At 40.1% G+C, this 143350-nt stretch overlaps 5 protein-coding genes across 62 annotated transcripts; 2 read left to right on the forward strand and 3 right to left on the reverse strand.

The window, feature by feature from the left end:
- Positions 1-4245: 4245 nt before the first annotated feature.
- On the forward strand, positions 4246-43765 carry PPARA (peroxisome proliferator activated receptor alpha). 50 transcript variants are annotated; one of them, XM_068952439.1, is made up of 10 exons: positions 4693-4950; positions 5930-6088; positions 8285-8411; positions 25474-25536; positions 28064-28308; positions 31016-31176; positions 32627-32765; positions 35173-35375; positions 38308-38755; positions 40456-43765. In XM_068952439.1, the coding sequence occupies exons 5-10, from the start codon at positions 28101-28103 to the stop codon at positions 40701-40703; spliced, it is 1407 nt and encodes a 468-aa protein (XP_068808540.1). In that variant the 5' UTR covers positions 4693-4950; positions 5930-6088; positions 8285-8411; positions 25474-25536; positions 28064-28100; the 3' UTR covers positions 40704-43765. The 50 variants fall into 50 exon arrangements, with proteins under 50 accessions (XP_068808652.1, XP_068808540.1, XP_068808826.1 ...); XM_068952725.1 differs by lacking the exon at positions 40456-43765 and adding an exon at positions 40256-40415; XM_068952497.1 differs by having other exon boundaries at positions 4717-4950; positions 8289-8411.
- A 6414-nt stretch (positions 43766-50179) lies between these two features.
- Positions 50180-70500, reverse strand: CDPF1 (cysteine rich DPF motif domain containing 1). Of its 3 annotated transcripts, none has more exons than XM_068952805.1 (5): positions 70280-70430; positions 69840-69979; positions 59693-59816; positions 57352-57463; positions 50180-51803 (listed from the first exon to the last, which is right to left on the reverse strand). In XM_068952805.1, the coding sequence occupies exons 3-5, from the start codon at positions 59803-59805 to the stop codon at positions 51654-51656; spliced, it is 375 nt and encodes a 124-aa protein (XP_068808906.1). In that variant the 5' UTR covers positions 59806-59816; positions 69840-69979; positions 70280-70430; the 3' UTR covers positions 50180-51653. The 3 variants fall into 3 exon arrangements, with proteins under 3 accessions (XP_068808906.1, XP_068808912.1, XP_068808919.1); XM_068952811.1 differs by having other exon boundaries at positions 69806-69979; positions 70280-70422; XM_068952818.1 differs by lacking the exon at positions 69840-69979 and having other exon boundaries at positions 70280-70500.
- Positions 70501-74382: 3882 nt separating this feature from the next.
- PKDREJ (polycystin family receptor for egg jelly) lies at positions 74383-83833 on the reverse strand. Of its 3 annotated transcripts, none has more exons than XM_068952841.1 (2): positions 83470-83833; positions 74383-82481 (listed from the first exon to the last, which is right to left on the reverse strand). In XM_068952841.1, exon 2 carries the CDS (start codon positions 82468-82470, stop codon positions 74509-74511), a length of 7962 nt encoding a protein of 2653 aa, XP_068808942.1. In that variant the 5' UTR covers positions 82471-82481; positions 83470-83833; the 3' UTR covers positions 74383-74508. The 3 variants fall into 3 exon arrangements, with proteins under 3 accessions (XP_068808942.1, XP_009677018.2, XP_068808953.1); XM_009678723.2 differs by lacking the exon at positions 83470-83833 and adding an exon at positions 83237-83327; XM_068952852.1 differs by lacking the exon at positions 83470-83833 and adding an exon at positions 82823-82930.
- TTC38 (tetratricopeptide repeat domain 38) lies at positions 82912-108672 on the forward strand. The gene is made up of 14 exons (XM_068952917.1): positions 82912-83068; positions 86519-86596; positions 87292-87373; positions 87565-87736; positions 88848-89021; positions 91553-91628; positions 93755-93874; positions 97843-97902; positions 98863-98901; positions 100252-100333; positions 101242-101407; positions 105071-105230; positions 105514-105587; positions 106457-108672. Exons 1-14 carry the CDS (start codon positions 83045-83047, stop codon positions 106548-106550), a joined length of 1401 nt encoding a protein of 466 aa, XP_068809018.1. The 5' UTR covers positions 82912-83044; the 3' UTR covers positions 106551-108672.
- Positions 108673-112778: 4106 nt separating this feature from the next.
- LOC104146667 (protein mono-ADP-ribosyltransferase PARP12-like) lies at positions 112779-140593 on the reverse strand. 5 transcript variants are annotated; one of them, XM_068952866.1, is made up of 13 exons: positions 139109-140593; positions 136793-136925; positions 130602-130854; positions 130142-130210; positions 129447-129548; positions 128411-128534; positions 127247-127412; positions 125298-125418; positions 124699-124795; positions 124116-124194; positions 119938-120068; positions 117871-118022; positions 112779-117244 (listed from the first exon to the last, which is right to left on the reverse strand). In XM_068952866.1, exons 1-13 carry the CDS (start codon positions 139423-139425, stop codon positions 116961-116963), a joined length of 2028 nt encoding a protein of 675 aa, XP_068808967.1. In that variant the 5' UTR covers positions 139426-140593; the 3' UTR covers positions 112779-116960. The 5 variants fall into 5 exon arrangements, with proteins under 5 accessions (XP_068808967.1, XP_068808986.1, XP_068808977.1 ...); XM_068952885.1 differs by lacking the exons at positions 112779-117244; positions 117871-118022; positions 119938-120068 and adding exons at positions 121230-121699; positions 122042-122125; XM_068952876.1 differs by lacking the exons at positions 112779-117244; positions 117871-118022; positions 119938-120068 and adding exons at positions 121230-121699; positions 122042-122128.
- Between the last annotated feature and the right edge of the window lie 2757 nt (positions 140594-143350).

Genomic DNA, 143350 nt, shown 5'->3' on the forward strand with positions numbered 1-143350 from the left:
AGGGAGGAATTGAACAGTACAGTTCGATCATAAGAGTAATTACTTACTCCGTAAACTATTTTCACATTTGAAAGATTCCCCTACAGTTCCTTGATGTCCTGCAGAAGGTTCAAGTGTGGGCTCGCCTTCAGAAAGAGTGTGGAGGGGGTACTGTTTTCTCCATCTCCTTTAATTTACTCTCAATGTGTACTTCCTCGATCAGTGTAAGAAAGGTGCTTGTTCACCAGTAGCAGTTTTTCCTTAGAAGAATACTTTTTAATTGAAATGGAGAAGTGAAAAAGATGTAATGATGGGTGGAGAGCCTGATCACATTAAGAAAAATTTAATCTAACAGTTCTCATCATTGCTGCCAATGTACCAGCATAAAAAGCATATAAGTTATCAGAGAAATTCTACACATTGTGGGCTATGAAGGGTTAATTGATAAGTTTAAAGCACCATCATCTTATATACAACTGTTCTTACTCTTCTTGCCACAGGAAGAGGGGGATTGACATCTGGAATGTTTGATCTTGATACTCTGACAGATAATGAGTTATTTCTCTAGTAAGTAGAGAGTAATGAGTAATGCCATTTCCAGACAGGATATTTCTGATGGATAAAAATGATCTGAATGATTGAATCCATATCTTACACTGATGAAATGGCATGGTAAACATCTCTTATGAAAGTGAAATACAAGTAACGACTTTAATCACTTATTTTGATGGAAAATGAAATCTTGACATAGATTTAAAAAAAATCTGATATTGAGATAATTTTGTGGCAAAATAGACTTGTGTAAATGTATAACCTGAATCCTGGTTCTATCCATAACCTGTCATGTCGAAATGAGGCAGATGAGCCTGATCTAATTTATCTTAAAATGTTTTCATTTATCACTCTTAGTCTTAGAACTTTGGTCTAATCCAACATAGAGACATGTACCTAAAACCAAACCTTAAAGCCAGCTTGCTCCAGAACAACAAAATGAAGCAGTGCAGGAGTTTCCCGAAGAAAACTGCTGCTACACAAGGACTGAACTGTAGGCATAAAGGAGGGTCAGGGTACATAGATCTCACCGGTCTCCTCTGCTTCACCAGTCTGGGTGTTTTTAAGGGGGTTGATTTGGAGAGGGAGAGCTATTTTTTTAACAGTAATAACAAAAACAACAATAAAAAATACTGTGTTTGCAAGTAACTCACATATTAACTGAAATAAATCAAATATAATCTACTTCCGTTCATTATTACCTGGAGCCTTTGAATTCAAATTATTTTGACCAATCACAAATGTGCAGGATTCAGCATGCACAAAAAGTCTTAAATAACGCTCTGGTGTTTTCTATATGCTTCCGTTAATGACGTCTATTCATAAAACTTGTTCTGTTGTGACAGTCTGGCCACTTAAATTCTTTGAAGAATAAGAATGTGATAAAATTAAAGTAATTTTACTTCAGTAAATAAATGTCAGTTCATTAAAACTTCAGCAGTCAAAAAAAGAGAAACAGGACCAAATATATGGCATTTCAGCTTATAAAATGCTGGGTACTATGTCTGGTCTCTACAGTTGCTGCTGAAGTATATACTTATATGGGAAGGATCTATTTTACTTAAAATAATGACTTTGTTAGGAAGGTCCTTCATGATGACACAGCAAAAATGAGGCACATTGTCTGTTAAAATTCCTATCATCAGATCAGCAGGAGAAACCACAGCAAATATTTGAACGCAGGGTCAGCCCACTTCCTGCATTTTGCCAGTAGTTGGAGGAGGTGGTGAAAGCATAGCGAATTTTTGCTGTTATAGTCCATTTTCCAAACTTATGAATGAGTTTGTGCCTTGTCCTGAATTGAACTGTTAATCTACTTCTACAGTCATAAATGTTACAATATTCAGTATATTTTGATTAAAACTTGCAAAAAAAAAACCCCACCCCATTTTATTACAGAAATGCTACTTGTCACTGTTAAGATCTATGACAAAACCAGCTGGATACTGGAAAGATGGAAAATCAGCTACTGCATAAGTCTGTCTGCCTGTTTCACAACTGTCAATCTATTAAGCAATATTAATATGATTAGTGCATATTAACAGAATAGAACACTAATTAAAGCTTATTTCATCTAAAAGCCTAGTAAGCAACCTAATTTCAGATTTCTAAAAGTTGGCACATTTAAATAGCTAATGGATGTTTATGATACTTAGTGTGTTATTAAGATCTGAACTGTGATATGAATTTATGCAATCAAATCAATAATCTACATTTTAAAAGGGCTTTATGTACAAAAGGATTCAGTATGGTCTCTTGACTAAAGCTGTTAAATGTGAGATAAGTTTTCCATCTTTATTATAGGTATTTTCTGCAACACCAGCCATATTTATGGACAAAATTTATGTAACTTGTTTAAGAGAAAACAGTTCCAAAATAGGACTTAACAAACTTCCTCTCCAGGTCTTGGATAACACAGTCACCTTAGCTGATTCTGCTGGAGACATAGGTTGTTAAGAGTCTGGTTATCAGGTAGTGTGGGATGGGTAATCTATAGCTTATAAACAGGAAACAGCCCACAACTCATTCTAAATCACAAAAAATTATTTTTGTATTTTTACTGCATTTTGGGTTAATTTAGTGTTACTGTGTGACCCTGGGCGAGGTATATGAAATGTCTATTTGAGCCTCAAAAAGAGAGCTGATCTCTTTAGCTAGGAAAAAGCCCACAGTGTGGAGGTGTTCTCACTAGAAATGACTAAGTCCCGACCGTGGTAGATCTCTCAAATTTGTAACTTCCAATGGCAAAAGCCCACAACCTTGCTAAGTGTGTGTGTGTGGGGGGGGGGGGGGGTCCCCCCGCCCGGGAATTTCACTATAGTGTTCGTACAATGCCATCTTTGGTAACAACAGTAGAAGTATGTATGCAAAATGACCACCTAAATCTCGTCCAAAAGTTCAATACGGAAATCAAAGGAAAGTGTTTGTGCTCTCCACAGCTTCCTTGACAAAGCAAGGGGGAAACATCTTTAAGGGCTGATTACACATGCAAATTAAAACATTATATATATGTTTTTTAACTGTATTCTTTCTGTTTGTGTATATTTTCAGGAAAAATAAAATAAAAACAAGAAAAGAAATAAAACCGAACGGAATGAAAAGCACACCTGCTCGGATAACATCTTTTATGGAAATAGGCCCTGATCCTTGTTGCTGGCTGAGCTGTATTACACATCGTCTGTGGGGTGGGATATGTAGGTGTAAACTTGGACGTTAACTTTTTAAAGCAGCTGAATGCTTGTGGCATTGGGTGTTGGCCTGCCTTGGGGTAGAAATTGGAGCAGCACTACTAATCAGTAGAAGTCAGCTTGTTACCAGAGCCAATATAGCATTTTGAAATATTTTGGAAAGAAACTTGAATTACTGTAAATAAGGGCTTTCGTTAGCTTCTATTTTCTGCTGTTGATACTATGTTTTATTGATCTATACTGAGATATGCTTTCTGGATGTTTTTCATCTTCTGTCATTACTGATGATTCTACATTGAACGCTCTAATGTGCAGATCTGTGTGTTTGAGCTCAAGGTTGAGAAATTTATGGAATTAAATATGATGCTTGCAGTAGTACAGACTGAGTTTCCAGGACAGAGTTTCCTTTTCTTCCTTTCTGGTCCTATGTGTCTCCCTTCTGAATGGCCACAAACTATGATTCTGTGAAAGGGTAAAAATAAGCAAAACCTATGTGTGTAGGCTTGCTAGGCATAGAAGAGGTTCATATCAGAAACATCTGAAATAGGTCATGTTTTCTCGTATTGGCATCCACGTAAAGACTGATCTAGTCAACAATAAGGTGCCTTTTCTTTCAAATGGAATGATAAAATAAAAGTAAAAATGCAATTAAAAAATTGATGATGGCCAGGAGGATAATCAAGAAATGTGATATCCATGAAGCAGTCAAAGAGTAGAAATTTCTGTTAAAAAGAAAGAAAAAAAAGGATTATCTTTTAAAAACAATGTATTTATACTTTTGGGTGCCTTTTGAAGACCTTCAGTCCCTGAGAGACTGAAGAAATCAGTCATGTACAGACAATTTTTCTTCAGGATTTTGTGTTTTGTGGAGGATTTTGTGTTTTGTGGGTGTGTGTGTTGTTTTCTAGGGGTTTTGTGTGTGTGTGTGTGTGTGTGTTTGTTTTTTGGTAGCTGTTCCCTGTAATAACTTTCTAAACTAAATAATACCCCTTAAAAAAAAAAAAAACAGCTGCAGGTAGCCAGCAGCCTCCATCCGGCGCGTGGGTCAGGAGGATGCCGCTGGAGTGGGCCGCCCTGTCAGCCTGTAACGCCGAGCCGCCCGGGCCGCTGCTGCTGTGCCCCAGGCAGCACACCCAACCCGGTGGTACCCCGTTTCCTGACGGTGCTCCGCATCAAAGGCGAGCCCCAGCTTTTCCAGTGCAAGCGGCCCGGACTCGGGACGGAGCTGGGTCGGCGGCTCGACCTCCCCACCAACAGCGGACCCTCCCGCGCCACAGGTTTTTAAAAAAAAAAAAACACATAGGTGCCCGGGCAATGTCAGCGCCCTGCCGGCCCGCGGCGGGCCGAGCCGTGCCGGGGCGGTGAGCCCTGGGGAGCCCCCGTCCCCCGCGAGCGCCCGCTGCGCGGCGGGGACCAACGGCCGCCGGGGACCAACGGCCGCCGGGGCCAGCGCGCGGCGTGGCGGCGGAGGGGTGGGGGGAGGAGGGAGGGGACCGGCGGGCAGGCGCTGGGCGCTCGCCTCACGCGTGACCGGGGATGAGGCGCCGGCCCCGGCCCCGGCCCCGCTACCTCTGCGTGTGACCGGGCAGCGCTGCGTGCGCCGCTCCTTCACGTGAGCGCCGCGACCTGGCCGCCGCGCTCCGCAAATAGCTCGGCGGGCGGATAAGAGGCAGGCAGAGCCAGCCCAGACTTTGTTCCCGGGCAGATGCCTTCGCCCGCTCAGCCAGCGCCGGTTTGTCTCTTGACTCTCTCGCGTTTTCTTTGCCCTTGACCGAAGCTTGCGGGCGGGCCGGGCTCGGCTTCCCCCCTCCTCCCCCCGCCCCGCGCTCCGGGGGGCGGTGAGCGTCGCCGCCGGGGCCCTGAGGGGCGGCGCGGGCGGCCGTTACCGCGGGCGACCGCGGTGCGCTGGCGGCGAGGGCGGCACGGGACCGTACCCGCCGGGCTGCCCCGGGCGCGTTTTCCCGTTGGGCTTTTCCCTCTTATTTCTTCGTTTTTTGGTTTCAGCTCATCGCCGGGTGAGTCTCCCGCGGGGTGGGGGGTGGGGGGTCACGGCGGCGGGGGGTGGGGTGCGGGGGGCGCGCGGAGGCCTCCGCCCTCCTCCCCCCTCCACAGGTTTCTCCCCGCGGAGCCAATAGCAGGCGGCCATTGTGGGAGGTGTGTGCCGCGACCTCACTTCCGGTACCTGTCACCCTGCCGCCCCGCGTCAGTCAGACTCGGGATTGGGGTACTTCTGCCCCCCCCTCCCTGCCCCGTTGGGGTGTGCGCGCTGGGCGGCCGCCGGCGGCGAGGGGGTGCGCCCGCGCTGGCCGCGGCGGTTGGCGCGGGCGAGCCGAGCCGAGCCGAGCCCTGCGCGCCTCCCGCGGCGGATTGCGGCCGGGGACGCGGCGGCGCCGACCCGACCCGGCCTGGCCCTGCCCTGCCCCGCTCCGCTCATGGGCCGCCGGCGTCTGCGGGCAGCAGCGCCGAGCCGCCTGCCCGCCGGCCGGCAGTAATGCACGGTATTAGCGTCGGCAGCGCAGAGCCTGCCTGCGTCCCTCGCTTGGGCTTCGGCGGGGAGGGGGCACGGGCAGTGGGAGCGGGGTCTCTGTCTCGCTAAAACGGCGGCAGTTGAGCTAACGACTTGGTCTTCCTTCCCTCCCCCCCCCCTTTTTTTTTTTTGGTCGTTGTGTTTTGAAACGTTCTGCAAACCCGTGGTGGCGGCGGTGGCAAAGGCGAGGAGAGAGAGTTAGCTGGTTTGGGGAGATGCTTTAGCCATTACTGTTGCTGCGCTCGGGCTTCACGCCTCCGCTTTGCCTGTGTGGGGAGCCGCGGTGGGAGGCGCCCCGAGGTCACAGGGGTTAAAGAACCAGCAGGAACCAGCCCTGGCAGAGGTTAGTGTTTATGGCTAAAGAGCAATCTGGGAAACTTTATGGGGAGACTTCAGGGTGTTGGGGGAAGGGGAAGAGAGAGAGGGAGAGAAAGAGAAGTCCTGTCTTTTAAAAAGTGCTTTTTTGCTGTTGCAGTATCTCCTGAACACAGCACATATAAATTGTCCTTACCTAGTTTGAGAAAGCAACATATGCGCCGGATGGAAGATAAGGTGTTTGGAGGTTATCCTTCAGACAGGTTGTGCTTTTACCATGCAATTGGCCGGATTTATCCTTGGACGGAGGAGTGGGTCAGTGGCAGCTCCCCCTAGATTTGTTTTTGTGGTTTGACAAGAAAAACGTGTTCTTGATTGTCCCTATAGGCCTGTCCACTTGTTTTCTGAAAGAGTGGAAAAGATAGCATTCACATAGAAATGGAAAGAAGTGTTAAAAGGTCTTGTTTTTAAGTTGGAAATGGCCTTGTCTATTCATATTAAGATTAGCCCCATCTCACTGGTGTGAGTAGCTATTTCTAAGCTCTCAAATGGAAGATGTGTGAGGACAGGATTATTTGAAATAATGATGTCTGACACTTCTGTGGCATTGGATGTCATAGAAGTACTGCACACATGAAGAAGTTGCATAAGTTTTGCTGGGAAGCAAAGGTTTCATCAACCTGTTCTTGTATTGTAGAACACGAACAAACTTTCTTATAAGTATCTAACACTAAATATCGGGCTGAAACTTGCTTTTTTTTTCCAGGCAGCAAAGTCAATCCTTTTCAAATTTTGAACCGCTATGTTAATACTGAGGATACCTGCTCTCATACTGAAACTGACAGCAGTGGTGGTTCCTGTGATGTGGTCACAAGTCCACTCAGAGCTAAACCAGTATCATAATTTTGTTATTTCCCGTGAGCTATCAAACAGCCTTTGGCTGCTAGTTACTTTTAATGGCAACTTTTTGGATTTAAGTAGCACAATGTATTTCGGAAGGATGAGTGTGTGAACTGACCTTATCAGACGTTTGTAGAACTGTGTAGACAGCAGGCTCTTTTTCTTTTTCCGTGTATGGAAGGAGCACTTGACATCGTCCAAAAAAAAGTTCTTATCAATCTCCTGATGCTTTATATTGAATCTCATCCTCTATAATCAAGTGGCCTAGGGAGTTTTGATTACCTATTATGATCTTGTACGTCATGAAAACTTGTATTTTTCTCCCTTGCATTTCAGTATTTCTTTGCTGTCATCTTTTTTTCTGTTTTTATCCCTCAAAAATGCAATCCCCTCAAAGGGAATAGTGAATTTTTAACCATGGAAAAAGTCGTTGCATTGCAGTTGTGATTTTGTATGGTTATGTTTTAAATATTACAACATATTTAAAAATTCAATATTTAAAATATTTTAAAATATTACAGAAGATGGTAATATCCTACAGCAGTGTAGGACACATGGCCTAAGATATTCATCTTGTTCCAGAAAATGGATTATAGTGCTCACTGTTGATCTGGGGTGGTCAAGGGGTCAAGGAGAACCTTTTTCTTTTTTTTTTTTTTTTTTTTTTTGTCTTTGCTCTAGCTTACCTGCTGAGATTTGAGTTTTGAGTTCTCTCAAATGAAATATTTGTTACAAGGGGAGGAAAAAAGAGAACTCCATAATTGTCTGTGAAGATAAATGAAGTTTTTATTTGGTTGTTTGTTTTAAAGAAGCCCTCTAAAGTATGTGAAAGTAAAATCTCTACCTTTGGGGTGTGAATGGCACTTAAAGGCCTGTTGCAAAGACACCTTGTGGATATGCATGTGTGCAGCAGAAACCGTAGCTGCTCTAACAGTTTGTCCACATGAATACTTGGATGGTTTTGAGAATGCTCTTTGAGTAAAAGTATTTGCTTTATAACAGCTAATTAGGAGAATACCACAAGACTTTGACTAAAATGGTGTTAACTGAGTGCTTTTGATTTATTCTAATACGGAGAAAAAAGATCAGAATGATATCAGGGTGTACCAGTTAGAGCCTCCATTTAGCTAGATGTCAGAGTAGTCCCGCTGTAAAAGCGTTATATTAATAAATTGATTTAAAAAATAACATTAGCTCAAATGAAATAATAGTATATTTTTCTGAAAAAGCGTCAAGAAATATGAAAAAGTATTACCATACATGTTTTAATATAGAGTGGGAAGCTTTGGGAAATTTTTACTCACTCAATTTATTTATTTTTAAGAAAGAATGTCAGCAGCTTTTTATTTATGAAGAGCCACGTGTTAACACCAATGTGCACATGACATGGAAGGGGTACAGATTATGGAAACCAACTTCTACTTCAACCTTGCAGGAGGCTGCATGAAGTGGTAAGTAAATATGTGGATTGAGAGCTATCTTGGCATGGGTTTTTTTGGACAGCTAGAGAAGAAAAACATTTGAGGAAGAATTTCTGTAAAGAGTGGTTATGTTTCCTTGTCAACTGACAAGGAAAGAAATGTGAGCAACTAGTACGGACAAATATTTGATAAATGGAAGGTAACAGCACAGTCTGGAGAACAGAGTAATTTTTCCATATGTTCTGATAGTTACTGCTGTGTTGTACTTTTAAACAGAAGGAAGTTGTGTGAAGGCATTACTCAGTAGAATTCTGAATTCTTAATGTTTTAGAAGTAGAGTGCTCAGTATCTCACAGGACAAGGTGTGTAAAATTAAATATTAAACAACTTTTTATGAAGTAGAGTGCTGATATTTCCTGAATGAAAAATTACTTGTCCTGTAAGATTAGACGCTCAGTCATCACTATACTCAAAATACACTTAATAGATTGAGAGATTCTAGTTTAATATTTGACTTGTTTTATAAAACATGAAATGGATATGAAGCACATTGTTATGTGACCAGATTGCATGTGGCGTTGAGATGTTGCCAAATCTGATTCTGCTTCCTCATACCAGTTCTAATAGTTTCTGCTTATGAAACAATATTTATTTATAAATGCTTTGCATGTGTCTTTAAATATATAGGAAGTATAATTGCTGTATTCAGTGGAGAACTTCTTATACATGGATTAATACAAATTATAAAATATAATTCACAGGCAGTCTATTTCTGATTTAGGCTTAGGTTGTTACATGACTGGTTTGTGTGGTTTTTTTCCTTATGTTTTAAAATACACTAAGCATGAGAAGTAGATACTTTTTTTTTTTTTTTTTTAACTTTGCAGCTTTAAAATTGAGGGTTAACGAAGAGAAGAATATAGTGAAAAAAGTATGTCTAAATGTCTAAATTTATTGAGTTCCAGTTATCTTATACCTGTGGAAACGCTTAACAGTGCAAAATAAATTTGCAAGAATTTGGCAAAATACCTCTCCTTTCTAGAAATGCTGATAACTTGATCTCTTTTTTTTTTAATTGGTAAATTATAAGATCATTCAATTAATCCTTCCAAGTAGTAAAAGAAACTCATTCAAAAATGTGTCTGCCTTTAGGAACTTAAAGTAATTACTTGGCAGTTAGCAGCTGCTGAAGTTGTAAGGTCCTCTGGTATTTGGTTTCAGCCAGCTGAAATACACATGAAAGCCAGTGAGTGCAGTATTTTATATTTTCAGTTTGTTGATAAGTATGTAAAAAAAGAGCTGCTGTTTGATGTGCAGATGAACTACTGGTAGATTAACTTCTTACTCATCAAAGACTGTATAAAATCCTGGTGGTGAGAGCATTTACTGTTGTAAATGGTGCTTATAGTTTGATGTAATTAGTGTTTTGCATGGAAAAATGATATTGCAATCTGTTCTAAAATTATTTAGACTAATATAAAAATAGATTATTTGAAACTATTCTGCTGCCTGTGATTAAGGTTTTGAGGCAGGGCTTACTGTCTTTTTGGATATGTGTATGCATCTAGCACTATGATGTTGTCTCAGTGAGTTCTAATACCTGCCTGCAGAGTTGTATTGCAATTCGTTTTTCTGTGTAACACAGGCACAGATAACAGTCCCTACATGCCTTTTTGGTTTTGTTTTTTTAAAATAATTCTCTGTCTTATGGAAGTGGTTAATATAACAATTTGCTGAAGAAAACGCTCAACTTAAAACCAGAAGGTGAATTTGCATGGTAAGAAGAACTTTTGTCTGTTAGCAAAACTTATTTGGAAGCAAAGACTTGAGTTACTGTTGACATTTCCTGGTCTCCTGTTAGTGTTACTGCTTCAACAAGAATGTTAAGTACATGGCATTGGAGTCACAGTGCAGGCTTGTATTAAACAAAACAAATCCCTCTCGCATCTTTATTCTGCGCGGATGAAGAATGTTCCCTAGACTAGTTAGGCTGAAAAATATAACATGGAACCGTATGGATTTAGGGAGGGTGGGAAGGAGAGGAGAGAGGAGGAATGGGCATTGTGTCAAAAGAGAGTGTATTTGGAGACTCTTGGATTTATTATCGGGCGGTGCTTGATAGCGTCTTGACAATAGAGCTGATGGGTGCTCCTTTAAAAGGATCCACTAATTCACCCGCTCTGAAGTTTTTAAAAAAAGCCCACAGGTCATAGTGGATATTGTGGGCTTTTTGACAATTTTAGGGGGACATTACAGGCAATGTACATTGCTAGCATTAAAATTATGTTTATAATGGAGGCTAGAACTACGTTCTTGATGAAAGTTAGTAGTTTTAAGAATAATTTTAAAAAATAACTAGCTCAGATGCAAAATACTGGACACTAAAATTATGTCAGTGAAGTTGGACATGCCTAAATGCAAGTTTCCAAATTTTCTTCCTTAATGTGCAGGTAAATATTCAGTTTTGCAGAAGTGTGCTGAATTATTAGGATTTCTTGGGTGTGCTTTTAGTCTATGCAGTATGTTGTGTGGATGCAGCTTCACTAGAAGAGAGCTGTGTAAACAGGAGACTTGTCAGTGGTTTTAGACAAGGTTGTTGGCAATTTTGCTCTGTGACTTATGTTGTCATGTTATATGCGTACAAAACTTTAAAATGGTGTAGTGCATATACTCATATTCCACATATGGCCCACAGAGAACACATAAGAAATTTGAACTAGTTTTTACTTCTAAAATTATTTTTTTAAAATAATTATATGCAACTCAGGACAAAAGGCTGCTGCGTACAGATGAGCAGGTCAGACTGACTAGAAATAAGTCAGGTAGCAGCTTTTGAAAACCTGTAGCTGAGAGACAAGAGTAATTCCTGGCATATGGTACTGCTTTTGGAAAAAGCAGCAGGTGTACATTTTGTATATTGTATTTCCATAGAGATGTGACTGTACATAAATAGGCCAATATTTTCAAAAAGCTGTCAAACGTTCAGCTTCTAAAAGTATATTTTGGGCGTCTAATTTTTCAGCATACTCATCTACCATAATTCTAGCTATGGGGAGTTGCATTTTCTCAAGAGAGTAAGTCCTGTGGAAATTTAATACTAATTATCCTTTAAGCATGTAGACCAGTTTACAACTATCACTGTCTTCTACCTGGGTTAAATGATATTAATTAATATATATATATATATAATTTTTATAATATAATAACATATGTAATTATATAAGATATATTTAATGTAATGTATATATTATGTATAATTAATATATATAGACATAAAAACATAGAATAGGGTGTCCCGTCTCTGTTTTATATCTGATAGCCCTGCAGACAGGAGGCTTACAGTGGGAGGTGTGGTTACACGGTGTGGGCTGAGCTGATTTAGCAACTGTTGTTAGAGATCAGTCAGTCATGCTCTCTCTTCATGCTTCTTTCTCTTGCTACCAGCCGTGCTGTCCCATCCTTTCTTTGTGCTGGCCCCGTAGCGAGTCAGTTCAGCTAACTCTGACTATTTATATTTTTCTGTGTTCCGTTTCTTCCAGTTTAATGAGCTGAATTGTCTCACTGACGCCATGTCTATTCTGGGGAATATAATAGGGACTGTTCTCTGGACCTGGAACAAAATGGCAAGATGCAACTTGCTTCCGCATACCTAACTGTCTTCCTCCTGAAACAAAGTGGTTGCGTTCGAACTACCAGTTGAGAGGCGTTCATTGCTTTGTATGTGCTGTCCCCTTAACCATGCCTGGGTATTTCTCTGGGAGAGTCCTAGCCGATATGGGCCAAAATGATGTCAGAGAGCATGTTAACAGTATGGCTTAAGCCTGGACTCTGGCCCTGTCTTATTTACTATTACACATGTGGCCGGAGAGGTCAGGCAAGTATGAGAGCCAGTGCAAGGATAGGATTGGAGCTGTGAAGCTGGAAGTGAAGAAGGGAGAAAGGCACAGGACTGATGATGTCAGGGAGCTATGAAAGGGATATCCTTTTGATGGCAGGGAGCTATTAGATTACTTAAGCTGGCTTGTTTAACTGTACCTGTAACGTAACTTCAGTTTGCATCCAACAACTTTTATTGGCTCTGCAAAGGGCTGTGAGTGCTGCATCCCTGTAACTGCTTCTCCAAAGTCTGATTCAATCAGCTAAAAAGTCTTACAAAGTGAAATAAAACTGCTATATGAAAGTATGTGTGTGTCTCTTAAAAGAACATTTCTCTTCCTGGCTGTTTCAATAATCTATTTTTTTTTTTAACCTTTCTGTGCTTCAGTTGCTTCACCAGTTTAAAAATAGCAGTGAGGGAGAGCAGCAATGGCAATACTATTGTTAATACAGAGCTATTAAACCACTAAGTAGACACCCTTCATTCATATGAAGGACCAGCAGACAGCTTAGATGTCAGGAAAATAATTGATTATATTTTGACATTTTTGATCGTGCAGGGGTGTGAGGCTTGTGGTCTCGATACTGCAGCGAATGACCTGATTTAGAACTGTGAAGTCATATGTCCCAAGTATATCCTCTATCTGACATGTCAGTAACTTGGAAGTACAAGTACTTCATGTCTATTTGCCAAAAAATGTAGATTCATTACATTCGTGCCTGTTGCCAAGACTCCACTCAGCAATGTTAATTCAGTGTAAACTTTTTTTGTGTGTGTGAGATACATTTGTCATGAGGAAAAACTTATGATAAGAATTTCTCTGTTACTGGAACAAAACTGAAAACCTTTTCCTTTAATAAACAAAAATTAAGAAAGAACTTTTTATCATGTTCCGCTCTGCATACTCTGAGTTGTAGCATGTCATTAAATCGAAGTTAGTTTATTTTGAGTAGTTTTTTTCAATGTAATAGCTGAGCCTGTATTAAAAAAAAAAAAAAACTGTGAAGGAATGAGCAGAATTATAATACACTGAAGAATAAGCAAACCAAGCAGCTTCCAGGTGTTATTTGTAGAAGACATTAGAGGTTATCCACTGGCAGAAGAGCATGAAAGCTAGCACATTGAGATTACCTCAGTTAATTTTCAAAAAGACACTTGCAAAAGCAACCGAACGGAAGGGGCCTTAATGTAGAGTATCTTCTCTGAAGGTCAATATCTTTAATACAATATAAAACTTACTAAGCTGAATTTAGGTTATCAAATATGTCTTGCTAGTATGGCTAGGCAAGGGAATGAAGTTTGTCAGTGGAATAAAACCACAGAAAATACACAGTGGTGTCCTTCTCTGCTAGAGAAGGCAAATTCAGGCTTCTTGAATCTCTTCCAGAAACAGATATAAATTCCACTGTGGCTTTTCAAATAGTGAATAATCATGGTCTGTTATGTTTGGTGGTGAATCATGCAAGGGGTTGCAGATGTGCAGCTGTGCAGATACTAGAGAAGTTGAGATAGAAGACTAGAGCACCCGAGGGGATGAAGGAGATGATTTGAGGATGGGTTGGCATAGTTTATGAAAGAGAGGAATAAGACAGCTGAAAGAGTATTGAAGCTAAGAGTGCTGGGGTAAAGCAGAAACTGAAACTTGAGATTTGGGGGTGGGGAGAAGGCTGGAGCCTGAAAAGGAGATAGACTTTAGGCAAAAAGATTTTTTTGTTGATCTCTGAAGCAAAAGTGGCAGTTAGATATCGAAGTAAGCAGCTTTCTGTCCCAAGCCAAAAAAAGAAGGGACTGAACTTAAATGGAGGTTTAAGCTGTAAATGAAGAGGAAACTGAGAGGCTTCATATTCCTTTTAAGGAATGCAGATCATAAGTAGAGGAGCTACTGCGGTAGCAGGTATAGATGCGGAGCTGTGGTTTTTGATGTCGATTGTTTCAAGCTGGGGCCCTGTAATGAAATTGGGGGTCGCAAAACTGGGGAGTTGCCAAGTGGCTGAGTTGTGTCTGACTTGATATTCTATGTTCTAGAAAGGGGGAACTGCAAAGCCTGGTTGTGGTTGAAAGGCAGGTAACATTGAATTAAAACTTTAAATGATCTTATTGATAAATAGGTGATCTTAATGTGAAAAGCTGAGCGATGGTTTGGACGTTTTAGCATGTTGGTTTAAATAATCTATTGCATCTTTTTGTTTTTCTTGGGATTTTTTTTCTCTTTTGAGATAAAAAGCATCCTTCCAAAGCAAAAACTCCTTGCTTTATTCAAGAAGAATGTTGTCACTAGGACGGCTGTAAGAGCTAGCATTTTTGCCTACAGGTCAGAAGTCCTCAACCAAAGTGAATATTTAACCACTATTCTAAGGATAGACAATTATCTTTTTCCTAATAAAGTACATGATTAGGAGTCCAAGGGATGGACCTAGGAAAACTGTAGAACGCTTAAAGTACTAATGTAACTTCAGGTATCCAGTGTACTCTTTATTTTACAAACCTTGGCAAATATAAAACAAATTCTAAAAGCCAACTGAACAGAAGGAGGAGGAAGATTCCGGGCTTGTCTGGGAGGAAAGTTATGCTCCTAAACTACTATACCAAAAGCTGTATCCTTTCAGGATTATTTTCTCATCTCCTTTAGTCTACTTACCCAAGAAAATTGGGTATATGCAGTACTGTCTGCTGCCTTCTCCATTCGAATAACTTTGAACCTACTGGCAAGTCTTGCCAAAACTGAGTAATGCAAAGGCGTTATAGTCCTATATTTTTTCATGAAAGTGGGTAACTGGAAAGAAGAAAGGAACATGTTATTGACCCTGCTGAGGAAATGACACAATGTGAAGTCAGCAATTATCTCTTGTGTTTGGCCTGTCAATTGCCAATCAGCATAGAAGCACTAGCAAGCCAGTTGCGACATGCAACTCTGGACTAGCTACAGCATGTGTTTGCTGTTTGCCTAGTCAGTAGTTCAGGGACACTGTGTGGGGAGAGTGAACTAGAAGTATTGTGAGCAAGGGAAGGATCAAGGAGGCACGATATGAAGACATGGGGTGACAACAGTATGAAAGTTTTTTTTTGTCCTGGAGTGCATATCAAGAGAAATTAAAGTTTTTATTTTTTCTCACAGAAGTTGTCGTTATTCCAGTGTTTTAATACTGCTAATAGTAAATACCAGTATGAGTTCTACTTTTGACTCTTGTGTGGTGTCGTAAGTTAATGCTCTCAGGCTTGTCTCATGTTGTTTAAACTCACAGTTATCTACAACATCAGAAATCTCATTACCAGTTAACAAAATAACTCAAAACTACTTGATATCCATAAAATTCATTAGATTACATTGCAGAATGAGGCCAGGTATTAGGTTGTGTTCAGCTGGCAAGTATTTTTGTCACAGGAATGTTCCTTTGCTCTGTTGAGAGTAAGCAGGGTTGAAATGACACGGGAATAAGAAGTACGTTCACAGAACAAAAGATTAGTTAAGCATTTCTCGGCCTTCATTTTGGTGTAATTTAAAGTTCAGGCATGTATTTTGATTTTATAACAAAGCAAGAATTCTTAGTTCTTAGAGTACGTTACTACCAGTCCTGTCAATAAGAAATGTCTGATTAGCAATATATACCAATTGCTATTGTGTATAAGTGTCTGTGGAGGCACAACAAAAGAAATTCAATGTCCTAGTTTATAGGAACACATTTAAGGTATATATGAGCCCTAAGGAGTTTCAGGATATTACTGCAGTTTTGATAAAGTGCTTCTCATTGAGGAATTATTGAGGATCTTACTTACCTCTGTAAATTAGTGGCAATTTTTTTTTTTTTTTAATAAATACAGACTGTCTAAAATCTCATGTTTGTTAGTAGAGTTGTTAGACAGTTTTGCTTGTAACAGTTGTTATGTTCTGGATAGGACAGTTAAGTGGTTTTTTTTTTTTTTTTTTTTTCACCAAGCACAAGAACAACTAAAATTTCTGAGGTATAGAGGTTTATGTAACAGTACAGTCAATATTTTAATGGAAAATAGCCAAGTATTTTGCCTGGCACTGCCTCTGTACGTATTAAATTATAATTTTAATTGACATTTTAGATGTGCAGATGGCTTTAATTTGTTAGCCTCTGAAGTTTATTTTGACCATATGCAGTGAAAATGTACTCTGCAGGAGACTTAGCAAGGGGCTTACATTTTATTTACTTCAAAATTGATTATATTGGAGGTAATCATTTAGTCACCACACTAAAATGCAATTTGTATTTGCCTTTTACCCTCGGATATCTTTATTATTCAGCAAATGAAGTCTCTAGAGTATCAGGGCATGGTTAGAAAATTGTTGGGAAGTTACTTTGTATAATCTGAAATGCAGTACTCTGTGTGTAAGGAAACAATTGCAACATTTCTATTTAGTCTCCAGCATCTGTTTCCAAGCGAGCACCATGTTAGGACAGATGTGTAGGCTGTTTGTAAATGCTGGATATGTAGGAATTGGCTTTGACTCAACCTCTAAAACTTTCAGATAATATTTGTAGAAGAAACATGATGATAGTTGCGAATATCTAATATGTGCACACCGTTCGTAAGACATACTGCTTGGGCTTTGGTTTTTGTTTTTTGGTTTTTTTTCTCTCTCTTGATTTTGAGCGTACCTTGCAGCCAGATATAGCTTCAATCTCAGATACTGACCTGACTGCTGGGGCTCTGATTTCTCAAGTTGAGGTATTCTTAGTTGTTCATCAATTCAAAACCTTGGCTTAGGTAATTGGCTTGACAAACGTTTGTATGATATTGCGAAATGTAGAAAAATATTAAGCTATTAGATGACTTCCCAATAAATGGATAAGTAGTTTTGGGACAGATGGGGGAAGTAAGAGAGCTTTAAGTTCATTAACATGGTAATAAAAATATACCACATACTCAGATGACACATTTGTTTGAACGTGACCTTGGATCTTGGATCAAATAGCAAATACATACATGTCATGTTTGTCTGAATGTGACCTTGCCTTGGATCAAATATCAATCATAAATCAAATCCTAGATTTTAATGTACACATAAAGAAAATGACCTTTTAAATGATGCATCAGATCTTCTGTTCTCAATAGTTCTGGTCTTCACATGAAAGCCTTCAGCAAACAGAAGGAGCATCTGTGTGCAAAACACTGTAAATTATTTAAGCTTCACTGCCTAAAAGATGTTCTCATGAATGATTTAGAATCTGTAAATTCTGAAGCATGAATTGCTAGGGCTGCTATGGTTAACATGTGTAGTCATTTGGATCTGGCTGTAAGCATGGAATGTTTTGAGTGGAATAGAACAGTGACCTGAACAGATACGGCCATTGAAACAGCATGAGATAAAGGGCAAAAACTGGAGGTTGGTTGGAGAGGGAAAGAAAAAGGCAGTGTGTGTTGCAAGCATGAAGGTATATGTATCAGTGAATAGCTGGTTTTTTATTATTTATTTATTTCTTATTATTAGAAACTGTGGTGAGCTGTAAGTAGTGCATATGGAACTGAATCTGAACTTGAGAGAGAACACATGGCAGAGAACACTGAGTACACTATACCATAGTGGTTACTGAGTGATGTTATCATGATTTAGTTTCTTGCGGGGAAAAAAATCCTATTGTTTGAATCTCTTATTAATAAATTATACTGACTTCACTGTAAGTGCATCAGAACTGCCGGATATTATTAACTCTCATAGGGATGTTTGTTTTATATACATTAATAACTAATGTGATAATTGAATAAACTTCCCTCGTGCTATTGTGCAGGCATTCCTTTTCTTATTGAAATGTCATAATGTTAATTATAGTATGCTTATTCTATAGTATTAAGCATGTAGTCAATTCTCAACCATGTGTCAGAGCTTGTTTTTTGTGTTTTGTTTTGTTTTGTTTTTTAGGGTTTTTTCCCCCCTCTATAAAAGTGGAACCAGACATAGGATAAATGGAGAAAGGAAAAAATTTACAAGTTACCAGTTCTTCAGAATTTCTAGGCATCTTGACAAGAAAAGTCCAAGCAACAACTAAAGACTTTTCCACAAATTTTTCCACTTAAGAAATTGACAGTGCCTGTTGTAGAGTCAGGAATCTTCCAGTGATCAGACTGGCCTAAGCAGCAGAAACTACACTGTAGTGTTTAAAAAAAAAAAAAAAAAAGGCTTTTTGAAGAAAACAGTAAAGTGGAGAGCAGTGTTGGCTGCCAGTAATCCTAATGCAATATTCTATAGTCTGTTGACTAATACTGAGTAATACTATCTGAAGTCTTGACTAGTTTCTTGTAAGAATTTAAAAGATTCAGCAGACTAGGTAAAAGAGAGATTTAAAAGCTTTATATACATAGAGCTCCTTCTGCCATATAGCTCCTCTGATATAAGTTTCCATTCAGATCTCATGAAAATTAAAATGAAAGTCAGACTTTCCTATCCCCAGTTACAAAAAACACTTAAGTATTCACCTTTTAGATGTGAAAGCTCACACTTGTGGGGGTGAAGGAAGCAATAAAAAACATCTGAACGTCATACTGATATTCTATAAAACAATGCAAATGAATATATTTGAGCTTGATGTCAGTTCAAACAACAGCCCCATCTCTATTCTTTATGGAAGTAAGCAAGGAAAAATTGTCTTTTCTTTGTATCAGAAGGACCTTGGTACAAGTTTGTATAATGTTATGTTTGATGCATCTAATGTCCATTTATGTGGAAGAAAGTAAGCATGATTTCAGATAGACCTGTAAGCCTTATCTCTTGTGCCTGGAGGCAGAGGCTGCAAAACCTTTTATAGTCCCTTGCTGATGAAGTCAAATCTGGCTTCTGTTGTTCTAAGGGTTAGTGGCTAATTCAAAGACAGGCTTGAGGTCTCATCATAACTGATAACCTAGAACTGTGGTATTTCTCTGCATCTTCAATCAAGATCTGTCTGCTGGGCTTTTAGTTAACTGGAGATTAACTAGTCTAATATTACAGATGGAATACAGATTTCCTGTGAAATATATTTTCTGGTCTAATATAAAATCAGTTTAAGTCTTATGTATGTAAATGTAAAATATTCTCAGCCAAGTCCCTAGTTATCAAGTTCTTGAGCAGTTTGCTGAATTAAAAGTTTCCTGTTGGAAAGCTGTTTGATAGTAGCACATTGGTATACTCTGCTAAGCAGCTGAAGTCTTTCTCTGAGCTAGATTACACCTCTCCGCTTGAGTTTCCAGCACTGGTAACTTTATTTTTGGAGCATGTTGCTTCAGCTCAGAGAAAATGCCTGTGTCTTCTGTGTCCTGCATTCCAGTTTTCTAGGTGAGTTTTGCTATTTGAAGGACAGAAGCCACAAATAGTTGTGGGATGTGCGTGAGCAGCCCAGCCTATATGAAAGGTGCATGGCCATGTCAAAAGGTGATACTGCTTAATCTAATATGAAGGCCGTCTGGTCTGTAGAGGAGTTTTCAGTTCTCATTAGAGCCTTAAGTGGCAAGGCTGCTTTCCTTCAGGCAACTGATATGCCTAGTATAGAAGCCTAGACAGTTAATACAATCATTTGATTCTTCAGAGGGGATTCAGTCTGTGCATATACATTTCTTTCTTAGCAGAGCAGCACAGGTATTTCTCTCCCCAGCTGCTTATTTCTGCTCCCTCCATTGAGCCAGCGCAAATATTTGCATGGCTTTGCAGTGAACTGGGTCAGAGAAGTGATCTTGCTACAAATTTATAATCATGGCCTCAGGGAGCAATCAGGGCTCTGGAAAGTTCATTGACTTCTTCTCAACTCAAACATGTAAGTGAGGTGCTTGACAGTAGGAGAGATGAATCCTCTTATGTCTGTTTACTGAAAGTTAATTTCTGCTCTGTTACTATTTTTCTCCATTAGTAATTGCTTTTCTTGTGTGAAAATGAGAGGATGTGATATTTTGGAGAATTAGTTCAATTATCTCCTGAATAGCTTTGCTACTGTTCTGTTATTAGCTGCTGCTTAAACAGTATTCTTGACAAAATAAGTGATTTTTGTCAGTATTTAGAATATAAAGAATGTTTTACATAGCTGAAAGAAAACATCAGAGAAAATAATGTATATATAATCATGACAGTATAGACAGCAACTAAGTAGTTTTAAAGAAACAATGTTGCATTTAAAAAGGGGGATGAATGGCCCTGTTCCAAGACATTATCTTTCTTCCGTATATTCTAGGCAATGAGACTCTACTTCAGACAGTCAGGACCCATGAATTAGCTTCTACCCTGTGCCACTAAATCTTGGAAAGAAGCTACAGGGAGATGCCAACAGGGATTGAAGCTGGCTCAGGAACTACAAAGTAGTTGATCAGTGGCTGTCATAGATTATGTCATTGTCCTCTAATGTTTTTTCAGTTTGTCATTCCCCCTGCTCCTTGCCTTTTTCCGGTCTTTTTCTCTCTCTCTGTGTAAGGTCTGTAAGTATTTTTAAATATGAGCAGATTTAGCCAGTCATTTCAATAAATTCTGGGGGCTAAATTGTTATTATGTGTCATTGTATATCCTGAAATTATAAGCAATTTGAAGTTCTTTTTCTTATGGAGGTCTGATAGCATTTTATATTGTAATCCAAGAGGACTTTGAATTTGTCGCCTTTAACTATTTGGGTTTTTTAATAATTATATAGGTTTAGGTTTTAGATTTTTGATCAGGGAGATCCTAACTTTTAAACAGAGGTTCCTAGATCCTTAAATTTCTGTTAATATAGATTCTGCACAGTAACTGCTTTGCACTTAAATATTGTGTAAGGAATCCTGTATGTTTAGTATAGCTACCTCCTCTTTGATAACCCCAGTTTGTCTTCTGTACACACACAGTTTGTATCCTGCTTTTATGTTACACTGTTGGTAATACTCTTCTTGCCACATTACAGGTTGTGTTAGTACGGTTACTTTGATATCTCCTTACATGTACTCTTTAAAAATTTACCTAAGAAAAGTATAATTTTGTAGCTTTGACATGTAAATGACATTTAATAATTGTATTAATAGTTTCCATATTTTTCAAAGTAAAAATATCTGAATAACTAACAAAATACTGACATCATAAGAACTGAGATTTAAGTTGAACAAGTAAGTTTAACTTAATGCTGAATATCATGCACCTTGCATGGTACAAGAGTTTTTAGCAACTTTGTTATACCTCTCTATATATCTGGAAAATATCTGCTCTGCATATGTCACAAAGTAAACTTGATTTTAAAATCTCAGTGTTTTGCCTAAATAAACCATGTTGGCCTTACCGTTAAACTTTCTTGTACTCCTGGTGGGCTAATAGGAGTTAGAGGTGCCACAGTTCCCGGATAATTGTATATGCTCCTGCCAGTCTGACAGAGTACATCTAGTTGAATAGTATTTCTGCTTAGTATAATATACAGTCTCTTACTATTGTACTGTGCACATCTGGTCAGTCATTAATCAGCACTGCTCTTGTGTGTATCTTCTTATTGTTAACTTATTTGTACAGCACATATATTCATTTGTTGTAGTCCTGTCTAAAAACTGCTTGCTTACGGTGTTGGATAATTACTTGTATGGAAAAGTTGATAAAAACAATTGTTAATTTTCAGTAAGAAAATCTTGCCTTTCCTCTGTCTTTTTGGATCATGTCTTTTAAAATCCAACAGGACAGAAAATTCTGGGACCAAAGAAATGACTGCTGTCTGGCTCAGTAAGTTCTTCTGGGGTTTGGATTAGTATAAAAATAAGGGAATATTTCCGTATTCTTTTTACCACTTTTAATATCAATCAGCAAAATATCTGCGGTGTCAGAACTGTACCAACTATTCCCATGTAAGACTAGAAGCGTGTTGTCTTTGCAACTACTGATACAATTAGAGAAGTGTGTTGCAGGGAGGAGAGTAAATCTCATTCTGGTCCCCCCCTTACCCTGACCAAGTAGACACAAGTTACCTCTGTGACCTGTCTTTTTCCTTCAAGAAACCCTCCAGTGCTCCTCCAATTTTGCAAGTACTTATGAATCAGAGAAGGAGGATTCGCTTCTGGTTTTTCTTAGTCAAGGAATATTCCTCCTTTTTGATCAACTGATAAATTTTTTTTTTCCTGCTGCAGACTAATATCAACCAGATTGTCCTGCAAGCTGTGTAATTCTGTTTCTGTTGAGTGCACTGTCCAGTTATAAGGGCGAAGATGTAGAGAAAAAAGAACAGTGTGCAGTATGTATGTATGTTTTATAATAGTGCCTTAAAATGAGGAAGTATAATCAAGGTTGCATAAGCTTTGTCATTACTTAACTTTTAAGAGCTTAACTTTGCAATTTTAGTATTATTTTTCAAAATTAGCCTATGTGAATTCTGATTCCTTTTAAAGGTAAGGATGCTTACTAGTTGCATATAGTATCTTAGAGTGAAGCTGTATAAAGGAAAACAAAGAAATTTTTTTTTCTGTTTTTGTGCAGCTGGCAGCTTTGAGGAAAAGAGATGGCTTACAAAAAATGTTTAATTTCATCCATAGTAAATTATCTTATAAACTTCTGAATACTCTGTTTTACAAACGTAACGCTTTGTAAAATGTAAAATATTACTGGTTTGGAAGGTTACAAAGCATAAAAATCATACCAGATGTCAGAGGATAGAGGAGAAAACCTACCTCCTCTCCCAAATGGGAGCCTGTACTTCATATTTTAGCTGCCAACTTTTTCTTGTTTTCACTTGATGATTTTATGTGTTAAAGCAGGATATTGGAAATATCCTGTAGCTTCTGTATTATATTCAGGCTCTTCTTATTCATCTCAGTTTTCTAAAAGTATCTATTGTACCCACTAGTTTTAAATGTTCTGTCTTCAGCTACAACATTTGCAAAGTGACCTAGAGGTAATGAATATTTCAACTTTAACCTTGATATTTGCAAGCAAGCCCTTTACACAATCAATTTGTTTATGCAGTAAATCCAGACTTTGTCACTGCTTCTCAGAGACCTTTGCATCTCGAAGACCTGCCTCCCAACATGGGTTATCCGTAGCGTGGCAAATGTGGAAGGGCCATCTCAGGGGTTTAATCTCGCACCATCCCTTTCCAAAAATGAAACAAAGAACTGATTGCTGCATAATTAGGTGTTTTTCTTTCATACTCTGACTGTGATTTCTTTAAAATCTGCCTTAAGTATATAGGCGAATTACCCATTGAGTATTTGTGGTGTGGTGGTGGTAAAGGGGGCTTCTTCCAAAAACTGACGTACTTCAGAGATCACAAACTCTAATAGAGCTCCAGTAAAATCTGTTTATCCTTGAAACCATAATTATATGAAATTGTGTTCTAATTTGTCTATGTATTCTCTTGTTTTCAGTTCACTCTGTGTGTGCGATGTGTGTAGGGGGAGGGGTTTTGGATGCTAGGATGTTGTATGGGAACCTGAGAGAAAATCATCTGCCAGCGTCTTTGTGACATAGGATTTTTCTGAAGTCTTAAGAGTAAGAAGATAAGTTGACTTGTACAGATGTTTCAGTGTTTGAGTCATCCACATCTACTGTTGAAATATTTAAAACTCATAAAGCTTTTTTTTAAGCAAAATACTACTTGAGAACATTATTAAGTGAGCTTTATACTTGGTACATTTTTTTATTTACAAGCTTTATTTTCATACAAGCACAAATTAGAATATCAATGCGTAGTAAATGAAACCTGCCAATGACAATACTGTGAAGAGAGAAGGTAAAGGGTTTATTGCGCGGATGCTGGATGTTTTAGTGTAAGTTTTTCTGTGCTTCTGAAGAATGAAATTAAAATAAAAGGAAATAATGAAATAATACCTTAAATGAAATATGAAATAAAAGCAAATGAAGAAAATCAGTAATGAAAATAATTAGTATCCTTATTGTGACAGTCTTCAAAAATAGCTATTGAATCACTGTACTTGCTAATTTAGCTAGTTAACCATTGACCTGAGCCGTAATGGTTAACCAGCTGCAATTTACTAGTAGCATTTGAAAGTACAGAAGGGTACATAATTTAATAGTTAAAACAATAAGCACTTCATTTATATTTCACTAGCTATTACATTGCTCTTATATAAATTCAGCTGCAAAGACTGGTGAATTTTAAATATTTACTGTAAATGTGAAAAATGATGCAATTTGGACAATAAGGGCTGTGCCGCTGAAAAAGCTGCGGCCGTGTTCAGAGTTCAGCTATCAAGCTTTTACTTTGCTTTCTTGTTAAATAATGCTTATCTTATTTAAAGATAAACTTCAGTGTTCACTTAGTCTTGTAAAAATATTTGTGCTGAACTAAGAAGTCATACTTACAGAGATGTATATCGTTCAACAGAGAACTTAAAGTAACATTTGGCTAGAGGGAGCCTAGTGCCTCCTGGAACTTCCTCAGCTGCTATACCAAGGCAGAGTGCTCTTCCCACGTGTTTGAAGAGCAGTATAATGTTTCTGTGCTATGGCCGACCTTTTTAAGGCTAAGACAGCTTTGTGATGAACACCCTTGAAGAGCAGTGCTGATCGTATTCTTGGCCATTCATTTCTTTCTTTCTTGTTGATGACTCACTGGGGAGACAAATTTGGTAGCCTCCTTTGGAGTTGCCAGAGAACAGTTGCTGTTTTTCTCAGTTGCTGTTACAAGAAAGATTCAAGACAAGGTTTCATTATTCCTTTCCCTAATCACAAAATAGCCATATCATGGCGATAGCAATTTAACTTTGTTTTCACACATGAAATACATAGAAATGCTTTCTCTAACTGCAGTAACGATGCTGAAGTTTTATCTAGGGAAAAAAAAGGTGCATAATATGGTGCTGGAAACCCCTGCTTTGGACTCTGTAGTTACTAAGGTAACTATAGAGTGAGGTAACTATAGTTTCAGGTGTAACTGAGCTGGTTCATGGTGTCTCAACAGACAAATTGTACAAAGACATCCAGGATTAAAAGTATTAGCAGAGGACATCAGATGATGTTAACCTGGAATACTTGCAGTTGATTCTTTCTCACTTTTCTGGTGAAATTAGTGTTTTTTAATGCACTCTGCATCTGCAAAGTTATTCTGCATCTTGGGTCTTTATGAGATTGGAAACATTGTTCTGAATATGTGCTGACAGTTTAGCAATAAAATCTTCATCAGATAATTTACAGTTTTCCTTTGGTGTATGACCATGCATTCCTAAAACATTAGGCTAATTAATTACTTTGTAAAGTAGAGGCTTTGTTTTAGAGTCCTTATTTCTGTTTTTTTTTATATATATATTATTTCTGTTTGTTTTTTCCTGCAGTAACTGTGGTCATGAAAGTTACAGTCATCTTAAAATTTAAATTGTACGTCTTCCGGCAGTCTTGTGAGTATCAAATCTAGATATTTCTTAATATTTTGGCAGGTGACAAGTCAGTAGGATTTGCAAGAGAAACAAAGGTGGTTCTTGGAGGCAGGATAGCTGTTGAATTTTAAAAGAAAATGACAATTGGAACTGATTTCACTAAAATCCAGTAGTTTCAAATTATGGAAATTGTGTATTGTCTGTAACTGATTGCAATTACACTTCAGTATTCTACTTGAAAAAAGTTATTTTGGTTTAGTTTTCCAGTATAATGTTTTGTATTGCTTGGACACTCTTAAAAGAAAACTGCACTACCCTTTCAACTCAACCTTTCAGAAAGGCTTTCACTTGAAAACCCTCAAATTGCTGAGAAGTGCTGCAACTTTTACACAGTGTCCCAACTAGTATTTAATATATCAAAATGGATAGTTAAATTAAACTGTTATCTTTTAAATAGAACCAAGCTGTGTATAGTGATAGAGGAGAAATGTGACACGTCCAAGCAAAATCAATAACAGCTCGTCTGTAATTGGTATCACAAATTATGGGTAAATTCCTGTTCTTAGTTTTCTGGGCATTATTTGCTACACCATATGCTACAGAACACATTTTCATTTTACATTTTTTCTTTGCTCATGATTTGGCTTTTTTAAAATGATGTAACCACAAGATACTGATTCAAAAGGGATGTGATATTGTTATTTCAAAATTCCTCTGTACTTCTTTACTCAACCTGACAACAGTTGAAATAAAGTGGATTTTGCCAAAAAGAGGTAATCAATAGATAATCCTTTCCAGGAAGGTCCTCTTTATAGTCAAATGATTTCCCCTTTTCTAGTTAAAACTGTCCTATTTCCAAGAAATCAGGCACACAAATTTTTACTAGGGATCCCTGTAGTACGTGGTGATAAGCCAGTAATAGTGACAATATCAGTCTTTTTCCTACTCAATAAGGGAGAGTGGAATTCTATCTTGTTTTGATTTATAACACCAGATATTTAGAAATGTGATTCCTAAAACATGTGATTCCTTTCAATTTTCTGACTTCAGAATGGCTCATGTTCTTCGACTTAGTTTTAACAGTTGAAATAAAATGAACCTTCTGAAAACTTCGTCCCCTCGGCTATATTGGACAGATCCGGAAATCTTTAGTGTTTTACTTGCATAAAGAACTCCATTTCAGTGTGTGAACCAAATAAATGAGCAGAAAATGGATTTTGCTGTGTATTTTTGTCTGCTAATCCTTTAGCTCTCTTCATCCAGGTACATGATAAGCCATTACACTGGGGAAAAATCTGTATCTTTGCTATATAGTGGTATTTGGGTTGGGGAAAAAAATGCTACAAGCTAAACACTATAACAGTAGATTGCAGGAAAAAGAACCTAACTAGACAACATTTCAGGAAACTTTTTTTTTTTCTTCCATGAACCTGAACATAGTTATCCAATGTGAATATTGTTATCTTTCTTTCACAGAGAGGTAGACTGGCACATAGAACTGTAATAAATTGCTCAAGGTCATATATAACATATTACTTGTTTTGTTCTAATCATCAGACATGAATCCAAGTTGAATCTCTCCTTATACCTGAAGGATTAAAATGTTGATGGGTATTCTAACAGGGTATACTACTACAGTCACCTAGTACCTCAAATAAAAAGTTGGGTAATCTAAAAATCAAAAGGGAATTTTGACAAAGCCAGTATTTTAAATAACGTTGGCCGACCAGTGCTAAGAAAGATGCAAGCTGCTGGATAGTTGTAGTAGTAGCAACATTCTGCAGTACATTTAATTTCTTAACTGATGAGTCAACAAAAGAAAAGTTAAAATTTGTGAAATGAAATACGTACTTTCTAAGGAATCTGTGCCTTTATTCAAAGTTGATGAGACCAGTGGCTTCTTTTGAGGGCAACTTGAAAAACCAATTTCATTGTAGGAAATAAATTAAAACCAGCTCTAAGAATTACAGATATACTGGATTGCATACAATGGAGCACTCTTGTTGAAAGTGCACGTTCATTAACCTGAGTAGGTCAAAAAGTTTTTATTTGGCCCGCTTCCATAAGGATTATAGTATAAGGCAGCATTTTGTTCTCTGCAGTGTCATAAGACCTGTTGAACAAATTTAAGAGATGAACAGAGGAACCAATCAACATCTTTAACGCTCTTTAGCTAAAGTGAGAGAAAGACTAACAAAGGAGGTATACATGTTGATATTTGTTATTTTTCTATCAATTTTGGTGAGAAGTGCATCATGTCTGCTGTAGAAACATGATTTATCACTTTTAAAAGTAGAGGAGAGAATCTACAAATTAATCTTGTCATAGCATTTCTTCATATTGAAATATTTTGTGGACTTTTTTTTTCTGCCCTGTCAATGCTTCATATTTTAAAAAGTTTCTGGAACAACGGAATACTGTATAGTATTTCACTCTGAGTTTAAAATTCGCGTATTTGATATAATGTGTGTAACTGATACAAATGTAACAAATTATGAATTTATTCTGATATTGTAAGTAGAGGTTTTTCTTTTATTTCTTTCAACAGTGTAAAGAAGCTTAACTGACAGCTCTACTTGACCAAAATGGTGGACACTGAAAACCAGCTTTATCCGCTTACTCCGTTGGAGGAGGATGATATAGGCAGTCCTTTGTCTGGAGAGTTCCTACAAGATATGGAGAATATTCAAGACATCTCTCAGTCTCTAGGTGATGATAGCTCTGGAGCTTTAAGTTTGACAGAGTTCCAATCATTGGGAAATGGTCCAGGATCTGATGGATCAGTTATAACAGGTAAGAGAGTTTTTGATTATATTAAAACTGTATATTTTTATATATATGTGTGTGTGTGTATATATATACACACATAATGATGGCAGAAAAAATTTTAATGTGGTAATCATTGTTTATAAATAAATGGCACTACAAATATATGAGCTGATTATAGTTTGGTCTTAAAATATTTAAGGTTAGAGTTAATTTATGAGGCAAACGTTACTGAAAAATGATTGATGTGTAAAGTTGCTGTTTTTAAATTGTCAGTAGTATCAAAGTAACTCTCTTTTCAAAGTAACTCTTAAACCTCACTAGCAAAGAAGATGTATTTTTAGAAATACTGTAAAACACAATATTACAATACAAATTTTCCTCAATTTTTAAAATTTCTTCAAATTGCATGTTTGAAATGTATTGTGAAGTATTTACTGAAAATATATTTGTAATCTAACCCCTAAAAAGCTAACCTAGAATTCTAGTACGTTTTAAGGTACTGATGCTTTTACTATGATGATTCCCTCCCCCCCCACCCCCACCCCTCAAAAATAGCATTATTCAACTAACAGTTTCTACTTTGGTTAAAGTAACTCATCTGAGACTGCTCATGCATTACATGGTCATTAGTCAAAAGATCTCTGACTGCATGAGCTTTTGTGTGAGAGATTACAGTGGAAATCACTGAAAACTTACAGGACACCACAGTAATGTCAGTTTCTCACTGAAATGGCGGTTTCACAAACCTTTCAGTAGTGGAGCTGATTTAAGCTGTTTGTGATTGATTTTTTTCTGGTCTTTTTTTTTTTTTTTTAAACACAATAAATCAGTTCTTAGATTTATACCTCATAGAAACCGCACTGATGCAGTTGAGAAGTGCCACTGTATTACAGTGGTTAGAATGAACAGTGTGAGTTTTGAAGGGAGAGGGAGAGCTGCATTTTGGCACTGTTGTCCAAAGAAATGATGTAAAAAATATCGTTTGAGTCCCTCTCACTGAAATCTTTCGCGTTAGAGGTAGGCCTTACGCAGGAAAAGTTTAGATGGACTGGGTTTTTAATGTCTTTCCAAGTCATGGGATTTTAATTGTTATTTGTGTGTTTAAGTCTTGTGATATTTGGATCAGTTTCTAGTGTTACATTCTTATTCTGAGTATTCAGTGTTCCTTGGAAAAAGTTCTAGTTTTGCTTGTAGAGGAGATGGAAAATGTGAACAAATTCCATAAGGCAAGTAAAAAGAAATGGAAATCATAGTTTAAAGAAATCCTGGGTTTTAGGCTGTTCCTTGGTTATTCTGATGCCTGTGGGCTTGGCAGCGCTGGCAATGCAGACTTTCAGAGTTTTATGCCAAGGTTTTTTCCAACATAATACTTGCTGACCTACATTAATGAATGTTTCTTAATCTTTCTGTTAAAATAACACACCCATTAATTTGCTAAAGTCTTGTGGTGCAAGTTACAAGATGTAAGATGAAAGAAATTCTGGCCTCAGAAAATATTTTCCTCAAGCAAGGTGGAAATACTAATTGAAATAACTAAAATTGGAATGTGTTAGTTTCGTAACACTTTCATCTAGTAGTAAAATGTCTGGACAGCTTATTTCATTGTACAACTGTCCAGAAATGTTTTTCCCATTATACTCAAAAGGTAAAATAGCTGAGCAAGACATGTATTGCTAAGTTAACTTAGAAACAGATGCTCGTCTTATCTACCTTTTAATATCTGTTTAGTATTTTTCTGGTTATGAAGAAGCATGCTTTCACTTCTTTGAGAAAAAGGCCTGTTTAGAAAGAGAAGTGCTGTAGCTCCCTTTTTAGACGTCAGTTTAGATCATCATTTAAACCCATGAGTAGCTCTTCTGAAGTTGCTGGGATTTTTAAGTGTATCTTCAAGTGCTGGACTAACTCAGCATTGAGCTAGGAATATCTCTCTTATCATACCATAGCAATAGATCTGATTCTGAACACTACAGCATGAGAGATGGAAGATGTAATGGTAAGATGAGCTGTTAGTAACTTTTTTGGAAAGAGTGAGCAACAGTTAGAATAGATACGGTGATACAAACCTGAAGACGTGGGATTTCTTTTTGGTTTGGTTTTTTCTTTTTGGGTTTTTTTTTTTTTCACTATTTGCCTGGAGCAGGAAATACATGGTGAGTATTGCATTTCAGTTTCAAATGTTGTGTTATTCTTGAACTAGTGAAGACAGCATATGTGCTTTTTTATAGTTAGGAAAAACTTCCTTGATTTAAATGAAAAATCATTTCAGTGCTTTTTATTCACTTACTGTAAATTCTGGGATAAAACAATTTAGTGTTCATGTCAAACTGGAAAAAATTGAGAAGTTCAAAGTAAAGAAATTGAACATGAGAAAATCCAGAAAAGATTTTTTTTCATATTTTGTATTAGAGAGTATTTGTGGAATTATTGAAGAACCGTTATCACCCTTCTAGTTCTTGTTATCAGAGTGACTTTCATTAGTTTTTTTTTGTTTGTGCACATTGTATGTCTCATCAGAATTAGCAAGCTACACCATGTATTTTGTATTTGTTTGCATTGTGACTATAAATAAGAACTATTTTTCAAACACTATTACTGCCAAATTATTAGTTCACTTAATGGCTATTAAATCTAGGTTATTTTTTAAATAAGCTCACTTTTGGTGTGCATTTAGTATAGAAATGGTATCAGTCTTGATAGTGTAGTATTCATGAAGTGTTCCTTTTTCTTTTAGACACTCTTTCACCAGCATCCAGTCCTTCATCCATTAATTTTGCCACAGCTCCAGGTAGCATAGATGAATCACCCAGTGGAGCATTAAACATTGAATGTAGAATTTGTGGGGATAAAGCCTCAGGCTACCATTACGGAGTACATGCTTGTGAAGGTTGTAAGGTACAGTGGTAACTTTCTTTTTAAGAGCCTAAATCATGTTGCTTTATTTACAGGGATATATGAATATAAGCATTTGCTTCATAAATATTTAATGAATATAATTCTAATCATTAAAATTATTTAAATAATAAACATATCTGTGAAATAATTGAGAAGTGATTTGTTCAGATACCATAACTTAATACCAGACCTTCATCAAGCAGAGGCAATTCATAATGATAATTTTAATGCTGCTTTTCTGAAAATAGCTAGCTAGTTAAACACTAAAACAACTTAAAACACTCAACTGTGACCAAAACCCAAAGCCTCCTTGCTCCGCTAGTGTTTTATTTGTGTTGGAAGTATAGCTGTGAGAAGCATGCGAGTTTGCTACATTTCTATTAGAACAGCAACAAATCCTGAATTTCTCATCTCTTCCACATTCTGCCTGAATCATTTAGTATTCTACCTCTTTTAGTTTTGGAGCAAATGCATATCTCTGGGGCAAATAATGTTATCAATAATATATACTTTTGGGGACGATTTAATCCAGAAATTATAAAATTCTTTTATTTTTCCTTCTAAAGTTTTAATTTTACATTTTTTTTTCCTCCCCTAAATTATAAGGTGAGTGAAACAATTTTATATGTGTACATTTTTCTCTCATGCTCACCATTAAATCTCCTAGGTCAGAAGGTAAAAATCCAAATACAAATCTTACAGAATAATGCTAGAATCAAATACAGGAATCTATACTAGCCTTTGAAGAGATGGAGAGCCAGTTCAAAATCAGATGTGGTCATAAAACCCCACAGTCTAAATGATAGCCAATATTATGTCCTCATGTCCTGCGAAGCAAGATGCTTCAGTGCTACAATGTCTTTAGTTTTGATAACCTGGTCATGATTTTGTAGTATGAGACTAGCATTATATTGCAGTACCAAGACATCACGGTAAGATTTGTTGAGTTACAGGCTTCTTTGTAATGCTCGTTTTTGTGACCTTGGCTTTTTCTATACACTGTGCTATGCTGTCGTCCCGCGTACAGTGGTTGGATGGAGAAAAGATATGTTAAATCTATGTGTTTGTGACTTACACATATGAAAGATGAAGGTTGTGTCTGACGGAGGGGACTGAGAGAATGCATGCAAAAGCAAGACGTGACTGCTTTGCTTAATCCTTAAGAACAAATCTAACATTGCGGGTACCCTGGGCTCTTGGTTGTCTTTCCTAAGAAAGAGGACTGAGAGCTATTCCCTCTTTCCCTGTTTCCTATTCTATATATGCCTTCATATATACCACTTCACTATGTGAATCCCCCAATTTTTATTTTGGGGGAGGTTATACTTAGCGTATTGTTTTGCTAGTGACAACAATAAGCAATAAAAGGAGAAAAAAATTACCTGTATGATTGAAGTTTAGTGGTCAATGATCTTTAACATTACATATTGTTTTCTTGAACTTCTTATAGGGTTTTTTTAGGAGAACAATTCGACTAAAACTCATCTATGATAAATGTGATCGCAACTGCAAAATTCAGAAAAAAAATCGTAATAAGTGCCAATACTGTCGTTTCCAAAAGTGCCTTTCAGTTGGAATGTCGCATAATGGTAGGTAAGAGTGCCCTTAATAATTTGTGTGTTCCTACCCAGGGTCTGCTTCTGGAAACAGACCAGGGTCTGCTTCTGGAAACAGGCACTTGGATGGTTTTATACTTACTGATGGGAGTGGAACCTCAAGTTTTTACAATATAGATTGGGGGACGGGGATCTATTTCACTAATAACTAGTTAATATAATTGGTACACAGCTGCCAAATGTACTTTTGTGAACCCTGCACAATTGTGTCGTTTTTCTGTTTGCCCATATGAATGTTCACTAGTTGTTTTCTCGAGCCAGAACTTTGGCACCGTTGGTCCCATTGAAAGAAATTCCAGGAGTAGGAGGAGAACGAGCTCATTGTGGGAGAGAATGACATAGGCTAGAAATCTGTCAGAAACCAGACTTCATTATTTTGCAGGTTGCAGTGTAACAGCAGGGAATATGGGGGGAGGGGGAGATCTGTGCTGACTGTGGAGCAGGAATCTGGTAGGTTACTTGTTAAATGAAACAGTAATAATTTAAATCATTTAGATAACCAACTTTAAAATTATGTTATTGTTTGTGTTAACAATTTAGCATGGGACTGGTAAGCCTGTGGCTTACAGGCCCATTTCAACCCACAAGGCAGTCTGATGCATGATATGTAGCTTGCTAAACAACTTTGGTAAAGAGGGGAGAAGAAAGAAGATAAGAGACCAAGCCAAGAGAAAGTATATTTTGATTGGCCAGATGACAGGTGTGATAGTATTGAGGCTGAGCTTGGGAGCAGGTGTGATTTGGGAGTAGGCTGCTGGGCTAGGTGAAAAGCTATGGATGGAGAGATGAACTTCAAAAGGAAATAATGCAGTCTAAGATAGCAAGGGTGGGGACACAGTGTGGGGAAGCTGCCTATGGCAAGAGTATAGTCCAGAGCCCTAGCAAGGGACATTGGGAGGGTTGACTTTCTGAGTCTAAGGCTCCCTCATGCAGAGCCCAAGATAGACTAAGATTATGCCCACTAGGAGAAGGTTTATGTTCTTGGTTGGTGGGTGATAAGCTTCCTGAAGCTGCAGGCTTGGGAAGAGTGTGCCAGTCCACAGAGTAAGGTCTCTGGGGCAGCATTTTAGTAGGGAGCTATGTTTGCTGGCAGGGACAGTTCAGCTGAAGCCATTTCAGCCTACTAAAACAGCATGGGTATCTGTGCCCCAGCTGAAGTGGGGAGCAAACATGTAGAGGTGATAGCGGAAGGAGAAGACCAATAACTTGTGGGTAGCACTTCTGAGGAGGTAGATTTACAGTAAGCTTATATCCATGACCTTAAAATTAGAAGTTTCAGGTTAGGACAGATATTCTTCCACTTTTCTAATAGATCCATGGCCCAATTCAGGGCAGGCCTTCCATGTTAGGACTTGCATTGAATTCAAAAACTGCATTTCGGATCACTCCTAGAGTGACCTCCTAATGTCAGAAGGAGAATTCCTTGGGTCCGTGAAGCACTAATTGTATACATGGTCTGAACTGCCGAATCAAAGCACTGAGGGTCCATCATTCCCCTGATTAGACACTGAAATGAGGCAAGAGTAACAAGCTACATTGACTATCTCCAAACCTTGCACACCATCAGAGGGTAAGGCTCCTTGTAAAAGGAGTTGCTTTAGTTTTAAGATGAAACTGAAGAAGGATGTGAAAGTACCTATTTCATTGCTAAAAGGCAAGAGCACTTGCTCAAGAAATGAGAGACCTCTACACACAGTGGGGTTTCAAACTCGCATCTCCTACCTCTCAAGAGAATCTCCTAACTGCTAGATTGGATAATCAAAACCTGCTCTCATCCCATCCAGTCTTTCTCTACAGAGAAAGAATTATAAAATTCTGAGTCTGGGAGGAGGTTTTGTTGACTATAGCCCAGTGATTTGAGCATAAATCTGGGTCTCTGGGTCTCTCTTGTTTTGCTCTTGCTAGGCGGTACAGGAATGTTGAACGGAGCAACAAGCGCGTACAGAACTAAAGAGCCCGGCAGGCTCAGAATCAGGAATGGAATTGGGGCCCACCTCTGTGCAGTGTTCCCTACCAAGTAACTCCCTAGGCAGATCCCCAGCTGGCATATATGTTCTTTCAGTCAAGCTCCTGACATGACTTCACGGAACTGCTGTTTTTTAGAATTCTAATGGATGACTGAGTTTCACGTTGGGAGTTGTAGGTGTAGTTTGTGTTTTGAAACGTTTTGATTGCTTTCAGTTTAGCATACTCTGACTTGATAATTAGTCACTGACTCTGTTGGAAAGGATGAGATTATTTCATTCATGAATTTATCATAATAAGTGTTCTACTTCTACTTTGTCTTTGCAGATAGTCTTACTGCTCTAGTCAGCAATGGAAAAAGGCATGGGTTTTTGTATAACTTATGTTTATTTTACAATTGTGTCTTTCCCGTCAGCAATACGTTTTGGACGAATGCCAAGGTCTGAGAAGGCAAAGTTAAAAGCAGAAATTCTAACAGGTGAAAATTATGTAGAAGATTCAGAAATGGCAGATCTTAAATCACTTGCCAAAAGAATTCATGACGCCTACCTGAAAAACTTCAATATGAACAAGGTTAAAGCCAGAGTCATCCTTGCTGGGAAAACTAATAACAATCCAGTAAGTAGTTTTGCTGTAATTTTACTTTAAAGTTGGCATGTCCTCAAGGAAATGTAATAAGTTGTTAAACTCTTAAGCTAATCTTTTGGATGATAAATAGCATGTTAATACAGACACAAAATATGCAAAAAACCAGAATCAGAATAGGAAGCTTTGGGAAAATCAGGTGACTCAATGGATGGTTATGGTTAAATGGAAGCTCATAACCTTAAATTATAACAAAGAGGGGAGAAAAAGAAAATTAGTTCTTAATCAAAAAACAGAATGTGATATCTGAATGTGAGTACTTCTAGGCTTTTTTTGGGGGAGGGAATGATTAAAAATTAATTTCCTGTTATGATGAAAGTTAAAAAGAAAAATTTTTATTTTGAATTTGTATAATGCTCTTCTGCTACAAATATCAGGATAAATGTTGTTATCTTTTAGGACATGTAGAAGCTCTCCATACAATTCTTGTTTTAACCACAGTAGTAGTAATGGTAGGAGTGGAAAGAGAACTCAGTTTGTAATTCTTCATTTAGAGTTCTGACCACTTCCTTACCCAGCCTTCCTGGTTTTATGGTTGCTTTGAAAGGCAGAAGTGAACAAGCTTGTGAAGACATATAAGTTGCAGAGTTTATTTTTCTTACAGGATAATTTAGCTAACCTCTTATACTAAATAGTGAATGTTCTCTGTGAATTTTTACTTGAGACACTTGGGTCATTACTGATTAATAAGCAGTTGTGTAATATTTACTCATGAGTTTTACAACATCTTTGAAAATTAACTCTGAGCCAAACAGTTTTGACAATCTGGCATAAACTTCCTATAAATGATTGAATGTGGTTTTAAAAAAAAAATCATCATTAGACACGGAAGAGTTTGGGCTGGCTAGTGATATCAACTGCTTTTTGTTTTGTAGCTCATGAGATAGTATAACCAATGTAAGGACTGGCTTGTTTCATTTTTATGTATAATTTTTTTTAATTTCTGTTGTGATTTGTGTTAATATATAGAAGATAAAATCGGTAGTGTAAAATAAGAGATGTAACTTCAGTAAAAGGTGGGGGGAGGAGGAAGATTTTACATTTACCAGAATAAAAAACATGTATAGCTATGGGGCTGAGCGTTACCAGAATTGTAAGCAAGATGTCTTCTAAATAGTGGAATTTGATATATTATAGGTCCAATCTAGCCAAGCATAGGGATTTCTACCTTAAAAGAGAAACATGAATAATCCCCGTCTTTTTCACTGGATTAATGAGATACTTACATTTTAAGTATGGGTTTAAACTTGTGGAAGGGGGTACAAGCTGACATAACCCTACAGCACCTATGGTGCTTTAACACCTTACCAAGTGGTTACCTGCATACAATCTTTTTCAAGCTTGTTATTACCTGACTTAATCCTAAATTGCAATATCGGTTGGGATTCTGCAATGCAGAGATTCTGGATCATTAAACTGTAATTGTGTTTGAATTTAAGCCAGGATGAGATTGATTTACTGGCTCTCAGATTAGAGTCATCTGGTTCGCTAGAGAATAGTGGTTTGCATATGTGTTGATGAATTTACGAGTAAAAAAAATGAAGAATCAGAACTAGCATATTGTAAACAGGTTGTTTTTCCTAGTGATGAGGTGGTATTTTTAAATTTAGCTCTTAAATTCTAAGCAATACCTATTTTCCACATAGTGAAAGGATGTTAAGTTCTAAAAAGATTTAAAAGATTACATCATTTTAAATAGTTTGGAAATTTCATATTGTTATTGTTTTTTCACTTTCTTATATCCACATGCACATGGAAAGAGCTGTTCCTTATAACTCTTAAGTATTGAAATGAGATGGAATGTATGGTCACCATAATCATATATATCAGTGGACAATATCCACTGTGGTCCAGTGATCTGTAAGAAAAATTGCATGTTTTACCATTTTCTAAGTAAAATAAGTGAATTCTGTGAGAGTTTCTAACAGAACCCAAAACGTTCTTCAGGATCTTTAGTGTGAGACAAGTAAAACAGCACAGGGAAAGTGCTTTGCTTAGCATTTATGGAACTAAATTTATGTTCGAGGTCAATAGCCATGACTTTGATCAGCTGGAAATAGTTAGTTTTTATTGTTTTTCTTTCAAGGATTGTCCTTCTCTTTGAGTACTGCTCTTCAGGTACGCTAGTCAAAATACAGTGCACTAAAATATTTTTGAGTTCTGGTTGCTCTTCTTAAGAAAGTGTGGATGATTTTTAAAGTGATATTTTAAGAGAATGGCTCATCAATTTGTAAAGTGCATACCTTTATAAATAATAAATAATATTATGATTTAATATTAATAATTAAATGTGAATATTTTATTTATGGAAAATATTGTGGGCAAGACTGAAATTTTGTGTTGTCTGACATTCTAGTGTGATTTGGGGTTTAATGATGATCTAGCACTAACTGTAGCTAGAAAGGTGAGCTGAATTTTTGTGGAAGATCAGCTGGAACATAGTTTATGATAATTTGATAATAAAGTACAAGAATAATACAGGGGTCACAATCTTGTGTAAATTATTTAAATAACTGCCTATATTTACATTTCCTATATTTAGAGAAAGATATTTCAGGAAAGCATCGTGCTAGGCATCAGGTATAGTTAGTTCAGGAATGATAGGGATGTAGGCAGAATAACATGGGCTTCTGGAGAAGGTAATACAAGTCTTTTGAGAATCTTCTGGGACTTAGTCTGAGATGGATGTATACATGATAAACCCTGTGCTGCTGGATCTTCACTGCAACTACTGACTAGTTAAAGCAAAACTACGTTAAAATGTAAATATACGTGACATTATTATTTGCACTGTCATTTGCAGAGCAGAGTTACTCTTAGATACTGCAGTTTGTAGTTCTGTAATACCTGGTTACTCAAGATGCAGAAATATGAAATAATTGAAGGTTTTTTTTTTGCTCTGTAGCCATTTGTTATACATGATATGGATACCTTGTGTATGGCAGAGAAGACCCTGGTGGCAAAACTGGTAGCCAATGGAATTCAGAATAAGGAAGCAGAAGTTCGAATCTTCCATTGTTGCCAGTGCACCTCTGTAGAGACTGTCACAGAACTTACTGAATTTGCCAAATCTATCCCTGGCTTCTCCAATCTTGACTTGAATGATCAAGTAACACTGTTAAAATACGGAGTTTATGAAGCCATATTTGCCATGTTAGCTTCTGTGATGAACAAAGATGGCATGCTGGTAGCCTATGGAAATGGTTTTATAACCCGGGAGTTCCTGAAAAGTCTGAGAAAGCCATTCTGTGATATAATGGAGCCAAAATTTGATTTTGCAATGAAATTCAATGCACTGGAGTTGGATGATAGCGATATATCCCTTTTTGTGGCTGCTATCATTTGCTGTGGAGGTAAGCAATACGTATTTGTTCTGAAATATAGCAACTGTTAAGGTTTTATATTAATAATTTTAATGGAAAAAGTGTATGCTTTACAGTTAATGGAATTCTGAAGATTTAAGTCTACCTCTAACAATGTCGATTCCCTTTTAGCCTGTTGCATAAAAGATATTGTATAGCTGTTAAGGCCTTGGTCCTGTATTTCACTTTGCAGAACTGTATGCATGCATGGAATTATTCTCTAACCTCATATTCTCTAACCTCACTCAGAGAGGGGTCTGGGTGCTCAATGTTTTTAAAAGCAGGATGTGAAGAGTGTTGGTGGGTGGGTTTTTTTTGTTTGTTTGTTTTGTTTTGGAGGCTTAGGGCTGTGTAGGAAACGGTGTTTGTTTCTGTGCCATGGGCAGAAAAATACAATGTAATGAGATTGCTAGCATGACTGAATAGGCCTTTTCTACTCTACTTTTAGAGGCAGATGCAGCTTATAACTTTGATCTTGGACACTCGCTGACTGGATCACACAAGTTCTGCGCAAATGTGCTGCTCTGTTGATGCAGTTCCTGTGTTACGATTATGATCTTAATATCACAGACAATTTTCAAATATTAGCTTCCTCTTTCAAATTAGCTTATGGTGTTTTTTTGAAGTTTTTCATAGTACCTTAGAATGTGTGTGTGTGTGTGTGTGTTTTTTTTTTTAATGTCTACTGTTTGCACTCTTTGTGAGTGAAGGAACACAAATGTAATCCTTCTTTTCCTCCAGGAAGTAAGGACTTTCATATTTAAGATTAAATTCAAAACTATTTAACAGCATTTTGAAAAGGGAAATAACGGATCAAGACAGTTCCAGCAGCAGTGACTGCCCGCCTTTATTGTATTCTGCCAAACTTGCAGAACAACGCTTCACTGGCCTCTGGTTGCATCTTCAGCAATAACAAGAAGAGAGACATGATCTGTAGACTTTCACATATTTCATGCACTAATTTAGATAGCAAGTTCCCATCACATTTTGAATTACTTCTGCATATTATATTGAATTTGAATTTTTCAAAGGTCAAGAGAGTTCTTTGCAGGCAAAATGGTATTTTTCCCTATCCTCCTCCTTAGAAACGTCTTAAGTTTTCAAAAAAACAACTTTAGCCTATGGTACCATACTTCTTACAGAGAAGTTTGATCCAGAGAATCAAGAGGTGACAGGATTGTTAAGTCGCTGAAAATGGGATCATATATTGTGAGTGTGAAACACCCTTAACAGATGCTTCTCTAACTCCTGCCAAAAGCTAGTGTCATGGGAATATTTATGGGAACCAAGGGTGAAACACCATTATTTTATGGCTGTTTGTATGGCTCCCAGTCTTGGAGAACTCCCTTGAAATAGCCAAATGCTTTTTTCCTCGTCCTTACCGTTTGAATTCTGTTATCCTGTCGAATATAGACCTGGATTCCTAGGCTGTATGCTTCTACTGACTTTTTGTGGCATGGAATGCATTAGTACCATGAGCTCTCTCCTCAGATAACCGTGGACATTGAAAACACTTGGGCCAAAGGGACAAGACTACCTCTATTTAAAGAAGATTAACTTCAAGCCTGATCCAAAACCTATTGAAATTGATGAGAATAGTCTCATTGTCTTCCATGTATAATGTAGATAACCTACAATAAAGAATAATTATAAAATTATGACATGTATTCTTCTGTTTGTTTTGAGAACAGATCGTCCTGGTCTTGTAAATGTAGGACACATTGAAAAAATGCAAGAGAGCATTGTGCATGTACTGAAACTTCACTTGCAAACCAACCATCCTGATGACATCTTCCTCTTCCCAAAACTTCTTCAGAAAATGGCTGACCTCCGACAACTTGTGACAGAGCATGCTCAACTTGTTCAGATAATTAAGAAGACTGAATCTGATGCACATTTACACCCTTTACTACAGGAAATCTACAGGGATATGTATTAAGGATTTTTAATATTTTTTTCCACAATATTTAAAGACAACAGCAATATTAATAATAGATGGGAGCAAAATTACTTGCACAGTTATCTGCTGTTCACTCAGTCCGGAGCATGAAAAATCTAAAAGCTAGATAACTGAGTGTTATACTTCTTCTGGTTTGGGTTCTTCTGTCCTTTTTTGAAACAGTTCTCCAGAGAAATATCAATCTTAATGCTCATGAAGTTGCTCATAAAGGTTCATTTATTTGGAAATTTGAGAATTGGTAAGGAATACATATTTGTATAATAAATCAGAATGCTGATTGACAGAAATGAACAAAATTGTATTTCCTCTTGGCTAAGTCATTTTAGAATTAATATAATAAATTCAGCAAATTATCTCCAGGTATATGCACAATCATGAAGATTATGCACTCTTGGCTAATGGTAGTTACTGAGAACCAACTAATGCTTTTACTTGACTAAGGCAGTCAGTCTAGATGTATCAAATGGTTTGATTTTACTGTATATACACTTCTAAAAAAAAAAAAAAAAACTGAAAGACCTTTGACATGCTACTGCCTGAGCTCCATGAAGTACAGTACAGCTTCATGTAGTTTTAAATTGGTAAACTTTAGGATTAGCATGTTGAAAAGATATTTCTTTTATGAAATGAAATAAAATCCAAAGAGTTATTTAAAATACAGCAGAGGTGCTCCATTCAGATGTTTCTTGATGACTACATGAAACAAAAACAAAAACAAACAAACGGAAAAAGATTCCGTTGCTTTAAGTGTTTTAAGGAAATTAGAAAATGTCCCTATGGGTAAATATATCATACTGTATGTATTCTGGAGAACTTGCAATAGCTCTAGATGCAGTTTTGATTTAAAAATATCATTTTAAATTAGCAAGAGTTCTGGAGAGTCTCCAAGAAATCTAATCCTAGCCCAGAGAAAATGAATTCCAACTTCATAGCATTCGAGTGCCTAGAATGATAGCTTACTCTGAAGAAATTATTATATAAGAATGGCACCTTCTTTCTTGACAGGTATTTTTGCAGTGTAGAGTGATTCAAACTTTTCTACTTTTCTGATGAGTACACTATTTTGTATTTTTTTTTTCAGTTATCCACTTGGATATATTTCTTTCTGTTCTTTCTTATACCTTGTCCATAGCAATATTAACCATGTTATTTCATCAGGTTTTGTACTTGTCCATACAACCATAATGGATAAGGTGACAGTATTACCAAGAGCAGAATTTGTAGATGTCAATTGTGTGACATGTGAAAGAGAGCACAGTTGAGAGTAAATAAGTTTATTGGGTACCTGAGAGGAAGCTTTGATTTTTACAATACTACTTAGTCCTGATGCAGAATGAGCCAAAATGGGACAGCCTGACTTTCGCCATTTAACAGGATCCCTTATCAGAGATTTCTGCAGAAAAAGTGAAAGCAAGTGCTAGCCATTAGTTTAATCGTGTATTTGTTCAAGACTCTGTGCTATTTCTTTTTCTCTTCTTTTTTTAATCTGGAAATTTAATTTTGTTATTTCCTTATCTGCTTATTTATTTCATAACACAAAGATTTCAGATGCCAGTCTTAGCTAAACTTCCAGTCGCATAGGGGGACACTTTATGCTTGTTTTATTGTAGCCGGTTTCAGAATCTTAAGCCTTCACTGAAAGAATTAACAAAGATTGGTAAAGTGAGAACATCAGGATATGTTTTTTATTTTAGTCACAACATTTGTTTCTTATAGGCCCACTGGTATGACTAGACACTGGATAAATTACAGGTTTAAAAGCAATTTGATATTTATCCAGGTGATGGCCATTAGCTGAGGTTTTAGTTAACTGCATTGTGCAAATTATTAAGGCGTAGGCCTCATATTTCGTGACTATCTTGGGCAGGACAGAAAGAATAAATGCATATGTACAGAATTATCCCTCCTTCCCTGTCAAGTACCTTCCCTTCTCCCCAGTAAGCAACAGGGAGTGATGTTAGTTATGTTACAAGTACTTGTAACGCTTCGTGAAGAGAAGGCTGTAGGTCTTAACAGGAAAAACTAGAGGCAAAGTGGGTTGTCTTTTTATGTTATAGCAATACATAGTATGCCCTCAGAAATAACACGATTTTAGCAATGAAGCTCCTTTATTCCTCAAGTCAGCCGTGTTTCGCTATGGAACGTTGGGCTTTAAGCATAAGACATTCAACGTTGAAGCAGTTGATACACAATATTGCTTACTCAAAAAATTGTCAAAACGTTAGCCATTCTGTGATGACATATTGCACATTTGGAGATGGTACGTGTGGCATCAGTGTGCAGGAAGAGCGTAGTGATCAAGCATGATCACTGCAGCTGCGGGTAGTGTAAATTCTAACTTTGGAGACTCCAGTAGTTTTACGTTTATTCTGAAAAAGTAAAAGCTGTAGTTTTTTCCGCAGCTCAGATGCATGCAAAAGACAAATTTTAAAATTCTGTTCCATAGTTCGGATGTACTAAAGTTTCTTGGAAAAATTAGACAAAGTTAGTGTGGACAAAATGCATTTTCCCTGTTCTTGCTCGCTCAAGTGGCTATAACACTTCACTGAAACTTTTCAGAAATGTAGAAAATTTAATAGCAAATATTTAAATTTGGCAAAGCTTGCACAATTGAAAACAGCAATTTTCAGTGAAAAGCATAACTTTAAGCAGCTGCTTGTTGCCGGTTCCTATTATAAGCACTAGGAAAGTGCATAATTTGCGTTTTCCTGTTCCAGACCCATTTTGTTTCATTATTTGAAAATCGGCTAGCATTTTTGAATAGTTCCTCAGACACTAGAATTTTATTTCTATTTTAAATGCAATCACAGGCCTTTAAATATATGTCAAAACACATGTATGAATTATAGAAACGTGAACAAGATGTTAGCATAGCCTAAAACTCTGGATAGATACCGCTATCCATGCTGTTGCACTGTGCACGTATCCACAGTATCTTCAAAGAATAACACAGGACAGACGATTCACTTCCTGAATTTTAATGTGTGAAAAAAGTTCTTAATTTCAACGTTACACTTTTAATAAAGTATGTTAACTACCTCAGTAGATGACTGCAGTAGGCATTTGCCAATGAGATTTCAAAATGACTCAATTTATGTTAGTTCTTTGGAAGTTTGGAGTCTGACAAGTTTGAGATATATTACTGAGGAACCTTCAGCATCTCCACCTTGCATAGACCATATAATATTTTAAAATATCAGTTCTGTGACTGGAGAGGGGATGATCAGAGTTTTGGGAGTTTTTTTTTTTTTTTTTAAATAGATTTACTGACTTGTTATGTATAATTTTGATCTGATTCTTATTTACTTATTTATTTTTATTATTAATAGCACCGAAGAACCCTGGTTAGAGATCGCAAGCCCACAAACAGCTTAAGCCAAGAGACAGCAGAAGGATAGAGAAAAATCCTAGGAAACAATGGTACAACTTAATAGTTTCAGTGAGCCTATAGCCCATTCATTATTGAGGAGTTTATTTGATTTGCTGGGATAGCCTAGGTGTCTTGACAAAAGGGATGGGGGGGAAGGAAGGCTCTGTATCGTGTATTAGGGAAATCTGGTGTTCATTTGCATCTCTTTCTTTAATAATTTGTTTAAAGGTGTACTGTCTTCAGTGTAACAGCACACCACTGTCATTTAAAAAATCAGTTACATTGCACCTGTTAAATTTAAGAAGCCCACTTTTATTTTAGTCACAAAATTACAGGCATAGTTAGTAATGTTTGCCATTTACACAAATTGAACCTTTCTTGGTATTTGAAGAAATCTTCTTTTTCATTTAATTTCCATTTCCATGTGCCTTTGTGCTTTGGTTCCAACCAGCTGCTAGAAAGCTGACATACTGCCAAAGAGCATATTTTTGTATTTATTTCTGGCCCGGACAGATTTAGGAAATACCAGCAGTTGCACTAAGTCTGTTCTCATGAGAGGGCTAGCACAAGTTTGCAAATCGAAGAGCTTATAATAAGCATCTAAACATTTGTTTGTTTCTTCAAACTGCTAAAACTTTGGAGATTTACTCATCGCAGAGCTGGGTACATACTGTTAAGTCTGAATTTCCTCCTTATTTCTAATGGAAAGTCTGGGCAATTTACACACCATCTTAAACAAAGCAATTGGAGAAGACTACTCTGTAGCTGCCTTTACGGTCTCTGAAGAGGAACAATTTCAGCTCCTTCTCTCCTTAAAAGCATCCAAGTTTTTTCGTTGAAAATCTGCAACTACATTTAACAAATGCATTTGCAGCTGTTGTGGTATTACCTAAGCATAAGATCTTACAAATAATGGTCCTTCATTGAAATCTCTAATCCCTTCAAAAGTATATAGCATGGTATCTGGTGCTTGATTGTATCTCAAATATTTTCTTGATATTGGCTGCATATAATTTTTTTTTATCTATGTTTAGTTAGCTTTATCATCCTTCTTTTGAAGCTAGACATTTAAATTATATGTGGGTTTGATCTGAGATTATTGATATTCTGTATTGTGGGTTTTTTAATGTAATACCGTTTCTTCACGTTTCAATTTGTAAAATACAAGAATATAATTGCAAGGTATAAACTTTCACTAAATTATATTACAAAGATGTTTTAAGAAAAGTATATAAATTATTTAATTTAAATACTTATGTTTCATACTTTATCTGGTGAACCCTTTGTGTAGTGAGGAAAGATTTAGTCTTATGGGTAAGGATGATAGGCCTGAAGTTAAAGACAAACTACTATTTATTCCTCTCTGGTCTTTATTACTGTATCATTTGTGAAGAAGTATCACAAATTCTGCAACTTACCAGTATTTGGCATTGACAATTGTAACCAAATTTTTTTAAATATATTTTCACCTAAAACACAGACTTCCTTTTATTTCATTTTAATAAAAGTAAGTCTAGGTCTGAAAGAGCTGTAATTCTAAAATATTTAGAGTTAATATTATTAAGGTTTTAGCTCAAGTTCACCAATATGAAAGGTAGACTATAGAGCAAAGTTCATCTTTGCTTTACAGCATAGTACTTCCTTTTACTTAAAAGCCTGAAGAGCTAAGACACTAAGCCGAACTAGAGTCTGTTAGTACTTCATATGCAGTTATTTTCTGAGAAACTGATTCATGGCTTACTAGAAATACAAATAGTGTACACATAATTATTTCCTGCTACCTGCAGTGAGATTGATCTGTAGTTTTTATAAATGTATTTTAAAATACGTAATTTGGCAGTGCAAAACAAAATATACACAAGTTTTAAGTTTTCTTTTTCTATAGGAGTTTTCCCTTTATAATTTTTAAGTACAGTTGAATTCAGAATCTGTCCATAGGGATTCTGTGTCCTGTGATTCAGGTGTGACTGTCTGTGCATACAACACCCTTGCTAATGAATCCTGATGCAGGAGTAAAGTGCATTACCTTTTTAAGGTATAACTTTTATTTTGCTATATTCAAAATAAAGCATCTAGTACAAGCACAGCATATTACAAATGTTCCAGCAATGATTTGTATTCATTGCAATTGATTTGTAACAGACGAAATCGTACTTTCCAAAATTGCTCCAACTCAAAAATTTCATTTGATAGTTGTCATCATACAGCTACGCTGTATCAGTTTTCTAAAATCAGTTTGTCAAATTTATAAAAGCTATACTGGACTTTCTTGTGGTAACCTATAGATCATCTTTTCTGAATTTCATATGCAACAGTGAAAAAACTGTAAAAGATGCCATCAGCTATGTCACTTTATATTGTAAATGTGATATAAATTGTTAACAAAACCCATCCCAGGACAAGGGTGTTTCCTCTTCCCCCCCCCCCCCCCCCGATGTTGGTGGTTTTTTTCTTTCTTTCTTTTAAGCTTTTCCAGCTTCTAAAGCTGTTTTGTCCTGAACTACTTAACCTTTATTGTGTTACTCTGTCTTGTCAGATTCCACTGCAGGGAAATACGTTTCAGCACAGTGTTCCTACTGCAAGGACCTAAATTGCAAATGAGTTGCCTTTGCCAGAAGGACAGGGATGTAGGCTGGGCCTTAAATAAGAGCTGCAAGATCCGGCATAAGGAACTTAAAAGTATTTTGGTGTATTTTCTCAGGTTGGATATACATGTACTGGAGTCCCTGTGGTGGAAAAGTGCCAGCCTTATGATCAGTGGAAAAAGTTACGTGGCATTCTTTACACTTGAAAGAAATAGTTGGTATGGGAAAATACTGACCAGCCAAAATACTGCCATCATGCAAATATTATGCTGTATTTCATAGCATAGAAGTGCAGTATAAACATTCAAAATCTGTTTGATGTGCAACAGGGATTGTGAGATTAATGTAGCAAAATTGTTGGATGATTCATATGCAAATAACCATGCAGAATGCAGGTCAAATCAACTTTACCTCTGGCACATTCAGGTAGTATAGGTATATTTTGCCACATGGTAGCTTAGGGTTGCCTTCACAGAGGCACAGTGCCTTTGCCCCTCCTGTTAGCACTGCAGCACACTTCAGAGCTGTTGGTGAGGCTGTGCACATATTCTGGCATATATCTACCAGTGCTCACCAGCAGCTCCATTTGGCAGACCTTTCCTGAGTAGATTGCTATTTTCATCTGCCAGTGTCATGTCTTGTGGATAACGGGAGAAATCGCCTTCAGATGAAATCATTCATCCTGCTCCCCCGAGAAATGAAGCCCATGGAGTGGGTGGGTATGTGAAGCCATGCCTCCATCTCTGTATCCACAAATATTTTGCTCTGCTTTCAGAAGTGGGAACAACATTTATGGCTGTAGTTATTTCTTTAGTAATAACAAAGCTAGTCAAAGCTCTAGTATTACTGATTTTTAACAAAATAAAGATCCTGTTATGGCTTGACAAAGCCCATTTTATCAACTTTACAAATGGCCTATGTTTCATGTTGTTCCTGCTGTTTGTTTTACAGCTTTTACAAACAATTGCTCTGAATTTTCTGTAGGAGTGCTATACAGCATTTTAATTACATCATGATGTTGAAACCTTTTATCATGTCTTAAATTGTCTGTTATCTGCTGTGACACAAAAAAAGCGTATTTTTGTTAGTGTTGCCAAGCCCTAATCTATGGACAAGTGTTTAATTACATCAAAATACCAATATTAAAGAGAAGAAAACATCAGATCATTGTTTCCAGTCACCTAATTTTTTAATGATGTTTCTTGCGTGCCTTTTACTATATTAAATATCAAACTTGTGAGGAGCAGCCATTTCTTGCAGGGAGTAGTCAAACCTAATTCGCATGGAATGTTTGTTTTGCAGTATAAATACCACTGATTCAATCTACGTTCCCAGATTTCTTTCAGTCAGAACAATACAAATGACATCTTCAAGAAAGAATGGAAGTCGTCGTCTCACAGAGATTTATAGGAAAGACAGTCTCTTGCACTTGTGAATGTAAAAATTATATATTGCTAAATATGATAGTGAGTTCTCCAATGTTGCCAGTCTACTGATCTAGAATGAAAAAGAACTTGAACTTCCTCTCCTTTAAAAATAAGAGGTAGAATTCATAGGTGTTTGTATACAGACTGGCAGGAATCTATGTGCTTAAAAAGAAGTCATCCTGTAAGACTGAATGTAAAGATGGTTAATTTCAAATATGGTTTTGCCTTAATGGTTTAAAAAAAAAATAAAGTATTTTTAAAGCAAGTTTAATGAGTTGTGCTCATCTTTTACTTCCAGGAAAATAATTCATGGTAACGGCTTGTGTTTTTGAGACAAACATACTTGTTACCCTGTGCTGGCTGCCTCTTGCACTTTATCTGAAGCAGCTGCCCAGTCTTAACTGAATCCCTCTTTCAATGAGTGGGCATGCATGAATAACTTTTATGTCCATGAAACTCTCAGACAACCACTTACATTCTCAACTGATAATTTGTGTAAATGTTTGTAGAATCGGGAGCCGGGGAGTGGAGGAAGGTGGTGCACGGGGGAAAGGTGACACCCATCACTCCTTCTGCCACAGTACCAGGGAAATGAATGTGTGTTTCTCTCCATTCCACTGGAATGATTTTGCCGTCACCAACTATTTGACATATAAGGCCCTGCTTCAGAAAACACGCAGCTGCTTAACATCGCATAGGGAGTATTTGTACCGATTTTAGTGGTGAACAAGAGTGGATAAGCAAGCTTGAGGGAGACTGGTGCCCACATCTTTTGGGTTAGTATCAAATAGCTGTAAAGAAATTGTATTAAACATGCCTACTATGTAATAAGATGTGTGTGTCTTTTAAAGGTACAAAAATAATTTGGAGGCTCTTCAAAGTGTTGATCCTTGTAGATTAACTTAAGTTAGGAATGTGTGTGTATGTGCATATATATATATATATATGTAAATATTTCATCAGTTGTTAGTTATGTCTGTTGACTTACTATGCTGCTGTGTCCTCCCATGTATGACCAGCTTGAGAGGCAACAAAGTATTCAAGGAGCCTGATGAACTCAAACTGTAAAGGCCCAACATAGCCTGAAAAGCATAGGCATGATGGCTTTTGGTCTGCACTCATATATTTGCTAATATTTCTAACAGTGTATTAGGATAGAGGGATCATAATGCCATCTTCAACACTGATTATGAGAATGCTGTATACACGTGTTTTAAGTCAGGTCTAAGGAAGGTTAAAAAGTTTTACATAATTCTTTGTCATTATAGGAAATACCAATTTACATGTAGCTCAGTTGTTTTTTTTTTTCCCTAAAACATGAAAGTGCCAGACCAAATCAGACCAAGTTGGGCTTTAAGCATACCCTCAGGCTCCTGAACCATTTTGTGGGCCATGCTGAAAGCAAGCTTTGCTTTACCTAAAAGCTATGAGTAACCAGGTAACTATGAAGCACTCCTCTTCCTTGGCCTTTTCTATTGTACTCTTAAATAAACAAACTGTAATGGCTCAAACCATGTAGTTACAGCTTCTCCCCCAAGTTGTAAGGACAACTATAATGGCTATGAATAAATGCATTAACTGCACCTTTTGAAGGGCACAGATAAGGTTGAAAGGAACCTTAGGAAGACAGCAAAGGGATTGCAGGTCCTAACCAGCAGAGGAGTGGGTGCATCTCCCAGTCCGGGGACATGCTTGCATGTCATGCAACCCAAAGGTGCATTCCCATTTAGCTATGAAACTGTTTGTTAGCAAGGTTTTTGAAAACCTATTTCCAAGCAAAGCATCACTATAGACCCTGTTACCAACACTGTGAAATAAAAGAAAGAAAAACTTTTAGAAAGAGATACACTGGCAAAAGCATACTATGTACTCTCATATAACTATGTTGCTTTTTGGTCAACTTGACTATAATGACCAATTGTGGTTTGTTTGTTTGTATTTTTTAACGTGTAAGATGATATGCCTTTGTTATTTGTACAGGATAGCTACACTACAACTTCTAAAGTACGTTTTTTTTTTTTTTTTTTTTTGGCGTCTATCCTGAAACTGAAATTTAATACAACCCATTTTAAATAAATTTAATATCACTTTATTTTAAAGGGAAATCCTTTGTTACTGCAGAAAGAAATCTGAAATCCTAAGTTTGATTTTTTTTTTTTTTAAGACAATTAGGCCACATATATATTGTCTGTCCTCAAACATTTAAGAGATTGAGACGGGCACTAACAGGTTCATTATTGCTCTTCTAGTAACTGCTAGACCTCCCAGTCATCAACTGAAACCACCACTCTGCTGGGTCTGATAAAAAGAAAATGAAAGATTTATTCTTGCCCTAAATAACTCACTGAAGTTATGTTGGTTTCTTTTAACAAACAGTCACTCTGCTGAAATCATTAACTTCACAAGTTAACATATGATAACTCATATAGAGAGAAGAGCTGAGAAAACAGGAGATATTAACCAAGGCATTAACACGGTCTCAACCAATGACCAACACATGCTCGACTAAATGATGCGATCTGGTGATTAGAGACCATTGCAGATATAGCCTTAAAAGTGTGTGACTAAGTCATGTTACACAGATCCCCTACAACTCTTCCTTGTAACTAAGATAAAGTCAACATACATAATCATGAAGCTAATATTTGAGCTAACCAATCGCTTTTTCCTTAACATCTTTTAACCCCTTTGCAACCAAAATTGTGTTTCTTGGATCCCTACTCTTGTTGCAGTTTAATTGCACACTGCAGGAAAGAGTTGAGCTTATTAGCTGAATTTTTCTATTTTCAGATTATCTGATGTGAAAGTGAAAAGGAAGTCATTTTCACTTGCAAAGCCTAAAGTAGATGTAATAAAGGTCCCTAACCACTCCCATTCTATCCTGGCATGGACTAGAAGTCTGAGTGGAAAGTGATTGCGCACTTGTAAGTATCAGCTGGCATTTCATTATAAAAACACTTACCTTCAGAAGTCTTAAAAGGGTGCTAGTACTGAGATTATGACCTTCAAAAATCTAGACATTTCTAAGGGTATCTATGACATTTTCTTGTGACAGGCTTATTTTACATTGAAAAAATAAAACTGAGTTCCTTGCTTACTGTAATCTTATTTAGACCACACTCTCTGGTTAACAATGGTGTATACTGACTTCTGTGGACATGTGCTGAATGAAGCCAGATAAATCTGTCTCTGCTTTTCCTAACACTGTAGGAGCGTCAAGAACAATGCAAAACATTATTAAACAAATGTGAAATTTGGATGCATTTCCTATGCTTTAAGCTGTTTGATTTTTTTACTACATGTGTTTAATGTGGTGACAACAGACTTGTCTGCCTTTCTTTCTGGCTTTTCAACACCTTAAGGCCATACTGCTGGCACTGCAACTGCTGCATGATGATGCTTGAAGCCAAGCCAAACGTAAGGAAATGTGTTACTGTTTTCTGTAGTAGCGAGCTGATGAAGGTCGCTTCTTTAACAGGAGCAACATGATAGTCTGGAAAAGGAGAGGCGAAACCCCAGCCAAAACACTGTCTTGGTCCTCAGTATTTTAAGTCCTTGCATCCATTTTTTTAGAGGGGAAGGATTTTGCTTGGGTCTTCCTTTTATCCATATCGTCTTGTATTTCCAAAGGAAAACCCTTCAGGTTGTCATTCACACAGGGGAGACAAAACCTTTTGGAGTAAAACAGGCTACACTCCTGTACAAGAAAAGAAAGTACATATACAAAATGGAACTGGTTAAGTTATAGGCTCTCTAAACCACGTTTATGGTTAAAATTCTCTTTCTTCCCCATTTAGCTTATGAAGATGTGTCTCTGCTGGAAGGAGCTTCAAAGTTCTTGTGCTGGCATGCAAGTCCTGAAGCGTCAAAAAGCTGGAAAGTTGGAAACCCCACCAATCTCCACATAATGGCCTAAGGGCAAACACAAGCACAAAGAACATAGGCCAGGGGCTGTAGGCTTAAAGCAACTTTAGTTGCATTTTATTTCACGGCTCCCCACAAAACATACCTTTGTTTGTATCAATATATGTGCCCTGGGGGAATATCAACAGGCATAAATATTATGGTAATGAACATGATAGAGATGTTCAGTGAATAACCAGAATAGCTAAATGAGTTCAATTCAACTGTGATTTCATCCATTAACCATCTTTATCTTGAATGTATTATTTTGATTCAAAACCAGAAACACATGTGGTACTAAAGGTGGAGTTGATGTCTCATCTGAATTTATGATGGGGAAGTATAAAAATCTCTTATGCAAAAAGGAAATTTCCTTTCACTTCCCTTAAAATGGAATGGCATTGTGATCTGACATGTTTCACCAACATTTGGTCAGCTAGTGTTACACATCCAATTTTTTTTTTTTTGCGTAGTTAGCTCTAGTAAGATGTGAGAGGTATTGAATAGGAAGAAGGAGAAATGGCCTATTTGCAGGGCACAGTTTAACAACTTGAAAAAATTGTTAATATATTATTCTTTTGCCCTGTAGCGAGACTGAAGTTCATGGTTCTCCTGGCATGCTGATCACTAAATTCCAGATAGGATTTAATGGGTAAGCTGAAGCTGGTGTTGCTGATGGATTATTCCTGGGGATTTAAACAGGAATAAAGACATCAGTTCAGATGGATGAGGACATCTTTCTGGGAGTAGTGGGCTCCCTGGGTTTTACCTAAAGAGAAAGCTAAGTTTTCCTCTCAGTATAGTCATTTATGGCTGACTCTGGGGGCTTGGCTTGGATATTTCTGCTTTTCTGTTCTCTTTCGTTTCCCATGTCACTAGCCACACTCCAGTGGTGGGCAACACATGGCTACATCAAAATCACAATCAACCTGCCTCTGTGTGACTCTCAAGCCTGAGGAACAACTTTCTCTTCATGTATTATCCCTTCTGGACTGCCTGCCAGGTTTCTTTGTATTCAGAGGTAGTGTTAGACTATACCCTGGTCCTTAAAAGGCACTGTGAATGGTCAGAAAGGGGATTTCAGTTGTGCAACCTCCACAGCCTATTGTTTTTTGTCTCTTGGTATCCTTAATACTTTAAGATGCCAATTAAAAAGGGGAGATTAGAGTTTCAGTTGGCCCTGCTATTGTTGTTTGTATTACACTATGGCACACAGCTGCCCCCACCCCAGGTCAAGTTCGTGGCTCCACAGTGATGGATACTGGTCCCCCCCGGACACTAGGCAGAGGCAAAGAGGGGCGGGGTGAGGAGGGTTGCCCCCCATTCTGCAGATGGCAAACTCCGACGTTAAGACCCAGCTCCTCACAGGTACTCAACTTCTTTCAGCTGAATTATTTTTGCTGCTTTGAGCCTATGGGACTTAGACAAAGTTCTGAATATGAACTACTCCACCTCTGCACAGTGGGTCCAGATACCCTTGGTCCCGCCCTGTTCTCTCAAACACAGGTTAATTCAGCCTACCTGCTGTTTAAAAGCCCTACAAATTACACTTACTATGTATATTCGAGCCCTTCTTTGATCATTATCCTGATAGGGTTCTGTGCTTAATCAGACAATTCTTTAATATGTTTCACCCCTTCCACAACCAAGATAGGAGAGGACCAGGCCTGTTTTCAGTGCTGTTTTCATTTCAAACTCACTAGTCCAATTCAGGCAAAACTGAGTTGTCAAAGCTTACTGCCAGAGTTATTTTCTATTTTCACAAGGATCACGTCTGAAAGTAATGCACCTGGATATTATCTTTACCACACTTGTAAAGGAAACTATGTAAAGGAAAGATTCTTACTAATCTTGTCCAGGATTGTCCTCACATGACTGGAAGTTGAGTGGAAAGTAGCTGTAGTGTTACGTGTATCACTTAATACCTACAGTCATGTCCAAGGTCAGTGCTTATTCAGCTTCTGCTGTGGTGAGCAATAAGGAATGAAATTTGCTTCCTATCTTCCTCTCCTCCAAAAGTCACCCTTTTTCTTTTCCTATGTTTAGTGTCACAACAAAAAGAAGTAACTTAACTGTTTTAAATGACTAATATGGTCAGGTTATATCACTTCCTCTCTGCTTTTCTGAAAGGGAAACAGGGAGATGGGCAGCCAACTTTTCTAAGGATTTTTAAAATCATTTATATTATCTTCCTTTTTATAGTGTTTCAGACATTACAAAGACATTACAGATAATCATTAGAAGAACTATATGCACTTACCAATATCCTGTGTTAAAGATTGGCTCAGTAAAGTGATATATGCTGCCAGCTGACGGGAGCAAATGAACTTAGCGACACTTGAAAGAATATAAGAAGTGAGCTAATGAGCACCGTGCAGAACAGCGACTGAAGTTTTAATTTTCCTTTGCACACCAACTGCAAGGAAAGACGCTTCAGCCAATGTAAGAGGTGTCTCAAGAAAAAACTAAAATCTGATTACCTACTTAGATACAAAAGCTAGCAAATTAAATCCAATTTGGCCTTTGCCAAATCTAAGCTGAGAAACCTCTTAATTTTGCCTCAGATTAATCTAGTACTATTTTGAAGTAACAGAAAAATTAAAGCAACCTGTCACTGAAAGCTTTCCATCATAAAAATCTGCTTCTTTGGCACCGAGGCCTAAGGAAGCATGTTTTTCTTTACCTGCAATGCTTACGTTATAATACATGACGGAAATACGCTGAATAGGGCTGAACTGATCTACTTGGGTCAAGCACAAGCAGGAACCAAAAACAACCCGCGGAGTTATTATGCCAGCTTTAGCTCTCTCCACAGCCTTGGTTAAGTTTTTACTTCTCTGCACTCTAATTTTCCCTACATGAAAGGGGAATAGTGTGTGTTTACCTACTTCGGTGTGGGTGTTTACAGCACTAATTATCATTTCTGCAAATCTCTTGCAATGTTACCTAAGCTGCATTGCTAAATACATTTTGTAACCACAGTCATATGTGTGATTCACTATCTGGCATGGCTAGTTTGGTAAGAAATGTATTTTCAATTATTTACAATCAAAGTTTTGCTTTGAGTGATACCATCAGGGGAATCTTGAAGATTCAGATAACAGGTAAATGATCAGCAGATTTCCACAATAGCCAAAATAGCTGGGAACGCCAAAAGATTGAGAGAGGCTTCTACCAGCTCACTGCTCATGTCCTCTACAGATTGTCATGCCCCAAATTAAATGAAACAATTAATATCTCTCTTAAATTCAGAGCCCCACCTTCATTCAGAAAGATACACTATGTGGAAAGACACTGAGAGGTTGAAACTCAGTACTTCTGACAAATTTTAGTTGCTGGACTTGGAAATATCTACTGAATCCTTACATTCAAAACACAAAATTTGGGGATGAAAACAGCAAAATGCACTCATGTTTGCTCAAAATATGCCTCACTTGCTAAATCCTGCGCTGTTAGAAAAGAGTGATAAACCTGGCTTGTTAGGACAGGAACCAAGCTCATAAGCCCCAACTATCTGACTGGCTTTACTGCTTGCATGTTTGCTCTTACTCTGCCTGTTCGTAGGAGTGAATTGACTGCCAGCCAAGACAAGGGCACTGTCACAAGGAAGATCTTGCTCATGTGTGAGCTTTGCCTCTACAGACTGTAGGTACACAAGTGCCTTATGCTACTAGGCTCCGGAAACTTGAGCCCAGCTATCAAAGATGTAATCAGAGAGCTTCAGGGCTTCATCTGACTCCCACAGGAGTCCTTAGGTAATATCAGAAAGAAAAACAAATCTCAGTTGCAATCTCTAGTCTGACCTCTTTTGTGATTTTCATTCTTTTAAATCACAGGGGAGACTTCAGAAATGGAAAACAAACCTGATCAGGAGAAAGGTGTTTTTGTACATTTTTTTTCCTCCTAGGACAGTGTACCAAATCTGTCCTTGATGCTAACTCAGAAAAGTCAAAATTGCAGCTGAACTTGTCCAAGCACGCCAATTTCCTTTCAGCTGTGTCTGTCCAACCCACTGAATTTGGTCAGTGTAATTTGACCCTGTTTTTTGCTCAAGAGAATTTGCTCTAGTCCCCCCAAATAAATTGTCTGGCATTGGCATATGAGCTGTTTCAGTTGCCCAGATTATTTCACCTCATGCTCTGAGCAGGTCCAAGGGTTACTTTACCCTACCAGGCTTGGCCACCAAACATATCATGCAGAAAAAATTCCACATCTTCAAAGTCATTAGCAGGTTTGTTTTTTTTAAAAACTCCTGCTACTGGCTACTGTTAGCAAGGACCACATCGCTGATGCTGGGACCTAACCACTGCAGTTATGGATGGGGCTAAAATGGTTAAATTTGAAAACTGCTGAAGCTGATGTTCAAGACGGAGGTGTGCTCTCACACATGCCATCAGCTGCACTCTAGACTGAAACACAGCACTTCAGAAGAGCAAACGAACACTTTGGACGAGAATGCTAGGATCTGGCTGCTATAAGGGCAATGGTGTCCAGCGTAACAAACATATGCCGCTGTCTGTGTAAATGATCAGATGGCCAAATACCTCCTAATGGAGATCATGCGTGAATCATGTATGAGTCTTGCCTACATCTGTTCAGTCACAGAACTGGCTTGCTAAGGGAAAGGAGTGTAACCTAAAAGTTTTCTCAGTTCATTGTACTGCCTCAAAGAAGCACAGGACAGCCTCAGGACACTGATAATTGTGTAATAACTTGTCTTCAGTTTTACTTTGAACTCACAGCAAACAAAAGGACCAATTTTGCACTGAGGAGAAGGAATTAAGGCAACTGTAATTTTACACCGCCTTTCTGGACCGCATTCAGAATTCATAGCTTAAGGTTGCCTGCAGGCTGCTACTTAAATTCATTCCTCTTCAGAGATGTGCCATAGCACTTTACAACTCTCCTCCCTGCTCACTTTGTACACTAGCTTTTGGAAAGAAGATGGTGCAAACCTAACCATCTGTGGACATTCATATCCCATTTATGGAAAAAAAATTCTATCATTGGTATAGTATGCTGCTGCAAGAAAGGACCCGAGGGACAGTGTGATCTCTCCCACACCTTCCTGTGCTAAGACAGTGGAAAAGAGCACTCACTCCGTTTGTGAGGCTGGATTGCATAAATAGAGCAAACTTTAAATAGAGCGAACACTTGAAGTTGGTGACCACTTTCATTTACTAATATGAAGAGCTTTATCTGGGGGATCCAACAGGACGGACAACTAGCATGCCTTAAAAATAGGCTGTTTGGGTCTTCCTTGTTGTTTGGTCTTTCTCCAATAGGTCACAGGGGCCAGAACAATAAGAAGTGACAAAATGCTTTCTTTGCTTTTTACTTACCGTACCGACACACACTGATCTGCTACACAAACTGCACTGAGACCCAAGGATGAGGAATTTGTCCTTTTCAGGGGTGAAAGGATCCTTCATGACATAGCTTTCTTCCAAAAGCCTAGAAGAGAATAAATCTAAGCTTTTAAGGATCGATTTCACAGTAAGGGAGGGGGACAGTTGAAAAGGAGAATCAGGGGGAGGATAGAAAGGCAGCAGCCCTCTCTCCTTGGTTTGCACTGCCTAGTGTTGTACAAGTGACAATGGAGCAGCTATGCCACTCTCTCCTTTTTTAAAATCAACCTTGTGCCTGCCTTCAGTCTTAAACTGTGGCTCTTCCTGTCTGTAACTTTCCTCCCAAAAGGAGAGCAATTGGTGATCATGTCAGCATTGCCTTACTAAGTTTTTCTCAGTGCTCCACCTTAAAGTGTATCTTCCATTCTTATGACAGGCACTCCTTCGCATGGCCAATGAAAGTACCTTGTCAAGTTATCATCTCAATTGTAGAGCTTTTAATTAGGAATTCTCTTTGAAAGATATGTGTGCAAGTATAAAATAAAGAGAGCTTTTACTGCTCTTCGTTACGTCCCTGCTGTAAAGTTAAGGTTCTCGTCTCTTGCAGGCGGGAGCTACTAGCACAGAGCATTGTAATAATCTGAAATATTCTGACCTTATCTCAGAGACGGTATTGTTTGCTTCAGGGTATTCAGGGAGTGCATTTATTAGCAACTTGGCAACCTGCTTGGGAAAGACTAATGCCTTATTCTTCCTGAGAGCTTCAGGCAAAGTGTTACTGAAGTCAGTTTGGTGTATATCTGCACAAGGCATTCTGCAAGGCTGCACAATACCTATATAAAAGATATTCTGACAACTCATCCTGTCCTTTGCTTATCTCTCTCTTTATATATACACACATACATGTTTGTATGTGCGTGTCTGAGTGTACTCCTTTTTCGTTTTCCCCTCCACTCAAACAAAAAATGGTATGGCTCAAGCCTTCACTGTTAGGAAAGATCAGGCATCTTAGCATGGGAGAACACCTTGTCAACAAGTCTTCTAGCGTACAAAGGCTGGATTATCTTTGCAAAGCTCCCCTTGCAAGCCTCACAGTCTTAACATAACCATCATCAGTGCAGAGACCTGGCTATTGTGGAAGCCTTCATGTTTGGCATACGTTTCCTGCAGCGTTTAAGACTAGTGAGTAGATCAGAAAGCAAGTCAGTAAAGGTAGTCTGTAAAGCTATTTCTCCCATGCATGTACGGAAGCACTATTATTATAGCATAGGTATTCTTTTGCTGTTTGAATTTGAATGATTTAAATTAAGTTAAGCTGTTAACACCAAGCTGGGGCAATTTAAAGGCAAGAGTCATATTCAGCTTTGATTCAGACTCTTTACAAGAGGACCTGATTGAAGGTGATCCATCGTTCTTCTGAGTGGAAGGGGGAAAACTAGTAGCACTGTAGGATTTGGAGTGATAAAAATACAGCTGCCACAGGATAACAGATCTGATCTCAGCCCAAGCAGGCGGTGACCAACAGCTGTTTTCATTTTACAAGTAACTGAGCAGTCTTAGTAGGCTGAAACACTGAGTACATGCCTGACTTCCAGTTCCAGTGAGTTCCTGAGCATGTCTGCCTGATGGGTTCATTCACCGGGATGGCCTCAACAGAGCTACTCATACATTTAAAGCTAAATGTTTGTTCTGTGGGGAGTTTAATGTCTGCAGATCAAGTCGTGACCGCATAGTTTCTGGTCAAACTAACCCTACTTGGTAGAGGAGGAAAAGGCTTCAGTCTCCTGAAATGTAAATATCTACTAAATTTCCACACATTTTAATGTTATACATTCTGCCAAAGAATTGTCTAATTCATGCAAAAAAAAAAACAACCCTGTGTTTGAAACTGCAAATGTCAAACAGCTCAAAAAGTGTTTTTTCCATACCTATTTAATTCACACTGTGTTTACAGTGTTTACCTCGCAGCTGTGTCAGTGGGTAAGGGCTATTCCCAGAAATGCTATGCTAACAGTCAACAATATTCTAGGATGAAAATTATGGTGTATTGTAGGGTGGCCGGTGGGGTTAGGAAATAGGTTAAATACAAGTCTTTGCATTGCACTGAAGTAGGAAGAGAAAGTTGACTTTTTTTTTTTTTTTTTTTTGCTATCAATACTGACAATTTTTAACATTTCCTTCCTTTGGAAAATGAAGGTCATCTTAAATCCCAAGCCTCATATTCAGGGTCAATATGGCACGTTATTGAGTTCATGTAGCGTACATCATTCCACAGTGTGAGGCTTCTAATGCCCATAGCATAAATGAAGTCTAGAATATGAAAAATTGTACTCACACAATAGAGCGTGTGTTTGGTGGCTTCTGCCCATAGTAGGTATATGGAGCTGTTAAGCCACATAACTGACATTTGAACTCTCCTTTAGGCTGAGCTTCTTTGTGAGACTCCATCTTTAAGATACCTACAAGAAAACCAAAAAATATTTTAGCTCCAAAATGCTGTACTTGGAACATATTTGCAAGACAATTAAATTGATGTGGGACATCTGGCTATGCAAATTAAAATCCAGTGGGGAATCGACTGTTGCAAGCCTTGATTAGTAAATCATTTCTCCTAAATCAAGTTCATTTCTCATACCCCGGTTACATTTCCAAATTCCTCAGAGAAGTTTGGAAACTACAACCTTGGAGCCTAACTATAAAAGCCCGCCTGCTAATTTAGAACTTGATCAAAGAAAGAGTTTAGGTAATGAAGTATACAGCTGTGACCTGGAAAACCCTTTGCTTAGGCTCCATAAGCACCTCCCCATCCAGTGTGCAGCATCCTCATCAAGGGCTGTGGCATCCATCTCTTCCCACAAAACGCAAATGGAGCCTGTGAAAGGGCCTGGGACTCCACTCAGGAGGCAGATGCCAGCAAGGTAGGTGTTGCAATGGTTTACTTACAGCAGCGCCTATGTACTTTTTCATGGGTTTTGATTGCCACCTCCAAACAGTTTTGGGAGCTTTACCCCAGCCACCTGTTATTACCTGGCTTCCAAGGGAAATGAGGCTGATGTAGTCACACTGTATGTCTGTCTAGAGTATCGGCTCATTCAAACCAACCAGGACAGAGAAGGAGGTAGTTTCAAAAATGTTTAGGTCTTTTAATTCTCAAGCAAATAGGTAGAAGAGGGAGACTCTGTTTTGTCCTCACTGAGGAAAAAGCTGCAACATGAACCCATATGTTTCTAGACATCAGAGAATCCACCCAGGAGAAAGCTATTGTCCCTCTGTAGGATAGGCTTAGACACCCACTACAAAGGTGTAGCTCTCAGTTATGAGATACAAACTGTAGGAAGCCATTTTTCATCATCTTTGGTGCTTAAAAGACTAGTTGTTTAAAATCTTGGCCACTGATTTACATTTGGTAATCGATAACACTTTTTTGAGTCATACCCTTCAGTTTTCCAAAAGCATGGCATGGAAAGTATTATTTTAGGCTTCATTTTTGTGCGTGTGTGTGATCAGAACAAACACAACGCACATGCCCCAAACTTGCAAAGATCCATGAATGAAATGTGACTGCTTGTTTGCAAATTGGATATCTTTGCTCCCCTGCAGCATTCTCTTGAATGGATGCACTTACCCAGCAGTTGGCAAGAAAATTCAAGCTTTTAGCTAAGAGCCCTCTGACTTTCTGTGGCAGGTAGTTTTCTGCCGCAAACCCATCACTTTCATAAGTGAAGCAGAGCTGGCATCAGGCTGTCAGGAATGTGAAACACAATGCCCAACTAGCAGGCATTTCAGCCACGGGACCAGACTAGAAGCAGTCTGAAATACCCCCGAACCATATACAGAGGGGGACATCAGGTACTCAGCATCCAACACTTTGGTTTATGGTTTCACTTATTGCATCACACTACTTACTAATGTAGTCAAAAATAATAGAACTACCTTTCTTTTCTTTTTTCTTCCAGTGTCCTTTTTTCTGTTGTTTCAGTAAGTTAAATTAGCTTGAGGAGGGATATGACAACCGCTAACAGCAGCCCAAGGTGAGAGGCAAAACTTCACAGCCAGGAGAAGGGGAGGGCTGAGATGAGGGACCTGTATTTCCCCCTTTCAGTGACAGTAAGCTGCTATTTCTGTTCACCCTAGGTGGTGAAACCGAATCCTTAGAGACATAGGCTGCTAAGGTGAATTAGGGGCAAGGTGAAGCAGAGCTACTTGTTACCTAATATTCCAGAAGAACAGGGAGCCCCAAGATCCTGAGAGGTTCATAATGGACCTCCAGCTCATAAAACCTCAGCCTGTTTCAATCCTGAAACTTAATTTTGCAAATAGTCTCCCTTACCCTCTCAAACTAATTCCTTCACCCTTTCCTTTCCACCGTCATTCTTGGCATTTCAGTAGTACAGGGAGCTCTTCAAATCTAACACACCTGTGCCTGGGCACTGGTTTAATAAATACATCCAACCCTTCAATACCTTAGGCAACTACATTTTCTGGAAAGTGATGTAAACTTTGGATGTTACGTATTCTACTTACCTCCCAGGGATGCTGAGAGACTTTAACTACAGTGCTTTCAGATTTTCACATATAAGGCATGTATATGCTATGTACTTTTCCTCATACATTAAAACAGGGATTTTTCTGAACTGAGAAGTCTGCTTTTTGAACCCTAAATTTTAGAGTTACCAGAGAAATCCCCCATACATCCCCAAAGTTGCCTTTTCTGTAGGTAGTCAGTAGCAATATCAAGAGAGCCACCTGTCTGAATGAGACTCAGTTCTGAGCAGTATGTGCAATTTTTGGTGATTCAATTTTTTTTAAACGGAGAATAGTTAAGCTGGCAAAGGTGAAGGAGTACGGAAGGTCTCTTGAATTAAATACAGAAGGCTGTCATGGTGATCTTTTCTTTAAAATAAACCAAAAAAATGAAGAACAACAACAACAACAAAAGAGTATTTATGGCAGCAGGGATCACAGACTTTGGAACGAACACGTCCTGATTCCAAGTCAAGAGAACAGCCCTGGGTTTAGAACTGAAGTACGTTAGATATAGAAACACCTGCTCTCTTATAGACCGTTGGCATGTAGAACAGAATCTGTTCAGTGACTACCACTGGGAAGGAATGATATCTATGTACGAACAGATTTTTGGCTATGACAGTTGAAAAGCATATGATCCTGCCTGAAAGGCACAGATGAATTTATGATGCTTTCCATTTTACTCCAAGCTACGGGTCACTGGCATCAGCTGCACCAAGTTTCATTTCATTGGAACAGCATTTGTCCTGAGAGCTTGTCTACACAGCAGCACTTGGGAAAGCTAAGGTCGCTAATGCGAGGTGTGAATTTAACGCATATACAGATTTCTGGGTGAAAGCTCCCATTCAGAAGTAAAGTTTGCTTTATAATAAAATAAGGCCATTTTCCTTCTGAAAAGAAGAAATCTGATGACAGATTTAATAAGATTTTTAATTTACATGCATGTGCTTCACACCTTCAGTCTAAACCACGAAGCAGACAAGTGCTAAGATGCACTCTCACAAAGCTTTTAGTATTTTTGCTCATTTGCAATTAAAAAAATGTATTTTTACATCAGACAACTAACGCACAGAAGCGGTTTGGGGGTGTAAAAAAAAAAAAAAAAAGTCAAGATAGATACTCTGGTTTATCACTAAGTAAACTCATTGGTTTGGTCCTGTATCCAAACTTAACACAATGCCTGACATTATGACTCTGACAAGCTATCTGCCTTCCTTCCAAGCAAACATATGAAGAATGAATGAGAACTAGTTTCTCTCTCGCATACATACTATGGGATGAGAGATCTCTCAAGGAGGAAAAAAGTCAATGAGACTAATCCCTTTATAATCAAGGCAGGCAACTTTGTGACCTCAAGTGATTCAAATTATCACTAGCACTGATGGCTGAGTTTTTCTCTTTTCTTTGGGAATTTCTGAAGAAGTAACATGCCCCAGAAACACGTCAAATAGCCGGCTGCTTTGGATATATGAAGAAGTCTTTAAGAACAGCTTGCTTAGAACTGAATTCTGCCAAAGTATTTGGCATTTTGGCTGTAAGCCGCAAGGTACTTAAACACATACTTACTCTGAGCACATACATAGCACTTCTGAAAAGAACACAGCTACCCACACATGCTTGATTACGAATCAAACACTGAACTAGCACGCTCAGCAGAAAACTGCCAAGTCAAACCCAAAATGCTGCAGGACACGTGTGAGGTTGGCCCATGTGGCACGGTGAAAGGTAAAGCACACAGATTTGAACGCGGTATTACAGAAATAATTGCAGTAAAAGGAAGGCACAACTTAGATAGGAGTGGTATAACAGTGTTTCTCCATGCTGTGGCTGATATATGATATGGATGGGGGGAAATGGCTCTCAGTGCAGTTCTCTAGGGACTACTAAAAACTTCAGGGCAGTTCTGCTTGGAGCATTCTACTAACAGGCCCAGAAGGCATGCCAGAAATAATAAATCACCATTAAATTGTCAGGGTCAGTGGTAAAGTAGTGGCACAGATAAGTAATCTGATTTTCTTTGCTTCAAACCTTATTAGCACAGGTCTTTACAATGCATAGTTTGAGCCCCTCTTAATTCACCACAGGAGACTCATGTATTTCTGAGTCACTGATAAACTACAGAAAGTACGCAAGAAACTGCTTCCAAACAGACATAGACTTTGATTTGAAAGGGCGTCAGATAAGCCCAGCATTGACACACCTTTAATCCTATCAAATTAAAGCCTTGTTTCTTTTTCCTACCAAGTTTTTCCTGCACTATCCAGTGATGATGATGATAACCTATTAAAATACTCATGACCTGATTCTCTGTGGGACAGACCACTCTCTACTAGACTGCTAGGAGCCACTGAGTTCATAGCCTGGTAAACGCCAAGTTATTCTGCAGTGTTTGGTGTGATACAAGTTTAAATACGCTTCAGCACCAAGAGTGCACTCACCTCCTTTAGAAAAGTGATCTGTTGCCTAATTACTTAGGTAATAGATGAAACAGCAGAACCTTCTTACTTGCTAGTTAATCCCTAGGCGAACAACTCTCTCCCTCCAGTTCCTTCATGCTATTGCCCTGAAGGTATGCTTAGGTCACTTGTTGGCTGCCTCCCTGCTCTGACTTACCTTGGGTTCAGAGCAATTAGTCCAGGAACACAAGTTCACTAAGTGCGGCCATTTGGAACTTGACCCCCATTACCTCCTCAAAAGATCACTTGACTGAATTGAACCTTGCACTTGTTACAGCAGCTTCTCCCTTCAGGCCAAGAGGATACTGCTGGTGTTTCTATGCTCTTGTCTGCTCTGAAGGAACGGAGATAACTGCAGTGCAACAACTCTACGTAGGGATCATGCAGCAGGCCTAAGCCCTGCTTCTTAAGTCCTGCTTGCATGTGATCTAGGACTCCCCATGGCAGTAGGATAAACAGCCCTCTTTGGGGCTATTCCATGCAGGTAGCCCTGAAGGCCATTTTAGACGTGACAGCATTTTTCTGAACAGTCCCAGGGAATGTTTGAATAGGAGTGTGTCAGAGAAAGAGAGGAATAATACATATGGTAAAAAGGCTTTATGAACACAAGATGAATCTCAACAAAGCACCTCTTTGTAAGATATGATTTTGAAAAGCTGAGAAATCAACACTTGCATAAAAAAAATCTAGCCCAAGTAGTCCTGACTTGAATAGGGCAGCCAGCCAGCTCTGAATTAGACAGCATTTAATATAGAAGAATCTCAAATTAGGTGAGAATTTAACAGCTTCGCACAGGAATGCTGCAACAAGGCACCAATTAACTGGTATATACCACTGTCCCCTAGTGGACACATCAGAACTGTACGGCCATGGTGACCGGCCGTATTTCTGTCAGTAGCTGCTAGGAATTCCTGTTTCAGCGACTCAGCTGAAGCTGTTAAGAGTAACTCGGTTGTAAAAACCCAGCTAAGTGGATCACACAGTAAGAATGAATTATAGGATAGAATAAAAATAAGTTGCCAAGGCATGCATAATGTAAGCCGTATTTATGTCTGGTTGCAGAGGCACGGTAGACCTCTTTGTTGCAAAACAGAATAAATATTATCCTCAAACAATACTAACAGAGGTGGGAAAAATACAGTATCATAAGTTTCTCCTCACCTCCAATAAATAAATAAATCTATCCATGGTCATATCTGGTTTTCCACTCAACTCTCCACTTCCAAAAGATTTTCCTAAGCAGATCACATCATCATCCATCATGCCATTCTAACATTCTGTATGTAAAACAGCTCAGAAATCAAAGGAAGGCAAGGCAAGTGTGTCCCTCTTTTCACCGCACAGTTATAGGGACACAGTGGGGAGAAGGCAACACAGCAGACCCAAACACTGAAATGTTATCATTTCTGGATTATAACTATTCCTGACCTAAAGGGGATATACCAGACCTGAGGTCTGATTTCATTAGATCTCCCTTCTGATACAGCCACAATAAATAAGCGTGCTATGACCTTAGGTTACCTCCTGCTTGGAATTGATTTTTGCTCCCCTTCAAACTATAGCTCCCTATTATGGCTTTGTTGGATTAATACCCATAGCGGGTGAAGAATAGGATGGTAAGACTCTATTAATACATAAGCGATGATGGTTCCTTTAAGGAACATCCTTAAAGGTTGTCCTTTAAGAAAAATTACAGAGGGCTGCACATGTAGCAGTGAAAAGTATCAGCATGGTTAAGCACAATCTAAACTTAGTGCAACACTTCCCAACCTAGTCTAAAATTAGGAGCAGCAAGATTTTGTGGAAATACATAAGGAGAGTGTAACACAGTGTATTGGGAAATAAGATACTGTCACTTAACATAATCCTGAAAGCAGTAAATATAGCTTCAGTGATTTATCTCCCTAGAGTAAGCAAATTTGCACCTGTAAGGAAATACTCATCACTCCCACTCGGGGCTGCGTGTTACAGTGTTGTTGCTGTGACAGCCAGTGTCCACTCTCCTCTGCCTCCAGCAAGTGCAGCGTTAACATACTTGGAGAAGTTAATTATTTCCAGGAAAACATGACTGATTCTCTCATTTAGGACTGAGCTCAAACTGAGGACTGCATAGTGAAGCAAAATCTTTAAAAAGGAAAAGAAAACACAAAACTACTCTGTGGGGTATGGGATAAAGAGTGTCAGGTTCAAAAAGGTCCAAGAACAAAAATAAAGTCCTGTATCTACTGCATACGTAACTTTCCCATGCATGTAGCCCCACACACCTTCTTACGGGCACTGTCTCTTTCACCGAAAGGCACTTTTGTCCCAGCTATTGTGAACAGCAAGCAACGAGGAAAGCTGGAGAGATGGATACTCCCAGTATGTCTGATGAAGCCAAGAAGCCCAAACAATCATTAGAAAGTTTTCTTTTCCAGGGCACTCAATGGGAGTTCTCGCGCAAGAACTTACAAACAGGTATTCTCCCTCTCTCCCTCAACTTTGAGGTTTTTTTTTTTTTTTGATTATAGTTTACAGTTGATATTGATCCTTCAGACACGGACTAGTGGCTTCCAGACTTTGTGACTTATGTGTACGGTAAATCCCTGTTTTCTAACCATGCAGCAGTACAAATGACACAAATTCAATTATGCGCTAATGGTGTGATTTTCTCTCATGTTTTCAGATTAGTCTGTTCCTCTCAGAAAGACGTGGCTACCCAGTCATTACTTGGATTACTTTGCCTAAAAAAAAAAAAAAAAAAAGCAGGAACTAAGGCTGAATTTGCTCCTTTCAACACCAGATACTCTCATCAGGTATCAGGTAGACTCACAACAACCGTTTCCATAGCGCTTTAGACAACACAGGGCAATTATACTTGTTCTTAAACAGTGGGAGTCATCTTGTACCACAGGCTGCTAAACCTTTTCTTTTGTGCACGCTCTGTAGTCTGCACAGCCTGTTCTGCAGAGCATGTGTGTTTATGTTCTCTTCCTCTATAAGTTTTTGGACAAATTTACAGCTCCACTCATCAATGATAAAACAGGAGGAAAGCAGGATTTTTCACATGCGACAAATTTTATCACAGAGAGAGCAGGGTGGATCCTAGAATTCACTATAACTGCACAGCTGAACACTCCTACTGGGTCATATGCTAGGAGTACAGACACGCAAAATCTTTGCAGCTCTGGTCTGTCTCCCAGGAGTCTCCAAAATCCAGCGAGAATTAGCAGCATCCTCAAAGAATCACAGATACTTAAGTAACTTTCCTTCGGTCTCAATTCTGTCTGTTAAGTAAGCATAGATTGGTCTAAGATTACACTGAGGTCCAAGCGAAGAGCATGGACTACAGAGTAGAGCTAAATAAGCAGTAGAGTTGATAGGGTCTTGATAGAAATTTTGTATGCCATATGTTTATGTTAAGAGTTGGTAAAAGTACCAGATAAGCTTTATCCATCTATAGCTATAAGAACACTGTGATGTTTATGTTACAAGTTTAAGTGTATGTTTCCTTTTTGTATATATCTGTGCATCTAAGTGTGATTAATTAGTAATATATTGACTTAGTTTATGTTAGGAAAATTATGACAAATGAACAGATGGAGGCAAGAGGCATAGCAAAAAATTATTACGGTATAGTTGAAAGCATAGTTTACATGTTAGCAAGCCAGTGAAAAGGAAAACAGAAAGAACAGGTAAAAAGTGCTCTTTTTGCCAGGCACTGAGAAAAGGAACATAATAAAAAGTTGACCCTCTCTTGCTTTACTCTGACCTAGAGAAACAAAATCAAATACAAGAATGATATGGCTAACTGATTAGTTTTTAATCCAGATCTCAGGTCTGTGCTTATCTACTGGGGGTTTCACGGCTATTTTTCTGGGTTTGTTTGTTGTTTTTTGTGCCAGTAAAAGCTCTACTTTAGTAAACAGGGCAGTGCAATGCTGATGTACAAGCTAGGAAGTTCAGTGTCTCAATAAGCCTGTGGAGCAAATCTCCATTCCCAGTGAGGTTAATAATGGAATCCAAATCGTCTACCATTATTATCAAATCTGAATTCAACAGAAAACTTCCAAACAACCCCAGGTTGCTCTGTGTGTGTGTGTGCACAGAGTTAAACTTCTAGGGGATTCTCTACTGTTTCATTATTTGTAGACAATATGTAAAGTAACGCTCTTGTTACACCAGTTACTTTGCCTGAACAACTTTTCCCTTTACCTGGGAAACTAAGGCAACTAAGGAGGAAAACATTTTGACAGGGGATCCTGAAGCATGAAGGACTTAAATTTTGTCTATATAAAAAACATACACTATTTGAATTGTATGGGTATAGTTAAAGCAGAGGTTCAAATTAGTACTGCTCATAAGCAATATCAATTAAGGAAAACAAATCAGTATATGGTATCTTTACAGCTATCTTTACAGCTCTACTGACTCCCTTCAAGGGGGTATATTGGTAAAATTACCAATTAAACCCTAACTGAAAAGGCTTAACTAGTGCACAAATCTTTGCATATGGGTATAACTAACTACCAGTACACAAATCCAATTCTTTGACTCACAGAGGCCTACCCACGGAAAATAGCTCCAGAGATTATTTTGTCTACCATTTCCAAGACACAACTGACTTCATGTTGATGGCGATCTGCAGTATGTTTATTGAGACTCTCCTACCAGCCCTAGTGTCTTACAGACAAGTAATAGGTTAGTGAACAACTCCGAAGGAAAGCCACATGACTAACCTCCCTCCTTAAGCAGTCAGACCATTTCCTAGCATCACTGAGCTATGGGGAAATTTATCGGGGTTCTCAGAGCAGATCTAGAAAGAAACATGGTACCTCATCTCCCACACACTTTACAAAATCCCTACCCCTGTATTTTCAAGGGGAATTGAGTACTTAATTGTTTCCATGGCTCTAAGGCTGTCTAAGCACAAAGCTGTGAGCCTCAAAAGCCTCGTTCAGACGCAACCTCATACTGGAAACATCTAAACCTCCTGGGACCTGAGGGATTTCCCCTAAATATCCTAGGGTCCTTAAAGCTCCACCTTTGCACAGGTCCAGAAGTGTTGCCTAATGCTCTTGTATGTCTCTGAGCTTCCCTGGGATCCTCTGCACAAACCCCTTTGAGGCTGCATCCTTTAGCTCCAACCTCAACTCAGCTAAGTACCTTTAAAAAAACTGCCTATGGCCACCATATTCTTTTAAACAAAGTATATGCTTTATATTTTATACTAAAACTATTGCATAGAAGAAAATGATCAGAATCAAGCTTCAGCTCCAGGTCCAGATTCAGAGGGTGTCTCCTCTGTTAAGCAAGTGCCCTGGTCTGCAGGCTACTCTCAGGCTTGTGCTATCTCTCTTCACCTAAACCCCTCTCACAACTGTTTCTGCAGTTTGATGGGGAAGGCCTCTCCACTCAGTGTAACTTATGGTATAGTGATTTGGGCACTCTGGAGGTAGGAAGAGCATCTTTCAAGCCTCTCCCACCTCAAGCCACGGAATTTGAACTCTGCTCTCCCACCTCTGCAGCAAGGCTCCTTCTACCCTCTGTCTTCTGTGATGGAGAGGCCCTGAGCTCTGCCTCTGCAAGAGTGTTTTGAAAGGTCAGCGAGCCTCCTCCAGTGCGAGTACAGCCACCGGACTTCCAGAAAGGCCTCCAGCCTGGGGAGGAGAAAGGAAACACTTTCTTCAGACCCTGCCCAGGCTGCCTGCTGAAGACAGATTAAAGATTCATCCCTGCCTACTGTTAGTAGCAGCTGCCCCCGGGCAGCTCAGGTGCCCGGCTGCCAAAGGGAGATAGCCCCAGCCCCACTACTCCGGCTCTCCTCGGTGGGGGCCCTCGTTCAGACACAGCCCCCGGCCCGGGCAGGAGCGGCGGTGTGCGCAGGCGCGCGGCGACACCCAGCCCCCTTCTCCCTCCCCGCCAGGCCCGGCCCGGCCCGGCCCGGTTCCCTGACTCACCAGGCCGCTTCCTGCTTTCCCGCGCTGGCGCTATAACGCCGCGGCCCAGCCCTGCTCTTCCTTAAGGGGCCAGCGCGGCCGGCCGTCCGGCTCGGCTCGGCGCCCAGCGCTCTGGCGGCTGTGCGCGGCCCTTTCGGTGTAAAAATCTCGCGTTGCTCGGTGATAAACGCGAGGGCTTTGCAGCACGGTCAACGGGAACTTAAGCGCGAGAGCAGGGAGGCTGCGCAGCCGCAGCCGCGCGACTGGGGCGGCAGGGGGCGCGCGCGGCCCGACCGTTGGCGCCGACCGTTGGCGCCGGCGGCCGCCCGGGCAGGTACCGCCGCGGGGCGGCGCTGACGGCCGGCCCAGGCAGCGCGCCGGGAGCCGCGGTGGGGGCACTGGGCGGGGGGGAGGTCCCGGGTGCGGCGAGGTCCGGGCCGGGGGCCTGGGGGGCAGCAGCGCCTTCGTATCGCAGATGGCACTAATAATTCTCAGAGCGGAGAAGACTGCAAATCATGACTATACTGTCCTGCCTGAGAGGAACCCTTTTACAAGCTGAAGTCAAGAGATTTTTTTTTTTTGGTCTAATAATAAAACCTTGCAAAGTATATTCTAGGGTGTAAAAGAAAGCTTTGCCTTTTATCCACGTGAGACTCTGGAAGTGAGAAGGTCACTGTTTTGTCTGGAATTAGTTGCAGCTGCTGCAGATAATAAAAAGTTGCTGGTCACCAAATTTCAACAAGGAACGAGCAAATTATGAAATATTAACTGAAATCCTCAGGAGAGCACCTCTTTATCCTTTGGCTGTAATGCTTGGAACTGGGCTACACAGCCTCACCAGCATCCCCAAACAGAAAACGGGCTGATGTAATATTCAAGTTGAACTCAAAGTTGAACAGATCATAATTATTCATGAAAAAGTTTCTCACTTCCAGAGCTCCTACAGCCCTATGTAAAGACTAATAGAAACAAAACAGATAACAGTTCACCTAAGCAGCCAATAAAATGTTATTCCCCAATTAGTTTGGATGTAGGAAACTTTATAGAATTAGACATGACTGGAGTGCTTGAATGATCTCCAGGCGTCTCTAGAGAGGGGAGGATTACAGCTGCAAGCTTATAACTGGCTAAAGACTTCTCTATGATAGTTATTAAGGGTTCTTACTCTATTAATTATATATTCTATCTGTGTGGGCAGAAGCACAAGCATACTCATTAAATTTTTATATGAACTGTGACAGACTGCTTTTCTATTTTTTGTTAGTAATTTGTTTGCCATAGAACAGAACTTCTGGAAAGAGGCCAGTATGCAGAAGGGATGACAGGGTCACCATAAAAGCAGGCTGAATTTAAGTTGGCCTCTGATCTCTAACCACTTTTTTAATTGACACATAAAACTGAACATGGTTAAATTCATTTTTCCAGCTAGTTGAATGGTTTGGAAAATACATGCTAGTCGAAACCACCTATATAGATGCAACACACCATTAGTATAAGCAAGCCCTATTCTGTCATGAGGCAGTGCTAAGAAATCAGATTTTTTTTTTACCAGGGATAGTGGAGTTATCTATTAGCAGTAATAGCCTCACTTCTGGACAAGTTCTAAGTTTTGAGCAAGAAAGTTAGAAAACCTTTCCAATTTAAAATGAGCCAGAAGGAAAAACAAAACTTATGCCACTTAATCCCAGGAGACTTTAAGACCTGAAGAAAGGCTTGGGCCCCAAAATCTGTCCATCCTTTTTTTTAAACCAGTTGGTCTTAAAAAAGATAATGCCTTTCCTCACAAACTTTGTCTTGCTTTACACCTTTCCAGAAAAATGGCTTGGAAAGTATTTGATAGCACTCTTATGTGTTGAGTATAACTCCAGTATTGCTCTGGAACTACACCTCACAGGTTGCCATACTCAGCTTGTGTGTGATGGTCCCAAGTCCTATGAATATTCAGGCAAAGAGTGAAGAAAGTTTTCTGTGGGACCATATTTAGAGTGGCCTTGTTAGATGTGGAAGATAAACAGGAGCAAGTTGGAGAAGCCTGTGCTGCAGACAGGGTCTGACTCACACTGGGTGGATAAGACGGTCCAGTTTTCTAGAAATCTGTGAAGAACCCTAGTGTCAGGCCACCAGAATTTTCCACACATTTCTGGAGAAATTTAGAAAAAATTATTCATTACAGAGCAATTTCTGAATAAATGGAGCAGAAGCAAGGTTAATTCAAGAATAGTGATGGGGAAGATGAGCAGTTGCACAGTGGGCATGGCTGCTACAAATGTCAGGAGTTAAACCATTGGGCTTTACCGATTTGCATTTGGTTTCATGAGCTGCCAGGTAAGAAAGGTCATTAAAATGATACAGGAATCAAAACCTTTATTCTCATTAGTGTATACTCTGACAATGAGCTTTTACGCCTTTCAGGGTTAAAAAAAAAAAAAAAGCATCAAGTAACCTGCTCTTATAGCTTTCTTCAACTGTGGATAAAGCCACGTACATTAAGTCACAAAAACATTCTGACCAGAAAGTAATACCCAAATTTCCAGTTCCTAAAATGGAGTAGCGCCCGAAAATGCTGCTCGACACCTGACCGCTAAGCCTGGGGAGACAAGCTGCGTTTCCACGCTGCTGTGAGGCAGCGAGGGAACCAGCCAGTCATTCCGGCGCGAGCCCTAACGGCCGCCAGCGCCAACGGCCGCTCAACGGCCGCGCCGGGCGCGGCAGCAGGCGGCGCTGTGCGCCTGCGCTGACGGCGGCAGCCCGCGCCCCGCGCTTCCTGCCTCACCTCACTGCTCGCTTCGGAAGCAGGAGGTGAAAACCTGCCCCAGGTTGTTGCTCCGTCCCATTTCCTGAACGGAACACTTAAACGCATCAGTTATAATGCCCCACAGAAATTAACTGCATAGCAAAGCCTCTTCTACATTAAAAAACACAGATATATTGGTAAGTGATAAAATTGTAAGATGAAAAAGATTTCGGGAATCAGGAAGCTACTTTAAGGGACTGTATGATTTTTACCGTGCACTGAACTCTCGAGTTGAAAACACTTAAGAACTCATCACAGTCCATCATGTACTGTAGAAAAGAAATCGGCAATTTATTCTATGAGCTACCTTCTGTGATTTACAGTCAAAGTACATTGCCTGGAGTATGCCCACAATTTTTGGAATACGGAGTAGTTATATTTTACCACTTGACCAGCAAGGTTTGATTTTCTTCTGCATGTATACAGCAAGATAAATGTTCAAAATCACTAAATTAGTCATTAAAATAATGTTCCCATAATCATCATTACAATAATGTTCCTATACTTTGTTGAAACACAAAATGTAATATCAAAAATGTTACCTGAATGTGTAATGTCAGAGGTTTTTACAGTAAGCCCCTCACTTTTTCTAACAAAATATGGACCTGAAATTTCTTTGGGTAACAAAAATTCAAGTAAGGAGAAAGGGATTCTGTACAAGAAATGACTACACAGGGATAGTCTAGATCATTAACACTAAGGATGAAAAGTTTTGTTGTATATCCAATTTGTAAGTCAAACAAATTAAGTGGACAGAAAAAGAAGCTGACTGGTATTTTTCCAAGTAATTCTATTTATTTTATATTTGATGAAATAAAAGCAAATTATTCTTCTTGCCTGTATCTATTTACCTTGGATAGCCTTCACTTATATAAAGTAACATACTGACTAGTGTCCAGATAAAGTTGTAAAATACAAAATTCTACTGAACGCCCTTAGGCTATGTAACAGTATTTTATAATCTAACATTAATGACTTCCAAAAGTTATACTGTATCAATGTCATCTGCATACACATGTAAATGTAGTGTTGAGAACTTCTATTTTTAAATGCCAGGTCAAACTACAATAAACCATCCTATTTTTTTTTTACTCTTTATGCTTTGAGTAGTAAAGATTTTATCAACATTTTCAGATCTCTGGCCATTTTTAGTCTTCTATTAGCATAGCTATGCTCAGACACTCTTAGCCAGAGGCAAGATTACCATTCGTAGTCTACTGAGCTTGTTCTTTACTCATTGTCTATGTCAAATTGGTACCAGTTTCCATGACAGTAATGTACCTCTGAAATGGATGCAAAACATTCTAGAGAAAATCTGAGCACAATCAAAAGCAAGTGGTTGAGTGTTAGGAATTTCTTTAAAAAAAAATAGTTATCTTAAACATTTATGAGCATTTATTTGAAAAAATAAATATCACAGAGTAAAGTTAGTCCTCAATACAAAATCCTGCCTTGCTCATATGACAAGATAAACCATTTTTTTGCCATTGATTTTTCTTTTCTTGAGCCCTAAATGTCGGTGACGTCTCCTCTGAGGGTGCCCATAGAGTACACTGTGAAGAAGATCTGGGTCACCTGTTCTGGGTGTTTTATGGATCAGAAGATACCATATCTTTCTGAGCTTTTTAATTAGAAAAGTAACCACTTCTGCTTCACCAGATGGTTCTTCATACACAGGTTGTTTCATATCTTCATAAGCTGACATAATAACAGCTTGGAATAGATTGATCAAGACACAGATCATCACCAACATGAACGAGGCTAAGAAAAGACCACCCAGTAACCTGTTGGATGAAAATGCAGTGTCTCTGAAAGCTGAGACACAGTAAGAGAATACAGTCTGAGCTGAGTGAATCATATTATTGTAATTCCATTCATGCTGTCCAAACACAAGGTAGCCAAAAGCCATAAATACAAAGAAGTACACCACCACCACCAGGGCCATGGAGGAGATTCCAGGAAGAGCTGCCAAGATAGATCTTTGTGCCAGGCGCACATCATAAAAGAATTGGGAATATCTTAGAGTTTTCAAAACTGCTAGAAATGCTAAAAAACCCATAGTAATCCTTAAAATCTGATCTAAATGAGAAACTGCATGAAAATGAATGAAATCATTTGGATGAAGTAAATAAAATTTCACAATATCTGCTCCCATCTTAAACTTTATGACCTTTAAAAACACAAAAAGGAAGAATACTGATTTTAAACCTAAGTTGATTATATTGGAAATATTTTTAATATATTCTTTCTTTTTTTGGCCTATGGTGTGAAGCTCGTCTGCAATGTAAATGAAGAGAAAGGCAAGGACAATTACAAACACAAACATTTGAGCTTTAGTTTGCTGTTGAAAAATGGGGAGAGCAAAAGAATGTACTGACAAGCTTGGGTTGATGATCCCAAAATAAGAAACTTCTAGTATGACTGAGATGCAGCAAAACAGATGTACATCTGGATTAAATGTTGTTAGTTCAATGATCACAGCCCATGTCTTTTCATCAAGCCAACTGCTCTTTTGTAAAACATCCAGCCTCGTCGTTGAATTGGGTCTTCCTTCTGCAGGGAAAAAGTAAAAAGTGTATCCTGCTGGTCCATATGTGTGCAAATCTCCATATGAGTAATACACCCATGGAGTCTTGTTTGGCTGGTAAGTAAATCCAGTATAACTGCTGGCATCCTTGGAAACGTAATGATTGGCAATCTTTGTCCAAGTGCCAGCATAGTCACCTTTCTCTTGGATGTCACTGCCGTATTTGTGAAGACAGGGGCTTTTACTGATCACAAATTTATTCACAAAGCTGTGAGGATGAAAACATTTTTTCTCTGTATCTTTAGCCCGTACTTGCCTCATCCTAGGCAAACCAACGATTTTGGACCAGCTATCAGAAAGAAAGGTCGGCTGAATGTCATTATGGATCAAAGGCAAGAACACACCATTCACCCATGTGTAAATATGTTCTAGCCTATCTACACTGGAGAGTCTGAGAGAGAACTGATTATGAATAAATTGGTTGTAGTGAAAACTATTGATGTTCTCAGTGGAATAGGCAAGATTTAATATAAGTATCAAAAAAACAAGGTGACTGATGAAATCTTTTAGAAAAACAAGTGCATTGTTTTTAATTTTTGCCCTTTTCAACATGATTGCAATTTCATCAGCTTCTAAAGGCTTATACTGCTTACTGCCTCTGATTTCAACAAGTTTACAGTGCATCTCTCTCATCTCATCTGCATTCATAGTTGCTTTATCCAACTTAATTTCAGAATAATTTTCCCGAGTTAACCATGTGATGTTTTCACAGTATTTTGGACTAGCTGTACTCACTGCTGAGAAAAAAATTATTTTTAGGGTTTGAAGAAGAAACACATTCTCAAAAAAGGAAATTACAGATGCTAAAAGCCACTCTAATGAAGTCTGATAGCCATAAGACAAACCATATAATACAATGAAAAATGACGATAGCCCAGTTACAGCTATAATTAATATCCAAGAGAGATAGACACACCACCAGCAAAAAACTATCTGTGGTCTCTTGCGAAAGGGCATGGAGATGATGCTTAGTGGTTTCCTTTCTCTCTGAAAGTTGTCTCCTTCTTCTGCATTATTATTACTAAAATTGGAATTTGATGGTTGTCTTCTCTGCCAGGCCTTAGCCTGTGTTCTTGTGTCCTTCTCTGCTGCAATTACATTTGCATCTCTTTCGGAAATTGTGCAGTTACTCCAGTTTTGGGGAGTTCCTTGGCTTATTATCTTTCTGTAATTCTGGAAGCTCTGTGAATTACTAGCACCAGGAAAGTTCTCCAAGGAACTAGTACTCTTAGGCTGTGCTGAAGTTTCTGAAAGGTACCATTTTTGTAAGTGTTCCTTCCAGTTCTTAAGATTTCCAGACATGAGGGCTGGACTTTCCTTTGGGTGCTTCTGAGCCACACCCCAGGAAGAAGGTTCCTTCTGGGAATACCTGAAGAAGGCAATTATAATCATTTGCACAGGTATGGTAACCAAAGCACTTTCAACTCCTACTGCTATTGATCTCAAATACCTCAAGTGTAGTGGAGATTCTTCACTCTTGTCAGCATTAAAGAACATAATGTTAACAAGCAGGTTTAATAATAATATTGCTAAACAACATGATAACCTTTGGAGCCTACTGAAAGTGCCAGTGACAATATGAGCAAAAATCGAGAACCACAGATGACCATCTATCAGGTTTTCAGCAAGATTAATAAAAAAATAGTCGATTCTGGATAGAGGTGCTTTTGGATTCATGGCAGTAAATGTCCTTTCTAGTAAGTGATCGCCCTTGTCAAGAGCAAGCCATTTCCTGCAAATAAAGAACCAGATCTTCTTAGTGTACATATTTTCAACTTTGGCTCTGCTTAAGAACCAGCTTGGAGAAGGGCCTTTGTTATTGTGCCAGACCCTCAAGGCACAAATGTCTCCTAAATCTTTCTTAGTAGTTAACAAAAAAGAGTCAGTGCTTCCCTGATGGAAAGATGGAAAATGTGGGTGTTGTAAACAATGGACATCACTTGTGCCATCCTGACCAATGAGTTGAAGAAAAACATCTGCCGTGGTTCCAGCTCCCAAGCGACTGCCTGTGTATAAAGTGAGCAAAAAGCACACTTTGTCAAAGGGGTCATTGTCTGGCAGAACGATAATCCTGTCTTTGCTGATTCTATCAGCCCTGTCTTTTTTCACGGCCCAGAAGGACAAAAGAAAGTAGACTAAAAAAATAAAGAGCACTGTTAAAAGGGTCACAGGGTTTTTAGGTATGTCTGCTATCAAGGATTTTTCCAGATCTACTGTGTTGGGGGTAACTATTACTTTGGCTGCCAGGAACCTGATGTTGAAAGTGGATGTGTTTGATGCTGTGTGGTTTAACAGTCTTCTGGGACTCCACTTCATATTGCAGATGCAATGCACCCTTTGCCAATCGGTAAAAGAGCCAAGCCTGCACATGCCTTCTTTCCAGTGACTTTGAACTCCATCCAGAAATAAGCACTGATCACTAAAAATGGATATGCTCACTAGTCTCGTGTTTTGATACCTTACCACATAGTGTGACAGCAGGATGATAGAGATATTATGACTACCAGTACTGTCAGTACCACTTTCTTGGGCTGTGACTCTCAACAGTGACTTTGGGAGACAGATAACGTAAGGAGCCTTAATGTTGCAGTCAGCATGAGATGGCTTATTTTTGCTTGCAGCTGTTGGCATGTTGTGAAACGCAGAAAAAGTGGCTATAGGAGAAGCATGAGTGACATTAGCACCTGCAAATACTAACACCTTGAAAGTAACTTTTAATTTTGTCACAATCTGGATATATACCTCCTTGGTATTTCTGTTCACTTCAACACTAAATCCTCCAGTTGTGTAATGTTGTGTTTTATCAGGCCCTATCGCTAACTGAAAAGTTGAAGATTCCTTATCTTTCCTAGCAATAATAATGTCTGCCCCTTCAGGCGTGATCCCGATTAGATCCCCATTAGCCTTGGTCTCTGTCATTTTGAACCCAAACACCGTTGTTTTGATTTCTGATGTATAACCTAACCAAGGGAACGGGTTCTCATTAAACTCATAAAGGGCAGTGGAAACCACAGCATCCCTGGGCAATTCTGAATAATTCCCTTTTTTCAGCTTTGGATAAAAACAATTCTTGCAGTTTTTTCTGGTAGAGAAATCATTTGTAGCATTCCAATTTTCATTTTTGTTCAAAGTGATACTCCAGTTTTTTGTTTCCATTACAGTTTCAATTTCTCCAGGGACTTTGCCCTGGAAAACTACATCGGTTAAATTTTCCATGATGGAGAAAACTTGTTTAATTCCATCTACGTTGACATTCCTCCGATGTAAAAGAGAAGCTCTCAGGATGTTGGACAAGCATCTTAGTATTCCACTGGTCTGAATTTCTGTTTGTTCAGACCAATGGCTCTCATTCCTTTGTATTTTCAGCACTTCAGTTACTTCTCTCAGTTTCCTAATGGCAAGCTCTTGTGATCTGACATTTATTTCACCAGCTTCCTCTGTGACTTGAAAAATAGAAGCAACTACTTGATTAATTTCTACTGTGCTCTCAGTTGAAATCTTCACGGCTATTTTAATGAGGTTTTCCCGAAGTTGAGCCTTAGATATTTGGAGAGTTGGTGCACCTTTAATATAATTTAAGACTGAGGCTGCAATGTAAGCCAAATATCCTGCATTAAAATAATCTCCAGTTTGGAGATAAGATGTCATTGGTGCACTTGAACCACTTACTGAGGCAAGTAGTTCATGAAACACAATAGCCAGTGGTCGACTTTCAACTGGGTTCTGCACTTTTACATATAAGCTCACTTGGGTAAATGCCCCAAGGGAATTATAGACTTGAACATAAATTGTCAAAGTATACTTCTGAGAGGGTACTCCAACTGGGAGAAAAGATGGAGGAGTTTCAGGCTGATAACCAAAATACAGAATTGTGCCAAATGTATTTTCCTCTACAGAATTTATTTTGGTAGTTTTTGGTACATCGGAAGCTACTATTACTTTATAGGTCAGAGGTAAATTGCTATCAGAAAATCCTCTGCATCGAACAACAAATTTTGTCACAAATGCGATTCCCCAGTGTGGCTTGATGGTACACTTTCCAACCCGTGGAGGAGAATTTATTTTAAACGAGTATCTGTAGATTGATGACCTACCATCCCAAGTACTTACTTTTAGTAGAAGTACACAGGATCGATAGGCAGTACTCATAAAGCTCAGAGCATGTATAGACAGGTAAGCCCCAGACCTCCCTGTTGAGGTTCTGGAAGACCAATCAAATCTAATTTCTGTAGAATTATTTTCTGTAGAAAAAAGGGACCAGTGATAGACTGGTTGGCTGCTTATTCTGCAGTTTAGGCACTTTCCAGATAATGTAAGTCTTTCTGTTGGGATTACAGTTCTACCACAGTTTTCAATGCATACCACATTCAGAAGAGGTGGGGATCCAGGCTTCACATGTACAGTTTGGTCAGCATAACTCTGTCTTGTGTCTTTTCGAATCACCAGACGAAAGTAATATATAGTGTTTCCTCGGAGGGTTTCTGGTGCCACTGCCTGAACTGGACCTGAAGATGTTAACCATTTCAAATCTCTCTGGGCTGGATGACATTTCTTTCCTACACTCAATTTCATTTTTGCATAGTCTGATACCCTTTTAGTGCAGTACCACGTAAACTGGATTCCCTTTAGTCCTTTGTTTGAATCAGGATCATAAGATGAAGAGCCATCAAGAGTCCACTTATCAGAAAAACCCACTGTTCGGAATGTACCTCCTGCAATATTTGCAACTAGATCCGTTCTGTCAATCTGAATATGAATTTTATCTGAGCCCCTGAGAATCGTTTTGGTCCAAACGGGAGTTATATTGACAGAGAAATAAAACAGATACAACCCATAATCTAAAGTAAAACTGGGAACAGTTATGCGTATTGTATTTACACCATACATCATAGATGAGTTTATAGGTCTTGACCAGTCTGGAATAGCTTTTGTGTCCTCAACAGGATAGATTCGCCACAGAGGCCTAATAGTTATACCTACATTGCAGTCTACTAGCAGTTTGACAAACAGGTAAAAAGATGCCCCCTTTTTATGACGTAAGAGAGAGGTGTGAAGAACAGGTCTCTGGATCCAAACCATGTCAATCCGACAGGGCTTTTTCTGACAAGCCACCAATGATTCTATGGTTTTTGAAGCATAATTATTGACTCTGACTCTTAAAAGAGCAGGTGTAAGCCCACTCCTAGTGCAATTCACTTTTGCCACAAACCCTGCGTACTTCTCAGGATCAAAAGGTAAAGCAGAGCGACGGACAAAACGTGTGGCATTTCTTACATGATCATTGTATGTGTAAGTGTTATTCTGAATAAGATGGTCTCTTTTGGTTCCAAAAAGCTGGAGATTGAAAGTCCACTCACATTGTAGCATAGGATGTTGTACAGGAATAAACCACACTAAATAAATAAAGCTCTGCCGAAACGAAGGACTGCTGTTGAAAATGTGGACTTCAAGATCTCTGTCTACCAGAGACCTAAACAAAGCCCTTTTCTGATGCATGTAAAGGTAGATATTGAACTTATACCAATGAAACTTCACAAACTCAATGGAGAATAAGTAGGAAAGCTCCTGGTGTTGGTAGAATACATAGTGTGTGTTAGAGCCATCTGTGGAAATGCTGCTGTTGTTTTCTTTGGTTGCATAAAAAGTTCCATGGTTGTATCTGAAAATGTGATTGCCTCTCTTGGTTTTGCCAGGGTGAAGGCTGACATAGGTAGGAGTTTCTCCGCCTGCAGTTAGGCCCAGTGTACCATTGAACAGATGTAATTCTCCTGTCAATTCTTTGAACTTCTTTCCATCAGCCTGAAAGTAGAGGCTGGCCACCACCATCTCACCAAGCCTCTGAAGAGCGGGTGCAGCACAGAAGTTGCTCTGCAAAGTAAAAGAATTGTAGGAACTGAACCAGCCTCCTATACCCTGTGTGTCCACCAGCCTGTAGGCCAGCGTCCTAAGTGCGAGGGGCTGAAGGCTCCAGGAGAGGCTAAGGGACTGGTGAGGAACGCTAAGCAGCTTGGAGCTGATACTGAGGACATGCAGCAAGTTAGGCTCTATTTTAAGAGAGAGATTGAGGCTTATCTGAGGCATCTGCTCAATGCTGACGGAAGCTACATAGAGCCCGTGGTGTCTGTAGCGTACAGTCAAATGGTAGCTGTAGTAGGTGGCACAAGCCTGTTGCAACTCGGCCCTTGGGTAAACAGAGGGTGGTAGTGTGTCTTCATGCTCATTGCTGGGAATGAGAAAGGCAGATGGGTTGCCTCCGCGGCTGCTGAAACGGTACTGCCAGTTTGCACTCTTGAGGCGTGCACACCAGCCCAGCTCTACTGGCTGCCATGTATGGATCAGGTGAGTCTGTGGCCAAAGTACAAAGAGCCGCATATCCTGCCTAGACATCTCAATGCTCAAGTTGTGATGAAGGCACTCAGGTGCCGCACATGCAGCTGATGAGCACTGCACTGTAATGAAGCTGGAGGCTGTGGGTGGTGGAGTGCTTCCTGGAAGGAGGCCTGTCTGCAGTATGACCTGCCCCCACCAGCGAGAGGTGTTCTTCACCCAGGTTGAGTTCAGGTACCAGAAGCAATGTGGTGGGGGCTGTGGCTTCACCTCTGCTTTGGGTCGCCCTCCTGGGGCTGGCTGGTAACGCAGCTTCATGGTGCTGCTCCAGAGGCACGAGACCCAGCGCTCCTCGTGGTCCCGCTGTTGCGAGATGTTTCCGTGAGGGCCCAAGCAGGTGACCAGCAAGGGTGGCGGCTGGAAAAGAGGAGAGGCGGCTCCCGAGCCTGGGGGGAAGCAGCTGAGCAGCCCAAGGAGGAGAAGAGGGAGCGCAGGCCCTGGCATTGCGGCGTGACCTGAAAGAGAAAAACCCTGGCTCTTCCCGACTGCTCCGACCGCCGCAGAGCAGCAGCCTGGAGCCCGCGCCTCCAACGGCACGGCTGACGAGGGGGCCTGGTGGGGTGCCAGCCGTGCCCCTCCGGGGCCAGCTGCCCGGCCACGGGCAACGAACGGGCATCAGGTCCCAGGGCAGTCACCCAGCCAGGGAGAGCGATACCTCTACAGCCCGGGCTCCCACCCGCTCCGGGGGGCGGTGGGTTTTGTCAGGCTCATTCTATCAACCTCCCCCACCCCCACCCACTCGGCAAAAACCAACCAACCCCAAAACAAAACAAAACAACCCTCCCGCCCCCCAAACCTGGTTTCTCAAAAGCCCCGCTCCGCCCACGTCCCCGCCGCTCCAGCCGAGGGGCAAGGGGGCCGGGAGGGCTGGCGGTGCCGCCTGCCCGCCCCGCGCCCCTCGGCGGGGACCGCGAGGGAGGGGCCCGGCAGCGGCTGCCAACGGCCTGGGCGGCGCCCAGCGGCCCCGGCGCGGCTCCGGCTCCTCCTGCGCGGAGCGGGCGAGAGGCAAAGCGGGAGCATGGCGCCGCTGCGGGACTGCAAGGTGAGGGCCGCTGCGGGGGGCAGAGGGGCTGCGGCGGCCGGCGGGGAGGCCGGGGCCGACGGGGGCGGCGCGGCCCTGCCCGCTGAGCGACCGGCGGCGGCAGCGCCGGCCGCGGCGCCGGGACTCGGGTTTTGGTACGGCCGTTAGCGGTCACCCCGATAACCTTACCGAGAGAGTAAGGCTGAGGGCGCGGTCACGGTCTCAGAAAGCGGCTGAGTCACTGTTGGCCCCCCTCTGCCCGCACAGCGCTTCGGCGAGTGCAACCGTGCCCGAAAGTCCCGGCGTTTCGTTTAACGCCCGCCCGTCGTGGGCGCCGCCGAGGCCGGGCGGGCTCTGAACCAGCTCTCGGGGGTCACCGTCCGCCTGCGGCTGCGGTTGCACGTCCCTTATTAGCTGCTTACCTGTCCTCTTTGCTGTTCTCCTTCCCAGCTCTGCCTAAGATTTCAAATTCTCCTTCCCAGTGCAGTGCAGTTCTCTCTTCCCCTCCCATATTTTTATTTTTTATTTTTTACCCAAAGCTGTGGCTTGTTCAAACGGTGCCGTTTTCAAAAGGTCACATCTGCAAAGAGCAGTCTGTTGCGTTAGAGGTAGCTCAGGCTTCCAGAGGAAGCCGCGTCTTGAGTGACTCAAAGCGTACCGTCATGTTACCAGCTAAACGAGAGAAATATGTTAATTTTGAAAAAAGTTCTATTAACGATGCCCTTCATCAGGAAATACTGAGAGGTCCAAGGAGGTGCCAGCGTGATTCCTGCTGATTTATAAGATAAGAAAAAGTTAAGTAGGACAGGAGGCAAAAGACGTGCTCAAGACCTTCTGGGAGTGTCAGAGGTTTGTGAACTCCAGAGCTCAGGAAAACAACCGCTTGAGCAATAGCGAGTGCACTCACAGCAACCCAGAAGAAGCAGAGGTTCTTGAGAGCCAGCTCGGGCTCCAAAGGGGGCAAAGGTATGGATAAAAAGTCACGAGATGCCGTTACTAAACTCTCATCTTAAAGCAGGAAGGAGGGCAAGGTTTTAGCCTTGCCCAAAAGCAGGATAAAGGGTAAGGGCAGTGGCACTCTCCTCCAAGAAATATCACAGAGAACAGTCTGTTCTGGAGTTAAAGAGTAAGGTTGTAGGAAGTTAATGCAACAGAACTCGGTGCTGGACCTTATAGAAGGGGACAGCGATAGTTGTTTTAAAAAAAACTCAAGCTGATTTTTACCTATGAACACTTCATTCTGTCACAGATTTCACTCGCTCAGCATCTCGCACCCATGTACGTGCAAGCACCAAGACTAAGTAGTGTCCAAGTAGTCTGCTGTGAGTCACTTAGGTGCGACACAGAGGACAAGGGGTGCTGGCTCCTCCATCCTCAGCGTGGCTCTTAGGTTCTCAATTGGCAGCAGCAAAGTAGGTTTTGGGGCATATCTTTTGGGAGTCAACAGTTGTTACGGAGTGGTTCTTTCCTAGAGTCTGTTTTCCTGGTGGGCTAACAGGAAAAATAACGGCATGTATGAAACAATGCAGCCTTGCTGTAATCCTCCTGTTGCCAGAGTGAGGGTCTTCCATTGCTGATTTATCTGTGCTGTGGCCTTATCAGAGCTCAGGCTTTCTAGGCTCAACAGAAACAATACCTTCCTCAGTTTGATCAACTGGGAAGAATGTCCTCGGTTATCAATACAAGCCTTTTTTTTAATTAACCCTTGTTCTGTTATTTTTTCTGATGCTCACCCACAAACATTTTCATTTGTGCTTCATTTGTACAATTATTCATATTACATATCTCAAAATGGAGTAACAAATTCCGCTCAGAAAGTACTTACAACTGCTGTGCGAGACCGGCATTGGCACAAAGAACAACTTCAGACAGTTGTTGTTGATGAAGGCTAGTGATTTTGAGCCTGTGGTTCATGGCCTAATCTGCAGGGCTTCATGAAAGGTAGCTTATAAGTAGTAGACCTAACCCTTTATACTTTCCTCCTTACCTTATTTCCGAATGAAGTATGATTTTTAAAGAAAATGCCTAACTTTATATTCTCGTCTAGTTCTTTAAGCTTGTAATTTGAACGCTCATGTACTTAAACTGCTGGCATGTGAGCCTTTAATCCAATCACAGTGAGAAAGCTTTAGAATGCTATTAAAATAGATGTCTTTGCCTAGTTACTTAAAATTTTTGACAGTCGAGTCATTAGAACCAGGAAATAATTTAAACTGTAAAACGAGACTAGATAAATTCTTGCAGAGCACGCAAGGAATAATCCCCCATTAAGAGGAGTATGAATTAGCTTGTTCCAGGTCTTTTTTGTATATGTATCCTGCAAGTTCTGTGTAATGGAATAAAAGTGATCCTGTAGTGATTGGTATAGCTCTTCAAATGTGTATATACTTAAATGTGTATATACTTACGGTGTGCTAAATGTAAGTCTGTGCTTGAGACACCTGCAGTCTTAAAGGCAGTAATGGGTTCAGTATAGGAACACTGAATGGAGAGTGATCAGTTGGAATATGCCAAAACTATAATAAAAGAATGTTAATAAGTTTTGAAGGGAAGTGCCCACATTTCTGAAATGACAGGCTTTATGGTTGCGCAGCCATCCTGTGTAAGAAAATAGCCTGCAAGCAGTTAATGATACGTACCTGTTTGCTGTAGGCAGTCATACGAGTTAAGTTAGACGTTTTGGAATGGTCACTTGGTTTTTCATTTGTTTCCTGAGATGCTTATAAGAGCAGTCTTAAAGAATATCTTGAACTAATTTGCTATAGCTAATTCCACTGTTGGATAAATGGCATATCCACCACCCACCTAGTAAAATAAACTCTTTTAATCTTCCAGCGGTTTGACTCTAGGAGGTGAGACATCTCGGTCAGTGTTATATAACTTATTAAGAAGCTGTGACAGCCTGATTCTATATTGTTTTAGCTTTACCAAATGGCCATGTTCTTCCTTTACATAAGGACTGTGCACAAGTTTGTGGTCCAAATTATTTGCTGGCTTAAATCCAGTGACTTGGTGGATTTACTCTAGCAGGTTATTTGGCCTGTGTGTTACTTGTGGTATTGATTTCATAAAGAGCAAAACAAGGTTTTATTTTACCATGTCACTATTTCAGAAGAGGTGTATCTGCAGGAGAGGGACTAGCCAAAAATTGAATTGTATTTAATTAAAGATGGTTCTAGAGTTACAAGGTGCATAGCCCGTTGAAATCTTCTACTACATTCTAAAATTTGTCACCTCTTTCACCACTATGGTTCTCCCTGCTAACCTCATTTAATTGATTCTCCCATATAATTATAACCACATAAAAGGCTTATGTGGCTGTCCACATTGTCCTCCCAGCTTTTTCTTTTTCCTTTTTTTTTAAAAATGGTTGAAGAACATCTAAAAATATGATCAATTTTTAAAGTATGTTAGCTTAATCCAGAAAATCAATGTATGAAATGAGCCGTTTCATATTTGTTTGTTATGCAGGCCTGGGAGGATGCTGGACTTACCTTGTCTACTACTAGCAACGAAGCCTGTAAGCTATTTGATGCTGCATTGACCCAGGTATGAGGGAAAAATTTGAGAGAACGTGAATTGAAGGGACTTGTGTTTGAAACAGTGTTTGCTGCACATGGTCTTTAAATTTCTATCAGCTGAAAGATTAGAAACGAGCTATTTTTAGTTTAATTTCTTTAGGAAAGAAAGCTTAAGCAATCACTCTGTATGTGTGTGCATGTGTGCCCCTTGGTTCTTCCCAGTAACGTGTGAATCTGTTAGCTAATTTCAGCCAAAGCTAACGGGACGGTTGTGGACTCAAAAGACGTTACATTCATGCAAGGTTTCTGAGAGAAGACGACTTCTCTCTTCTTTTTGAGAAGAGAGAACCTCAAAATCAGGCTGCCACGTGGCTACTAATGCCAGCCACTAGTAGACAGCAGAAAAATCCTTGTAGCAGAGAGCTATGCTAAATGCTGCAGCTGTAGGGGAAAACAGCAGCCAGCCAGCTAGCTCATCCTACTTGGCACTGGAGAATCCGCCACTGGACATAAACTACATAAAAACCTAGACTATTAGTTCTACTACTTTCTGAAATGCCTTAAAGAAAACGATTTCTCCATTGTCCTACTAAGCTAACTCTTATCTGAAAGTTGTTTCTCTTTTACTCATTTCTCTTGTTCACTTTTGAGTTTTACTTGCTTGGGAGAATGAAAAAAGTACAGTGCCATCTGATTTCTAGCAATTGTCTCTCTCTGTTACAGTATGCAACCTGGACCGATAATGAGAATCTAGGAGGTATAGAGGGATGTCTCTCCAAGTTAAAAGCAGCAGATCCAAATTTTAGTAAGTATAACCTTTAATCTGTAGCATTGGTACTGCAGGATAATGTCCTAAATCCTAGGACTGCTTTCACCTACAAGACAGTCTCATTTTTAAACAAACAAACAAACAAACAAAAACCTTCAGGAGTTTATGTAGAGATGTAGCACCTGTAATTCTCTACATCTAAAGCTCTAATGTGCTGGTTTCTGTAGCAATGGGGCATGTCATCGCTAATGGTTTGGAGCTGATTGGCACTGGAAGTTCAGTGCGGCTCAACAAAGAGCTGGACAATGCAATGAGAACAATGATGACACTCTCAAAATCACAGCCACTGACTGAGCGGGAGAAGCTTCATGTATCAGCACTGGACATGTTTGCAAGTGGGTAAGTGGCTCTCTTTGGGGAAAGTGGCTGGAGTTGATTTTATCAATCACAATCTTGCTACCACTGTGTACTACCGTGGGATGCATCGCAATTGCTGTTATGTTGGCATCTTTCATTCTATGAGAGATTGAAGAGTTTTAGCTACCACAGATGGAAGTGCTACTTCGTAGTGGAATTGCCTGACATTAGTTGGGATCTAGCAAAGGATCAGGATGACCTATAGACAGTTGTTCTTGAATTTATCTCCCCAAACTGTATGCGCCGTGGTAGTTAGCCAGCAGCACCACAGGGAGGGAATTGCTGCGTTGCCACTGTGTCATGTCATTAAACACTCCTTGTTTTACATTTGTCATAGATTTATCAGTGGAATAGATTGTTTAAAACTGAGAAACGATTTAACTACTCCAAAGGCCCAGTGTAGTATCATACAGACTTTGGGCCACGGAAGCAAAGCTTTTACAAACAGACTTTTCCTCTTCTCTCTGTTGTCTCCCTGTAGCAAAAGCTTTAGTTCATCTGTAAAATGGGAAGATAGCAGAGTGTCAGAAGCACTCACTGTAGGGGGGCTCACTGTTTTGCTCAGTATAATTCGTTAATGTACTCTATAAAAAAGCATGGCACATGATTCTCTTTCATTATCTGTTCGTCAAGCAAATATATGACCACAGATTTATTGCTCGTATTTCTTAACAAAGGTAAACATGAGGGAAAACCACTGATGCCCTGTTCCTGTGGGTTTGATTTGCACCTAGAGGTGAAGGAAGATGATGTTTGCTTGCATGTGAAGTTAGATGAATCATAGCAGGTCTCTATACAAGTTTAAAGTTGACCCATGCAGGACAATCGTTAGATTTATGGCTTAAACTTGATTCATTTGCCTCATCTATTACAGTGTGTTGCTTGTAACACAAGGATTTTGTTTACGTGATTTCCCAGAAGGTACTTTGTGAAGTCAGTGTCATGATAAACCTTAAAGACTAGGAAATTCTTTCGAGACAACAAAATATCATTTGATATTGAGTTTTCTATTTTTCAGAGTAGCATGAGTTTAGAAATAACAGGAAAGGTAGGTATGCCTGTCTTTGTGATCAAAATAGTTTCTTATTTCTAGCCAGCTTCCAAAAGCTTGTGACCTATGGGAACAGATTCTGCAGCGCCACCCAACTGACCTGCTAGCCCTCAAATTTTCCCAGGACACTTATTTCTACCTTGGATATCATGTACAGATGCGAGATTCTGTTGCCCGGGTTTATCCTTTCTGGACACCTGATGTTCCTCTCAGCAGGTGGGTCATGCATAATTTTCAAGATTGCCTTGTGTTTGATGTATGCATGTGCTTTGTGTTTTTTAAATTCAGACACATCTAAATAGCGATATCTGTTGGGCAGAGACTTGTAGACAAACTCAGGGACCAGTGAATCCAACCTGACCTCAGTCAGAACGTTTTTCCTGTATCCCTGCTAGCGCTGTTAGGGAGGTTTTTATTTTTCAAGTGAGCTGTAGCTCAATTAATAATTTTTTATTATCAAATATGACACATTTGTTGTAACAGATGGAATAAGATCCTGGCCTCTCTGAGGACAGTGCCAAAACTCGTTTGGGCTTTTGAGACCTGAGCTTTTTTGCCTGGGGTCCGTACTGTGGCTGATAGAGCACATTAGAGGAAGGAAGAAGGGAGTTGCAACTTAGAATACCAAAGTATAATTCTGAAATAAAATTTTGGGATATCCCATAATGGCTGGTGCAGCCAAGACTGACAGGAAGGTACACTTTTTTTCTTAATATCTTTAGTTCAGTCCTAGAAGTTTCCATTTCCCAAAACTATTCAGTATGATATGAATCTGTTGACATGTGGATCATTTATAAAAACTGACTTGGCATACATATATATATATATATATATATATATATAAATTATTTTTAAGACCTGTTAAATTATTCAAAAGCCTCTAACTTTATGTAAAAATCTACATTAAATTATAAGCCAATACATGCATTTAACATTTAGAGATAAATGTATTGGCCATCCACAGGCAGCCATAGCTTTCTGAATATTTTGTGAATGTTACTGTAGACCAATGCATTGTTTCTCTGTATCCAACACAATTTTTCTTCTTGTCTCTTCCACAAACTGTGCAAAGAAGAGTAGACTGAATGTTAGCAGAGTAGTGTAGCTAAGCTGTGCACCCCACAATCTCATGGGATAGCAGGCAGTATCAGAAGTCTCTTTCTAGCTGTGTTATCTCAACCCAGAAAAATTTGAAACTCTTCATCCTTCTAACTACAGGATGCCATTGTTAATTGCTGGGAAAAGAAGACTCTTCAGCGGTTTTGACTGCATTTTTGTAAACTTTTCCAGGCACACATGCTACAAAACTGCAGGCTATTGTCCACTTAATTGTAAAGGCAAAAGAAACATCTGTTTGCCAAGCTTTTCCTGAAGTGTCAAAACCCAGCAGGTACCCCTTGTCCTCAAACCAACAGCCACATACTTGCATATGAATTGAAACTTACTTTGGGAAAAAAAATCAATCTTGATTCATTTCAGGGATTGAGATGAATAATGCACAATGTACCCCACACAGATTATTATTTCCATTATGTCAGGAGTTTAAAACCGAAAATACAACAGGTACTTTGAGAACAAGGAACTTATCCATGGTATTTTGCAATCTACAAATCAGTAAATATAGTAGGAGTTAAATATTTCTTAAAATGATCACATCATGTGTATTTATAAAAGTATATAGCATTCCTAATTTTCCTTTACCTTGGGCCTTTATTACTTAGTGAGGGTGCTTTGTGAGTTGACAATGGAAATAACCTGTTTTAAAGAGCCGCTTCACATGAAACACTCACCTGTAGTTTTGTGAGTGCTCTGGAAAGTGCGGAAGGTTACAATCGTTTAAATGTGTTGCATTTGAGACGTTCAACTAACTTCAGAAGCAGCACTGTCTTGCTTTTAACCATCAGTTCTGCATTTTGCTACCCTTAAGAGATCAGCAGGTTGTTCTGTGCAGCCTTGTTAATTCCAGCTTGTCCGGAGACGTAAACATCAGTTCACATGACACTGGTGAGGTGCAGTCTGTCACTGCTTTCCATGCTTGTGTCCCAGAGCCTCTTTTCCTTTGAGAACTAGCTAGTTGATCTGTATTCTGCAAGCTTGCACCTTCCGAATCTTAGAATAGCACTGCAGTTTGCCACCATCAGCAGCAGCCTGACAGGTGATTTTTACCAACTGCAGCCTGGTGGGTCGTGGAAGCCAGAGTAGCCACCTTTCAGAAACTAGAAAGTGTTTTAACACCTTCTCCCCACCCTAGCTTCTGTAAGTCTTAATTCACTCATGGGCCCTTTTTTTTTCCTCTGTTGATATTCATTTTTCTACAAAATGTTTTTAAATTTGGAAAATGATAAAACAGTGATTTAGACCACGTTCAGGAAAACAGGCATTTAGTTTAGATATTACTTACATACTCTACAATTTAGCATTGACAAATTTACATTTCTTAAAATGCTGTGTTCCCAATTCCACATGATGCTCTAGCGAGCACAATAAATCTATTACATGATGTTATTACTATGTGCGTTGGGAATGAGGAAGAGTTGGTCTTTTTTTAGATATGCTCATTTAAAAAAAAAAAAAAAAAGGCAGGTTCTGACCTCTTTCCACTGTTCAGTGTTGTAGCTTGCGTAGTAAGAATTGCTTTGAGGTAAATACTACTTTTAAAGTGTTTTTTTTTCTTTCCTCAATAGTAGCTTAGATCTAATGCTAAATGAATGAAGTGCTGCTTTTGTTTTCCCCCTCCTTTTGTTTAGCTATGTGAAGGGCTACTACGCTTTTGGACTGATGGAAACAAACCTCTTTGATCGTGCTGAAGAGCTTGCTTGTAAGGTAAACTGGTTGCTATTGGTGCTAAAAGATTTTAGAATTGTTAAATTATGGTCTGCATGGAAATCTTCATTTGAGAAATTTGGTTAAGGGACATTCAGAATTCAATAAACAAAAGTAAGGAACTGCTTTAAAATTCATAGGTGCTACTTTGTCATTTTATTCAGGTTATCTTGAAGGTAATTGAAGGTAGAGCTGACAGCAGAAAATGTGTTCCTTCCACAACTTTTGCTGGTTTTATTATCTCAGGAAGAGAGTAATGAAGGAAGGAGTGATGAAGACAGGAAATTATGTCAGTTTGCTTCAGTAACATGCAATTTTGCGTATTAGAGACTTGTAGTGTATGTTATTAATTCTTGGAAAATAGCTTGGCAAGTGGATCGGGAATCTATGCATCTCCTGATTTCAGAGAGGGATATAAAGGTGTCGGCATCCCTTTGTAACAAAGGGCTTTTAGAATTCCAAAATATCAATCACTGCAAGAATGGAAACAGTTCAACTCCTCGATATGAAATTTTTACAAAGCTAGGACTAGCAGCAACTTCATGAGGTCACTGAGGCTATTCACTTGATCTGAGGAAGGATCACGTAAACCTAGACCAGCTTGTTCATTTCTCTTCCATGTACGGTCCTAGGTGGACTAACTTGTCCGGTTGAATCTCCATCAGTGCTGGAACAGAACAGTTATCTTCCATCTTTTACATATGACGCTGCTGTTAACAGGAGTAGAATTTGCCTTTTTTATGACTACAACAGATTGACCCTTATTTCATATGTGATGAACTTTGCCTTCTTCCAGCTAGCTGTTCTCTATTGTTATGTTTATTCATTTGATTTTTTTCCTTCTTACATACAGCATATTCCTTTTCTTTTTTTCCCCCAAGTTGATTTTGGATCGTTCCTCCAATGTGTCAGTATCATACTGAATTCTGTTCCCATCCTCCAGATTGCTTGAAGCCTGTCTCTGGGTGATGATTTCCACAAATATCATAGACTGACTCTCTCCATCATCCCAGTTGTTAGTAGAAATAGTGAAGAGAGAAAGCTTAACATGGAAATGCATGCATAGTTTCATAAAGGACTGTTGATAACTATTCCTTAGAGAGATTCCTCCATCTATGCCGTACCATGGTAATCTCATCTTGACTGTGTTTCCTTCACTTGCTTATGAGAATGCCGTGTTGGAGAGCGTCCAAAATCCTGTCTAAAACAGTATACATCCCATTTACTGTTTCTCCTACGTGCAGTAGGCTATTTACCCCTGTTAATGAATGTTAGATTGGTTTGAGGCAATCTGCTCTTGACAATCCATCCTGGTTGTTTTTTTCTTCCTCTTTCCTAAATGCTTGCCCCTAGATTATTGAACGGTTAACCCCAGAATGTTTCTGGGGCTCAAAATTAATCTACCTGTTCTCTTTTCATGAAGATAGTAATTGCAATTGTTGTGTGTCATTTTTTTTTTTGTTCATTTATTTGTTTTGTTTTTTTCCCCGCCCTCCAGTCCTCAGGATTATCCCTGTCCTGCAAGAGTCTCAGTTATAATCTGTAATGTGTGTTTTTGCCAAGCTTCTGTTATACATCAAACTGTTATAAGGGACAACAAAGACTAATCATTTAACTTTAATGACTAACATTGTAAGAAGACTAAAACTCGTTGGAGCAGGAAAGAAGTTGCTCAATACTCGAAACTGACCATATTCCTTCAGGAAAAACTGCAGAGAACAATGCTTTTTTTTTTTTTTAAGCAAATTATTAGCTTGTCCTATGTTGAGAAGGAGGATGAAAGAATATGTCTCTGCCTATGCATGTAATTCTTTTATGACTGATATTGGTGGATGTCTGTGAAGTAAAGTAACATTTGATAATCATCATTAAAGCCTGCATTTTAAAGCTGTTTTGCAGCTGTCCATCTCTGTACAGTAGAAGCCAGGAAGTCAGCCAATAAACATTCTCTCTCTTTTCTGTTCAAATCAGTCTTCCAGGCCATGGTTAGCTGGAACAGTACAGTGGTATACTTAACATGCAGAACGAGAAATAGTCTCTAGTTGCTATATTGGCAATAATAAACATGATTATTTACAGTTTTGTAAGCTTTATCATGTTTTCTTTCTTTTTTTTTTTTCTCATAGGCCTTGGCTGTGAATAAGACAGATGCGTGGTCTGTTCATACTATAGCACACATAAATGAAATGAAAGCAGAGGTGGAGAAAGGGTTAGCATTTATGAAAGAAACGGAAACCAACTGGAAGGTACATGTTCTTATAATTTATAATTTTATAGGTCTTCTTTCTCTCCTCTAGCCAAATTGTATGTTTGTTATTTTTTTTCTTTTGTACACAATTCCTTTCCACCTACAGAGATATTACAAGCAATGCAAATTTTACAAATTAGAGGAAACCCTCACTTCAGGTGCAGTTATCATCCATGCCATTTTTGAAGCAAGAGGCAGGAAAAAATGGCATTTTATGAGGGTTACTTATTTTGCGTCACTTCAGCATTTCTAGTAAGGATGGCTTGAAGTTATACAAATGCCAAACAGGTGAGTAGGCCGGAGTCACCCAAAGTCTATCCTTTCACACTGCCTTATTTTAGCTAGGAATATTGTAATAAACACTGCTTTTGAGCAAATGTGTAGTTTGTACACACACCATAGCTGTGCTTGCTTAGAAAAAAAGAAACTGGCTAGATACATTACATCTTGTAAAGACAGTGTCACTGTTGACAGGTGAAACATCAAGCATGAAACTTGTAATTTATTGATAGCTACATGGTTATTATGCTTTATCTACAGTGGCTGGTGAAAGTAAAGTGACCTGTGCAGTACAGTGTATATTTTTACAAGCTTTCTGCTTAAACCAAGATGAGCCATGCGAGTCAGATGAAGAACCTGGCCAAACATCTTCACAGTAACCTAAGATGAGCTGCGGAATAACACAAAGCAAACATTTCAGGAGGCTCATTAAACACTCATGTTTGCTTCTGGATAGGGAAGGATTTTTAAAGATGAGCTGTGAAGGAAAGAGAAATGATGCTTGTGACTGTTTTTTTCAGTCTACCCAAGTTATTTTATATATCCAATGTATCTGAGTATTTCTCGGCAGAGTATTGAACAGTGTAATTAGTCTGTTATACGGTTCTTTGCTGGAAGTGAAACTTAATTTTTATTTGTGTTGGACAGTGTAGGTTTGGAGTTGTTGTTAGAACCTGCAAGAGTTTGAGAGTCACTTGAGCTTGCTGGTGGCTGCATAGGTGAGCTTTACTCTTGTTGGGGGGCACTTCCACCTCACCCATCCAGCCGGGCTGGATAATGAGTTTAGAATTTTTTTGCTTTTTAAGTTAGACTATTCAAGTATCAGGCTTGGAAGTGTAGGCATATAAGTTTCAGATCCCTCACTTGAGTTTCAGATCCGTCATGCCTCACAGAACATTTTGTCCTTGGGCACACCAGTTTTAATAAAACAGTGATACCGAGAACCAACAGTTTGGGTGTTGCCTTCAAAATCACACCAATCCTTTTCAAAATGAGTCCCTACCTTCCATCCCTTTTGAACTCTGTTTCTTAAAATAGTTGCATGCCCCTGCAATTTATACCCTTTATCCAAATAAAGCACTCTCAGCAAGTTTGCTGGTGATACTAAACTGGGAGGATTGGCTGACACACCAGAGGGCTGTGCTGCCATGCAGAGGGAGCTGGACAGGCTGGAGAGGTGGGCGGAGAGGAACCTCCTGAAGTTCAACAAAGGCAAGTGCAGGGTCCTGCACCTCGGGAGGAATAAGCCCAGGTGCCCCAGGACAGGCTGGGGGTTGACCTGCTGGAAAGTAGGTCCAGAGACCTACCTCCGAGAGAAGGAGCTGGGAGTCCTAATGGACAAGTTAAGCTTGAGCCAGCAACGTGCCCTTGTGGCCAGGAGGGCCAGCGGTATCCTGGGGTGCATTAGGCAGAGTGTTGCCAGCAGGTGGAGGGAGGTGATCCTGCCCCTCTGCTCAGCCCTGGGGAGGCCTCACCTGGAGCACTGTGTCCGGTTCTGGGCTCCGCAGTGCAAGAGAGACATGGCCCTACTGGAGAGAGTCCAGCGGAGGGCTACTAAGATGATGAGGGGACTGGAGCGTCTCTCGTATGAAGAAAGGCTGCGAGAGCTGGGCCTGTTGAGCCTGGAGAAGAGAAGACTGAGAGGGGATCTCATCAATGTGTATAAATATTTAAAGGGAAGTTGTCAAGAGGATGGGGCCAGGCTCTTCTCCGTGGTGCCCAGTGACAGGACAAGAGGCAACGGGCACAAACTGAAACACAGGAGGTTCCATCTGAACATGAGGAAAAGCCTCTTTCCTGTGAGGGTGACAGAGTGCTGGAACAGGTTACCCGGAGAGGTTGTGGAGTCTCCTTCCTTGGGGATATTCAAAACCTGGCTGGATGCAATCCTGGGAAATATGCTCTAGAGGACCCTGCTTGAGCAGGGGGGTTGGACTAGATGATCTCCAGAGGTCCCTTCCAACCTCAGCCATGCTGTGATTCTGTGAAAGCAAAGTGCAAAATCAGTAAGCAGAATTATCTAACACACCTTCATGTCTGACCCAGTATAGTTAAGATTTATAACAACTGACATTGTTGTGATTATAATGTGTATAATCATTCCTTCTGTGCAGTATTTTTCATTTTGGGCATTATGAGCATTGAACATTCAAATGTCAGCACATGAAAAAAATCATGGAGCTCTAAGGGCATTAATGAAGTTGCTTGTATTTGTTTTTAATGACTTGGATCATCTATCTCTACTGCCACAGCATTCAGGCTCCCTCTGTTGCTTTTAATTTGTTTTTCTTCTTTACAATAAGAATGGCATAGATTTGGTATAGGTTTTCTTTCCAAGGTAGTTTTATTTTTTTTGTTCTCGCTGCAAAAAAAGCAGATGCCATTCGTTCCGTATGTATATTTCAGTACAAAATCAAAAGGGGCAAAATATCTTGCCAAAGGGGCCTCCATGCCAGTACTATTTATTATAAATGGGTTTTTTTTCCAGTACTCTTGCAATGAGTTCTGATAGCCTGCTGTTCTGTTGTCCTTGCCTTGACTACTTTTTACATAAAATAAAGCAGGTTGCCTTATTTATGTATTTATTCTTAGCAGCCCACTTTCCCACAGCAATTTAATCTCATTCAGGACTCAAAATCAGCAACAAAAAAAAGTCTTCATTTTATTCACAAGGAGCGAACCCAGTATTCTTGTTTGTATGACATTTGGAATAGTGTTTGGTGCTAAACTTGATGTTATCAGGTTTACACCAAGTGCTTAACTACTTCAGTTGCTCAAGTTTGTTTTATGCTTTAATATTAAAGTAAGGATTACCAGACTGTTTATCTGAGTACCGTAAAATCCTGAGAATCACTGGGAACCTTTGTGCTTACCAAAAGTGGGCGTTACAGTAGTCACCACTAAAACAAACATGCTTTTTCCACTTGTGAGAAGATTAATTTTTAACTACAATGTGAGGAAGGAATGGGAGAGGAGGGAAGAACCTTTCTCATATTTTAATTTTCACCAGTGGGTTATAGAAATACATTCTTGTTTGTCTTTTCTTCATGCACTCACCAAAGTGAATGGCGATGACATTGTCTTGGGTACAGGCTAGGGAGGAGTATTCAAGCTGCTGGAAAGAACAGTGCAAAGTTAGTACAGTCCAGGGGATATTCATGTTATCTGGTAAACTGCCTATGTGTTTGGTGTCTCGTGTAGCACCTGGAATCAGCAGTAAGACATGCCTTTAAGAAGTGATTCCTCTCTACCCCATATGGGTATCTAGATAGGTGGGATGAATGGCCCACATAAAATGGATCTCTTTCCCCTCTAACTCTCTGGGCAACTTTAGACTACGCATCTTCATTTTAGATGAGACAAACCTAGCTCTCATTACAGACACAGACGTACACACACACACACACACACCCCCCAAAGGAAAAAAAAATGCCACAAAAGGATGAATACATCCAAATGCAGTTTCTCTCTGGAAAATGATGCGGGAAAAACATTGGTTTTGAAGTATCTCCTTGAATAGCCACAAGGAGCAAATGTATCATGTGAGAAGGTATCCTGGCGGACTGGTGTAAAATTCTTGTCCCTGCTATCTCATGAAGTACTCGCTTTTACTGAAGAAGAAAACAATTACTGGATAGATTTAAAGGGGAAATTATTTTGCAAATAATTTTCTTTCTTTTTTTCCAGAACAGTAATATGCTTTCTGGCCATAATTACTGGCACTGGGCTTTATATTTTATTGAAAAGGTATGAGATGTTTTCTTATAGAAGTTTTGTGGTGTCCAGATAGATAATTCCTTTTACACTATTTAAAAGATAGTTATGGGGGGCAGGGGACTTCCGGCTATGGGATGTTTTTATAAATAACACAATGCCATTTTTGTAAGATAGTCTGTTATTATACTGAGAAGTTTTAGTTACATTGGAGAAAGTTCCATGATTTTTATTAGAATGTTGAAAAATTGCTTGTGAGATTATTAGATGTTTGAAGATCAAATATTCTCACTACTTACACTTGGCACAATTGTTTGATAGAAAGATGAACTTGGTTCTCCCATCTTTAGACAAAAGTAAGGCAAAATTCTCTTCAAATTCAGTTCTAGATTGCTGGCCCAAAGACTGTAGAAAAGAGACAATGGGACAGATCTATTAAATCTAGTAGCTAATGTTATTAATTTTTCTTGTCATTAAAGAGATTTCAAATTTATCGAAACACTTTATAAAAATAGTTCAGTATTAGTAACATAGAAGGAGAATAATTCCCAGAATTCGTCTAATAGCTTGTTTATTTTGCCGCCTTATGTCTATACAACTTCTTTGTAGCCTGCTTAAAATTATTTTTCTTCCTACCTCTTTGCACACACTGTAGGATGCACTAGTTTTTGCAAAGATCACTGAAAGGAACATTAGAACCAGAGGTAATATCTCATCTTTCTCCCTCATGTGTAACTTACAGCAGTATTGTTTATCCATTACTAAATAAAACCTAAACATACTGATTATTTTGCCTGGTAAATCCTGGTTTATCTTAGTTCTTCCTTCTAATGCCTCTAGGTTTCTTTGACTCAGGTTTTCTGATCAAGTCGTGAGGCAGTTGTGAAACAATATTATGACATCTCTTGATTGTACATATATCTATGACTCTGCCAATCATTTTTGGTTACTGTGACTGAGTATTAATCACACAGTCCTTATTTGCTTTTACAGGGTGAATATGAGGCTGCTTTGACAATTTACGACAATTATGTGAGTAGAGGGCTCTTTTCTTTACTGTGAACGTACTCAAGACCATGATATGTGCTTTCTTCCCTCTGTATGAGATTGAAGCCTGTCAGTGTGCCATACTTATTTTATTTACATCTGTTGTTACAATGTTTATGGGGAAGCTGTTTCTCAACTGGTAAAATGCCCAAAAGACACAGCATTGTATAGTTTATAAGTGATTCTTACACTTGTGCTTTTAGGAGCTACAGGGGTAGCACTGGTACTGTTTGCTAGTCTCTCCGTGTCTCTTATTCATGCTATGTAAGTCCTAGAGAAAACTTTTAAAAAGGGATGTAAAATATATTCCCTATAAACTCAAATTACCTTTGCAAAGAACTAATTTTGCATGTTAACTAATGGGTCAACATAAACATGCCTTTTCATTCCTACTAGTTTATTATAGTTCTTTACTGATCAGATTTCAAAACACTTTTCTTAAATAAGCAATACCAAATCAGATGGGATAACATATCTTTGTAAATATTGTAAAAACAGTGGAAGTATTAAGACACTTGCTGTGTAGACTCCATCTATTAACCCTGGCAAAGTGAGGTAATATTTACAACTCTGTTTCGGAAAGAACAGAATATGCTTGTGGCCTCTAATACTTACTGGATTTAACTTCGACATGGGCAGAACAACACAAATGAAACAAAACATATATGTTTGTTTTTGCACATTGCTCTATTCAGGAAAGATGCAATTAGAGCTATTGCAAAACAGATGTTTCTGGATGAATCAGAAGCTAAAATTAATTCTGTACTGTGTCCAGTTCTGGGCTCTCCAATACAAGAGAAACATGGTGCTACTGGGGTGAGTCCAGTGAAGGGCTACTAAGATAATTAAGGGCCTGGAGCATCTGTCATATGAGGAAGGGCTGAGAGAGCTGGGACTGTCGAGCCTGGAGAAGAGAAGACTGAGAGAGGAATCTTACTCCTATGTACAAGTATCTGAAGGAAAGTTGTCAAGAGGATGGGGCCAGACTCTTCTCCCTGGTGCCCAGCGATAGGACAAGAGGCAGCTGGCACAAACTGGAACACAGGAAGGTCCATCTGAACATGGGGAAAAACATCTTTCCTGTGAGGGTGACTGAGCACTGGAACAGGTTGCCCAGAGAGGCTGGAGTCTCCTTCCTTGGAGATATTCAAAAGCAGTCTGACCATGATCCTGGGCAACGTGCTCCAGGCGACCCTGCTTGAGCTCTCCCGATGCTCTCCAGAGGTCCCTTCCAACCTCAACTGTTCTGTGATTCTGTGAAAATAAGCTTGATTATCTGATGAAGTTTCCACTAGCACACTGGCAGGGTAACTTACAGAATACCTGTGGTTACAGATTGCTCCCCGGTATCTGTTGAGTGGAAGCATGCTGGATATTGTAGATAGCTGTTCTATGCTGTACCGACTTCATTTGGAAGGTAGGATACCAATCATTCTTCTTAAATTGTAAGGGAAACAGACTTTTTATTTATTTTTGCACATTGGAGAAGGTTATTTACAGAGCAGGCTTGGTCAGTGTTACAGAGGAAATCTTAAAATTCTCCTCTTGAGAAAAGCCTCAGTTTAGAGTCTATTATAAAGTGCATAACCTTTATCCCGAGCACGCATGTTTCCTCCCGCCCCCTCCCAGTACCCTTTTTCATTCAGCACAAGCTGAATGTGGTCACGTACTTCTCTGGCATATTTCACTTCTATTGTTGCTGGAGATCTGAGGCTGAAGGATCAAATACATAAGCCCCTAAAAAGCTGTAGAGCTTCCCTTGTGGTAAATTTCCAATCAGCGCTAATACTTAACTTCATATTTTGATATTGATTGAAATAACTAGTACATATATATTATGCCACTGAGTTGTGAGACTATACAAAGAGCCAGAGGCTCCCTCCTTAACTTTTAGAATGTACATGCTAGAGTTCTGCGGGATGGGGGAAGGGGGAATTAAGTTTTTTTTATAATATTCTGTTAAAATACTAGTGATACATTGAGTATGTGTATGAAATCCATCTTACCAGTCTGTATAATTTGATTGCTACAGGTGGTTCATTATAAACACCATTTCCAAGAAGAGATGAGCCATCTCATAGTAAAGCCAGGACCTCTCGTAACGCAATCTAGAGTTTTCGTGAAAAATTATCAACAGTCAGCAAACTATTTGCCCAAATATGGCAGTCTGTAGCTGAGCATTAGTCTATTAATTTTGCCGTATCAGGGACAGGTTTCTTAAGTTTATTAGCAATGCTATTTATGCTGGGTGAAAGTGCAAGTATATTGCAAAGTGATGTTTTTGCATCTGGCATTCTTACTGGAGAATAATTTTTTTACTCATAGGTGTAAAGCTTGGAAACAGGTGGGACAATGTTCTGAAGCTTACAAAGAAGCACACCAATGATCACATTCTCCTGTTTAACGATGTACACATCTTGATGTCCTCGCTTGGAGCCAAAGACCACAAAACTACTGATGAGCTTTTAACAACTCTTCAGGAACATGCCAAGTAAGCAAGTGGATTAAAATACTATATTGAATAAATAATTTGTCCACACAACTGCAGGGTGATAATGTATGACTTAATGTCTAGAGGAGCTTCTGATCTTGTTGCGTAGAAATCTCCTGCATTTGAGGTCCTGGACTCTACCTGAACATTTGCTGTGTATTTTCTTTCATTGAGTTCATACTAAGCTATGTTACATACAAAGGATGAAAGTATTTCACCTGTATAGTAATAAGAACACTCTATATCTATAGCTGTCTATGGTGGTTCTTTTTACTCTAATTTAAAAGGTTATTCTTTAGTCAGAGTGCATTAATTAGTAATGATATTCTAATAAATACTATTAAATGTGTTGAAAACACTAGAAAGTATTTTGCATTCAAACTCAAGTATCTGCAAAATTTGAGTATTTCAGTATTTCAGCTGAACTGTTTTTGTCACATTTCCTTAGATATGAAGTAAATGTAAATGTAGATTGCCTGTGTGTGTGTATGTGTGGTTTTTTTTTTAATTTGAGTTCAGTACATGAATGACATAAATGCAATTAATAGATCCTAAAAGCAAGTTACAGGTTTGAATGGTATGTGTGAAACATTATTTTAAGCACAAAAGTTAGAAGTATTTACAAAGCTATAAGGAACAGACCACTTGGCTAGATTCTGTAGCAAACTTAAAACAAAAGATTAATACCTAACCAATAAATATTTGTGCATAACTGCTTTATAAGTAGAATCTCTCTCATAAGTGTGACTGATAATTTTGGATGTATAGATGTTAAACATTTCCAAGCAAAAGTGAAAAGGGAGTTGCTAAGATTTGGAGAGACTGAGTCTGAGGATACAAAACTGAGAAATAGGCTTGATAGGGAAGGAAACTCATGATTTAGTGTCAAATGATGTTTCTATTTGTCCTGCTTCTGTCCCTGGAATCACACCCACCACCTTTCCTCCCCAGCTTTCTGGCTGTAACAGCTTGTGAATTTTGGCTTACTGCGGTCTGAGCCCATGACTGCTGGTACTGCTTTTCAGCTTGCCAATTAATAATTTCAGTCAGTTCTAGCTTCCTAACCCCCTCTAGCCTCTTTTTACTCCATTTCAGCATCTATCATTTGAGAACAAGGAAGGAGAACCTGAAATTGTCACTATTTGTTACTGACTATAATACCAGACAATCAAAAAAAATTTGAATTTTTAAGAATACTTATCAAAACAAATAACTGTCAAACCTAAGTATATCTGATCTGACTAAAGTTGGAGATGGTAAATGTCCTTTGTATGCTCACTGCGCATGCCCACCGCTTCAGGGAATATTTAATGAACATACAATACTTATCCTCCAGCTAGAGCTTCCTTTTGTATATCCATTCAGCCTTTTGTAGTAATACAGCTGTATATTTTTAGCAGTAGTGTGAAGCACAGTAAAGCTTAATTTTTTTTACTTGAGAAAACAGACTATGGTAACAACAGGCACTTTGAAAAACTAAATAACCAGGCTGAGTTAGTAATCTGTATGCAGTAAAGCTAGTATACAATAAAAGATTAATTATATACATCATTATGAACGATTTCTAAAATGTAGTTTATATTTCTTAAAAGGCAGTGGTAAAACTCTTACTTAAGCAAACAAGAGTCATCCTTGAATTTTTATTACTATTTTTTCCTAGTCTTTGCAATCTGAGGTTGAAATTAAAAAAAAAAAAAAATTATTCTGTGGCGCTCTCTGGTGGTTGATATCACATGCTCATTTTCACAGATGGAAATGCTCTTCTGGTTTTAATTCAGGGGTTTATGTTCAATATTTCAGATAATTGCAAGAGAAAGTAAAATCAGTCTTCTGTATATGTGCGTTTTCTGAGAGCTGAAACACATGCTTAAATGAAGAATTTCTTCATTGTTAAGTATCTGTAACCAGGTATTTAAAATACACATCAATTGTGTGCTTATAACTTTCCAGATGGCTATATTTTTGTAAGGAACAATAAATACATAGGCAACACTGCATGCTGAAAAAAATCAGTGTTTACCTAGTGGGAGAAAAGGGAAGTTTGTAGACGTAACTGTAGAAAGAGAGCACAGAGAATTTAGGCCAAAGCTCAGTACTTTGAAAGGCAGAGCTTTAAAAACAATTTGATTTTTTTTTTTTATATTGCTGTCATTTCTCTCAGAAAGATGATGTTAACAGAAAGCATGTGCATGCACATTTTTGAGGACTTAATTGTAACTATGTGGCATTTGCTGAAGTGTTTACTTTTACCATATGTACTTTTTTCAAATCTTCCTCTTGGTAAGTTTAAGGTACTAGCTTAGGAGCCTGGCCCTCAGCTGTTGTTACAAGCACTCTAACCAGAAACCAGAGACTAAGATTAGTACTCTAGTCCCTTAACGTTAAAGGTTAGATGGAAAAATTGCCCCCCCAAAAAAAAGCTATTTTAAGCAACTGGTTTGATTTACAGCATTGAATTATGTGCGCTGTATTCTCAGAGATAGCTATATTGCCTGGGATAGAAAGCACTCCTCCCTTTCCAGCGCTGACAACCAGCCTTTTGGCACTTAAATGAGGTATCTGTCTCCAAAGCCGTGTTGCTGTCAGCTCTTGCTGCAGCAGTGGAAAGACACGCTTCCACATTGCCTGTGCAAGTGCTGCCTGTGGACCAAAGAGCTATAATTCTGGTTACTTGGTTTTTTTGTTTGTTTGGGTTGTTTGTTTATTTTTTAATATGGGAAACAATGACTGCTTGTATATATGCTTTCTTCCACAGGCTTATTGTCCTGCTATGTCTCTCCCACTGATAGATGGGTTAGCATACAAGCACTAAAAAAGAAAGAAAAATACTTACCTTAAGAACTAGATGAAATTCTTCGGTTGTTTGTGAACCTGAGAGCAGTCGGTCTAAGAGCACTCATGGATGGAAAGAGAGAGTAGACTTTGAGAGCTATGATACAGTTTATATCTGAGATACGGTGTGACACTGAGGTGTGTGAACAGAGATGTTTTGTGAGGTTATAGTTTGGAGCTCTCTGCAAGAAATTGCTAGTGATTTTTAACACAGGTGCAGACAGTCAAAGAACTAGCAATAAGATGCTCCGGTGAGATTAGGATAGAAACTTGTGTAGCATTTCTGCCTAGAGAAAAGAGCCTTGGAAGACAGAGATAGTAACTCCCCTATGTTTTTATTCCCAAGTGTATTTAAGGAAACACGTTTCTGTTTCTTCTCTTCTCTGTTCTTGCCTGTTCCTTCTAAAAGTGCACATTGAGGGGAGAAGTTGCTACCAGAAAAACTTGGGTGGTGAAGAACCCGCACAAAGTATTGTCTCTACTTTGTCATCCAAGTCCTTTGCCCTTCAGTAAGGGTCATTACCAAGCTAGTTGTCAGATAAAAGTTTTTCTACTTGTTGTAGCCAAAACCGTATATTGCAAAGGCAGGAAGTATTGGGCTTGTGCCTTTAGCAAATATGTTCAGAACAGGGAAGAATTCCTGATTGTTGGGTAACAAAAAGGTGAAAGTAACATAACTACAGAAAACCCATCATCTGAACAAAGAACTTGAAACATCAGGCTTTGTATGGTAAAAAATTATTCTATCTGCAGGCAGGGACAGAATGGCACTGAAAGAACGCATATTTATCATTTGTTTTATCAGAATTTAATCACTTTCTCGTTCTACAGAACACGTTGTGAAGAACATGAGCTCTCCCTGGCTCCAAGTCTGGGGTTGCCACTATGCCAGGCTTTTGTAGAGTTTGAAAATGGAAATTGTGACAAAGCTGTAGACCTGCTGTACCCAATCCGTTACCAATTAATCCAAATAGGAGGCAGTAATGCTCAGGTAAAGGAGCAAGGCTTTTTAATGTGACTTAATCCTCTTTCAGTAGCCTGTTAGGCACTTACATTATTAATAACACTTCTTTCTTAGAAAGTGAAAAACTGAATTATGCTTGTGATTGAATGCTGTTCGCAAACACTTACTAGTAGTGCTAACTATTTAATTTTGCTTGTGGATGAGTTTCTTTCCTCAGGAGTTTTAACAATTTGCTAAACAAGACATTGTAATCAGCAATATTGTAGAAGTTACTTATTAACTTGTTTTTTCTCCTAACTTTTTTTTCCAGAGAGATATTTTCAGTCAATTATTGATCCATGCTGCTTTAAATTGTAAATCACAAGCCAAACAAAACCTTGCTAAGTGAGTATTCTTGCTGCTAAATATTTGTGGAAATGATACTGTTTTTAAAAGCAAGAAGTGGCTAGTATGCTCAGACGCTAAATTAAAGCTGAAATTATATGCAATCATTCAAGTTAAATGCATAAACATTTTTTAAACTAGGATAAAAGTATAATAGCTCCCAATTATCTCATAGTCCGGATGAATGATCTGTATTTGTTCCAGGGCAGTTGATTTTTAAATGGTTCTTGCATCTATTGCAGCCTCTTACCTGTTGATCAGTGTACTTAGTGGACTGCTAAACTTCTGTGAACTGCTGAAAATCAAGTCCATCCTAATGATGACGTTATCTACTGTATTGGGAAATATGTTAGAGATTCAGCTATGTGAGCTTGCTCTAGTACACATCATAAGAGTTGCTCAGTGACCCATACTGAGTTCTATTAAAATTTATCGACTAGGTCTGCCTGTGCACTTTAAAGAATGGATCTTTAGGACTACATACGGCCCTGGCTGTTCTCCTTGCCAAGGTCTCCCTGGTGTGTAAAGATTAGATAAAAGAATCAAAATAAGTCTTCTGTGCACTCTGAGCCCTGAGTGTTTGTTTTTAGTGTCAGAGCTGAAAAGAATGCCGTTCTGCCTTTACTTACTGCCAAGGGCAAATGGTAGATCTTCCTCCTCCTGGTTTTCCTTCCTGCTGCTGCTGCTCTGGTCCCTTCCCTAAACATTACACTTCTCATCTCTTATAAAGAAATGCTGCACCTTAAGAGCAGGTCCCAGGCGCTCTGTCCTTCCTTACAGTGATATGGCTGAGGATCTTATGGGAAAACTGCTGATATACACATGACCTTCCTCCCTTTCTATCTCCTACCTCTTCTCTGTTTTCTCAGATGCCTCCTGAGAGAACGTGATGTGATGAGACCAAATTCACCAATGACGGAGCGACTTATTAGGAAGGCAGCAGCTGTACATTCAATGGCCTAGGTCTTTCCTCTGTGCTTCAGATGAAATGGCAATGAGCTTACCAATCAGCATTTGGGTGGGGGGACTTGCTGCACTGTAAACCATGCTAAAGCTTCATGGTAGGTAAGAGCACCCTAGGTAGGTAAGAGCACTTGGAGATCTGACAATGATTTTTTTTAAAGTTACAGAACTATTGGGTTTCAGGAGGTTATAACTTAGCTTATTCCATATATGGGAATAAGCTCACCTGCTGATAATGCACAGCTTTCTGAAGCATCCTGGGATACTGCTTTTCTGGTACTTTTTCTTGAAAACTCCCTTGTAGCCTGATTATGGAGATGTGTGTAGGAAATATGGTAACAGTGCCTGGTTTTCAGTCAGATATTGGCCCAGATTGCTACTTTGTTAATTGATATATTAAATAATCAATAATCTGTTCAGGTAATTCAAATAGACTTTTTAAGCATAGCTAATAGAAAGTAAGGAGCCAAAGCCAGTACAAGCATAAACTGAATTCCATGCAAAGCTTCTAGTCATCTGAGCATGGGTCACAGACCCTCGCATTACAGACCTGTCTGCATTCAGGAGATTCATATTTTTTTACGCTCCCTCCCATAAAATGTTAGGCTTTTTGCCTTAAACAAAGGGCCTTAGAGCTTTCTGAAATTACTGTGTGAATAAAACCAGACATGAGGGACAATGGCTGGCTGCTGCTTGGGAATATATAATGGGGGTATTCCTTTGGCACTTTCAGATCTTTCAGAAAAAAGAAAAAGGCTGGATTTTTCTCCTTAAGCAGTGGTATTTCTGAATGCTAGTTTGGACTAGTGTTTTTGTGCTTATTTCAGCTTTTGGAAAGTCAGGCCTTTCTGCAATCCGAACAGCACCAAGTCACTACATGTTAGCAAAGTATACTTCAAAACCACTATCATAGCATGCACTTTATGGAACACTTGAGCTATCTCAGTATGGGTGAAGACTGGAAGGGAGCTCCCATGAAGAGAGAGAGCTAACAGGAACTGACACAAAGCTTTGTCCTCATGTAAGTGGGGTGATAACAAGCTCTGGTGCTGCAAAGGGGAAGGGTATGAGCCACTTACCTCTATAGAGTTCTGATGCCTGTGAATTCCTGCAGTACAGCAAAGGTAACAGATTATCTTGCAATAGTAAACCAAAATCCCTAATGAAGGGAAAGAAGATAGCATTCCAAACCAAAACTCATCTTGTTTCTGAATGGAAATACCACTGTCTTCAGGTGCCTGAGCTCTGGCTTCTGTATCACATATGCAGCCTCTCCTGGACAGACATGCCTCTCCTTCCTTCCTGTCCAACTCAGGCTCTTGCCTGGGTCCCACAGCAGCCCCCTCTCATGTATAGCTTCTTCTGACCCTACATTGCTCACACTGCACTGTGCTGCACTTGGAGTTCCTGCATAGAGGCTTAAGACCCAAAAGTGTCTTGCCACCACCCTTCTGCCCCAGCCGTCTTTTGAGAAAGGAGTAGACAGCTTATTTTTAAACCAATGATAACTTGTGAAGCCAGACAAGGGTACTTCAGTCCTTGCCTGTAGCCTTTTGAATCCTGCAGGTAGTTGTAGTTCCCTGTTCTTCAGGTACATCACTGCTCTGTGTATCTATCTGGCCATGGCCATGCTTTTGGCTCAGCGTGTGCTACAGTTACAGTAATCTTTTTACTATTGATTTTTAACCAGTGCATTTATAACAATGATTTTAGACAAATAACTTTTTACTCAAGGAATGTAACAAGTCTCCTAGGGAACAAAAACCAGAGAAAACTGCTGGCTGTTTATGAAGTATGTATTTGTGTAAGTGATCCATTGCTACACAAATGTAACAATGACATTTATAGTATTTTTGATATAATGTGATTTAAAACTTAGCCTGCTTTACATCAATAAATTCAGATATGCTTAATTCAGTGCAAGTAAATGACTACTTTGCTTGTAGTGAGGAACTTTTTAGATGTGTTGTTAAACTATAGGTTTACAAACTTAACTCTTTTCATGGGTATAACTAGAAGCTTTTGCATTCAATTAGTACTTTACATTTTGTTGTAGATGAGCACTTCTGATTTTCTGCCTTACCTTCCCCTTCTTACTTTTATATAAAATATTCTAGCTATTCCTTCTGTTCAGTCTGTTTTGCTTTACCCCACTATGCTGAATGCTGAAGTGTAGAAACTGCCATGAAAACACAGCTGTCGCCCATCTTTGGGTCAAGGCTTTGCCTAGGCTCTCTGTACTCCCACCCACAAAGCCCTTCAGTACTACTACAGCTCACTGGTTTTGTTGGCAATGAAGACTTAGCATGAGTGGTATCATGACCAACTACTGTAGATGCTACATTGGTTTTGAGTCATATATTTTTTTTGTTTGTTTGCAAATCGAGACAAGATATATTAACCTGGAGTGAAGTATAATTTTTTTTTTAAACAAGCTTTCCACCCATGTTTTCCTGATACAGGCATACAAATAGATTCTTTCAAAATAGAGAATAAAGGCCTTATTCAGCTGCAGGAAGCTCTTCAAGTGATAGTTTCTTTAAGCTTGCAAATACTTTAGCTCCCTTGCACGCATAACTAGTGATCAAGGCCTTTTGAAAGAACATTGTGTGTGCCTGCATACAGCCACTTTGTATTCTCTAAGGGCGTGCTAATACCCAGCAATGGTGGTCAGGCCTGTTCTGTGGCTTCAGGCTTTTTTCTGGGAAACTGCATTGCATTTGTCTCACAGGCTCATGCCTGTCTGTTGGAGCCTTATCTTTGAGATGTCAGACCCAAACAGCAGCTGTGCCAGAGGGCTGCAAGTTCACAGCTTACACTTGTGCAGAGCTTTCTCTAAGGTAGCCTCTTTTTTTTTGCAGAGGCCTGAATGAGCCAAGAAGCAAATCAAAGCCCCAGAGCCTTGCTGGGGCAGGCTACGAAACCATGTGTGCGCCCTTCTGTTTCACAGACACCTCAAAACACCCTTCAACATCTTTACTACTCAAAAGGTGTGGGGCGGGGGGGGGGAGGTGGGGAGACAACAAACAGAGCTGATGGTCAGCCAACTGCTAAGATCAGATCTGGTGTACATTTTGTTATGGCACCCCATGATTTGTTGGCACCCCAGTTCATGGGAGAGCTGTGGCTCTGAGAGCCTGCGCCAGGGCAGGCAGGGCCAAGTGGAAGACAAGTGATGTAACGCTTCTCAGCACCCTCTTCTCTGCCTCATTTCCCCCTATTTGGGGTTCCAGGTAAGGGATAGAAGATTTAGTGCAGTGCAGATATGCTCTGTTCCTGGACCTAATTCCTGCTTGCAAGGGCTAGCTCTAACCAGTCTCTGAATAACCAGGGCTGGTACTGAACGCTGTACAGATATTTTCATACAGCTTCAGGATCTTCCCAAGGATGCTTATATTTCTTGTAGCAAAGAGCATCTAACCAACCAGCCGTTAACTGTTCCCCAAGACTATGGTTTTGAATCTGTATCTTTTCTCCATAGAGCACTCACTTAAAAAGCAGGCCCTAACTGTAACACTGAAACAGTCTCCTGAATCAGCATGCCAAGTTTACAGGAAATGCTAGAAAGTTATACCAAGAAATTCAAGACCAACACCAATATTTTCAAACTCAGCAGTGACTTTCTTATTCCCGTGGGTACTTAGCAGGGTGCTGCTGGCCAGCTCCATGACATTTATCTTTCCTATGTGAGGTGCATGTGAAAAGCCTCGGTTTAGAAAAATTGCTAGATAAAAGGAAAGTCAAATGGAACTGGCCACAGAGGATTGTATATAATTCCTGATAAAGACAGTATTACTCAGTTTGCTTTAGATTTCAAACATCCACAGTAACATACTTTTCCAGGCAAGCACTTTTTTTTTTTAATGTTGCCATTCAGCAGGGCCTTTTGAAAAATTGTGTTGCACAAACATATTTTTGAAAATAATTGCTGTAAATAAGCCATTTGAAATCCAAGTTCTATTGGAAGTCAGTCAGCAAGATGCTTTGAAAACACAGCCTCCTAACCCACAGCTCATTTTCCTTCAGAAATAAGTGTTTGGAGCCACTGTGGATTAACGTAGTCAGTCGCTCTAATTAAAACACCCCTGAGACAAAAGTCTTCAAACACCATGGAGAGATATGCTAATTAAGGCCACATGGCACTGTGGCCATTTTGAACACTTCATCCCTTCCTATATACGTACATTCAATCCAGCTGGGGAAATGGAGTCAAATTTAAAGGACAAACATGCCAGTAACTTGAAATCTAATTGAGCTACTACTAGAAAGCACATTATTCTAAAACTGCGCTGTTGCCTTAAGTTTGTCTCTGTTGAATTCAGCTTAGGTACAAACGCAAGCTCACTTTTCACAGGGGCATATAAACAAAAACAGGAAATAATTGCTAGTCATTTACTAAATTAAGTACGGTAGGTTGGAAATGTGATATTCAGTGGTGACATGCAACAAATTCTTGCTAAGAATTAGTGTCTTGGTTTATTTAATATTTACAAATTGTGTCTTTCATAACACACATTCTGTGAAGCTATTTTGTAAGGTTTTCTTATCTCTTAAAGCACAATAAATAATTATTCACTCAGTTTAAAGAAGGCATCCAGAAGTTACAAGTGTGCTGCTGGAAGACTCAAGAGCAGCAGTATTTATGCTCATGAACAACCTAAAAAAGGGTGAAACTGTTGGATTAAACACAGAAGCATGTGCCTTCAGCAAATGCATTTTTTAGCCTTTCCTGAACAAGTTTGTTCTGCAGCTATTGACCTCAAAAGCCATTAATCAGATTCTAATATGTGGCTAGTGAGTGTGGCAGATACACCAGGACATTCAGCAAGCTGCTTTTAGCAAATCCAGAAATCCACAAATTGAAATGTTACTATCACATGTGGGCTATTTCAGACAAAAATACAGACCACAAACACCAGTCTTAATAAGCAGAGCTAGAATTTCCAAAAATAAGCAAATGTGGCTTCTATTCAGAGTCACAGGAGGAAAAAAATAATCACTTCCAAAATTCTGTCAAATTCTGTCCTTTACTCTCGAAACAACACTTTGCTTTGGTTTTACCTTGAAGTGTGCTTGTTGCAGCAAGCACTGTGACTATAATCCAGCCTAGTGGCTACACAGCTGCCTCTGAAGGTATTAATCCTTTTGTCTCACCCATTGTGCCTTTTGCCAAGCTCATAGGGCAGAGGATAACGGGGTGCCTCTGACATGCATTGCATTTTTCTTGTAAGGCAGTCGTCTTAGCATAGGTTAGGAAGAGACTGAGGTGCCTGCAGCTGGGAGAGCTGATTCTTCTTTATGCTCCATCCTTCTATGTTCAGAGTCATTTTTTCTAAATTTTCTTCCCTCTTCAGGTCAGTTACCCACAAATAAGTTTTCTTCTTTCTCCTTCCCCCAGATCAATTCTCATCTACAATCCAGCCCCCTCCCCCCCCCCCCAGATTACATAGCCCATAGCCTGTGCACCAGAGTTACAGCCCCCTTGTGGCAGCATTTCCTGCCAGACCTGCAGAAGTGCAATCTTGAGGATGCGAAGCACAACCCTGCAGTTTTAGTTTCTTTATCTTTCCTCTAGATTTCAGGATCTGAGCTGATTTTAAATTGCCAGCATCCCATTGGCTTTTAGTGAGACACAGACACAGTCTGTTCAGGGAATTTAAGCATGTTGTAAAGGAGGAAGTGGATCTATAACATATAACTTCTCCATCTACTTGCCTGTCTGTAGCTTACAGTGGAAAAAAAAAAACAAAGTGCAGCACTAAGTCTTGTAGGTGCTTAGTTCAGATTCTTTAAAAGTTACTTATCTAAGATATTCAGAGTAATAAATCCTAAGAGTAAGTCAATACCTGAATACTTGCCCTGCATTTTAGAAGCAGTAATTCCACCAGTGCTTCGCTCTCATCTTTTCCTTTTTCCAGGACTTCAACAATTGCTGAGTGCAGCTGTTTAATTACATGGAATCCAAACAAACTACCACAATGCTTAATATTATTACGGGCATTTTAGTTACAAAGTTAATTTACATAAATATTGTCTGTGAATCAGACTGTATTCTACCCTTCAGACTTAGCTAAGCAACTACAATGAAATGTAAAACTACATCCATGCATTTGCCCAGTTTAGAAACACAGAAGAAAGGAAGACAGTGAGCAAATGTATTACATGGCTAAATCACCAAGTCTGTTTGATTTTAAGTTGGAAAAAAATGGCACACTAACAAGCTAAAAGTGACTGAAAATATAGTTTATTTGCAAATATGTCAAAGCTCATAATGATTCAGGAACCGTACAGGCAAAGCAAAAGTGAGAGATTTTAAAGATAATAAAATCTTCCCCTTTTTTTGTTATTACTGAAGAATGTTTTTATTTATTTCTAAAACAGTTATTGCAATAAGTTTTCCTAGTTTTATACATTCCCTCATCTTCTTTGTAACTTGTGAACTTTGGGTTGTACATGTGTTTACTGACTTACGTTGATGATAGAAATACCTGGGAGGCTACTTGTTTTACTGAAAAACTTATCCAAAAGCAAAAATTACTCCTTTTCTGGAGTTACTCCTCAACAAGTTTTCCTTACCAGCTGGATTGCCTGAATAAAACAGAGGGAAATCATCTTTGTACAGAGGATCTTCAATTCAAAGGAACTTATGAATTCATTAGCAGGATTCAGTAGAAGCTCTACATCACATTTTTCATGTGGGAAAAGAAAAAGCATTTAACAATAGAAAAGGGCTCAACCACCGTTAGTAGGGTTGCACATCATTGACAAAAATAAAGCAAAATAAGTTTATCTAAAAACAGACCCAGACAAACTGTACCCAGAATGACACACAACATGCTCAGAACAGTAACAGCTACTACAGTTGGCTTAGTATTGTCAGAGAGCTCTCAAACAAACGCAGTGTGGGCCCAAAACACAGATGTAAAGTACTTTAGGACCGCCAGTTCTATCACTAGCCTTGAGAGAAAATAACTGTTAGCTCATTACCTCTTACAGTCATTTAATACCTCTGGAAAACAAAAATCAACATATACACATAGGACAGAAAACATAATGAATCTTAAGATGTTACTCCTGTGCTATAGCATCTGCTAAGAAATTGTTCACATTGAGAAAAATATGCAGTCACGTTCATTTTAAAGGCTGGTCTATATTGTGACACAGCCTTTACATGCTAATGGCCATTAGCTGCAGCCAAACCACCAAATTCTAGTACAAGCTTATTCCTAGACTGTGATTTCCACAGTTTAAGTTCTGCTCTCTTATTATATACATCCAGAGCAAGTGACTGCAAATCTGCAAAAAGAATTTGATCCAACAGTTTTCTGATCTGAAGAGCAGCTGCCCTAGACAGTTGAAACTTCTCCACTTGAACATGGAGCTCTGCCTAGGGGTGGATGAAGAGCAAGCTGAGAGCCTATGGGTAAGGATTAAAGGGCAGGCTAACATGGGTGACAACATTGTGGGGGTTTACTACAGGCCACCTGATCAGGAAGAGGAAGTCAATGAAGCCTTCTACAGACAGCTGGAAGCAGCCTCACAATCACAGGCCCTGGTTCTCCTGGGGGACTTCAGCCACCCTGACATCTGCTGGGAGGAGAGCACAGCTAGGCACAAACAGTCAAGGAGGTTCCTGCAGAGCGCTGCGGATAACTTCTTGACGCAGGTGGTGGAGACACCAACGAGGAGAGGTGCGCTGCTAGACCCTGTACTAACAAACAGACAAGGTCTGGTTGGAGATGAGAAGGCTGGGGGCAGCCTTGGCTGCAGTGACCATGAGATGGTGGAGTTCAGGATCCTGCGAGGAGGGAGCAGGACAATAAGTAAGATCGCAACCCTGGACATCAGGAGAGCAAACTTTGGCCTCTTCAGGGACCTCCTTGGAGGAATCTCATGGGGTAGGGCCATAGAAGGAAGGGGGGTCCAGGAGAGCTGGGTAATATTCAAGTATCACTTCCTCCAGGCTCAAGAGCAGTGCATCCCTCTGAGGAAGAAGTGCAGCAAAGTGGGCAGGAGACCTGCACGGATGAGCAAGGAACTCCTGGCCAAACTCCAGCAGAAGAAGGAAGTCTAGAGAATGTGGAAAAGGGCACAGGCCACTCGGGAGGAATAGAGGGACGTTGTCAGAGCGTGCAGGGATGCGACGAGGAAGGCTAAGGCCCATTTGGAATTCAATCTGGCAAGGGATGTCAAGGACAACATGAAGGGCTTCTTCAAACACATCACTAGCAAAAGGAAGACTAGGGAAAATGTGGGCCTGCTGCTGAATGGGGCGAGTGCCCTGGTAACAAAGGATATAGAGAAGGCAGAGTTAGTGAATGCCGCCTTTGCTTCCAGTCTTTACTGTTAAGACCAGCCCTGGGGAATTCCAGACCCTGAGGACAAGGGAAAAAGTCCGGAGAATGGAAGACTCTCCCTTGGTGGAGGAGGATCAGGTTAGAGATCACTTGTCCAAACTTGACATCCACAAATCCACGGGCCCGATGGGATGCACCCACGAGTGCTGAGGGAGCTGGCGGATGTTATTGCTAGGCCACTCTCCGTCATCTTGGAAAGGTGCTGGAGAACAGGAGAGGTGCCTGAGGACTGGAAGAAAGCCAATGTCACTCCAGTCTTCAGAAAGGGTAAGAAGAGGAGCCAGGAAACTACAGGCCTGTCCGCCTCACCTCCAGCCCTGGAAAGGCGATGGAACAGCTCCTCCTGGATGCCATCTCTAAGCATGTGGAGGACAAGAAGGTGATCGGGAGTAGTCAGCATGCATTTACCAAGGGGAAATCATGCTGGACCAATCTGAGAGCCTTCTGTGATGGAGTGACTGGCTGGGTAGAGGAGGGCAGAGCAGTGGATGTTGTCTCCCTGGACTTCAGCAAGGCTTTGGACATTGTCTCCCATCACATCCTCACAGGTAAGCTCAGGAAGTGTGGGTTGGATGAGTGGACAGTGAGGTGGATTGAGAACTGGCTGGATGGCTGAGCTCAGAGGGTTGTGGTCAATGGCGCAGAGTCTAGTTGGAGGCCTGGAGCTAGCGGTGTCGCCCAGGGGTCAGTCCTGGGTGCAGTCTTGTTCAATGTATTCATCAAGGACCTGGAGGAAGGGGCAGAGTGCACCCTCAGCAAGTTTGCTGATGATACAAAACTGGGAGGGGTGGCTGACACACCAGAAGACTGTGCTGCCATGCAGAGGGAGCTGGACAGGCTGGAGAGGTGGGCGGAGAGGAACCTCCTGAAGTTCAACAAAGGCAAGTGCAGGCTCCTGCACCTGGGGAGGAAGAACCCCCAGGTGCCCCAGGACAGGCCGGGGGCTGACCTGCTGGAAAGTAGCTCTGCCGAGAAGGAGCTGGGAGTCCTAGTGGGCAGGTTAAGCTTGAGCCAGCAGTGTGCCCTTGTGGCCAGGAGGGCCAGCGGTATCCTGGGGTGCATTAGGCAGAGTGTTGCCAGCAGGTGGAGGGAGGTGATCCTGCCCCTCTGCTCAGCCCTGGGGAGGCCTCACCTGGAGCACTGTGTCCAGTGCTGGGCTCCGCAGTACAAGAGAGACATGGCACTCCTGGAGAGAGTCCAGCGGAGGGCTACCAAGATGATGAGGGGACTGGAGCGTCTCTCGTATGAAGAAAGGCTGCGAGAGCTGGGCCTGTTGAGCCTGGAGAAGAGAAGACTGAGAGGGGATCTCATCAATGTGTATAAATATTTAAAGGGAAGTTGTCAAGAGGATGGGGCCAGGCTCTTCTCCGTGGTGCCCAGTGACAGGACAAGAGGCAATGGGCACAAACTGAAACACAGGAAGTTCCATCTGAACGTGCAACATGAGTTTAAAAGAAGCTTTTTATTTTTGGTTTAAACTTGAAACTAATATTGGCACTAACAAATAGCGTTTTGAAAACTAAGTCACATCAGTTTTAAGTACTTCGGCTTGCTTAGAATTATGATAGAAGAGAGCATCAAGAACAATATTTTGCTCTGAAAAGAATCTTCAAGACTCTACAAAGCCCTCAACATTGCAAAACACTACAGAAACCTGAGAAACACTAAAAAGCTGTGACTTTGCTCAAAAACTATCCTAGTCCTGATTTCACTTTTGATTGAACCTGTTTGTAAAGAGAAACCCTCTTTACCTATTTCCAAGAAACTATTTAAAATTATTTGCCTGCAAAAGTCACAAAAGTCAACTTTCCCATCCCATGATTCTGATTTTTCTGCTATGGTTATCCAAATGTCTATTAGATTTGGATAAGGAAGAGGAGAAGACAAGGCGATAAGTCTGTTAAGTACGACATCTGTTTTCCAGCCTTCTTCAGTATGAAAATTCTTCAGATAAACATTCAAAATTGTGCATTAAAAAAAAAGTCACTAAGTATGAGAATCTCTGAGGAATAAGGAAAATAAGATGAGGGATAGAAACTGCTCTCATCCTTCTCTAAGATATAATACATTTTTTTTCTGCCTCGTTATACTCTATTAGATACTCTGGGTAAATCTGGTATTTTTCAAAGACGACAAAAATGGAGGGATTTAACACATTGTCCACACAGCTGTCATAAAACAGAAGCATATTGGCAGACTTGGGTGGGGGGCGAACATAGCTTGAATTGCCTTGAACATAATCTCCAACCAATACACGAGCCACAAACATGACGGTTGGTTTCACTGCAGGTTGACAATATTCATGGGAATAGGAAGCATCTCTAGCAAAGTAACTTCCTAGAAAATGGTAAGAAAAGATGGTATAAGGAATGAATATAAAGCAACAGTGAAAACGGGGTGTTCCTAATTTTTCAGAAGGTATTTGACCCAAATTTCAGGTTTCCTCTTATTCAGTCTACTTACTACCGTAGAATTTTTTTTTTTACAAGAGTCAAAGGGTTTCGCCACAGAATTTCTATTCAGAACTTGCTAGTTTAGGAATAACTGAAAGCAAACAAACAAAACCCAAAACACTGCAGGTATGTGTGTTATTATGAAAGGGATAGAGAAGCAAGTAAGAGGATCTTCCACAATCATATTGAGAGAATTCATGCGCTTCCCACTCACTGCCATTGAGGCTTGCAGCCATTTTTCTAGCAAGTTCAAATTAGTCCCTTGAGCCCTCAAGAGGTCTCACCTACAGCAACAGAGGCTTTTTCAAATCCCTAGATTAATTCTCTCAGAACCTTGAGAAAAGACATCGCCTTTCACAAGGCAAATTTCTGTCCTCTCCAGATGGAATGAAAATCATAATACCAATTCCTGCCCTCTATATTTAAAGAGGGTCCTTCAAAACATTGACTGCTCATCATGTACCCTTAGGGGATCCTAAAGTCTAAAACCCACAGCCACTTCCTACGTACCCTTTCCATAGGTTGTTCCATTGGTTCCACAAACTCTCCAGTCAAAGTTGTGATTGCAGATGGCTTCCAGGAAGGAGCTTTTCGTTCCGTGGAACAGGAACCTTTCATCTACTTCCTTCCCTCCATTTTCCCTCTTCATCTGCTCCTTTTTCCTAACAGAAAAAGGCAGTGGGGAAGAAAGTCGTGGGGAAAAAAAGGGTGGAGTTAAAAAAAAAAAAAAGTTCCTAAGTATATAATGTGCATGTAAGTACCAGCTGGATGAGACTTACAGTCTATTTTCTCCTCTCTCTCCTTAGGCAGACAAGCAATATGACAAACAGTTGCAAGATGAGCAATATACTGATACCACTGTCCAGCAATTCTAGATAAATTCACTGAAGACAGCTAGAATTAAGCATCAGTACTGCTACAGTACCCACCATATCAATCTTTTTTTCTCCTGCAGGGTCCTACTAATTCTGCTTTCCTGTCTCTTGTCCCTTCCCACCCCCTTGTCCCAAACTCTGTCTGCAGAGTAGAGGGGTGGTAACTGCAGAGCCTCCACACCTCAGCCATGGGGAAAGAGCAGAGGGAGGTTGTTCTTCACTCCTCTAATGATCTAAAATTGCCACACACACAGAGGCCAGTCATCCTGTGAGTAGACAGTGCTGTGCTGAGATGGGGTTTCTGCCTTTGGGTGTGCACTCCTAACAACCCTGTATTATCTTTACTGTTGTAACCGTTCACCAGTGCTGAGCTCCTGGCCCCTCAGTGAGACCACTTCAGCTGAGGATACAGAGGCAGGAGAGAAACTGACCCTTCTGTCAATGAGCTATGACCAGTACCAAAAGAGTACTTCCCACACAATGGGAAGATTCAACTAGTATGTCCTATCACTACTTCACAGCATCAAAACCTCCCACAGATTTTCAGAAGCTATTTAAGTGGGCAATAAAATTCTTCAGGAAGTGGCCGGTTACAAAGTAAGCATAGCAAGGGAGAGGGGAGAACCACTCCAAACTGAAAAAAAAGCATAAATGAAGAGTTAAGAACAATGGACTGAAATTTGTTCATTGAGAACATAATAGCAACTTTAACCTCTGTCTGGTTAGTTCAAAGGTCTTGGGCAGGGGGTGGGGAAGGGGAGGGGACAGAAAAGCACACACTGTTATATGCTTTGACACATCTAAGTTCTGCTAGATGTAAAAGTTTTGTGAAGTTATTAGACAATGACTCTGTGGGTTCAACCACTTTGCAGGTTAAAGTATTTTTTGACAAGCATTTTTCCTCTTCAATACCATTCCATACAGTGTTTGAATATTCCTATTAAGAAGCTGTGCTTTTGCGTTAAAATATATAACTCTGCTATGAAATAGCAATGGCTCATTGTTTACATCTGCTACAAAATGAACTTGAACATCATCATTTATTGCACTGGCGCCAGCTCAGATCTATTAGTAACCAGCTTGGCACATGTATTAGCAATTCAACATCACTGATACAGATGTTGAAAACCCAAAAGGAGCTCTGGAACTCAGAGATCATTGATTTAAAGCATGAGGATTATATCAGGAAATAATGGCTTCAGTAAACAAGGTACCTAAATCTGTGAAGGAGCCTTAAAAGATCTGGCTGGAAAAAAGAGGGCCCAAGCACCTTGTCCCCCTTCTTTTTTAAAAATAAGTATTTCATATACTATAATGCATACATATTTGTAATAGAGTGCACGTGCAGCAGGCAGTTACTGTTCAGTCACAGGGGCAATACACTATTCCATTTCATTGTGTACATCCTCATTCAGTCCTGTGTTATTCATGTCTTTCTGTTTTCTGTTTTACCCCTGCTACACCTTCTAAGGAGTCATGCAAAAGGCAGCCTCCCCACTGCATAGCGAATATGGCATTTTCTGGAAGGTGTTAGGCTAATAGAACTTAGCCACTTAATTTCACTTCTGAAACTGCCCCTAAGAAGTAAACACAGGTCAGGTTTAAAGCAGAGATGGTAACCTCTTTCCCTTCCCAGAAGTAGGCATAGGAGATCAGGCCTTCGAGACTCCTTTCCCTTAGGGATGACAGAACAAATACGAACCACTGAAACACTTTCCAGAGGGATGGATTCTGAATCCTCCTTATTCTATGGACAGTATAGTTTTTCATAGTCTTCTTAAACAGCTTCTGTATTTCATTGTATTCAGGGGATGTATTAATGATCTCCACTGCCTATAAAATATAAACCAGAGCAAAAGAATACATGAAGCTTCAGTTAGCTCATAATACACAAAAGCCTAATTAAAGCAGATTTATTTACAGAAGAACTCCAAAACTAGACTTAATGGGGGTTATTTTAGTGCTTTAGATTGTTGTGCATTGTTAGGACAGACACTTAATACATAAATCAGCATGTCACTCCTGCTCCGCAAGGACACCTCATCTCTTTTCTGGAAGGACCCTGATGGTACAGAAGGGGTCAGTTAAATGCTTATCACGTCCAAGTAAGAGATAATGCCTATAATGATTTAAATCTCAGTGCGAAACTAATCTCAAGAAAACCTGACTGATTAAGAACAAAAGATGTTAGATAACATTTTCATTTGTACCCAGTCATTTCCGGGAGCTTTGGCTATTAAAAATGAAACACATAAAATACATACAACCACCCAGCATCATTTTTCAAAGTTTAACTTTTCAAAGTTAAAACATGAAAAGTCACACAAATATAGATTTAAGAAACTAAATACCTGCTTAGTTAAACAAGCCTACTCCCTTGCTAAAGGAAACAGTCTACATTTGTCAACACTTTTCCTGTTTGCAATTCACCAACAAATTTACATTTTCTCCAAAGAAAAGTTAATGCAAAACATAATTAAAATATGAGTTGTGCTCTCTTGCCTCCTTATGTCATGCATAAATTTGCCAATTTTATCTCCAAAGTAATCTATGTCTTTAATCTTCTAGAATAACCACTTATCTTCTGTAAACTAGATTGAAAATGCAGAACGCTGGCAGACAGATGTCATTTAGCAACACATTTCAGTTTATTGCTGCCTAAGCCAAGTAGGATTGAAGATGACTTAAAGTGAAAAGCCCAACATCCCATGCATCAAAGATGTATTTTAGGAAGGAAAACTGTGGTCATCCTATTAACATGAAACCTACACCTTAACCCATCTGTCACAAACTCCACTCCTCCAAACTCAAAATGAGTTTATAGAGGATAAAATAGGACTTCACCTCACAGCTGCATATAAACGAAAAAGTTTTTTTCCAGACACCGTGTCCAGTTTGTGCATTAAATACTTGAATGAAGAAGAGGCCTATCGTAGGAAAGTCTTATAAGGATATAAAGAATTATAAGAATAAAGTCAGCTGCACAAGGAAGAATTACTTCTTTGGATTTATTAGAAAGCTTTTACAAAGTTGAATGATATTTCCCATGTAGTATTGTATTTCCTATACAAGAATATTTTGCAAAGCCATTTTGCAATACATCAATCAATTTGTATGAGTGAGGATTCATTACTTGCATGCTCTGTCATACCACAGATCAATTTCTTCACCATCACCTATCAAATGAAAATTATATCAATATATTTCAGTACTACATGTCTTAATTACACATAAGAATTTCTTATTTAGACTACAAAAATATGCTTTTGCTATCTTGCATCTTCTACTGAGGAACTGTCACCTTTCTGGGTAAAAAAGAGGGTCAGCCACATGGTACAAGGCCTGATCCTGCAAGACCGGTACTTTAATTATCTTCTAGTATGATGGTTCCCAAGCAACAAAGCCAGTTCTCTTGCACCAAACTTTGTGGGTTCATTCTTATTTCCTCAGAGACGCATCCCCTGCTAATAAAAGGGAATGCCACATTGTTACTTCAGCTTGATACTTCGTAATAACATAAGGCAACCTCTTTAGCACTTTTCCCCTTTAGTCTTAACAAGGAAAATCCTAGAGATAATAAGCATTGCTAACCCACTATCAAGGAGGGGAGTTTCTAAAGCAGACAAAGAAATACTGCTCCACCAGTCATTTTATATTAGGGCATGACTGCACAGGACACTACGAAGTGATAGCAAACTTTGATCTCTGGTTAATATAGGTCTTGGAAGCAGAACAGCCCATATTAGTTGAGTTGACCCAAGTAGGGCTAATGTTTATGAAGTACAAAGCTAGACTCTTTCTGATACCTCAACTCCCATTCTTGTTACAGCACGGCAATCTTTGGCATGCACGTCAGGATTCAGCAAAATAGCAGTCACACAAGGAGCAATCTGCTGACATAAAAGCATACTGCCTTTGTTGCACACGTTTCTCAGTTCTTCATTAAAGATAGGATTTAGTACACAGCATGAAGTTCCAAGACTAAAGGCGTATCAACTACTAATTCCACTTGGTCTGTTAAACAAAGACAGAAGGGATTCACAGCAGTTTTCCAATTGGTGCTACCAATGTCTAACATGTACTTCACATACTCTACGCTATAAAATTGTTTATGATTCTAAATGGTTTAGAGATTAACACACTGCATCACATAAAATAAGCAATGTTACCAAAGCAGAGCTGCTCTTTTTAAACAAGGAAGAGTTTCTCCCTATTTCATAGATGTTCCTTTTTAAATTGATCACTTCCTGCGCAGCAAAGTTTGCCAGGATTATTTGCCAGTGTTTGAAGAGAAGGGAATTCATCAAGTTGTAATGGTCAGATGTTATGATGGTCACCACATGCATCCAGAATCGCAGCCAGTCCCAATACCGCCTACTGCAAAAAAATATGCTTAGGGTCCCAGAGACAACACTTAATCTAGCCTAGGCTTTGTTTTTTAGTTCTAAAAGGTACTACTGGTGTTGTCACTTTTTAGATACAGAATTAACTTCTCCTTTCACATCAAAGGCTCTCAGCTTCCAAATGAAGAAATGGTTCTCTTAGGTGCCAAGTCAGCAAGCAAACTGGGCTCTGAGAAACAAGATGATCCTTCTATTTCACATATCCCAAGTACAAGAGATACCATGGATCGTACATCAAATTACAATTGTATTTAAGCCTCTCACTCACCACAGTGACTTCAGAGATACCGAAACAAATGGACTCAACTAAAATTTAGACTGAAATTTACAGAGAAAATAAGGGAAGGAGGAAGTGCACGCAACTCAGAGGTCTAAAATAAACAGAAGTACTTGACTTCCTAGCATTCCTTTGAAAATTTTCAGCTTAAATTGGAATTATGCTGCTGATACGCCAAGAGGAAGAAGTGCCAGTTAGCTCTCTCCTTTGTTATGATGACACAGCTCAAAAGATTAGGGTCCAAAGGGCCCAAATCTTAAAAAAGGTGTAGGTGCCAGATTCCCACACAAACTCCTATTAATTAAATCAGCAGGTGCTAGGTACCTAACACAATCGGGAAAAAATACTTTTTTGGCTAACTGTGAAAAACAGATTTTAGCTACTTGGAGGGAGCTAATCTACAGAGCAAATGACCTACAGAGCACATTAACCTACTGATTTTTCAGCAGAACAGTACTTAGATGAATTTGCTGAACACACACACACAGTGCTAGATACTGGTATTCCACTGAGTAAGGCATAATCCAGTAGAAGAGAGTAGATAGGGTAAAACAAAACATTCAGTACAAAGCAGAACAGAAGTCAGCTTACAGAAGCTAAGAAGTGATATTTCTGGTTCTCACACTACTTCCAATGTAACTATATTAAGAGATCACTGCAAATATTTTTAGATACTATTGGCAATAGTTTTTTCTCTCTTCCATTCCTTGAGGCTATGGTCTGTGCTCAGATCTATGATGTGTGTGACAGCACAGAGTGTCTTCTCTACAGCATGTAGAGATTCCCTTTTCTAATAAGGGTCCAAACCTTATTCATCAGCAACCATCACACTATTATTATTGGATGGCTTTATAATGGTCTATGTCAGCCCAGCTTCTAGTGAAGAAATACACACTTCATAGAATCCACTTGCTTAACTGGTCCACCTGTCTTAGTCAAGCCATTACTACATTTTTAACTGTGCTGAATTTTTCTGTGTTGAATTTGTGTTTTTGCATGCAGATAGATACTTAAAGATGCAGATGAAATGGACAAGAGTTTGGCAGCTTTTCAGAAGCTCTTAGGGAATCATCTAGATCACCCAAGAAACCATTCTTGTGCCTTTTTATCAGCTATCAGGTGTGACTGCTTCACTTAAATAGTGTCCCCCTTTGTATCACGCCTCTTCATCAGAATTACAAGGCGGGGAAAAAAAGATACCTTATATCCCAACTCAGGTAGTGCAGATTGGTCCCAGTAGGCAGGACAGGTTTGATTTGGAATAGAAGAATCCCTTTGTCTGTTTGCAAACAGAAGAAAAATGAGAAGATATTACTAATTCTAGTCCTACTCTAAGCTTTCAAATCGGCAGCATCCCCTTTGGTCAGTTCCTACACCTCCCCCTCAAAATACTGACACTCTCCCTCCCCACCCCCAACCCTCCATATCCCACAAAGAAACTGGGAAACAGACTTATTCTGTGACCTGGGCTTTGCATGCTGTCATTCAGTTGTCAGTCCTCTTCCATTTGATTCTTTAAGAAACAATTGTCCCTCACCAAACCCTGCAGATAGGGGTACATGGAGTAACATCTTTCCCAGAAACCAGGTGATGCACCAAGCAGGCAGTTCACGGTATACCTTCTGTTCAATCAAGTGAATAGGTTTTCTTCCAGCAACAGTTGCATTCTTTGCACAATTACTGCATTACTGCCAACAGTGACAGCCATTTTGCCTTATAGTCATTTGTGACAGCCATTTGCCTATACTTCTGAAAAATGACAACAATTTAGAAGCATCATTACCCTTTCTTTATCTTGTCCACATCTTCAGAAGACACAAACTTTGGTCGTCTGCAGACCTGTCTTCGAGTTCTAAAACGAGTATTTGTCTGGATCATTTCTTGAGGAGAGGAGGGAAAGAAAAAGAAAAAGTCATGAATGAGGTGGAGTTATTCATTAAAGACAGCAGGTATTCCTTAATGAAAAATGGCATTTTTTTGTCGATCCTGTCTGCTGAAGAACAATTATATAAAGCCTGTGCAAGCTTCCTGCCCTTCCCTATAAATCCCTTTTTAAACCTGTGCCTATCTTGTTTGCTCCCTTACACATTAATGTTCTTTAAAAGTTACTCCAATTTTACCATTCATAGGGTTACCTGACTTTACTTAAAGAAGTTTATCATGACTTTGTGCAGTATCACTTGATTTCTGCTCCTGTATGAGCTTGGATAGAGTAAAGGAGTAAGGGGAATGACAGTTTTGTAAGGAATTTCCTCTGGGCCATCACTACCTCACTTCTCCTTCCAGGGAGTGAATCTGGTAAAGTCAGTGAAAGAAGGTGACTGGGATAGCTTGCAAGTTAGTCTTTGTCAAGGACTGCATAGCAGTAACCAAGAACGATACCTTTAAAATTGAGCTCGTAACAATGCAAGTCAGTCTGGAAAGGTATAGTAGCATCTGGATCTGCTAGATATAAATTCTCTAAAATATCAGAGGGTAGTGAGTTCATGTTGCCCCCTTCTCCCTATAGGATAAAAAAAGAGAGAGAGAGAGAGAGAGAGAGAAAGAGAGAGAGAAAAGAATAATGACTAAACATGGTCAGGACTAAACATTGGATAACTGTTTTTATCAATACAATGATAACTCAAAAGCAAATTCCAAAGGTGAATTCCAAGTGAAAATGATACAGTGCACACAAGCATAAGCAGATAAATAAAATGTCGGATTCCTGGACATAGCTAACTTAAGGCCAAAAGACATAAAAGAGGAGAAAAAAAGGAAAGGAAAAAAGTATGAAGGCAAAAGACATGCAGACATGAGTGAGAACAGTAAGAATCTGCTATTCAGATGTGGTTAAGATTGTAGCATCCAGGGGAAAGACAGACCTCAAGGTTAGACACACACATTAGACACATGAAGACTCATGTAGGAGTTGTGTAAGGACACAAAGTGAGCTGTTTTGGTGCAGCCTCATAGGAGGGAGGACAATGAGACTCTTGGATTTTAGGACCTCTTCTGCTGGCTAAGTGCCATAAGAGGCAGATCCAGAGGAAGAAAGACAAGATGAGGCAGGATACAGCAGAAAGAGCAGAGGGGGATAGAGAGAGAAAAGACTGGTAAGGACAGATCAACAACAGCCTCGCATTTCAACCATATCAATAAATGCCTAGGGAATCAACATTGTTGCACATAGCAGAGAATTTCTGTTCTCCTTTCCTGGCTGTCTTTATTAGGAATAACCACACATGCAAACGTCCTGCAACAGAAACCAAGGGGCAACACTGGGGTTTTCCCTTTGTTTTTTCCCCCCCTCTTTCATTTGGGTAGAGGGAAAGAAGAGAGGAAGAGAAGGATGAAGAGGAATCCACCCAGAACTACTGTGGCCTAAAGTGTGATTACCATCTACTCACAACATACAGACAAATATATAATTAGTAATGATGTACACACATGTATCCGATTTAGATTTCTATAGCAGGGGTAGTTCACTAGAGTACAAAACAATGTAAAATATGAGAGTATGCTGATGGAGATGCTTTCCATTTAAGCTGCCATTGGAAATCAAGGCCCACCACTGCCAGAACTAGTGCACTCACCTTCTTCCCCTGCCTACTTTTCCCTTCCTCTGGATCATCCTTGTGTTCTGCCAGCACAAGAATTTGTGTGGCTACACTGTGAACTGGATAGGGGGAACTGATCTGCCTGGGAAGGAGAGATTCTTTCTTTATTTCTTTTCCCGCATTGTTCAGACAGATTACTCCCCCATTAAGGAGGATCTGGCCACCCAAGACAAAGATAACACTTGATCTGAGAGAGCAATCCCCTCTTCCCCCCATCTACTCATCTCCCAGGGAGCAGGACAATGCTTAGTTAAGAGAGAGGCAAGACTACTTTCTGAATAAATTAGAAAGCAATGTATCTCAAGGACAGGTGTACATGTTAAATCTGTGTAGAAGCCATGGACAACTCCAAAAGGGAGTCTGACTAGAGAAGCCAGCACGTAGTCTGATGAAGGGATGGAATTTTGCTTTCCTGCATTCCCCAACATGATCTTTGTCAGTAAAGCAATTGTAACAAGTCATCCAGTTACAAGTAGGGACAACTGCTGGTATTTAACCTCAGTATAAAGATCAGGCATGTTCCTGCCCTTCCACATTGCCATCATTTAATCACATCTGTTATGAACATCTGTAGCTTCACTACCTTGTTTGACACTGTGGAATACAAGCACAAGTATTTACTTAATAAACCTTGCTTGGCTAAAGGGGTGTGAGGGAACTAGGTGTCACACGTTGCTTCAGGAGCAATTCAAAGCACAGGATGAGGTAGCCATGTACAGGATGTGGACTCACTTGTCCTCCATATTCAATCCACTGGTCTTGATCATCTTTCCAATACCAAATCCACTGTGTGGTCAATACAAATGTGGGTTTTGTCACAGATGATGGTGTAGAAAGGCGTCGAAGTGAAGAACTACCACAAGTCATTGTCTGGAAATTAATGTTCCTATCAGCTATGCTGTAAGGACAAATTCAGAGGTTTAGGGAATTTAATAGTGCACATTTTATTCTTTAATACCTGGTTGAGGCTGGAGCAATGCTCTTTAATATAATGTGACTGCCTGAAGTTATTTAGGCCTAAAATAAGAACACTTTTCCACAGCATGCATGTCAGCTCTGAAAATTGCTTCCAGTCTTCAGAATTGTGGCGAGAGACTGAATGCCATCTCCATCTCTAGCCAGACCTTCCAGACAGTCTGAGGCTGCACGCATAATGTGGCAAAAGGCTTTTTTTGCAATAAATAAATGCACACAGCAGTGTGGTTACAGTTTTTCTCAGTAGAAAAAACAAAGTTGGTAAGTACTTGACTTGAATTTGCCAGCAAACACCTGCAGCTTATTAACTTTGTTCTTTTTCTGTGGTTACAGGATGCATCCACAGCTGTGAGTTTCATAGACAGCATTCATGGCTTGAGCTGCATGGGCTTTTACTTCTGGGAAGCTTGAAAGCTCAGACAGGAAGACCTTGAAAGCAGCCTCCTCTTGGGAATTTTGCTTGTGATTTGCACCATCCAGCAGCCTACTCAAGCAGCAAACCAAAATCATTTGCTGCCTGGAGAGGCAAGGGCCGAAATGACTATGCCATTATGTCAACTGTTGTCCAGAGGCCCAAAATAATTATTACAAACAAATTATTATTCATTATCTAAAATATTGCCCATAAATTCTCAGCATGTAATTCCACCCACATTTTACTACCCTATGTATAGTTTTAAGTGCAAAGTATTGACATGTTTCTCTACAAACGACAAAAATTGGGTGATATTTCCATTTCATTACTTCTTTTACTTTTCTGTTTTTAAAGAACAGCTCTCATTTTGTACATCCTCCCAGCTTCTGAACACCTCAATAATCAGAGATTATGAAAGCTAGGCATCTTTGAGAAGAAATCCATTCTTCAGGGGGTCAACCACACCACAGCACTTGAAGCAAGCAGTCCTGCCATCATTATTATACCTGTTGTTTTTTGGGTCACAATAGGCTTTTTCAATTTCCTCCATCATGGAAAGGTCATTCCAAGTGATCCCATTGTATACCTGCCATCGATATGGCAAATGGTAATGAATCTGTCTGCAACTATCTGCAATGAGATCAAATATAGTCAAGAGCTCTGCAATCGTAACACAAACTGAGAGCAAGATGAGACACAAAAAAAGGAGCAAGCACATTTTATGCTCTTCTTTGGCCTCATCTCCTGAACTTTGCTGGGAACAATAAAGATTCTCTAGACTGAAACTAGAGATATATTGGAATAAATGGGGTATGTTTCTGCAGTCGCTCCTAGGAAAGCAATATAAGCTCTCATATTGCCAAGTATATTTCAAAGAAACAACGACCTTCTCTTCACCGAGACACCGGCTTGGCAGCTGGGAGAGCAATGCCACAGAAAGGAAGTTGATGTCTGTGTGTCACTCCACCACATCTCTCATTCCCATGGAGCCCAGTTATTGACCACTGCCAGACATGAGATGGACTAGATCCATCATTAGCTTAGATGGTACAGCTACTGTGTATTCTTAAGATATTATTCCACCTCAGATTACTTTTAAAAGCATATAATGGGAACTGAATATGGCTAGTATCTGACGTATCTTGGACAGGAATGAAAGATGATATATTGTTATCGATCATCACTAGTGACAGCGTAAGATCAGTTCTTAAATTGATCTAATATTCACAGGAAGTGTAACAGTTAACACTTGAAGGGTTCTTGCCACAGAAACGTGCACAAGGCCTGTCTCCTCAGCGTAACTGAAACTGGCCATAAATGGGTCATCTACAGAGAGTTTATATGTATCCACTTGACTTTCCTCTAATTATCTTTGCAATTCTGACACTGTTCATTACTGACTTGGAATCAAAGTGAATCAATGAGACAGCACAATTGCCAGTGCCAGTGCTCCAAATTCCACCACTAGTCTGAGCCATCAAAAAGGCTGTGCCTCTGCAGACACTGCTCTCCAAAGACAACATTACTTTTGATAAGGCTTACCGTTATGTTTGCAGTACTTCCAGACATAAAACAAGCATATCTCATCACACTTGTCTACTTTGTTGTCCTTTGAATCTTTGACAGAGGAATCATCTTTTTTACCTACAAGAAGGAACATATCAGTGCTTATTTCCCCTGCCAAAAACAATTCCAAGAGAAAGACGCTGCACTTGGCATTTCAACCAAAAAAAGGCATTAATTGCAGCAGCCAAGATAAGAGCTTTCAGGACATGACTGTCCCTGCATAGCCCTAATTCTTGCGGTGGGCCTTCTGCCTTGGGAGGACAGGAGATTTAATGGTTCCTGTTCACACACTGGAACATATGTCAGGATAACCTCTGAACTTGACAATGGTACAGACAAATGCATTCTTTGGAGAGAGAAGGTTAGGAAAAATACCACATACAGAGGTACAATTCTGTCTCCCACCCACAGAAGAAAGCATTGCATCCAGAACAGTTCAGAGATCAATCCTAGACTACTCCTCAGACTGGATCACGTATGCCATGCTGCCCAATGCTTGAGCGGAAATCTCAGTGCTTCTCTGCAGGCTGACTAGTACTATGGCTTCCAGCATATCCTAGTGTAAGCACGTAAGCTGCTCTGACAACTACGGGGAGCTGTATGGCTGCACAACACCAAGTTCCACTGAGCACCACTGCTCTGAAGATTGGAGGGTCAGAAACAATCCATACCTTTATCGCTATCTCCCGCTCCTGTTGGCTGCTGGTGTTGGTTCTGACCAGGTGCATTGCTACTGGAACCTGCATGAGAAGACTGAATGAACAGCATTGCCAGATTAGATCCTCAGCTAGCTGGTGCCATACTGATTTGTGTGTTGAGGATCAAGTCCATCACACTTGTATCATTTACTGCTGATATAACAGATTAGTAGTTACAGTTGTAAATCCCAGCTAGTCACAATTATCAGTGGTTACTCAATAGTGATTTTGCATGTAATAGCTTATGCAACAGTAATACAGCTCTCCCTCCTACACTACTCCAATTTTCCCTCCAATTTATCTCGGTTTGTGCTTTAGCACTAAAAGCGCAGAAAGGATGATGGGTTTAGCTGTGAGGTGAGGAAAGAATGGCTTCTACCTCTGTCAAACTCAGAATCCTATTTAAACACATTAAGTATTTCTTAAAACTTACTTTTTGCCTTCTTCAGTTCCTTGCTGAATTCCACGTGCTTGTGATCACATATAGTCTGGAATTTCGAAGCTGTCTTTAAATCAATCCCACCAGCTTCCAATACATGCAACTCATGGGTATTCAGGAGGTTGTGGGACCTCTTGCATGGAAGAAATCTACATCCCCCTCGGAGAAAATGTCGACAAACATGAAGCTTGTTGCAGTTGTTTTGCTGGGCACAGGTGCCTTTCCCTTGGTTGTAAAATTGACATACCTAGAAGCAGGAAGGAAAGATGCAATATGAATTGAAAAAGAGTGTTAGAATCAGTAATTTTTAAAATTCATTCTATATGCATACAATTTCAACAGTAGAAAAACTGTGACTAAATGGCGTACGTTCATTGTAATTTCTGTAACTGGGCAGATTTCTTGTGGGGAAGAGTAGGCATTTTCAGCTGACTCACACATTTTTGAAGCTGCACAGAGTTGTTTCAAAGAAAAAGAACAGAGCTGATCCAGCAAGCATTCATTTCTGGCACTTCTGAGCCAGATAGCTTTTCTCATAATAACCAATTTACAGTTATTCTATATATAAAATAAAGACAAAGAAGAACAAGCCCACCCTTGAAAACATTTATCGTGTGTCACATGAGGTGTTATTTTGTGGAGAGGAAACTGCAGAGGTCCCTATTTGTAAACTCTGCACTGAAGACCGGAACTTCTCAAAATGATATGAAGTATATTGTAGGTTAGAGTACACATGGAAATGCATTGCACTTTTTTATTCCTCTGCTCACCAAACAAGAGATATGCAATGAATTGGACCCAGAGTAGAAACCACACATCAAAAACCCCTTTGTATTCCCCACTGAGCACGACAGCAACACTTCCGCTCCAGCAACACAGAGGAGCAGCCTATTGGAACAAAGCTGCTTTGAGGAAGACACACAGCTTTCTTGCAGGCAGCCCCAACATCATATAGGAACTGCTACAGACCCCACCTCCAACCCCCCTTCCAAGCAAGAGAGATAGTTTCTATGCTGTGTTGCAACTGAATATCTATATAGATGTATATATCAATTAGGGAATTAGACATCAGTGTGACGGCAGTGTTTAAAAGACTGGTAATTCAGACCAGTTTCAAATTTCAAAAAAATCTTTACTGGATTGATATTCATTAACAAAAACATTGTCAAAGGTTAGTTCTTAATCACTATCAGTCAGTATCAATACAGGTACAAAATAAATAGTGTTATGTACAGGGCTCTTGCACGTGACTAAGAGCATCCTGTACGCTCAGCTACAGTGCAAAACTAAAACTGATTTGGGGAAATTAGTTCAAATGATGCCTACACATTTGTGATCTGTGAGGTCAAGGGTAACAAGCACAAAGGCAAAGGTCAAAATTCCTAATGAGACACACACAGAGACCATGATATTCATAAATTCAGATTCTTACTGACAGAAATAAAATACAGGAACATGAAAGTACAAGCATGCATATTTTGTGATAGCGTTCCTTAAAAATAGTTACTGGTAAAACAAGATTTCTACTACAAACAAAGAATTATATCTTTGAGCCCATCCTTTGTTAATTTAGCCACTCTCAATTTTATCAAATAGGGGCTCTATCCCCAGGAACCCCTCTGACAAAGGGGTCCCCCAGCATTTGGTAGATTACCCAATTACCATTTAGAGGAAAGAAAATTACAGCAAGGATGACTGATGAAAGATGGAAGTCTCTGAGAGTATCAGGAAAACAGAAGTAGTGTGGGACAGAGACCTTCACTTTCTCTTTTGCATAAAGTAAGGAGAATTATACCTGTCCTTAAATTTTGTGGCGGGTGGATTCAAGGCCCCTGGTGTTGGGGTTGGGCTGGCTTGCTTTCCTTCCTTTCTTTTCTTCTACTTCTCTCACCTCCTTGCTATATCCAGACCCCATATTTATATGAAAAACTTGCATTGGTTCTAACTGAGTCTTTTTAGATTTATATGTGTTAACAAAAGGGTCTCGGCTTAAGAGCTCTGTTTAGGGCAGTATTGGCAGAGAATAAAAGATTGCTGTCACTCCTAGCCTGAGTCAGGGGAGTAGCAAAGGGCTTTTTCTCCTGGAAACAAAATGGAGCCTCCAGAGAACCATTATCTTAGAGATCCTAACCAGAGCAGAATCACGGAGAGCTAACAGAAGCTCTCCCCTAGCTCTTTCTGAGTACTGGGAGGTGTCCACAGAAGGAGACTGTATCATCATGCCTGGAAGGAGAATTGCATTATCATGTGTTTCCATCCCGTAGCTGTTAACAGTCCCCGAGCTGGCACCAAGCGTGTCCAATTGATTCAGAAGCATTTGAGATGGGCTGCTGATCAAGCCCATTTACTCCTCTTTATTGCTAACAGCTCCTGTCTGACTCATCCTTAGGCACAGCAGAGTAAACCTTACCCTATAACACTTGAAGATTTAGATCTGACCCTCTGCTTCAGCTACTATGGCTGTGGGTCAGTGGATTGCCTGGGTGCAAGCTGGGAGCTTGCACTGTCTTACAACAGTCCTTAACAAACTTATCCTATACTGGCTGTGAGCACACAAAACCACATAACTGATGCCATTTAATGATCACTAACTGCTACAAGTCCTTGATGGTTCTTAGCTGTTGAGGGAAGCAGGAACTGAAGTGGCCTGTCTTCTTTCTTCCTTATCTTTCCTCTCTCACTGTGGATGCCTCTACCCCCTCCCTAAAAGGAAAGGGAGTGATCTCATCTTGACATCATATTTTTGGGATCAGGGCTTCTGGTTTTGCTTATTCTGGTGGATTGATCTGGTTCCACCAGACACCCTTCCTGCCTGCTCTGCAGGATTATTTCAGTTTTACCAGATACTTTATTTCACTTGTACCAGATACCTTGCAGTTTTTACTGCTTCTACATGCTTTCCTGCACCATGTTTTTGCAACTGTATCAAAACCCTCCATTTGTGCTTATGGCTATTATGTATACATTTAAGACTAGCTGATTACTGAATGCTTTTAGTAGTGTTACAATGTTACAAAATGCTTACACTTTGTTGCTGGTTATGCTATTTTAGTCTTCTTACATGTGGGTTGGAGGCAAGCAAGTACTAATTGATCTACCTCAATGTGTGTCTACTCCAGGGGTGCAACAGGCTTTGCCTACAGCTGCTTTCCCCAATGCAAGCACACAATAGGCTGTGCAGAATGACGGGGGGGGGGGGGGGGGGGGGAAGAAAACCCTTTACATTCATTCTGAAAACGAAACCACAGGCTGATGAGCATCTGGTACCTGTCTTGCAACGTTGCTTAATTGCTGCAAGGCCTAACAAAGTTAAAGTTGCATAGGATTTCTCCCTGCCAATGCAGTCTCGTGCATTGATGGTAGATAAATGCATCATTTATCTACTCCATGATTTCAGGTAAGTCCCCTTATTTCTTTCTCCTCCATTTTCCCACCTTTCTTCAAGCAGAATGTGGAAAGGCTCATCTTCTACAAAGCCCTCTAAGATCAATTGATCATGAGCAAATGCAAGTGCTAAGCCACGATAAACACTCTTTTAGGAGATGTTCTGCAACTTCAGCCACTGAAGAACTCAAACCTCACACCAATGCCAAGGGCTGGTCTTCCTCAGCAGAAATATTGCTGTTTTGGGGATCCTGATACCACTCAAAGTATAACTTTCATCTGAAATGCATGTGCCGCATCTGAACACCTACCTAAAAATAAAAGTTAAAACTTTACAAATGCAGTTTGCTTTCCCACTGCTCCAAGTGGAGAACACTGTTCAAGTTAGAGTTGAAGAGACAAACAGTTGGTCCACTCGAGACAGGTGATGAAGCACCAGCTAAGAGCTGGAATATAAACTTATTCAGTAGCTCCTTGATTTGAAGGTGTAATATAGGTCTGTGGGTATTTATAGAAAAAAAACTTAGATCAGTGCCTTCTTAACAGGTACTCCTCCAACCCAGTCTCTCTCCCTTATCTTCAATGTCCTCTCCTTCCTTCTGGGTACTTCCCTCTCCAGGAACACTGCCAACCAAAACCAGAAGCAGAGAGCAGTTGGCCATGCAGCCTAAAGCTGGTTTAAGAACTAGCAAGAAATGCCTAAGATCCTTATTTCAGATATCATTTTTGGGAGCTAGAGCACATCAACTGCTTTTTTGCTGGCATGTCTTCCTGCTCAAGAGAGCAAAAAAGAAAAGCAGCTGAACTACAGAAGCAGCTAAAAGCTGGAGAGAGCACTGAAAATACAACCATTTTGTATGGAACATCCATTACACAAAATATCACCTAGGGTTTCTGGAGATACCAGCCACGTAAATTACAAAGTGAGACTCCCAGGGACTGAAAGACACCCAGTGAGGTTGAGGCTATTTTTGTAGAGCATCTAGGGGAAAATTTGTAAGACACTTATGTTAGTATGCAGGACTGAGTTTTTACCTGGGAACTTCAGAATAAACTACTGAACCGCAACAAAGTGCTGCCTCAGTTAAACTTGTCATCCATCATCAGCTGCACCAGGAAAGCAGGCTGCCCCTTGCATTTGCCAGGAAACAGAAAAAGGAGGGCCAGACAGTAGGTAGGGAAAGTGTTAAAAAAACCTGATTTCTGTCCCTGCACACCAGCCTAGTTCACAAAAGACAAAAGTTCCCTTTGCCTGAGGCGTCCATACATGCCACACATCAGCGCACACACATCCAGCCAGCATTTCTAAGCAAGAAACAGCTAAATTGACTTCAACCCCTCCCTGCCCCCAGTTCCTGAACCTGAGTTCATGAGTGGCCTGCATCTGAAGTGTTTTTCACTGTTTTTACTATTTTACTCCATAATAGTTTAATTGCTCTATTAGAGGCAACTAACAATGGCTTCCAGCAGTGAGAGCTGAACAGACCTATAGATAAGACACTTAACAGTTATACCAATAAACAATGATTGCTGCTACCTGCTCTTTACTGGAAATAATTAAGAAACAGTTAAGTTTTAGCTGTAGCTGAGCTGGAGAAAGACATTACTAATCCTTTTTTATTCACCATCTCCATACTCCTTTAATCTGCCAGCACAACTTAAACACTACAAAAATTGATTTTAAAAAGCTACAGAACGCTACAAAAATTGATTTACTCTGTCTAAATCCTGCACTGTGACAGAAAGGAGTAACACAATATATCCAACAGTTATCCAACAGTATGAGGAGCTTATAACCTCTAAAAGACAATGGTAACAAGCAGCACTGTGGTAATCTCTTAACCAGGACCAGCTGTAGGTGGAACAGGATGCAGAAAGAGCCCTACCTTGAAGGTAGCATTGCCATTATGCACCGGCACAGAACCTGAAACTAGATGGTTTAGCCAAATTTAACAACATCAGTACTTGCACACAAACAAAAAAAAAAAAGGTTGCTTTGTAGGAAATTAATGTGAGAAATTAACTGAAACTCAGTGCAAGAATTTGGAAGGAGATAATTTTACACAAAATTTACTACAGTCACTTGGTCATTTTCTCATAGATTTCACTCACTCTCTCACACTCCCAAACACCAAAATGTGCAGGCCTATGTAGTCTGGCCAAGGAAAGGGACGCTGGCTTTCTAGTCTTCATCATCTCCTGGGTAAGAACCAACATTACTGCTAAGAAACAACAAACTGGTTTTGGACAGGTCTTTTATACCCTCTAACCCAGTAAAATTATTGTGATTTTTCACCTCAGTCTTGCTTACATCACCCTCTGTAAACCCTTGGTGAAGTTGCTAACATTTTTGTTGTTCTTTTCTTGTATTGTATAACATTATTGTCTGTCTTCCAGTCAGGATAACAGATACACAAAACATGCTGTAACTTCCTGCTTATTGTCAACTTCCTGCTGTCAGAGGGAAGGTCTTTTGCTGACTAGTCATATGTGATGTGGCATTATCAGAGGGTGGGCCTCCTGGCCTTGATGTAAACAGCACACTGCTCGGTGTTTTCCAGTTTTACTGCTGTCATGCTTTTAGTTAGCAATATACGCCATTTTTATAACCCTTGCTCTATATTGGTTCTTCTAGTGCTTTCATGTACAGCTGTTCCTATTCACACGTCATTCAGACTAATCTTAACATATCTGTTACAAATCTTAACAGCTTGACATTTAGATCAGATCTCCACCTTCTTTCTTGTCCTTTCCCATTCTTAACTAACAAAAATTTCCTTTAAGAAATCAGTACAACTCACATCAGGGAGGAGGAAAGGGTCATTTTGGAGAAGCAGGACTCGCAGCTCGTACTCATTGAGACCAGACAGCTCATGGTTCTTTAAGACTTTTTTGTTCCCAGCAGTGTTGATGTCATGGCAGTACTTACAAGCCCTGCAAGAAAATAGACACAAGTTTCAAATGCTTACTTCTCTAGTCAGGTTGATTTACAGAAGCACCTTACACAATGCATAGCTTGGAAAAAGACATACAGAGAAAGGCGGCTTGACAAAAGTCTCTGTGAATGGTTAGATGGCCTCTGTTACCAAATCAGCTAGACAATGGAGTATACAGCATAATAACTCTGTGAAATATGATAGCATTATTTTCCCCATTTTAAACATGGACATGGACAGATCATTTGAGAAGAAAGCTAGCAGCACAGACTTGAAGCCGAGTTTGTCTACTCTGCATGTCTTCCTCTCCGATGTAAGGCAAGTCACACAACACTTCCTGAACAGTTGGAAGAAAAGCTAATTTAAGAGGATATACATCAGTGATGGTGGCAGTTGCAACAACCCCTTAATTTTGTGAACATAAATGGTTGTTGTCCTAGGGATGGACCACAGAGAAACAACAGTCTGAGAGTCCAAAACGAAAACATAATGAAGCTGAACACAATGCAATTTGTTATTCCTGCTGACTGGGAATAATGCTTCTCTAGGTTTCACTCTTCAAAAGAACGATCTGTTACAGTCCTAAGACTAGCTATACTAAACCAATTAAAAAAAAAGGCACCTGTCACTGCTAGGACTCCAGTGTCTCTTCTGCTCGTCTTCTTATGCTTTAGTTGAAACTAGAAACTCTTCTGAAACTTCTGATAATGTTTTTACCTCATGCTGTGTCTGATTCAATGCTTCTGTGCAGACTTTTATGCAGACATTGATTTCTCCTCCCACTATCAGTTGGGCACTTTGCTTTGTAAGTAAATAAATAAAAATGCAAAGTCTAAAGGGAGAAACTTGCCATCTTTGGTCCTGAGAAGTGATCTTCTAGTGATCTTAGACACTGGATTAACAGCTACAAAGGTAGCAGAACTGGGGTATTGAAGGGTGTTGAGGATTAGAGCCATCAACCATGCTCCTGCAGAGTTAATTTCGGATTCCAACAACAGTCACATTGACCACTAAACCACTTGAGTACCTATCTCTAAGTCAAAGGCTGACAGAGCTCACAAGTAGACTGGCAGCAGATCAGGTTAGTTTAATAATATATTGAAAAAAAAAAACCCTGAAAAGTTTCTAGCCAGGCATAAGTTAAAACTAGTTTGACTTGACCCAAAATTGCACCAATTTCATTAAAGGGGAAGATCTACTTGCAATGTTTTTCTTTCCAGAGATTCTAAAACCAAAAATGATGCAAGATCTGGAAGCAAGGTTAGATTATATTTTATAAGTTTAAAAAGATCCCCTATCTTCATCTGCATGGTACCTGATCCATCCAGCACTATTTCTGTCCCCATGTTTTGACTATCCCCCCATAAATATGCCCTCAAAGGCATATTCTTCCTTTTATTAGTTATTAACATGCACAAAGTGGATTTTAAATGCCTAGCAATATTGAGAAGATAGAATGCTTTATCTTTTCAGCATTATGAAGCAAATCACTCAGTAGCACATTTTCATTCACACAAATTAAAGTGTGAGGGCCTCCTTGCATTTAAAGGCATGTTTAACAGTTGATCATATGTAAGGTTTTTGTTTTACCGAGTCAGTAAAGTACAGCCAGAAAGAATAATAAAGTTTTAGCATCCTCATGCTTTGCTAGTACCACTGCGAGCTATGCGTGGCCTTTCCCTTCCATCCCCTGCAGATCTGGGCGCACAGTGAACTATTATTTTGGGATCCGGTGTGGCATCAGCGCGTTACAAACACTGCCGCAGGGCAAGATGCAGGCTTTTGGAGTTTAAACCAAAAATCCTCTTCCAGAAAGTAAGTCCAGCAAACGGAGAAGCGGGAGACGAAGTACCATCTCTGACAGATACGGCTGTAAGCGGAGCAGTGACTTGGAGCGAAATTAAGTGGTGGCAAGTTTCGGGATTAAAAGCAGACGGTGCGCAAAGCGCTTTTTTCTCTCTCTCTTTTCCCCTTAACGTTTTCATCCCGATTCGGGTGGACTCGCCGGACGGCGCCTCTCAGGGCGGCGGCGGCGGCGGCAGCCGGCGGGGCAGGGGGCTCCGCTCCCCTGGCGGCCGTTGGCGGCGCGCGCACGGCGGCCCCGCCAACCGCCAGCCAACCGCCAACCAACCGCCGCGAGCCCACCCCGCCCCGCCCGCCCGCCGGCCGGCCGGCGCTCACCTGGCCCCCAGGTTGCACTTGCCCATGAGGTAGAGCTTGCAGAGGTGCAGGCGCTCGCAGCCCCCGCACTCCTTGCGGACGCAGAGCCGCACGGCCGACAGGGCCAGCACCTTCGCGTCGCTGGCGGCGGCGGGGGTGGTGGTGTCGGTGTCGTCCCCTCGCAGCACCAGGAAGCGCTCGGGCCCCGCCGCCGCCAGCGTCTGCTCCAGCTGCTGCGCCGAGAGGCCGACGTGCTGCTGGAGCTCCGCCAGCCCCAGCCACCCGCCCTGGGCGCACAGGGTCTTCGTGAGGAAGCTGCACACCGCCGGGTCGCTCATGGTCTCCGCGCTCGCCTCAGCCCGGCGGCGCCGGACGGCACTAGACGGGAGGGGAAAGGGGGCAGGTCTCGGCAGGCCCGGCCCGGCCGCGCCGCGGCAGGAATCGAAACTGAAGGCGGGGGCGGCCCCGGCGGAGCAGCGGCCGGGGCGCTCCGGGGGTGGGCGCTGCTCGCCTCCCTCCTCATAAAAGCGGGTACCTCAGCTCCCGGAGAGAGCTGGGGAAGGACAGGGGGGGGGGAAAAAAAAAAAAAAGCCACCCCGCGCCCCGAACACTCTTCCCTCCAGCCCGGTAGGAGACAAACCGCGCCGGGGCTGGCCAGAGCCGCGGGGGTGAAGCGCGGGGGGAGCGCCTATAATGTAGGAGAAAAACATACCCAAATAATACCAGTGTTTATGTAATTGCTTTTTGCAATTACTTTTCATTCTTCCAGGTTGTCAGCTGCTAATCAATACTGTTTTTCACAGTTGTGTCCTGACGAGAGGGTGTGAAGCCAGTAAGTAAATAATTCCTGCTAATGTTGAGGTAGATCCTGGGAGGGATTGTGAAACTGAGAGATGCATAGCAAATATGTGAAACAAAGATATGAGAGGGAGGAGGCTGAGTGCTAAGTTCATTAGAGATGAATTCTGAGTATTCAAACTTTAGGCAATGCAGGCTTCATAAGCATCAACAACCAGTATCCCTCTGTATTGGGAACTTAACCCTGAAAGTACAGTGAATGCCAGCTTGTGTTGCTTGGTACTAGTGCCTAATCTGAAAGGCATGCAAATCTAAATAGTCAGCAACACAGTCAACACCACAATCAACAATTGCTGTTCAGCTCACAGAAGAGAAATACCTCAAAGAACTGGACTGATGTGCCTAGTACTGTGACGTGTCTAGTACTGTGACAGTGAGCCCCCCACCCTACCTGACCTTTCACTCGAAACCCTGCTTGGGCGGTAGCTCTCAGTAAGACCTGACCTTCACCCTCTGCCTCCACTCAGGCCATAACCACCAGCAGCGGTTGTGATGGCTGCGTCTGGCTCAAATTGGAATCTGGGGAGACAGATAACAGCACAATAGCCAAGGACTAGTTGAACATGCCCTCACCAAGGTACGGCTGGTATGCAAAACTGACTATGAGTTAATCATCTTACCCCATAAATAGGGGACAGCCTGGAGCCTGTTGAGCTCTCCTGCATGGCAGCTGGCTGCATGATGGTGAATCTCTCCTTGAGTAGGGATGCCTCTCAGGGTTGCTCCTGAAGGTCAAGAGATTCCTTGCTTGTGACAGAGCCTCGGTAAGTGACTAACAGTGCACTGCAACTTTGCAAACTTTGCTAAGTTACCTCTAGGATTGATTGTGTACACAATCCCTAGACATAAACTGTTGACCAAGTCTGAGACTGTGTAGGAGTGTGGAAAGCAAGGGAGTCCACCCTGAACCACCGGACTCAACAAGAGAGTAAGGAAGGCAAGAGGGCAAGAAGGAGGAGCCAGGAAACTACAGGCCTGTCCGCCTCACCTCCAGCCCTGGAAAGGCGATGGAACAGCTCCTCCTGGAGGTCATCACTAAGCATGTGGAGGACAAGAAGGTGATCGGGAGTAGTCAGCATGCATTTACCAAGGGGAAATCATGCTGGACCAATCTGAGAGCCTTCTGTGATGGAGTGACTGGCCGGGTAGAGGAGGGCAGAGCAGTGGATGTTGTCTCCCTGGACTTCAGCAAGGCTTTGGACATTGTCTCCCATCACATCCTCACAGGTAAGCTCAGGAAGTGTGGGTTGGATGAGTGGACAGTGAGGTGGATTGAGAACTGGCTGGATGGCCGAGCTCAGAGGGTTGTGGTCAATGGCGCAGAGTCTAGTTGGAGGCCTGGAGCTAGCGGTGTCGCCCAGGGGTCAGTCCTGGGTGCAGTCTTGTTCAATGTATTCATCAAGGACCTGGAGGAAGGGGCAGAGTGCACCCTCAGCAAGTTTGCTGATGATACAAAACTGGGAGGGGTGGCTGACACACCAGAAGACTGTGCTGCCATGCAGAGGGAGCTGGACAGGCTGGAGAGGTGGGCGGAGAGGAACCTCCTGAAGTTCAACAAAGGCAAGTGCAGGGTCCTGCACCTGGGGAGGAAGAACCCCCAGGTGCCCCAGGACAGGCCGGGGGCTGACCTGCTGGAAAGTAGCTCTGCCGAGAAGGAGCTGGGAGTCCTAGTGGGCAGGTTAAGCTTGAGCCAGCAGTGTGCCCTGGTGGCCAGGAGGGCCAGCGGTATCCTGGGGTGCATTAGGCAGAGTGTTGCCAGCAGGTGGAGGGAGGTGATCCTGCCCCTCTGCTCAGCCCTGGGGAGGCCTCACCTGGAGCACTGTGTCCAGTTCTGGGCTCCCCAGTACAAGAGAGACATGGCCCTACTGGAGAGAGTCCAGCGGAGGGCTACCAAGATGATGAGGGGACTGGAGCGTCTCTCGTATGAAGAAAGGCTGCGAGAGCTGGGCCTGTTGAGCCTGGAGAAGAGAAGACTGAGAGGCGATCTCATCAATGTGTATAAATATTTAAAGGGAAGTTGTCAAGAGGATGGGGCCAGGCTCTTCTCCGTGGTGCCCAGTGACAGGACAAGAGGCAACGGGCACAAACTGGAGGTTCCATCCGAACATGAGGAAAAGCCTCTTTCCTGTGAGGGTGACAGAGCGCTGGAACAGGTTGCCCAGAGAGGTAGTGGAGTCTCCTTCTCTGGAGATATTCAAAACCCACCTGGCCATGATCCTGTGCAGTGTGCTCTAGAGGACCCTGCTTGAGCAGGGGGGTTGGACTAGATGATCTCCAGAGGTCCCTTCCAACCTCAACCGTGCTGTGATTCTGTGATTCTTGGATGATTTTGTTTGACCCTGTCCTCCATGCAGTAAATAACCGAGTGAACCTTGCCATCTAATCTCATTAAACTACTGTCTTATTTACCTTTGATCTTTGTTAAACCACTGTCTTAGATCAATAAAACATATTCTGCTGCTTCTCTCTTATGAGTGACGTGCATCACTCCTCTTTCATCTGCAATAAGTATGATTAGTGGTTTTGCTGTTTCTTTCTTGAATGGAAAGTTATAGAAAGACCTTTTCAATGTGCATGTTTTCCCACATTTGCCTTCTTGCTATGATACTTGAACAAATGAAGTAATTTAAGTAAAACAATACAAAGGGAAAGGATAGAAAGAGGAGTTCACCTTATCAGTTCTAGCTTTAAGAAAGTAAATTGATAGTTCTGAGCAGATTTATGTTCTAGACATGCATATGTGCATTATTAGGTTGCCTAGGATAATAAAACTCAGTTCCACACTTGATGTAGTTTCAAGATTGTCTGTAAAAGTAGAAAATTTAGGCAGTGAGCCAGCAGTTCTCTTTGCAAAATCCAAACTCTTAGAAAAGTCGTGAATCAGACATTTAAAAAAAGCTTACAGTCATTTACTTGTATTTATTTATCTTCTGTTTTTTTCAGCCCTTTCCCCTGAAAACATGCATTTGTGCATTGTTCCACTTAGTTCAAATTTCTAAGTGGGCTGAGAAACTTTATTGGTTACTTTTTGGGAACGGTATATGCATGGAGTGGGAAACTAAGCTGAAGAACTATAAGCAATTAGAAGCTGCAGAAACCACCTTAGCAAGCATTGCCCTGAAATCCACTTTAAAAGGGTTTTGGATCAGTCCTGGGAGAAAACAAAGAAACTTTACTGAATTTATCCTGTCTCTTGGTATATTGTTTTGCAAATACAAATGCCTCAAATACTTGACATCCTCACCAATTTCTTCTTTAAACAGTACCTTTTTGTATGAAACAATACAACTGTGTGAGACAGAAGAGATGGCTGTATCAGGGAGTCCCAAACCAGTGTTCTTTTTACAGAGCAGTGACTGATTCCATACAAAAATTTCAAGCCATTTTTATAAAGTTAAGAAGCAT

Source organism: Struthio camelus, chromosome 1 (genome assembly GCF_040807025.1).
Source record: "Struthio camelus isolate bStrCam1 chromosome 1, bStrCam1.hap1, whole genome shotgun sequence".
NCBI lineage: Eukaryota > Metazoa > Chordata > Aves > Struthioniformes > Struthionidae > Struthio > Struthio camelus.

Bases quoted from the DNA above. Each gene is read 5' to 3' on its own strand.
- LOC104146667 (XM_068952866.1), bottom strand. From the start codon at position 139,425: ATGAGCGACCCGGCGGTGTGCAGCTTCCTCACGAAGACCCTGTGCGCC. The intron at 130,211-130,601 runs GTAAGTTTTAAG...CTTCTCATGCAG, and splicing joins GGAACTGAAGAAGGCAAAAA to GTTCCAGTAGCAATGCACCT. The intron at 124,195-124,698 runs GTAATGATGCTT...GTTTGCAAACAG, and splicing joins GTGGACAAGATAAAGAAAGG to ACAAAGGGATTCTTCTATTC.
- PPARA (XM_068952551.1), top strand. From the start codon at position 28,101: ATGGTGGACACTGAAAACCAGCTTTATCCGCTTACTCCGTTGGAGGAG. The intron at 31,177-32,626 runs GTACAGTGGTAA...AACTTCTTATAG, and splicing joins ATGCTTGTGAAGGTTGTAAG to GGTTTTTTTAGGAGAACAAT. The intron at 32,766-35,172 runs GTAGGTAAGAGT...CTTTCCCGTCAG, and splicing joins AGTTGGAATGTCGCATAATG to CAATACGTTTTGGACGAATG.
- PKDREJ (XM_068952841.1), bottom strand. From the start codon at position 82,470: ATGCCAGGGCCTGCGCTCCCTCTTCTCCTCCTTGGGCTGCTCAGCTGC.
- TTC38 (XM_068952917.1), top strand. From the start codon at position 83,045: ATGGCGCCGCTGCGGGACTGCAAG. The intron at 87,737-88,847 runs GTAAGTGGCTCT...TCTTATTTCTAG, and splicing joins CTGGACATGTTTGCAAGTGG to CCAGCTTCCAAAAGCTTGTG. The intron at 100,334-101,241 runs GTAGGATACCAA...TTTTACTCATAG, and splicing joins GTACCGACTTCATTTGGAAG to GTGTAAAGCTTGGAAACAGG.
- CDPF1 (XM_068952818.1), bottom strand. From the start codon at position 59,805: ATGGAGTCTCACAAAGAAGCTCAGCCTAAAGGAGAGTTCAAATGTCAG. The intron at 57,464-59,692 runs GTGAGTACAATT...ATTCTCTTCTAG, and splicing joins CCAAACACACGCTCTATTGT to GCTTTTGGAAGAAAGCTATG. The intron at 51,804-57,351 runs GTAAGTAAAAAG...TTTCTTGTACAG, and splicing joins GATCAGTGTGTGTCGGTACG to GAGTGTAGCCTGTTTTACTC.